The following is a 144,179-nucleotide window of genomic DNA, read 5'->3' on the forward strand; positions in this document are numbered from 1 at the left end:
AAATTTTAAACAATACTTCTTTTAAGATTTGAGAAATAGAGTGTTCAATCATTGACTCTACCACACAGATGTTTTTACAAATATCAGTTTGTTTTTCTTCCCTCTTAGATAGTGAGCACACTGTAGGCAGATCTGATTTTTTTTTTTTTTTTTTTTACCCCTCAGAATTGGTAGGCACTAGATACGTTTTTAGTAAGTGAATAAATGTGTGTCTAATTCAGAAAAGCCTGCAGGATTGTTTTAAAAATACACATTTTGCTGGTTAGGCTTTGAGATAAATTTGCTGGTTAGGCTTTGAGATAAACAGACATGAAAAGTGCAATGAAGACCTTACACATCTTGTTGAGAAATAAAGTTTTAGGTGAAAAGGTGAATAGTTAAGAATCTGCAAATATAGAAAAATCAAGACGTACAAGGGTTATTGTGTTGAATTATATTGGACCTTCAGTCTCAAATGCTATTAACAACAATATGGGCAATAAGAGCTTGTAATCCTCACTTCTTGTGCTGTCTGACTCAGTATTTATACTTTTCATTTGATCTTCAATAAGGCTCCCTTTGTTCTCATACATGAGTAATGGGTTCAAGGTTTTTATTATTCTTCTCACTGCAGTAGGGTGCAGTAGCTGAAAATTTTCTTCAACTTATGTAAGTTCAGATTTTTTCAGTTGAAGCTGTTATCTCCAGAAAGAACATACTTCACCAACACAATCCAGAGGCAGAGCCATGACAAATCTTCCCTTCTGTCCAAAGAGGAGCCTGATTCCTAGCACCTGAGAAACATACTGATAACAATATGCATCCCGATGTGACATGGCAAATGAGTTTTTCATTGCAAAGAACAAATACCTTTCAAAAATAGGGTGGGTGTAAAGATAAAGAGAAAAAATAATCTAAGTACAAGTATTCTCTGATTTATAGGCTAAGTATTCATTTTGTAATTCCCTCTTTTCCATTGTTTTACCAAGAAAAACAGCAAGTCCAGATGCTGACTATATAACCTCCCTCTTTACTCCATCTTCAGGAAAAGCATTCAAAAACTAGACAGATTCTAAAACCATCCGTGTTAACCCTATTTTGGGATATGAACCCTTTAATAAGATAAGCAAAGGTATCACTGTTTTCCTCTTCCTTGTGATATTTTTATGTTTTCAATTGCCAGTGTAGTGCAAAGTAACTCAAGGGGGTCAAGTGAGGGTGAAGTAGAGGCTAAGGGAGGGAAACAGAGGGATTTGGGGGACTAAATTTACTCTAAATCTTACCTATACAGTTTCAGACCATTGAATTGGTCTGAATTTACATCATTAATGCATTCCGGCATGATACATCATCTAGCAAGGTGGTTAAGAGTCCACGCCTGGTCATCAGAGGGAACCAGATTCTAATCATGCCTGGGTGATCCCCTGGGAAAACTACTTGTTTGATTTTCTTATCTGTAAAAGAAAATAGTAAAACTTACCTTATGGGGTTATTGTGAAGATTAAATGAGATAAAGGATATACACTTAGCACAGTGTTTAACATATAGCGAATACTCATTAAGCCATTATTACTACTACTACAGTTCCTTGGTTATAAAATTGAGGTCAGTGTGAACAACCGGATAGCTGAGAGAGAATTATCATGGCCTTATATATTTCAGATGCCTGTGTGCCATGCTATATACTTAGTATATAATTTCATCAGACACAAAAAAGCATAGTTAAAATCCTGCTAAATATTAGAAGGCAATTCGTGAAAATATTTTATGTTTTTTAGAGCAATTAACATTCTGTTTTAAGCATTTTGTTCACATTTCCTACTCATTCTTACAGAAATCCTCTGTGGTAGATAAATACCAAAAACTGAGCCTCTGATTTCTTGCTTGAACTGTAGTTTCTGTGAGAAATGTAATAATATGAAATGTTTTCAGCTTGGAAAGTAGAATATGGAGAGAACCATTTTTTTTCTTAAATGAAATGTACAAACTGTACTCTGTGCCTGTGATTTTTTAATCAACATTATCTTTGTGAGATTTAACCATGTTGTTGCATGTAGCAGTGGACAGTATTCAACTATATAAATATATTAATTTCTTTTTACCCATAATACTGATATTTGGGTTATTTGCAGTTTGGGTCTGGTACAAATAGTGCATTACTGTTTGTGTGTGTGTGTGTGTGTGTGTGTGTGTGTGTGTGTGTGTGTATTTCTTTGGGTACATGTATGAAAGCATTTCTGTTGGATTGTTACCTATGACCCAGAATAAAATGTCTGGGTCATGGCATATATTTGACTTTAGTAGGTGCTGCTGGTTTTCAAAAGTTGTACCAATTTACATTCCCTGAAGCAGTGTATGGGAGTTTCAGTTGGTTGTACAAAGTTACCAGCAGTATATGAGTATTTCAGTGTATGAGAGTGGTGTTCGAACTATTCTAAATTCTTAAAAGCACTGTCTATTTCATTTAACTATTTTGGTGAATGTATGATGTTATCTTAATGTGGCTTTAGACTAGATATATCACTCTGTCATTTTCTCATAAAAAGAGCTTTATTTCTTTCTTTCCAATTTTTTTATTAGTTTTTCTTCTTTTTTATTGTACTGCCTAGGGCCTTAAAAGAATGTAAATAGAAATGATATTAGTAGGCATCCTTTTCTCATTCTAAATCTCGGAGGGAAAGCTTTGAATATTTTACCAACAAGTGTTATTTTTTCAGTAGGCTTTTCATAAGTGTTATTTGCCAGATTGAGGGACTTGTTTTGTATCCCCAGTTTGTTAAGGTTTTTAAAAATTATTATGACTATGTAATTTTATCAAATACTATTTTGTCATGAGTTTAGATAAACATGTAATTTTTCTCTTCTGTTCTCTTAAAGTGGTGAATGACGTTGATTGACTTTTTAATATTAAACCAGCTTTGCATTCCTGGAATAAACTCAACTTGATTGTGAAGTATTATGATTTTTGTATATCACTCAATTTGATTTGCCAGTATTTCATATAATAGTTTTGTAGTTTTGTTTATTTACTTATACATATTGACCTGTAATTTTCCTTTTTGTGTGATTTTCCTTTCTTATAATGTCCCATTTTGGTTTTGTTTTCAGAAGTATGCTGGCCTCATAAAACAAGTTGAGACATGTGTCTTTATGTGTCTTTTTTTTTTTTGAGACAGAGTCTTGCTCTGTCGCCCAGCCCGGAGTGCAGTGGCGCAATCTCGGCTCACTGCAAGCTCTGCCTCCCAGGATTCATGCCATTCTCCTGCCTCAGCCTCCCTAGTAGCTGGGGCTACAGGCACCTGCCACTACACTCGGCTAATTTTTTGTATTTTTAGTAGAGACGGGGTTTTGCCGTGTTAGCCAGGATGGTCTCGATCTCCTGACATTGTGATCCGCCCGCCTCGGCCTCCCAAAGTGCTGGGATTACAGGCGTGAGCCACTGCGCCCGGCAGACATGTGTCCTCTTTATTCATTCTTCAGAAGATTATTTATAATATTGCTATTATTTCTTCTTTAAATTAATGAAAAAATTGATCCTTCATGCCATCTGAGTCTGTCTGAAGATCTCCGAGTGGAAAAGATTAATTCAATTTCTTTAAAATATGTAAGATTACTCATAATTATTCTTGTGTTAATCTTGTTAAATTCTGGCTGGGCGCAGTGGCTCACGCTTGTAATCCCAGCACTTTGGGAGGCCGAGGCGGGTGGATCACGAGGTCAGGAGATCGAGACCACGGTGAAACCCCGTCTCTACTAAAAATATAAAAAATTAGCCGGGCGTGGTGGCGGGCGCCTGTAGTCCCAGCTACTCGGAGAGGCTGAGGCAGGAGAATGGCGTGAACCCGGGAGGCGGAGCTTGCAGTGAGCCGAGATCGCGCCACTGCACTCCAGCCTGGGCGACAGAGCGAGACTCTGTCTCAAAAAAAAAAAAAAAAAATTCTATTCTCTTTTGTTTGTTTGTTTGTTTGTTTGAGACAGAGTCTCACTCTGTCGCCAGGCTGGAGTGCAGTGGCGAGATCTTGGCTCACTGCAACCTCTGACTCCCTGGTTCAAGCGATTCTCTTGCCTCAGCCTCTGGAACAGCTGGGACTACAGGCGTGCCACTACGCCCAGCTAATTTTTGTATTTTTAGTAGAGACTGGTTTTCACCATGTTAGCCAGGGTGGTCTCCATCTTCTGACCTCGTGATCCACCCGCCTCGGCCTCCCAGGGTGCTGGGATTACAGGCGTGATACACCACGCCCAGCTTTTTTTTTTTTTTTTTGAGGAGTCTCACTCTGTCGCCCAGGCTGGAGTGCAATGGCGCCATCTCAGCTCACTGCAACCTCCACCACCTCCCGGATTCAAGTGATTCTCCTGCCTCAGCCTCCCAAGTAACTGGGATTACAGGTGCCTGCCACCATACCTGGCTATTTTTTGTGTGTGTGTATTTTTAGTAGAGACAGATTTTCACCATGTTGGCCAGGCTGGTCTCGAACTCCTGACCTCAGGTGATCCACCCGCCTCGGCTTTCCAAAGTGCTAGGATTACAGGCGTGAGCTACCGTGCCCGGCCGTTAAATTCTGTTTTTAAAGAATCTGTACATTTCTTCTGCATTTTCAAATTTATTTGAATGAAAACATAATTACTCTCTTAAGATGTATTTAATATATAGACATCTGTGTTGATTCCCCTTTTTTTACCCCAATATTGATAATTCATTTTTTTTCTCTTTTGTTCTTTCTTAGACTGGCAAAGAACTTACTGATTTTCTTGGTCTATTTGAAGTATCTGCTTTTAGCTTTGTGGACTTTCTCCATTGTACCTCCTTTTTTTTCTATCTTATTAGTTTCAATTCATCTTTATTGTTTCTTTTATTCTACTTTGTTAGTGTTTAATCTTCAGTTTTTTATGTTTTTGAGATAGATACTTGAATCACAAGTTTTCAGTCCTTTTTTCCCTAATATATCTTAAGACTATAACACTATAAAATCTCCATTACAAATATCCTTAGATGCATTCTATATGTTGGATATGTAGGATTTTCATTGTGTAGTCCAAAATGTTTCTAGCTTCCATTTAGATTTCTTCTTTGATAAATAGTTTACAGAATAAAATAGCTTAATTTCCAAGCATACTGGAATCTTCTGGTTATCTCTTCTGATTATGTCTTTATTTTACACTTGAATTCTAGCTTGAGCATTTAATTGACTAGTTTCAATGCCTTGAATAATTTTGAGACTCATTTAATGGCTCTGCATATATTTGTCTGCCTTAGTCCATTTTCTGTTGCTACAACTGAATACCTGAGATTGGGTAATTTATAACGAAAATAAATTTATTTTTCACAGTTCCGGTGACTGAGAAGTCCAAGGTCTTGGAGCCGCATCTGGCGAGAGCCCTATTACTGGTGGAGACTCTCTTTAGAGCCCCCAAGGTGGCATCACATGGCAAGGGAGCTTATTAGAGACAGCCAAACTGGCTTTAATAACAGACCCACTCTCACGATAATTAACCCACTCCTGCAAACCTATTAATCCATTGATGAGGACAGAGACCTCATAACCCTTTTAAAGGCCCCATCACATTTTAAAGTTCTCATCTCTTAATACTGTTACACTGGAGACTGAGTTTCCATATGAGTTTTGAAAGAGACAAACATTCAAACCACAGTGCATATAGTCATTAACATTTTGGTCAATGTTATCTATGCACTTGGAAAAAATATACATAGTTCATCATAGTTGACTTCAGTGTTCCATATGTGTCAACTAGGCCAAGTATTTTTCAGACCTCCCTTCTTTTTAATAATTTTTTTTGTCTTTTTATGTTATGGAGAAAGATATATTAAATATTCTCTATAATTATGGTTTTGTATATTTCTCCTCTTGGTTCATCTAATTTTTAATATTTATTTTTGGAAGCCACACTAACAGATGCATACAAAGTTTAATTGTAATGTTTTTCTATAACATTCACTTTATTTGTTGTTATTAAATGTCCTTTTTCATGTCTAAAATTGTTTCTTCCTTTTAAGCATATCTTTTCTGGTACTCATATGCTTTGTTTTGCTGATCTTTTCACAAAATGTTCTTCTCATTCTTTTGCTTTTAACTTCTCTTTTTCTTTATATTTAAAGAGTAGCTCTTGTAGCAATCTGTAGCAGCATGATGCTTCTTGTCTTTTAATTAGTGTATTTAGAACATAAGACATTATTGTTAGTATTATTTTTACAGTCAATATTCATTCAGACTTACTGACATATTTGCCATTTATTTTGCACTTCATTTCTTCCTGAATTTCTATGTTTCTAGGTAAAATCATTTAGAAACTGTGTTTAGTGTGAGTTTGCTGGCAGCAAATTATCTCAAGTTTTACTTTGTCCGAAACTATCTTCATTTTGTTTTAACAAAGATACTTTCACTAGGCATAGAACTTAAGGAGGGCAGTTATTTGTTTCCAGTACTTAAAAAATGTCATCCCATTGTCTCTGGCTTTCATTGTTTCTGTTGAGCAGTCAGCCTAAAGTCTTGCTTTTGCTACTTTGAGGCCAAAATATCTTTATTTCTCTGGCCCTTTAAAAATTTTCCTTTTTGTTGTTTGTGTTTTGTTTGTATCTCACCAGTCTTATTATGATGTATGTAGGTATCATTTTCTTCTATTTGTATTTATTCATCTTGTTTAACGAGCTTCTTGAATCAGTAACTTGATGTCTTCCATCAACTTAGGACAAATTTTAATCAAACCCAATTTATTTAAATTTCCCCCATCCTCTCTTTATTCTTCTTCTGAAATTCAACTACATGGATGTTAGATGTTATCCATATATCTATATCTTATCATATATATCTCTTTTTTTTTCTATACTTCTCATTATTTTTGCGCTCTGCTTCAGTCTTTTCTTCTGACCTATTTATTTTCCAGCTCACTAATTCCCTCTTAAGCTGTGTCACATATCCTGATAAACTCATCTCTTGAGTTCTTAAGTTCAGTTTTTGCATTTTTTAGTTCTAGAAATTTCATTTGATTCTTATAGTTGCATGTTTTCTGATGAAATTCTCATTTTATCATTTATTACTTTGATTATGTTAATTAGTTATTTTTTAGTCCATGTCTGCTACCTCCAATATCTGGGCCATCTTTTTCTGTTGTGTATTGTCTCTCCCGGACTAACTTTTTAATACACTAGATTTTTTGGTGCCTTTTTTTGTTATTTTTATCAAATGTTGGACATTTTGTATAAACATTAAAATGATTCTAGGCCAGATGTGGTGGCTCACACCTGTAATCCCAGCACTTTGGGAGGCTGAGGTGGGTGGATCACTTTAGGTCAAGAGTTCAATACCAGCCTTGCCAACAGAGTGAAATCCCATCTCTACTAACAATATGAAAATTAGCCGGGTGGGGTGGCAGGCACCTGTAATCCCAGCTACTTGGGAGGCTGAAACAGGAGAATCACTTGAACTTGGGAGGCAGAGGTTGCAGTGAGCCGAGATTGCACCACTGCACTCCAGCCTGGGTGACAGAGCAAGACTTTGTCTCAAAAAAAAAAAATGACTCATGCTATATTCCTCCAGAGAGGATTCAACCTATCTTGAAAGGCAACAGAGAGACAGATTAGCTCAATCCAATCTGGGACTAAATTCAGTCTTTGTAAGGCTCAGTCTACATGCAATTTTTTTGCATTCATAGGGTGTAGCTTTCCAGGACTTCTAAGAGAGAGCCTGGAGTGTTTCTTATGGATTCTTCTCCTTGACATGAACTTCAGTATTGGTCTCCTTAGTATTGTCAAGTTGCAAAAATCTCTGATTTGCCATTATTCACATTATGTTCTTCTTCTTAGCCTTTTGCCTGTGCAGCTTAATTGGCTAATATCTTGTAGGGGAAAACTGATGTGAATATTGGTCTCATTTGTCTCAGCCTTCCTTCTCTATAAAATCTCATCAATACCAAACTCCAATTTCTTTTCCTCCATGGCCATACAATTGCATAAATCTCTACTGTTCTCCTTTTTTTAAACAAATACTATCTCTTTTTTCAGTCTCTTGTTCTATTCCAAAGTGCTGCCGATAACCCAAGGATAAAAATGGAATAAAACAAGTCTGACTTACCTCAGAGCATCCTTGTCTGGAATATACGGTTTCTCAAGTCTTGATCGCCTTGGCAGGTGTCTGATATTTGAAGTGAGGAAGATATAAATATTTTTAGGTTCTTAAGTTGCTTTTGCAGGGAGCACTACTCTTCTGCGATAAGCTACTACATCATTGCCAAAAGAATTTCTGAACTAACTTTTAGTGAGTATTTATTACTTACCAGGCACTATGTTAGGTCTTACTTACTATCTTACTTTTTTTTTTTTTTTGAGATGGAGTCTGGCTCTGTCACCCAGGCTGGAGTGCAGTGGCACAATCTCAGCTCACGGCAAACTCTGCCTCCCAGGTTCACGCCATTCTCCTGCCTCAGCCTCCCGAGTAGCTGGGACTACAAGCGCCCGCCACCACACCTGGCTAATTTTTTGTATTTTTAGTAGAGACGGGGTTTCACTGTGTTAGCCAGGATGGTCTTGATCTCATGACCTTGTGATCCACCCCCCTCAGTCTCCTAAAGTGCTGGGATTACAGGCATGAGCCACCGCTCCCTGCCTTACTTTTTTTTCAGATGTACTTTGAGCTTCTGAGACTCAAAGTGTGAGACTCAGAGGAACTAAGTTACTTGCTCAAAATTTCTTTAAAGAGGTAGAAGCAAAGAATAAACTTTCAAAGCCTCTAAAGCCTCTAGTCTTTACACCACATTAGGGACAAAGTAGGATGTAATACAGTGTCTGGTAATGGTTAAAGATTAATGGTGAACTACTACTTTATGTCATTTGGTCCAAAATAGAATATAAATGTTGATATCTTTGATCCTGTGTAATAGTTTTTAATGGAGACTGAGATACAAAATAGTAATGAGTATTAGAGAGGTCACTAAATCTCTTTTCATGTTTTGAAGGAAATAATTCTGACTTTTGGCTTAAAGGAGCAGATGATGCTCAAAAGAACAAATCAAGAAAGAAGAAAGAATAAAAGGGTAAGTAGCAAAAGGAAGGGTTTTTGTTTTTGTTTTCCAGTATGTATTTCGGAGATAGGTAGTTTTGGTGCTTTAAATGCAGAGCTGGGTACCAGGTTCATGAAAGACAAAGGTATGTATTGTATAAAGAGGTGAATGGTGACTGAACAAAATGTGGAAATAATAGGTTTGTGATCTGCAAAGTGCTGATATAACACATTATTTTAGATTTTTTAATAAAAGTTAGTTTTCTTATTTCCAGTATATAAATCCTTACTTCTTTTCTGTAGTGATAAAGGCAAGAAAAGAATGTCAGGAAAGAATGACAACTGGAGGTAATGAGAAATGTAACTGGTCCTATATACAGTCATACCTTTTACACTGAGTTCCTCACATACACATTATCTCAAAGCATCACTTTGAGGCTGGAAAGAATAAAAAAGTCTCCGAAATTTTGTGAGATTACTGTGGAGAAAAACTTGAAATAAGGCAGATCCAGGTGTCTCTAACAAGATAAAAACAAGAAAAATTAGGGTAAAATATATACCTAACCTAACAGGTATAAAGGGACAAAAGAAGTTGTGACCAGCTTGGACGTTTACCTGTGAGCTAGCATTATAGGAAAAGTGGAGATCTGGGAGAAAAGAGGGAGACAAGTTCAGAAATTTAGAGATTTATAGAAGGGGAGGAAAGCAGGTAGAGAAGTGGGCTATACTTGGTTCCAGATTTATGGGAGCAGCAAGCCAAGGAAGGTTATCTAATGTGGCACACCCACCAGGTATGCTGTAAATAAGCACCAAAGTCAGCTGAAGGACCGTATGCATTTCAAATCAGCCTAACTTACCCAGGTCCAGAGAATTTTGTATTTGTACTATTAGATTCCATCTCACGTCTGCTTGGCCTGGAAACAGAGCTTCAGGGCCCAAAAGTTGAAGAGCTTGTAGAGGCACCAGCCTAGTCTGGGATCTCAGTTTAGATGTCTTATTCAGGGCCAATAATCTGGTGAGTATGCAGGTTCTCAAATTCTCAGAGTGAGACACACAAAAAAACTACTAGGCATGAATTCTTCCTGCAAAGGAATGAGGGTTGGCATTGGTTTCTCTTACAGCTGTGTGTGCTGCTGCTTGCCTAGAGCCATTCCCATTTTTAAGCATCTAAGTTACATGCATATGCCCATCCTTAAAGGATTTTTCTAAAACAGGAAGATAGCAAGAATTAAGCCTCCTATTATCCTGTGAAGCCCAGAAGAATCTGAGCATAAGGTAAAGAGTGGAGGAAGGGAACAAACATTTGTTGAGTATTGATTATGATAAGGCATTTTTCCTTTATTATCTTTCTTAATCCTCTCAATTGCCATTTGTGGTACATCTGAATCAGCCTAGTGAGTAAGATTTGGGTTCCTCAAGACAGAGAAGTTCTAGTACCTGCATACTCATATTTCCTGAGAGTATCTGGCAAGACACCTGGACTACTAACTGTTGTTATGTTTATATAATATGAACACACTATAAATATAATACATACATATTCACATATAGTGTTGCCTATTCACCTCCTCCAGTATCACTTTATTTTCAGTTCCAATTCCACAAGGATTTATTGGCTATTTTGCATCAGGATTGATGCCAGCTAGATAATATAGGCAGACCACCTCCAGGTGGTCCTCAAAGAGGAAGGAATTTGAGATAATTTCTAGGTTTACTACTGGGGCAAGAGTTTAAGTTTATGTTTCTTCAATAAATGTGCAGATCCAGCAAGGAGATAGCTATCTTTTTTTTCTTCAGAGCTTACTATATGCTAAGCACTGTGATAAATTGATGGCCTGCATTCTTATTTAATTTTCACAAATATATATGGTAGGTGCCATAATTAGCATTATTTGAGAGATGAGTAAGCTGAGGCTTGGAGTGGTAAGTTGCTCAGTTTGCACAAGATGACAGTAAGTAGGTGGACAAGCTTAAGGTTTACATTTTGGACTCATTGACAAACAGGTGGTAGTTAACTGCTATGGTTTGGATATGGTTTGTTTGTTACCACCAAAGCTCATGTTGAAATTTGATCCCTAGTGAGGGCGAGTTGGCGGTGGGGCCTAGTGGAGGTGTTTGGGTTATGGCAGTGGATCCCTCATGAATGGCTCAGTGCTGTTCTAGCATTAATAAATACATTCTTGTTCTCACAAGAGGGAATTAGTTCTCAGGGGAATGGATTCTCATGAAAGCGGGTTATTATAAGCTGGGATGCCCCTAAGATTTCCCTCTCTTCACACATGTCCACTTCCCCTTTTGCCCTCTCTGCCATATTGTGATGCAGCAGAATAGGTCTCACCAGAAGCCAGGACTTGAACTTGAACTTATCCTTGAACTTCTCAGCCTGCAGAACCTTGAGCTAAACAAACCTCTTTTCTTTATAAATGACCCAGCCTCAGGTATTCTTTTTTTTTTTTTGAGACAGAGTCTCACTCTGTTGCCCAGGCTGGAGTGCATTGGCAAGATCGCGGCTCACTGCAAGCTCTGCCTCTTGGGTTCATGCCTTTCTCCTGCCTCAGCCTCCCAAGTAGCTGGGACTACAGACGTCTGCCACCACGTCTGGCTAATTTTTTGTATTTTTAGTAGAGACAGGGTTTCACCATGTTAGCCAGGATGGTCTCGATCTCCTGACCTTGTGATCTGCCCGCCTCGGCCTCCCAATCAGATATTCTTTTATAGCAACATAAAACAGACCGAGACATAACCCATAAAAAGTATGATATCTTCTAAGAACAACCTATTTATTTTGAAAGACAGTAAAATGAAGACCAGAATTCTGGAGAATATAAATATTTAAGGAGTGAGCAGAGAAAAAGGAATACACTATGAAAACCAAAATAAGTGGTCAGAGAAATAGAGGACCAAGAGAAAAATATTCAAAAAAAAAAAAAGGATGCTCAACACTATCAATTATAGCAGAAGCATTTAGCAAAATAAGGCCTGAGGAATACTTACTGCATTTGTAAATGTGCAGGTCACTGATGTCTTTAGCTAAAGCTGCCTCAGTGATATATGCAAAGTCAGTGTCCAGCCAGTGATTTGAGGAGCAGATGGGCTTAATGAAACTATTCTAGGTCCCACCTGAATATATTGGGCTTCCCAGCCTATAACAGAGTAGATCAATTACCAGCTCATTACTTGGAAATGTATTTTTAGTCTGACTTCCTTTGATTATTATAAAATTTCAAAAAAATTCAATGGGGCTATTGGATAAAGAATAGAGCATGGGAGAAATGCTCCTGAAATAACACTTATTATTACAAGAATCAGAATTGGAAGGATAAAAGAGAGTTCCTTTCAAGCCTGACATAAAGACTCCTAAAAACATTAAAATATGGGAACCCTGCAGAATCCATTTTGCATTTGTCTTTTCCCCTGTATCATTGCTAATGAATACGTCTTAGATTGTCAACCATGAGAAGGAAAGCATTTTCATTCCCACAGCATGTTATTTGCCTGAGAGTGGGGTTGTCTTCTTTATGTGTCATGGAACCTGTGACCTGTCACCTAATTATCATGTTAGTTTATTAACATGTCAGGGAGTGCAACCCCTGGTTTCCACCTCACAGAGGAAATTGCTTAGGGTTGGAGACATTCTGCTAGCCAGATAAGGCAGAGTTCTGCCAACTTTCAGTGCCAGGGGAACCCTAGACAGTAATCAGTACCAAACCTGACTATTAACAGGACCACCCAAAGGCACATGGCTGAGAACCAAACCTTTCTCCTACCTTGATCTGATCTATTGTCATGTTCCCTTGCTAGATCTAGCTTCGCTCCCACTTACATAGGGAGGAATTCAAAAACAGGAGTTATTGTAAAGGAGGTAGGGCAGAAGGAATGGTTGGAAAGTGGGTCTCAGATGCTGGAAGGGTCATAAGGGAGAAGTTTCTGGTTAGTTACGTCATGCAGAGCTTCAAACTTCAAAAAATAATAATTGATGGATGGAAGTCAAAGCTAAAGACAAAGAAAGGCCTACACATGTTCAGAGATTTTGAGTTAGAAATTCTCTTTTTCCAGCTCTCTCTCCCACCCCCAAAAGTCACATGGGGAAAGCAAAGTAGTGATTAAGGAACTACAGGGGCAACAGCAGGCTATTCTCCGGGGCCTTCTAAATGCCAGGCCAAGCCTGCCGCCTGCTTGGGAGATGAGTATGTGCTATCCGCCAAAGCTTCAAGTCTCCTCTCCTGACATCTTTCTGCCAGATGGTCGTTCGAATTCTCAGGGTGCTTGGCCCTCCTGGTTCCTACAACGTGAGCCAAGCCCAGAGAACTTTGGTCCATCAGTTTCCCCCTTGGTCCACCCCTCTTGCGAGCAGGACCTGCAACCTGGAGGTCAAGGAGAGGCTAGGAGCAGCGACCTATGGCGCTCTGGGAAGGAGCTCCCGGGCTTGCCTATGGGTGCCTTGGGGACAGCATCACCTCTGGCTTGGAGGGTTTCGGGAGCGCCTTCTCCAGCTCAAGCACGCCTTTTGTCGTTTATGAGGTGAACGCATTATCAGCTCTGTCTTGAATTTCCCTGAAGCGTTATCCCGATATTTTAAAATTGCAATCCAGACTCTCAACAAATTACAAATGTGTGTAAACATAATCAGAGTGTGGATCCAAAACACTTGTAATTGCTAATAGAAAAAAAGGAAAAGAAAAAACCCACAAAGACTTAAACAAGCAAGAAAAGCCGGGGGGGGGGGGCGGTGGGGGGATCAGTTCTGCAGGGTGTTTGCTTTTGTGATTTGCTTCCTAGGGGACCGTCCCAACGCGTCCCGCAGCCCACCCTGCCTCGCAGCTCCCTGCGGTGATGACGGGGCTAGAGGAATCCAGGGCTTGGTCCCTGCAGCTGAGGCCTACGGGATATCTTGGGAAAGAGCAGCCTCTCCCGAGTGGTGAAGAGTTCCTCAAGCCTTCGCGCTCTGGTGACCTCAGCGGAATTCTGAGAAAAGCACTGCGGAACGGCGGGAGAGGGCCCTGCTGCTTGCCTCGCGCCCCCCGGGGACGGCGACTAAGTCCCCGACGCCGCTCTTCCCTTTTCCTGAATACCCTGGGACTCTGCTCCCGAGTTCCAGCTCCGAGGACTCAAAGACACTCTCTGTTCCTCACTCTTCAAAGGCCACCTCCTTTTCTAGAGGTGGGCTCCCCGACCTTGCGCTTCTGGAGCTGCAGGAGCGGTGCGCACAGGTCTGACAAGCCCAGCTCATTGGCGGGTATTTGAGCCATCAGTCCGAAAGACATTTGGGGAAAATATTGCACATAGAAATTCATATTATACATTATGTATATTATATAATATTTTATATATAGTCCATAAATTAGTAAATGTGTGTGGTGTTTTTCTTGAAACCGTTAGCATCCTGGTTGGTATTGGTGGTATTTGTTGATATTAACACGAATGACAAGTGGGTGATTTTCAAGAAGCTCCCGGTCCCTCTAGAGAATGCGTCCGAGTATCAGCGGAGACGACTGCGTATGCCTCCGGATGCCCATCTATAAACTCTCTTGCTTGTGGCTATTCCTTGCTCCCCAACCATATTGACCGTTCACCCGGATAAGGCAATTTCCTCGAAAGGGCGATCTAATGACGCTGACCCCCTAAATGACTGAGGACGCTAGATCTTTAGGGGGAACATCGTGTCTTGGGGATGCCAAAAGTCCCCAGCCCTTACCCACACCTTTGTCACGACCGGCAATTCGGTCTGTGTAGGGGAAAAACAGCAACGTTAAAACGCAACTGTGTAAATGAGGATGGAGAATGCGAAAGGAGGGAGAGGCGAGGAGCTGCTCTATTTCTAGGGAGGTTTTGGGGAGACTGATCCGCTCCAAGGACAAACCGCTGGGAAGGGAAAAACGGCCCACATCGAATTGGATGCCGGGTGGAAACCTCTCTGCGCTATTAGATTGCGTCCAGTACAGCAGATGGCACGAGCACGTGCGGCGCTCAGCTTAGGCTCTCGGAGGCAGCTGAGTTGGAAATCCCGACCGAAGGCACCCACAAGCTCCCACTCTGCGCTGGCCCACCCGCGTGCACGCCCACCCCCCACGCGCGTCCCCTTCGCCCTGGCTCAGAAGCGCACAGATGTTTACTGCTTAGAGCCGGTACCGCTGGGGAGATCGAGCGACGTGCGCGGCGCACAGTGAGGCGCTGGCAGGGCTCTGGGCTCCCGGTCGGGGGTTCGAGCTGCCAAGGGATGGGGGTGGGGGCGGGGAGAGTGGGGGGAGGGCGAAAGACTGAGGAGAGGAGGGGGGAGTGGGTGGACTAATGATGAAAAAGTCTCCTCCATCCCAGCTCCTTAATTAAATGCATGGAAAGAACCGAGGCGAGCACATCTGGTTTCAATCTGCAGCCCTTTGATGGCATCAAATGTTCTTTTCCCAGATCAGGGCTGGAAGTTCTGGGCTAACTATGGCCGTTTGGAGCCCAGAAACCATTCACACACACTCATACCCTTCTTTCTCTCCAATCGAGCCTCTTGGCTATAGGACGAAAAAAAAAGTCTAGCAATCAAGGGAGTGCGGGAATAAGGATGCGTGTGTGTGTGTGTGTGTGTGTGCGCGCGCGTTTAAAGAACATAAAACGCCACAAATAAGCACTTAATATTTTACTTAGTCGTCATATAGTAACTCATTTCTAATGAGACTGTTAAAGCTGTTACCACATTCCAACAGGTCATGAAAAAACTGCTCAGCACCTCTCTGTCTTCTGTCAAGTTAGGGCTCCGCAGACGGACGACAGAGGATTATCCGTAGACTTAGATGGGGGTTCCTCCGCCCCTCTCTGTCCTCCCGCCGCCACAGCCAGGCTGGACGCAGAACCGCACGGAAGCCTCCTCAACTCTTGTCTCTGGGAGTGCTCCTGCCTGCTCCAAGGCATCTGGGCAGCGGGACCCTCTGGGTTTAGCGTCCTCGCCTGGGGAAGCAACCTTGGCCGTACCATAGAAGTTACAAAATTGGCGGGGGTAGGGAGAAAGATTATAATATATTTTTGGAGTCCTTTCCTCCAGTTTAATAAACACGTACTTTTCTCATTGCCCTAGCCCTGGTATTCCTAATGGCGGGGAAAGCCTCAAATAAACTCGGTGCCCTCTAGATCTCCCCAACCTGCCTTTAGTCCTTGCGAGAGGCGTGAGAGAGCTTCCCATTATCATCCCTCTTGTTATTTTTATTACATTATTTAATAGGCTCCCTCCACGGAACCAAAAATAGCCTTAATATGCTTACTTTCTCCCTGTACTCCGCCCAAAACTGTTAGAACAGCAGAAAATGTTTTTTTTTGTTTGTTTGTTTTTTGTTTTTTGTTTTTTTTTTTTTTTTTTTTTTTTTGGTGGTGGTGGGGGGGAAGGCAGAAGGAGAAGAAAATTTGATTGTGATGGTGGTGGATTTTTTTCCAAATTTCCCCACAGCTGTTATCAAAACATGCAAATGAGATTTTCCAACAGGATCTTAAACAAATCTGGAGGAGTTAATGCCGAAGCAAAATAATCAGCACGTTTGAAGTGACTGTGAGTTTCAGTTTGTCTTTTCTCCCCGTGATATTATTGCAGGGGAATGATAATTAGACCTTTAGAAATCCGAAGGGGCTCTCTTGCTCTCTTGCCTCTCTCATTTCTCTTCTCTCGTTCTCTCTCTCTCTCTCCCTTCCTCCCTCCCTCCCTCCCTCCCTCCCTCTCTCTTGCTCCCTCCCTCTCCCTTTCTCTCTAACTCTGATGTTGGCAAAGGGGGTTTTCTTAATCAGACTGTTTTTTGGTCCCAGGGAAAGAAGGAAGAAGGAGATTGTGATGGAGAAAGGGGGTCTGTGAAACGTCAGGCACGGCACAAAGGCTTTGCCACGTAATTACAGGCTCCTATTAAGTAGAGATCTGCCCTCCCAGGGGTCTCCAATTTTCTTGTATTCCCTACAAAGCCTCCTCTGCATGCCAGTTTGTGCCTTTTGAAGTGCCAGAGTGCTTCTTGATCCAACTGAGAAGGAAAAAGGAGCCCAGCAAGAAGAGGGGGAGAGAGAGAAGGGAAAGGGGGGAACCCACCAGCACCCTCCGTCGGACTCTTGAAGCCTTTTTTTTTTTAATTCTTAATTTTTTTTTTTTTTACTCTTTACAAAAAGTAAAGTGAGAATCCTGCTCTCTAATACATCTGCAAGACATCACCCTCTCCTCCTGAAACTTTAGTCACTCCTGAGAATCCACAGGAGTGCAGAGAGGGGGGAACACGTTTTCTTGAAGATGTTTTAAAGCTGGAACAAGCCTTCTTCTGTTGGTGCTTGAACTCTTGCCTGGGAATAACTTTTTTAACCTTTAAAAAAACCATTCACTTTGATTCTTCTCTCCCACCCCTTCTTCTCTCTTCTTCTGTTTGCCTAACTCCCCCGCCCTGCTGGCCTCCGCTTTCCTCTCTCCCCCTTATTATTATTTTTAGTCTGTGTGTGTGGACACTTTTGGAGAGTTGGAAGGGATTTTTTTTCTCCTGAACTGAACATAGGGTGACTTTTTAATATTGTATTTTAGTGTGGATTATCTCTTTGGACTGCGCCGGATTTGGCCTCAGGAAAGCAACCAAGGCTGCGGAAGGCGGCTGGTGCAGAACGCTCTGCTTTACAGAAGGGAGTCCCCCGCCCTCTTTTCCACTTTTTTTTTTCTTTGGCCTTCCTCTCCTTCCCTCCCTCTTCCTCTCTCTCCCTCTCTCTCTGTCTCTCTCTCTCTCTCTCCACTACCCCCCTCTTTCTTCCCCACTCGGCTCCTCTCCCCCCTCGCGCCCACAGCGTTTGGTGTTGATTCGAGCGGGAAGAGGGGGGTGGGTGGGATCGGTGGGGGAGACCATGACCTCCAGCTACGGGCACGTTCTGGAGCGGCAACCGGCGCTGGGCGGCCGCTTGGACAGCCCGGGCAACCTCGACACCCTGCAGGCGAAAAAGAACTTCTCCGTCAGTCACCTGCTAGACCTGGAGGAAGCCGGGGACATGGTGGCGGCACAGGCGGACGAGAACGTGGGCGAGGCTGGCCGGAGCCTGCTGGAGTCGCCGGGACTCACCAGCGGCAGTGACACCCCGCAGCAGGACAGTGAGTGAGGGGCGCATGCCCACGGGGGTGTGTGCCCGGGACAGAGGGCGGGGACCGGTGTAGGGCAGCTAGAGCCCGTCCGGGGCCAGAAAGACAAGGTCTTGGGACCAGGAGAAGTGGTGGCAGACTTCAAAGGAAGGGCCAGTCACAGGGGAAACCAGATGAGAAAAGCGGGTCTCGGCGGAGGGCATAGCCAAGGAGGACGCTGGAGAAAGGCTCCAAGGTCCGGGGACACTCCGAGGCCCTGCGGTCTCAGGCAGGGACTCTGTCCGCGGCGGACTCTCTTTACTTCGCCCAGGCACCGACTCGGTTCATCCCGCACGCGGGCGGCGGGGCTGGGCTGGGAAAAGGTCTTAGCGGGGTGCAGACTCAGAGAGCCAGCGCTGTTTGGGAAAGCAGCTGGTTAAAGATGCTGAGTCGGGTTGGAAGGGCTTCTCTCGGGCAGCGTATGACGGCTTGAGGGAGGGCACCAGGCACAGGGAGCAGGACTTGGCGCTGCTCAGGCTGCACACTCCACACGGGCACCGTAAGGCCAGGCGCGACCGGGAGGCCGCGAGAGAACGCCCGGCCCGAGACGCTGGAGCTGCTCTCTGCCCCCTGCTGTTGCCTCTACCGCAAATGGGTTTGAGACTGGCAGAGTCAAAAGCCCGGCTGACTCGGGAAAACTCAGGCCAAGCAAAGGGAATGGCCTTTACGGGTGAAACCTGAAATCCAGCCCTGCACGATCCCGCACAGGCGAGCTGCATCCGGGAGGCGCGGGCTTCAGTGCGGAGGCCAGTGTCACCTTAGAGGAGCTCTCGCTATTGGCTCTTAAACGTCCAGAAAAGTCCAGTTTCCCTTCCCCATCCTCACCGACCAACCTCGAGACCCATGAAAATCTCGTTTTGCTAGTGCCTTAAAAAGAGACTGCAATTGTATCCCCATGTCCCCAAGTCTGTAACAGACCCGTCACCCTGTTCATCCCAGGTGACATGTGGCCAGATATGTACAGATAGTCCCTCTTCTCGAGGTTGCAAGAGTCTGAACTTAGCTGTAAGTTCTCAAATGAGGCTGGTCGCTTTCTATGTCAGTAGTTGCTGGTTACTATTTTGTCTTCAAATTTGGAAATCGTGGAACCAGGGGGCCCGCCAGCATTCTATGATTTTCACAAAATATTGCCTATTTCAGACTCTCAAAGAATAGACGTACAAATCAAACTGCACATAGAAACAATTGGAAACAGGGCCCGGGCACAGTGGTGGCCCCGCGGGCCACGCTAAAGCAAGCCGCAGAGAGAGCCTCTGGTGTGCTCAGGGCGCCTGGTCTTCACCCTGCTTCCTTAGTTCCGGCCTGGGCACCCCTGGGTGTTTTTAGCTAAAAGCGGCCTAGGGCCGATCCTCCCAATGCACTAGCAGACTGCTACAGGAACTGAATGAGGAAGTCTGGCCTGGACACCAGAGAAAGGTGGCCAACTCTGAGGAATGAAGAACCAGGTGTCCCCAAGTTCCGCATAAAGAGCTAGGCGCAGAGACAGAGACGTTCTGTTTAGGGTTTGGGTGCTTGAGAGGCTGCACCCGCAGCCTTACTTAAGTGTTTGCATAGATACTCTTCGTTCTAACAAAATGCACCGAGAAATACTATGATTGTTTTTAAACGTTTTACTAGGGAAAGTGAAAAATGAAAAAGGTAGAGAGATTCCAGGCGTGGTGGATCAGGCCTGTAATCCTAGCACTTTGGGAGGCCGAGGCGGGCAGATCACGAGGTCAGGAGTTCGAAACCAGCCTGACCAATGTGGTGAAATCCCTCTCCCCTAAAAATACAAAAATTAGCCGGACGTAGTGCCGAGTGCCTGTAATCCCAGTTACTCAGCAGGCTGAGGCAGGAGAATCGGTTAAACCCGAGAAGCGGAGGTTGCAGTGAGCCGAGATAGTGCCATTGCACTCCAGCCTGGATGACAGAGTGAGACTCCGTCTCAAAAAAAAAAAAAAAAAAAAAAAAAGTAGGGAGAACAGCATTTGGTGTAGACTCTAGCTTCACCAATTCTGCACGTCCAGTCGCTTCCTGTTTTGCCAGGACGACTTATTAATTGCAATGTTTACCACTGTTCGGATACTAGAGGCTGGACCCACAGCAGAAAACAGGACCACGAAGAAACTTCTGCTTAGAAGACCAGAGTGGGGCAGGAGAGACTAGATGCTGCTTTGCCCTATGAGGAGGCTGGAGGATGAGAAAACCAGGGCCAAGGCCAGCGGCCTCGGCCAGCCTAGGGAACAAGCCAGCCGTGGTGGCCCTCAGATACTGCAGGGGAAGAGGGATGCAAATTGTACCGGTTGTTTGGCTCTGAGTGGACGCCACTCCCGAGAAGGGAGCTCGGGATTCCTCGTGGCCTTAGAGTGGGTATGAAGCCGGGCTGGCCAGAGGAAGCTAGCTATGGAGCGCACCCGAGCAGATTCGGAGGCGACGCGCGGTGGCTGGGAGGCTGCCCTGGACTGGGGACTGGCTCCTGTGAGACCTGAGCCTGGCGTCTCAGAGGCCCTGTGGAGCACGTGGCGTCCTCAGGAGCACTGGAGGACAAGCTCAGCATCCCAGGCCGAGTTGGGGACTGTATGTCCCAGGAGAAGGGGAGAAGACTCTAGAAACTCGCCCACGTGATACTCGGGCTCATCTCAGAGTTACAATGACTAGAGAGGCCTTGTGGGGAGAAGACCCAGAAAGGAAACTGAGGCTCAGAAAGAGGATGCTCTGCGGAAGCATGATCAAGAGACAGCTTCGGGAGGAGGCCGCAGAAGGCAGAGCGAGGTGATGGGGACGAAGTGACACGCACCTGGAGCTAGGAAAGTAGCCGAGAAACACACACCCACACACACACCCCCCAGGCCTTGCTTCCTAGAGAGATGAGGGTAGTGTTCTAACGAATACTTTGTTGCTTTTATAAGCACTTTTCTCAACCTCTCTTTTCTCTGCTGGCATGAGAATGGGAGGGCCTGATGAGCCTAGGGTAGCAAGCGTCCAGGGGAATCCGCATCCCTAGTTCTTGGGCTCCCATCAAGAGTTGCCAAGAAAGCTGTTGTGAGCTACTTGGAAGTCAGGACTGCTGGGCCTCCAGCCTGCAGTGACAATGAGGCTCAGACTGTGAATCAGGGAAGAGGGGAGTGTCTCGGGAAAGGATGGCTAGAGCAGACTCTCTCCCACCCCCAAAGGGACTCAGGGATGGAACCAGGAGTCTAGCGCTCTTTGTATCCAGCTGGAAGTCTACTCGAGTGGGAAACGACTGTCTCCTGCGGAGAGATGGGGAACATTAAAAAGAAGCCTTTGGCTCTTTTAGCTATATAGAAACAGTCCTTGTCCTTTCTAAATTTTCTCTTCAGCTGAAATTAGCAAAACAAACTCCACTTATACCTTCAATATTAGATTGTTAATTTTGCAAAATTCCTAACTATAACCTGGGCCGAATATAGTTAGAAGGAGTAGGTATTGTCTAAAGTGAGGGCTTCTCCTAGACCCTCCCCACCCGACTCACCATCAGCAATTCTGTCCCTACCCCCACCTTGGTTGATATTCACTACACAGTCCTCTCTGTAGAATGCTTTCTTTCCCTTTTTACTGAGTCCTCCCAGAGTAGCAAATTCTCAACTTCTGGGCTCAAATACATTAAGTGTTCAAAGAAATAGTTCTTTAACATTGTTTGGGATCCAGTGGCTAATGGGAGAGTGTGGAGTGTGAATGGGGGTGGTGGCAGAACGTGGGTAATCAGGGAGAGGAAAGAGGAATAGGTCATAAAAATAGGCAGACCTACTTCAATGAGGACAGTGCATCCCGCTGTCATTTCTTAATCTGAACTTCTGCAAACTCTTTAAAAAAATGCGCCTGCCTTCCACGTTTCCAACCTCTAAATTAGTGAAACCAGATTGTCCTAATAAGACCTTTTGTTGGAAACACATGTAGTCATAAAAAGGTAGACGGAAAGTCAATTAGACACGCGCGCACACACGCACACATTCACAAGCCGGTGCTAAGTGTGCACCCAGCGCAGCTGGCTCCCCGGCCGCGGCGGGATGCAAATGCAAAACAGCGACGCGGGAAATCGATTTGTCACAAAGCGAAAGGTGTAAACGCAGCGCAAAGGAATTGCTTGCCCAATCTACCAGCCACACTCTCTCGGGACCTTGCCCCGCCAACTTCTCTTCGCCAGAGAAACGCCCAGGAGAGCGGGAACATTTTCTAGGGCGCTCCCAATTTGGAATTCGCATCACAGTAATATCAACTTCTAGTCTCAGCGTTTGCAACAACCCTGGCGCCAGAAATTTTCTTATGCAGCACCATCCTGCGACTCTGGAGCCCGTGCTGGCAGTCTAAATTTGAGCTTCAATTATCTCGTTGAAGAGGGGATCCAATGAAATATATAGCTTTAAGGTTAGCCTGGAAACTTTTCTCTTTAGAGAGGTGAAATACAGGATTAAGCGCCTCACTGAGTCCCCAAAGCTGAATGTCAAGGCCAGCCAAGAGGTGGTGATTTCGGTTTATTTTACATGCAGAGATAGGGGCCCGGGTGACCTCCTTCTCTTAGAATTTTTGGGAAATTGATAGTTCAGTGACTCCTACCCACTTTTGGGTGAAGGACGATTTGGAATTTGAAGTGTGGGGAGACAGGCCTGTGAAGTCCGAAGCCCTAGGCTTCGAGTACTCACTGGGGCTCCAGATCCCCCAACTCTGGAATGCAGTGAATACCCACCCCCATGCTTCAAAGCATCTCTCCCATGCGTTAGATGTCGTGCACTCCTGCATTTTGGCTGAGACACCTAACCTCGGTGCACTCAGGTTAGAGCGCCAGGGCTTCAGGCAGACAGCAATGGGTCACACGGGTCCTTATAGTTCCTTCCTTTTCCCAGGAGTGTCATTTTAGATTTTACAACACGAGCGAATAAATCATCTCCAAACCAACAAGATGTCACCTTCAGGCTCCCTGCTGCAAAAAAAAAAAAAAAAAAAAAAAAAAAATCCATTCAGAAGCAGTGATGCCTTTCTATTCCACCGACCCAGCTTTGAATGTCTCTCCCAGCCAGGACCCTTTTCCAAGAAATAGCAACTGTAAATTTTCAACCACGACGATCCCTAGACCAGTCTGATTTTTTATTTTAAAAGGCATGTTTATTTTACAATCCCTCTCCTACACACTGTTTCCCGCTCCATCCATCAGCCTACCACACCACCATCGCAGACCCCTAACTCCTGGAAAACCCTCCTCCTTGGCGGAAGCACTAGGGCCCGCAGGTATCGGATTGTTGCAAAGGTCTGTACGTGCCTGTGCCTGCATTGCGACCCCCAGCTCGCCTCCAGTTCCAAGGCCAAGCCCACTTTCAACCGCTCTGGAAATGTGGATGTATTTTTCCCCCCTTTAGAAGAAGCTATAGGAGGAACAACTTTTTGAAATCGGGAGTGTGTTTGTAGAGACGGAGATAAGGATTGCATTTCGCTTATTTTTCTACAGGTGATGGAAGTGTTTTGGGGGTCAGAGTATCCTCTCAAAGAAAAAGTAAAACGTGGGGGCTCGCATTCTCTATCCAAGCCTTTGTAAGTTTAATTAACAGGACCGTTAAAGTATTCCTTAGAGCTACAGATAAAAAATTACAGGCAATATTTGGATAAGGGGCCAACTCTCCGTGTCCAAACATTTAGAGAACTGCCTGTGAGTGCACACCGTTGTAATCTGATTGGGCGCTCTTTGTCGAATTCTGTGTTTTACTTTGATGCCTTTTGAGTACCATTCCCATGTTTGGGTGTCCTTTAACTCCGTTTACAACAATATATTAATAAAGAGGATGCATATGTCAGCGTTATGTATCCACAAGAATTTGGATTCCTTTAAAATCAAACGGCTTGGTGAGCAGGCTAACACTCAAAACCCAAACAGCAATAATAATATCAGCAAATGGCTGCCATGCCCCCTTTTCTCCAAATGCTGTTTATTCTAAAATCAATAAATTAGGAGATACATTGCAGAGAAACAGTCATCAGTGGTTGAGGGTCGGCAGGTTTGTTTTTCAGGTGTAGATGTTCTTGAGTAATACCTCTCCACTGTGGACTAAATATTAGTAGATTGTCGTTGTCATTTTTCTAATTTAGTGCGGCAGCCTCAGGGAAGTACTCATCCAGACAATTATGGGGTATCGATTTTAACTTTAAGACTAAAAAAAATACCATATTTCACTTGCCTTGGGATTACTTTTCTTGATAAAAAATATCTGGGAAGACGATTTTAGGGCCATGTTAGCGTAGGGGAGGGGAATAAAGGCACAAATGGTGGTTGGTTAAGGAAATTTTATGAAAGAAAATAAAGAAAACATGTCAGAATAAATCAATCAGATGCACAAGTGAGTTAGAGGAATGTGAGGACAACCAGCATCTTGGGGATTTTTCTGTTCCCGCGGTTCTCAGATATAGGAATAAGGGTCTGAGTTATGCCCAGAATACATTCGTCGGGTACTGGATGTCCCAGTCCCTTAGCTGTGCCACGTAATGAAGAAGCTCTAATTCCCGAGAACTTTGGGGCTTATTTTTACCATCATTGAGTCCGCCCAGGCTCAGCTCTCTTACAAAGGGATAAATCTGAAATTCATATATTAATTTGAATCCTCAAGATCCGAGTTATGAGAAAGGGCAAGGGCAGGTTTTACTCCTATTTTGTTTACTTTCACCGAGTTACTGTGAAGTGATTGGAAACTTTCTTAACGGGCAGAGAGAGAATACACGGAAACTCGGATGCAGTAATAAAGTTGACATAGGAGTCGGAACAGGGGGCTCTTTTTGGATCCCACCTTTACTGGGGCTTGAGGTTGTGGAATGGGTGGAAGAGTAATTAACTCAATGAAGAATTTTAACGCTGAAAACAGAGCACACAGTATTTTTGGTTATAGTGGTGTGGTCTCTGCCTCGGCAAAGAAACAAACACCCCCACCCCATCTTCGCAGTTCTCCTCTCTGCTGCACCGACGCCAGGCGCTGCTTCCCGCGGGGTAAATGAGCGGCGAGCCTGCCCAGACGCATTCCTCCTTGCCTCCTTTTGCCGAAAGGGGGCGCGCTCCTCCCAGGAGGCGCTGGTACCTATCCTGCCTTCAAAAATCTTTGGGCTCCTGCAGGAGAGACAGTCTCTTGAACACAAGTAACAAAACGTGGGAAATAATAGCTTGAAGACACTTCAGGGACTATAGGAATATAAGCTGCACACACATGCATCTTAATGGAAATATGCAGACAGCTGGCAGGAGCATTGGCTGCCTGCCGCTCCTCCTTTCAAATGAGGGTGGTCGGGGTTCCAGGGTGGCAGGAGGGGAGTGGGGCCAGATGACCGTGGATGGAATTGGTGGGTGCTAGGACTGACGCCTGGGTTCCATGGCGGAGGAGAGGGTTTGTCCCCACGGAGCTGTGTGGACTTTTCTGCATATGTACTTGAGGTCTTTAAAGAAAGAAAGGCAGATCTGAGAAATGGAGAAGTGGCTGGTATTAGTGAGATGTTGAAAAACTGCCACAGAAGGCCTCACAGTGCCTGGAGTGTTAAGACAGAAGGGAAAACCTGGCACCATAGAGTTTGAGGCCCTGGGATCAGGGTAATCTTTCCTCCTCACGAAAGAACAATAACTGCCCCAAATCTTGTGTGAGCCTGCAAGTTGGGTACCTAAAGCCATTTCCAATCTGCAGATCTGACTCCTGGCCTCCACTGATCCTCCATTTTTGGGCAAGAGTTTCAAGAGACTCACAGGACAGATGAGGATAAATTTTTAACCCCTTCTGTAAATTTAGGGGTTTTCGACTTCTTACCACTCCCTGACAATGGGGGTCAACAAATCAAGGCAATGGTGAGAGTAACAAACTGGAATAATGAATATTTTGTCTTCACAGCATAGATGATGGTTAATACATACTTTCCAAGATAATCTGAGCTGGAGTGTTCACTAGAAACAGGAGCACAAGGCCAGAACTGTAAGGGAAATTGCTTTCCCGTAAAGGTTTGTCTGAGAATAAGAACATTCACCCCATTCACTTAATTTCTCATCATCAGTCATGTCATTATATTTTCAAGGACCTCACAGTGCTGGAAAGTGGTGTAGTTATAAATAAGCATAAAAACAGATGGGTGATCCCAGTCCTCTAAATATATACGAGGATGCCAAATCTTTTCAAAGAGAATTCATATATACAACTTAAAGGCCAAGGAGCCCAACTCAATCAAAATTTGAGCCAGGATGTGCTAAGTGCAATCAGCTTGAATATGGGCAAAGTGTTAGACCTAGCCAGCACTTCAGATATATACAGAGAACCACATTTTCTCAAGTTTCCATTGTTATTTTCCACACAAATTTAATGTTAGTCTTCAAAGGGATTGTTAGATTTGGTTTGGGCCAGGAGGGTGGTGAGAGTCAGTGCCCCAGGCTCCTGTCCTTGTCTACTCCCCTTTTTTTGGTACTCTCTCTGCTTCAACAGTTTGCCGAAAATCTGTGTTGAAGAGAAAATTGACACCTAGAGGCCACAGAGGTCTCCTAAATGCTGTTTTCTAGGATCCTCAGAAAACAAGAGGACTGTTAAGCCCAATTATATGTAATATACCTGGTATCTTTATGTATTTTTCTTCTCTGCTAATTCATTTTATAATAGCCAAGTTAGAGACTTCTTGGAGATTTAGGTTTTGGGGACTGGATATCATTCTATTTTATTTTCAGCTAACTCATAAATATATGAAGTTGAAAGTTCCCATTGAAGTAGGTATTCAATGTAAATCTTTATACCTGGGCATTTTCACATATCACCATTAATTCAAACTGGGAGGTAACATTAAATAATTATGTACGTTGTGACTTTCCATTTTCTACCAGTGCTGCCTCCCTAAATACTGGTCTAGATTCCAGCAGTAGTATACTACTGGGACAGTTGCTAAATTGTTGCCTGTGTTCAGTTAATGCTTACCAAGTGAGAGAATGAGCTCTCCATCCTTGGTGGAACACCTTTCTAATCTAGCCTAAGTACTAGCCACTTTACACTCCCCTTCCCATTTCATACCTTTTGCCTAGGAGGTATCTTCTAGGCCCACCATTTTAATAACCATCTATATACTAACCACTCCCAGTTTACAGCTTCAAGACTCTCCACTGGAGCTGCAATCCATATCTGCAGCCACTTATTTGACATTTCCATTTGAACATCACAAACGTGCTTCAACTTCAAAATCAACAAAACCTGGAACTAACGAACTTTCTTTCCCCAGTCTGATCCTCCTACAGCTTTCCCTGTTTTCCTATAAGGTAACATGTGGATGCAAGACTCAGGCACTTCAGACTCATCCTTGACTCTCCTTCCTTTATGATTCTGTTCCATCCATCCCCAAATCCTATCAAGTTTACCTTCTAAAATAATTTAAATTCATCTACTATTTAAATCTCTATCCTGGCTCACCTGCACTGCCGTACCATCCTCCTAGCCTGTGGAAACTCTCTGCATCCGTACTTGTCCTTGATGTGTTGGTGACAAAGACTGGATATAATAGATCCCTAAAGAATATTTGTTGAATTTCCGAATGACAAATGCTAGTGTATTTTTCTACAAATACATGTAAAAAATCATGTCATGTTCTTTCTTTAGAACTCACAATCACTTTTCATTCTTTACATCAAAAGTGAATTGTTTATCTTGATTTTAAAAATCACTCTTGATAGTCTACCTTCCCATCCCTGCTCTAGCAGCCTGCCTGATACCTCTCTCTCTGTCTCTGTCACACACACACACACGCACACACACACAGATTGTAACTGTTTTCCTATTGTTCCCTAGTATGCTAGCTACTAACTCCTTGTGCTCTAGTCTCCTTTCGTGTGCTCTGGTCTCATTTTGGCTTCTCTGACTTCTGATGTGAAGTGTCCTTGCTCTGTGCCTCGTTTTTGCAAATCTTCCCATGCTATCTTCCAAGATTCTGCTCCCATCACACCTGCTTGCGAAACCTTCTCTGACTACTTTATTCTAGACCACATAAATCTCTTTTCTCAAGACTTACTATGGAAATAACAATCAGTGGCTCCACAAGTAGTGCTCAATTGTTTTCTAAATATTTTATGATTATCTAGATTTTTTTTTAAGATTTAGAGACTTTTGGGGAAAAGTGTATTCTGCAGTGTACAACACCACTGCAGTAAGCAAATATATTTTTTTTTGTACAGAGTACTTCTACTGTTTTTGTAATCCTTTTTTTCTCCCCTCCTCCCCATCTCTGTTTTTGTAATCTTTAGCTGCAAGTAATTTTTTAAATTATAGGAGTAATACCAAAGTGTAATACATGTTTGTTTTTGAAAATGTTTTATTGTACATTTAAAAATTGAAACGGGACTATCAAGACACCAATTTTTCACCAGTCTGAGCTAGACACAATTAATATTTTGGTGTTAAAATATTTTCTTTTAAACTTTTTACACAATTGGCATCATATGGCATTCACATTCTTCATTATTGATTTTTCTTTACTCAGTGGAAAAATTTTTAACCCCATTTTCAAAGACTGTGTTTCTCTAAAATTAAAAAACTGCATAAGCATTTAACCCACTTGCTCTGATCAGAAAAATTAAACAAACACGCACCACACTAACAACAGTTCTCCAAGGATTGTGAAAGCTGTGGCATCAGTTAATTCCCAGCTTTCTCAAGTTCCAATGGGTACATTTTCAGCAGTAAAGTCCTTCAGAGTAAACAGCTTCTTTTCCTTTTCTGCTTGTTCTAGCTGGGAACCTTCCCTAGATATGAGCACGTCTTCTTTTGAAATGGGAAAAGCCTGCGTAATACCTAAAGGACGTTCCTAGACCACAGTTAGAGAACTACTGCTCCAAAAATCAATTTTTACATGATTTGGTAAGGAAGAGCTCACAAAATTAGTGGGGAGAAAATTTTGTAGCAAACTAGAAATTTTCTATTACTCTTGGTCCCTGAATATCGAGTTTTTAAAATTAAATGTCTTAAGGCTCATACATGCTTTTGGAAAGAAAGAAGGAGGAAAATGACACTTATTTCTTTATACCTTTTAGAGGTATAGGTAAGATAGTGACATCTTCCAGGGCATGATAGTGTGGTTTGACAGAGGAAGAAGCAATTATAAAAAATTAAAGATAGGGCATTTACCCAGACATGAGCGTCTACAGCATCTCAGCTTTTTAAAATGTGATATTTTCAGGGAAACAACATATTTTATTATTATGAAGCCTATTTAAAAATTGTTCCCAAGCAAGTGGACATTAAAACATTTGCCTGATGAATACAAATATTTTATCTAGGGAAAGTATTAACAAGTGATATAAAATCCCATAGAACAGAAATTTTAAATTATGAATTACATATATGTTAATAATTAATCTTTCTCCTCATGAGAAAGGGAGAAGAGAGAGCGTAAACACCATTTTTGAAAACTAAAAACCACACTTGCCTAATAAAAGTTTCTGAAGTTCCCCCACATTGCCTATTTCTAAGAGAGGAAAGAAAGAGAACCACCCAGAGAGCTCTTGGCCTATAACCAGATGTGCTGTTCAACAGCTCTAATCCTCAAGATCAGGGGAAGACCACAGGATGAATCCTCAACACATTTAAGAAATAAAATGTAATTTAGTTCATTAATCATGGAACCAAAATCTGCAGTTTTGCTAGACATATTTCAAAGACTGAATCCCTTCTGACAAGAGAAATAGAAAATAATGTCACTGCACATTTGACTGTTACAGTCTGTTCTTAGCTTTCCTCAGGGAAGAAATTTTTCCTGGTATGATCATGCTTATTCAGAATATATGGACTGCTATTTAAATTTACATCTCCCCTCTCTCTCTTTTTTTTTCTTCACCTCAACATTCTTTTTTTTCTGGATGGTGAGAATATCTGTTTTCTGAACTGTTTTGAGCTTTTTGATTTGGAGAATCAGAGCTACCTTGAAGGCCAGGAAATCCAATCCATATAGTCCTTGAAATACGATCATTTCAGCTGAATTAATATACTCAGACTGCTGGTTTATTTAGATGACTTACTTTGTCATAAAGAATTAATAAAGTTCTTAATATGAAAGATAAGTTGGGATAAAACATAAAACTGTTTCACAAACTTTAAGAACATGTGCAAATGCTGCTATGTTCTATAAAGCCAATTTTAAGAAATAAGATAAGGCTAATGTAATTATTTTCATTTTACAGATAGGAAAACTGTGGCTTGGAGCTGCTGTGATCCCACTTTATTCATTTTTCATTATATTCCATGATCTTTGATGTCAATCAAATTCCTCTAGATGCATTATTATCTGCTGAAATCATACTGAGTTAGGAATGAAGAGTCTAACATGCCATTTCATAACATATTGCCATGCTGCACAGACCTTTTTAAATTCCTCTGGTTCATGTTCTTCATTATAAAATTGGCATGTGACTGCTGCACCTAGCTTCTTCATGCTAACACAGCAGGTCAGAAAGAGATTGTGTTTGTGAAAATATCTGAGAAATAAAGGGCTAAATGTGTGTGAGTTGTCATACTATAAGGGAGTGAAGGGAGAATTTTCTAAATTAAGTTGTCAAGTAACAATACAAAAACAAGAATGCATTTTGTTGGATTTACAGCAAGTTCTCAAAATGTGAAAGATTTTAAATTTAGATTTAGACACGTTAAGAGTCTTCATGTGTTTTACGTTGGATTCAGAAAATTCTGTGTTAAATTACGGTTCCATCAGTTATTAATACTTGCCAACTGATTTTAGACAAATCTCTGTGTCTCAATTTCCTCATCTATAAAACTGGCACATTAATATTTATCTCACAGGTTTGTTATTTGGAATAATAAAATGATGTAAGCAAAATGCCTAGTACCCTACTCAAATAAATGCTTTATTATAAATTGTTATAAATGCCCTTTAGGGCAAGCATTTATTTGAGTGCCTTCAGTGGGAATGGTAGAAGGGTACTGGGCATTTTGCTTACATTATTTCTCCCCACAGCATCTCTGACTAGTATGACTTATTTCAGGCGTGGATATATGTCCACTGTGGCTTCCCAATCAATGTTGGAGGCCATTTAGTGCCATTGAAATTAGGAATATTTGCATATTCCAAAAGCCATACTCTTACAGCATGTCACTTACTGAGTCTATTTGTTTTCTATCTACAATTAGAAACTGATGCCTCATAACTTTCAGCGATACTTATAAGGGCACACCGTGAGTATCTGGAAGAGCCAGGAGTTTGGCTCAGAAGTTCCTGACTATGGTTATCACCTTTAGGTCACACTTCCTCTCTCAGCGTGCAACAATAACACAGATCATTTTATATTTTTGGATGGCACCAATATTAAAGATTTTACAGGGATTTAAGACGTTACAGTGATTGAAGAAGACAAATCCCTTTCCTCTAGCTTCTGAATTTTATAGAGACTCTATGACATATGCTTGGGACACAAGGTGTTAAGGTTTCTTATTCCAGACCTGACATAGCTAGTAAATTTCTGGAGGCCAACCACGTTAATTTCTCTCTGTCATATAGTGCCTCTAACATAACACTACCTTACTACTCCACTGAGATTTCTGTGGGTTTACTTAATTTTTTGTACATGAATAATGCTCACCATGTTAACTATAATTATACATAAAGTTGCCATTCTTTTGCCAACTGAGATTTCCTAAACCAGTTGAGTAAGATAAACATTCTGTCCTCCATTTGATATGTGACCTGTTTTCATACATATTTTCCTTTGAAATACGATAAGCCTGGAAGACATACAGATGGCACTTCTATATCATGAAACATCCAGGACTCCATTTTTTTGCCAAGCAATCAACAATTAAATCTCTCTGGCATATCTGAGCAATAGATCAGCATGGCTAGCAGTTGTGGTACATGTGGAGAAAACTGGTCACCATGGGTGAGGCACTCTGACAAGTTTATTGCAAGGCTAGTGTGCTTGTGGTCTAGGAAGGTAGCTTAACATGTGCCTTATGCAAGAGAGAAGGGGCAGGTCAGCCCCAACATGCTAAGTGAGTGTTAGGCAAAGATTAGGAGCACAGTTCTCTTGGCAATAGCATTCTGATATATGGAAAAGTGTTTGTGTGTGTGTTTGCTAAAAATGCTGTCAATATTTTATCATATTGTGTAGGATCTCTAACTGGGGATGTAGATAACTCTGAGTCTCTGTTCTTTGGAGCACATGAAGCCCTTCCTCATCTAGGAAGACTTTCTTTTGGCTGTTGTTTTTCGTCTTCTCTCTATGTCTCTCCCATATGTGCAGTTCATGTCTAATAATTTAGAGAATAGGGATGAGAGAAATAACAGATTATGAGATTCTTTCTCTAGTGTCCTTATACTCTAATCCTGCATATCTTCAATGTGACGTCTGGTTCACTTGCATCAGAATGAAGTGAGGTTTCTCAAAATGCAGATTCCAGGGCCCCACTCATACCCAGTGAATCAAAATCTCCAAAGCATATGCATATTAAATATCCCAGATGATTTTTATATCCCACAAAGTCTGAAAACACTGATCTAGACAACTTTCTCCCATAGCAATTGGTATTGAATATTTTCCTCGTGACATCCACTGTATCCTGTGTGTTCATTGTTATTTAACTCTCCTTAAGTGTCAGTCTCATCTCTTCAAAGGAGTACATACAGCTTTAAAGACAAGGGCAGAGGCAAACAGTTTAAGCCTCAGAGCACTTATCATGGTGCTTTTTATGTTATAGGAGGCTTAACAGTTACTGAATAAACAAATATGTGAACAAACAAGTGAGAAATAAAGAGCACACATATAGCACTTACTAGGCATCTGGCATTTTGTTAAGCACTCCACATAAAACCAAGAAAAACAATGTGAGGCAACTATCAGGGGATGTAAAAATTCTAAGTAAGACTAACTGTTTTATTTTATTTTATTTTTTTGAGATGGAGTCTGGCTCTGTCGCCCAGGCTGTAGTACAGTGGCACAATCTCAGCTCACTGCAAGCTCCACGTCCCAGGTTCATGCCATTCTCCTGCCTCAGCCTCCTGAGTAGCTGGGACTACAGGTGCCTGCCACCATGCCAGGCTAATTTTTTGTATTTTTAGTAGAGACGGGGTTTCACCGTGTTAGCCAGGATGGTCTCGATCTCCTGACCTTGTGATCCGCCCACCTCAGCCTCCCGAAGTGCTAGGATTACAGGCATTTTATTTTATTTTTTGTCATATATTGACAAATTGTGATGGTACATACTAAAGCTGGTTTTGTTAGCACTTATTCTAGAAGAAAAAACATGTGTCAAAGAAGTGGCAACCTACCCCATGGATGATGTCTGCAATTTAATTTTGGTTTTAAGTATGTTTTTAAATGAAAGTTTATCTTTATCTTCTTTTCTTACAAAGTTCTTCCTTACTTTCAGACAGTTGATAAAGCACAATAATTCTATTTTGAAATTTTGTTTACTTATCTTTTTTATGGTCTGATAAAGCCAAGTTTTAATTTTCCCTTTTTTCAGATGCTGATTTTTGAAAAGGTTGTGTATGAAATTTCAACATAACCTTTCCAAATGTATCATTTAAAGACAACTGCATTTATTCCACTAGTAGGTTTTGACATATGCTAAAGTTATATCTCAAATATCCCCTTTTAATGTATGTTTCAGGGCTCTTGTCCTAAATGGATTTTCTATTAAATATCAGGCTTTTTTTTCTAATGAAGTATATATAATTATGAATTGTTGTCCAAAGGATGTATTTGTTCATCTGCCTTGAATGACAGACCAATGAATGAATTAAAAGGAACTACATTTAGGAAAGCAGGATAAGTATGATTTTAGAAAACTTGAAGGAAGAAAACAACAAAGAGGGGCACTTGTAGAGATGTGAAGGGGCAGAAAGCAGAGGTGAAAGGGTTTCCTGGACCCACATCTGTAGTAGAGACCACTACTGAGTTACAGTTCTCTAAGCCCATCTGGGATCCTTTGGTGACATGAACTTTGCTCTAGTGGTTTATGACATCACTGGAACCCTGTTGGTGGAATTACGACTTCATAATTCACAGTTAGCTCTTGTTTATTTTATATTTAATCATTTGTGGAGCATACTGGCAGCATACTCAGGGGAACTATGTGGTTATGCTCCTGCAGATCTTGTTGTTGCATAATTAAGTACGTCAGAAGTAATTCACCAAGTGTCATAACATCCCATAGTTCAGGCCTTGCAGATGCTGGTGTTGGTTATGATTGTCCTGAAAGTTATCCCGGCTGCATCACCTTCTTAATGAGTTTTCCTTTTGGAGGAACAGTTACCAAAGACAGCTGGGCTTCCTGGTTTAAATAAAATACAATTTTCTGAGTAGCAAGCATAATGCTTCTGTAGAAAGACAACTCCAGAACCATGTAGGAGTGACTTCTATAATGTGACTGTAAAATGTGGTTCTATTCCTGTTAACCCATGGGCATGTAACATGTATCAATGAAACAACAAAGGCAGTTTCTAGGTGAGCGAGGAGACTTTGGATTTGTCTCCATATTTATTTGTGTTTAGCTTTGAAACTCAGAAATGGTTCCACTTAACTTGTGCCTTTGGGTCTCTTAATGGAAGAAGGGAGATAAGGGAAGAAATTAAGACGTACCATAATGGATCAGGTACTGTGCTGGGTAATTTATACTAATTATGTTGTTTAAATTTTCACAATAATGCTGAGTGATAGATATTGCCACCCCCACCTTACCAATAGGGCTTTGAGACTCAGAGGAGTTGGAGCAATGTGCCTGAAGCCTCAAAGTTAGTTACTGACAAACCAGAACTTGTCTTGACCCCTCTGTTCTACTGTATTCCAGTATCTTCTAACTTTTTCTCCAGTGGCTAGAAAATTGGAAGGAAGTGGTTGAGTTGAATGGTTTTTCAGTGGCATTTATTCAGTGGAACATAGAACTCTTGTAACTGTGGTACCTGACTGTGCTAGAATTACAAATTGAAGCATGCAAATAATCCTTCAGAAAATGTTATCTTTGCAAAAAAAAAAAAAAACCCTCTTGATAGCACTAGACATTTAGATGTCAGATAAGCAGCAAAACTGAAGTCAATTACCGGGCTCAGTGAACGTAAATGAAGAAGTGAGTTGGAAGATAGTACTAGAGAAGAAACAGGTGAGCCAGAGAGCTTCCCTGCAGGTGAGGAGTTGATTTTGACCATGGTCCTTCCAACAGTATGGCCTTGAACATGCCACCCAGCCCTTATGAGCTTTAGTCAAGGGAAAAATAGAAATATCTTCTTGACAAGTCTATTGAAGATTAAATCAGATATTTATGTATCAACCTTACCTCACAGGTGGAACCAAGCTCCTAATTTGCATCATCTAATATTGAATTGTAAAACACTGAGAAAAAGGTGACAGGTTCAACATTTCTGATTATGTTGTCAGTTGCTATGGAAATGAATTTTTATAGCAAAGAATTTAATCTTACTTTAAAGATTCAGACAGTTGTTTCTAATTTGGCTGTTTGGAACAGGAAATTCATTTGTCCAAATGCAATGTTTTAATTTGTGATTAGGTTCCTAGGAAACCTCCAAAAGATTAATGGATGGGTGATACAGTTGAACTGTAGTGTAAAAGGAAGCAGCTAGTGTGTTGCATCCTGGAAGAAATAGATTTGTGGCTCAGAATGAGGAAGAAAGGGATGGCCCTTCTCTCTTTACTGGTATAGGACCAAAATTTAGGCAAAATTTAGAACTAGATGAATTTAATCTCTAGGCAGCCTTCTCCAAACCCCTTCTCCCCTGACCTCTAATGTCTGAATTCAAGGTCCCTTCTGTGTGCCCCCATGTTCTCAGTTACCCTTGATAGTGTTATCACACTGCATGGCTTAAGAATGCCAGTGAGGTTTTGGTGCCTCAGTCACATCCTACTCACTCCTCTTCTTTAGAGTTCCCCGTAAGGAAGATAAACACATAGAACAGTAGCTGAAGAGGAAATAAGGTACTGAATTATCATCATCTAGGCAAATGCTCCATAAACTCTGGGCACCCCATGCCCCCATCTCCTGGGATTTGTTAGTATAAGAAAGTTGGAGGCCTAGGTTTAAATCTGTTATGTTTGTAGAACAGACTTCCCTGCCCATATCTTTTTCTTTCTCTCATCCATTTTTTTCATACATATTTGGCAAATATGTCTTGAGTACCAACTATGTGCCAATCATTATGCTAGGTTCTGGGATGCAGCAGTGAATAAAATAGACACTTTGCTTTTTCTCCTGAACCTTATATTCTCCCGGGAAAAAGAGGCAATAAACAAAGAAATGAACACACACCTAGATAAGTAATTCAATTGTGATTAATAAGTTTTATGAAAGAAATGAAACAGGCTCTTTGAGCAAGAATATGAAAGAAAAGAAGGAGAGCTAACTATGTAGAGAGCAGGGTGGAAAGCCTTCCAGGCAGAGGAAGTGAACAGCAAGTGCAAAGGCCCTGAGGCAGGAAGAAGCTTGATGTGGCCAAGGAACAGAAAGAAGGTCAATGTGACTGGAAGATAGTAAGTGATGGGACTTTGAGAGATGACAAAGTCAGAGAGGTATGTAGGGGCTAGGTGACAGGGACTTGCAGGTCGCACTGAGGAATTGGGCTTATATTCTAAGTGTGATGACAATGGGAAGCCAGGGGAGAGATTGAAACTGGAGAGTTTTGTAATGTGATTTATGTCTGTAAAAGAACAACCCGGCTGCTTTATGGAGAATGAATATTAGAGGAGGAAGGAGAAGCATTTGGGAAGTTATTGCAACAGGCCAGATGAGAGATGATGGTGTCTTGAACTGGCTGTATGGGTGAGGATAGAGCAGCAGTGGTAGGCACCCAGAGTGTGACTCCTACAGGGGCTCAGGAGGCTGACGGAGCCAGCGGAGTGTAGCAAATGAAAGAGGAAAAGAGGGGACAATGTCAATGAAGCTGTGCAGCCTGCCCTGGAGGACTGACCTAGGACATTCATCTTAGTCTCATCTTTTCTCTGTTTCCGTACCTGGGTTTTCTCTCAGACTTCCAAGCCTTACCATGGTGGGCTCCCTGGAAGCAGCTGCATGGGAGAAGGAGTGGTTGGTTGTGTGCAGTGGGGTATGAAATAGGAGCAATTTATTTTGATTTTGTTATATGAAATGTTAGAGCCTATAATTCGGTATTGCCTTTAATTTTTCCAGAAAGGAAGGGTTCTGCTTTAAATTCTGCAAAAGCGGCCTCTTTGTAATTCAGCAAAACATCAGAAGGCAGCACTGCTAAAGACTGCAATTCAGATATGTGAAGACTTGTGTAACTGAAATGTCTTCAGAAGTTATTAGTGTTTCATGGGTCTGAGTCTCTTCTTTTTAGTGTGTATGCATTAATGGAGCCAAAGGTCAGAAATCAGTCAGGTCTTTTCTCCAAGCAAAGAATGAAATAGTAACCAAAATTCAGGGGAGCTAAAATCAGAAAATTATACCTACCACCAGTTTCTTGGTTAACAACTATGCTTTGTATTTAGCATCATGCCAAGCACTTTGGAGGATATTAAAGAGGTGAATGGCATGACCTCTTGCCAATCATCCAGCTGGTGAGATGGATCTAAAATTGTGCCTCACATATTTCATATTCAGCATGATTTTAACAGGTCTGCTCCTGGGGTCATAGATCCTGTTCCTCCTCTTTTCCCTATCACTCAATGGTCCCTCATGCTCTCAGGTGGCACCTGCTTAAAATGTTAATAGCAACCTCAACTCCTTCCTGTCTTTTATTCTATATGCCTATTTCTCAGGCTTATCCTCTTTTTTCCAAGACAGACATTTTATCTCAGAAACTTAATCAGATCTTTTCTTGTAGTTTCTTACAGATGGAACGTTCAATGACCCTGAAGTGATTCCAGGCTATGAGAATTTTAAACCCATAAGAAACAACTGGTTGGAAAACTATCAGAATAAACTATTTGTATAGATACATCTTGCTTTTAAAGATTTGGAATCGGCTGGGTGGGATGGCTCATGCCTGTAATCCCAGCACTTTGGGAGGCCAAGGCAAGTAGATCACTAGAGGTTAGGAGTTCAAGACTAGCCTGGTCAACATGGTGAAATCTCATCTGTACTAAAAATACAAAAATTAGCTGGGCTTGGTGGTACACGCCTGTAATCCCAGCTACTCGGGAGGCTGAGGCAGGAGAATCACTTGAACCTGGGAGGCGGAGGTTGCAGTGAGCCAAGATCATGCCACTGCATTCCAGCTTGGACAACAGAGTGAGACTCCATCTCACAAACACACAAAAAGATTTGGAATCTCAGATACTTTAAGAATTCTGCAGTTTGTAGCACCATGAAGACAGTTAAGAAATGTCTCACTGTCTTATTTTTCTCAGCATCTTGAGCTTTCCAACATTTTTCATGATTTTAAAAATAATTTGGCAAAGGATAAGTTATAATCAGCATAAACCTAGAGTTATGCCATTGATTAAGTAGACCATGCAGAGAAATTTAGTATTTGAAAAGAAAAACTGGACTTCATGTAAACTGAAGCTTGGAACAAGAAAGATAGTCATCTGACTTCCTAATTACAATTTAGAACCTACCAGTTTTTAAATTTCTTGGCACAGGAAATTTAATCAATATTTTTTCTGATGCTGAAATGTTGGTTTTGAACCAGGCCTTATTTGAGGTTTTTCTCTTCTTTTGAGCTTTCACTAATGTCTTTATTAATGATCTGAAATAAGGAACGGAGAAGAAAATTGGGTCAGAATAAGCCAGTTGACACCATTTGTGGCTGGACCCATTATCCTTGCTCACCTCCTAATGCAGGAGGACACCAAGGACTGTGTGGGGTGGGTGAGGCCACAGCCTGGGAAGTCTTGTCAAAGGGTGATTCAAGTGTGGGCTAGCAGCTGACTCAGGAACAACCCGGCAGTGCTCTGAAGGCTGACTCAAGCTAGGGGATTTGTTAGACCATCTGCAAGACACATTGAGAGGGAAAATGATTTGGGAATGAAAGTGCTGTCATCCAAACTTGAAAGTTTAAAAAGTATTCATTTTGATAGATGGAGACTAAAAGATTTTGGAATTTGGAGTCAGAAAATCTAGATTTCAATCCTGCCTCTATTTCTGCCACTTTTGGCTTGTATTGCCTACCTGTAAAATGAAAATGGTAATGCCTGCTTGACTTCTTTCTTTCTATTTTTTTTTTTTAATCATGGAGTCTGAAGAGGGCACAATGTGGAGGAAAAGTTATATATGGTTTGAAGTCTAATGAATACCTCTATGAAGCTCTAATATAATAAGAGGGCAACAAGCTGCTAGGGATTCAGAGGGTGGATTTTTCATATCTAGCAAGGGTATATAAGGACAGGCCTTGAGTGCACAAGGCAGTATGTGAATGCAACTTGAGTGTAATTGATTTTGTTTTTTTACAAGTCAGACTATTGAGAGTTAAGAACAATATAAACACTAAACAAGCAAATTCAATTGGACATATACCTGTTCATTCCCACAAGGGATTGAACTGAAGGGTGAGGCCTGTGAATTTCATTGGCAGTAGTCAATATTGCTTCACCCTGTTATAGTTAAAATGTAGATCGTCTGCCTCCAAGGCTGTCAATCCGGCACCTTTCACCAGCATTAAGCTCACTTAAAAATGATTTGAAACATTACATTAAAAAAAGCCTGGTAGATCCTTAGTTAAGGGTACAAAAAAAAAAAAGTTGCTATTTACGTTTCAGATATTTTTTTAAAATACTGTCTGGTGAGTGGAAAATGGCAGCTTGGAAAAAATGCTGGCTTAGAGGACCACAAACCTAAGAGGGGGAGAGCAGGCAGCTCTGTGCTACATAAGCGAGCTTTTCTTTAAAAGGAGCTACAGCAGCGCTGGGGTGTAGGGGAAGAAGAAGGGAAGGAAGAGATGTGGGGAATAGAATTTCTTGTTCCAATAATCCCATAGTTTTCAGCAAGGTCAAAAGTCTGAGAGTTGTGTAGAGCCTTGGGGAGTGGGTCTAAGGAAAATGTGACCTGCCAAGGTCAGCAATTCTGACACTGATTCAAATTCTAGCCTTAGGGGATAGCTGTTTGATGAGAACAGAGAAGGAGGTGGCATGAATAGATGACATTTAGCATTGGTAGGAGAGGGGCTGCTGCAGTGGTTTGTGCAGTCGATTCCATGAGAGATATTTCCAGAACAAACAGAGTCACCTCTTAATTGCCTGCATATGGATTTACCACTTGGTGTATTCTTTTAAAATCTATAGTTGACACCTCTCTCTAACTTGCACACTCCAGAGTTTCTTTATTTCCTTATCAGAGAATCTACACTTTGAGGATTCAAAATCATTTGGAAATGAAACGAAAATGAGGAAACTATGTAATGTGGGAGATGGAACTATAATAACATTCGTTGAATGCCTTATAAATGGTTATGCCTTGCCTCTCTCCATTAGTTAGAATAAACAAGAATTGACTGGATGCTTCTCCACTCCCATCCCAAATGCACATCATTTAAGTTTTCTTACTAATTAAGTATCCTCCCCAGCCCCCGCCCTCAGAGTACCACAAGGTTAAACAAAAAGCAAGATTTCTATGATAAGAAGAGCTTTTTACGAAAAGGTCACCTTGACCATTTAGGATTTCTCTCTGTTTCTCTCTCTTTTTTTTTTTTTTTTTTTAATTTTACAAGTCAGAATGTTGTGAGTGAAGAACAAAATAAACACTAAACAGGCGATTTCCAAAACCCCATTTGTGAAGGCTGGTTTTTAAATGATGAGAAAATGTGTGCATTGCACATTTACAGTCTGTTGAAAGCATATTTGGTGAACAAGCCCGTTGGAGGCATTTATTGAAACTAAACAAGAATTCTTGGTCTACAAGTCTCCTTCTCTAGCCTCCTAAACGCAATCTGTTTGGATGCTCAAGGATGCTCCCCAACTTTTGTGAATTCTGTCTTTTCTTTCCTGCCTTAAGCTAACGGTAGATGAGCTTTGCTTCGACAGAGCAGCAGGACACAAGGGCTAAGAACATGGACTTGATATAGCACCCTTTTCCTGTCACTTAATTGTTCTATGAAGTCACTCTCTGAGCCTCACTTTCCTTTTCTCTAAAATGAGGCTTATAATACATCCTTTATAGGGTTTTTGTAAGCATTAAGTAAAGTAATATATAGGATGTGGTTAGCATTGTGCCTCACATGTAGCAAGTCCCTGCTTAATGGAAGTTATTTTATAGCATGTACTTGATTCTTATTTTACAATTGAACAGACATTGTGGAGTCCGTTATCACTCAGCCATAAAAACTGTGTGGATATATCCTTGAAATATTTGTAAACATCTGGAAACAATTTAGTCTGAGGACACTTTAGGTAACTGAAGGGACTCATTCTCAAAATGAATATATAGTCTCAGGAGACACCGGGGTCAAAGAGCAAGTGACCAAATACTTCACTCAATTCAAAAAGCTCTGTGGTGAGAAAAAGGGGAAAAAGAAAGGAGAAGGAGAAGGACCTGGAAAGAGAAATAGCTAATCATCAAGAATATTTTGATTGAGAAGCAATGTGTTGCTTACTCTGTAATTTAGAAGTCAAGCATGTAGGCGTACATTCATTCACTTGCTATGTGACCTTTAAATTCATTGTCATACTTCTCAAAAATTGCTATTATTATTATTTTTCTATTACCCTAAAGATCTTGAGAGATGAAATAAATCCTGGAGCTCGTTGTTGACTTTGGACTCAGAAAGCAGTATAAAATAAGAATGTAAGGAAAACTAACACTCCAAGTACAAAGTGGGTCCAAAAAATGTAATGTTATATAGTGTTAATATATATTTCTGAAACTGGACTGTACTGAGGCAGAAAATCAAGGTATCTATTTTTTTTCTATTTTTCTTAAAAATTGCTTTTATTTAACCAACCCATTTGAAAAAGTAATAGAATTTTTAAAAATTTACTCTTAAAGATAGCTTTGTCCTGTGTGTTTCAACAGTTTCTAACTTTTAATATCCTTGAAAATTAATTTCAGGTGAATGTTCAGGGTTATACAGATTTATGAAATTTATTTACCAATAAAATTGTAAGTTTAAAAGGTAGGAATATTTACTTATTTAAATAAAGACATTTAAATAAACCTCCTATAGTCTGCTGACTATATCATTTCATAGATGAAAGAACATTATAAGACCAAAATAATAAAATTGCTGTGCTTGCAAAGTAAAATAAATGGGCATATTTAACATATAAAACTTTACTATATTGCACTGATTTTTGCACCCATTTAATTGTGAAACTTGAAGAGTTTGTCTTTGTTCTGGGAACTGTTTACAGGAAATTTCTGATTGACATTTTTTTTTCTTCCCATATCTTAACTGTATACTTGCTAATTTCAGTATTGAAACTTATTTGATAATTTTGTGCTGACTCAAGTTCAAGTGAAATTCATATTATTCTTTAGCTATGAATCTTTTGGTTTTTAGTTCTGTGACAATATAAGTGTTGTCAATATACATTAGCATTCAGTAGCATATTAATAATGAGATGAAAGATTAACTGAGCTAAACGTAGATATTTGAGACTTTTTCTTCAGGAATTATTGATTTGAAATTGTATTTAATCTATCAGAATATGTTTTTTTCTAATCCATTGGTTCCCAATCTCAGATTCCCCAACTTCTTGGGGCAGTAATAGAGGACCTTTATTTTTTTTTTCTGTTATTTCAAAAAGATTAATAAAAATGTATGTTTACTCTCTATAAGCAAAAAAAGAACTTTAAGATTTTTGACGGGATTGATAATAATTTAGTGAGACTCCTTCTGTGGAGCCGTGTACTGTTCTTAGAACAAAGTAGGGACTCATTAAAGAGCTGAATAAATCAATGAATGAACAATATTCCTGGCTATCTCAGGCTAAATGATATCACAGTCTGACAATTTTGAATTTACTTAATGCAAATGACAAAGTATAGTCAATTTAGTAGAAAAGGTTTTAAATCATGGAATCTATGTGGGAAGGCAGTCCATGGGGCTGCAACAATTGAGAACATTCATAAAGATGTGAGTGGAAACAAGGGTGAGTTTTTAGGAAGATTTGTGTATTTAATCTTTATATGCCTGTGACCAGATGTCTATGCCAAGAAGCACATGTTTTTGTTTTTGTTTTAAACTTTCAGTTTATGGTTCCAAGGTCCTGATACTTATCAGCTTTACAAAAATCGTTTTCATTTTTTAGGTAGTTTTCTTGCCTTTGGGCACCAGGTGGCGATATGGAGTGAGGTGGGGAGTGCATGGGGTACAGAGGTTGGGTTGTCATAAAGACCAAGCATCTGTAGAGCGAACTGATGAGATTTAATATTCCGTCTCTCTCTCTCTCTCTCTCTCTCTCTCTCTCTCTCTCTCTGTGCGTGTGTGTGTGTGCGCGTGTGTGTGTGTGTGAGAGAGAGAGAGATTCAAAAAGAGAAAACTTTGTAAAGATTTGGTTCCATTTTGTCTGAGAAAGACTGGGTTGGCATTCCTCATCTGTATGAAACATTTTTCTCAACAGATTCCATACAACATATCACTTGGAAAATTCAAGAGCTGCCAGGTCTCTAGCTCTTGCTAGCATTTGGTTAACATTTCACTGTATACAAGATCCTTACTCCTCCCTTCCCCCCATTTTTTCAACATTTGCTGAGCACCTATAATGTCCCATGCACTGTAATAAGTATTAGAAATATTGCATCAGATAATATCTGGTCCGTGCCCCCTACGAGCTTATAGTTTAGCAGAGATAGACATATGAACCCTAAATCAGCTGCGTGTTATGGCTTCTGCGATGGAGTCAGGATCAAGGCAGGATATAGAAGGGTCACAAGGATGAACTTGTCAGCTCAGTGGGTAAAGAAAAACATCATCGCTGATATGAACTATAAGCTGAATAGTGGCCGATGAGTAGATATTCATCACTTAGCATAGACTTGGAGAGAGAATTTATAATAATCAAATTTGCTCCTTTGAACCCTTCAGGTGTGTGTGGTGCATATGAGAAAGTTGGTTGGATCTTAGCATTTATTTATAATAATACTTATAAGCACAATCTGTAGTTAACATTACCAGCCTAGTTTTTGAATTTGAAAATGTGAGAAAATAAATGTTTGGTAAAATTCAACTTCCTGCTTCCTCCTATATATGAGAATTTGTGTGATAAGAATAATTATAATATAAATTAGACTTTAAGTATTCAAATGTTTTTATTGGGTCAGGGCAGATTAAATATGTGCCACCTGAATTATGTACCAGAGAGGCCCTGGAACTGTGATTCTGGGAAAGGTATAAATAAAATAAATTTAGGAGATATTCAGAGAGATGGATATTTCAGAAAATGTAAGAGACTACAGAGAGAACAGTAAGTTAGCTTGATGCAGTCTTTGCTGTGAGCATCAAAATAAAGAAATGCATGAACTGGTCAGACATAGTCCATCAGAAAAGGCTTGATTCCAAAGAGAAGGTACTCATGGTTTTATCTAGACACACAAAAAGAGGCTTGAGAGGATAATGTAATGAAAAGATGCTTGACAAAACTTAGGGATGGATAATACACTAATTTGTGTTTTTGAAAGCTATCGAGAGAGCAAGGTAATGTAGCCTTTCAAGTGGGGGCAATATTTTACTCATCACTGTTTTTCCAGTGCCAATCACAGACCTGGAAAATGGTTGTGCAAAAGGTATTTGTTGAATGAATAAATGAAAGAAATAAAGCAGATGGGTTGCATGTTTGCAACCAAAGATTGGATTAAAAAATGTTTGTTAGCCAACCACAGAGTGAAATATAAAGTAATGTCTTTTAGAAACTGTTGATGGATTTAATCAGATCAAACTTACATAAATAATGAGAAACAGCTTGCTTTTATAGAGTTGCCACTCAAATGGATTCTGACATCTCTAAGAAGAAATTTATTCCCTCTTTTCCTTCCTTTTCCTTCCCTTTCCTTTCCTTTCCTTTCTTCTTCTCTCCCTCCCTCTCTTCCTTCCTTCCTCCCTCCCTCCTTGCCTGCCTCTCTTCCCCCACCTTTTTTAGTTCTTTTTAATATTTTTGTTTTTATTTCAGCTATATTGTTGTGTCAATTGCTTTCTTTAATTTCATTCTTTCCTCTGTTTCTTTCTTTTCCCTTCTCTTTTCACCTTTTCTCCCCCTCTCCTTCCCTCTTTCTCTTCTACTCTTGTGTATTGTGACAAAGATAGTATTGAAAATAAACAAAATGAGGCATAGTCCAAATGGTTTCATGTAAAGTATGAAAATATTAACCCTGTGCCCTGGGTTGTGGTCAACAGAGTTCCAGCAGCAGGTTTCAGAGCACTATGGGGCCTTCTGTTAGGGTGAGGGGAAGCAGTGTTCTCTAAGCCTGCCTTATCAGCACATTTATTCAAGAAATATTTAATGCACAGTTATTGTGTGCTTGGTACTGTGTTAAGTGCTATGAGGAGTACAAAGCTCCCTGTCCTTTCGGAAACTTAAGAGGTCATATATGGGTCTAGAATCTAGGCTCTAGATATACACATAAATATAATATCAAATGGAAAGTGATGCCATGAGAGAGGAGCCACTTCCATAATAAAGTTGTTTTTATCCTGGCAGACCAAAATTGAAGTTGGATCTATTCAGGTTTACATTTCCAGGAAAAATATGCACGTGTATTATTAATAACAATTGTCCAGGATCAGGAAGCCCTTTCTAATAACTGACATAAATCCTTATGGGGTAAGAACCCAATTTATTTTCCATTGTTTCAATACTTTTGATTAAATTCTTAATTTGAAGGGTTTAACTCAAAATAAGTGCCTACAAAATTCCAATAAATAGAATTGGTGAGCCTGTCGGGATATCTTTCCTCAATTCACTCTTGACATATTTTAGAATGTAGCTAACTTTCTAGAATGTAGTTAAGGGATCACCTTACATTATTCTTAAATTGTTGTGTATATTTGATGAAAAATTAAAGCTGTTTTTTTTTTAATTCAGGCCATTAGAGTTCTACTGTTGTTTAAGAACCAGGTCTGTTCTAGTTGAATCTTTTTTTTCTTTCAAGATGGGAAGTAATAATCTACAACAAGTATTGAGGATTAAAATGGGTCGAATAGAGAATCTTCATGGAAATAAGTGGAAAAAACCCCTTAACTAACTAACAAATCCTCTCTCTCTCTTTCTCTCTCTCACACACACACACACAGACACACATGCACACACACATGCATCTCTCACATTTTCCTGCAACTGAGACTTCTAGAATTTTTATATCATCAAAAGGCTTACCTTCTACAGAAAGCCCTTGACCCTGAGGTGCCTTGGGAAATCTTAGGACTTGGCCTAATCCTATATATATTCCAGACAAATTTTGACAGCCTTATTGCTTTTCATCATGAAGTGATCCTGGAACTTTTCCTAAATATTCAGGCATGTTAACACCAGCATCTTGATTCACTTCCAACCCAACCTTCAATTTATTCCACTTAGGCTAGTCACAGAATTTTTCCCCAGTCCTTCTGTGACCTAAGCAATTCTGGGAGACTGCAATGTGTGCTGTTAATATTTGTAGCATTCTCAGGAGACAGAAGCTATAGAAAAGCTAAATACCATGGTTTTGTTATTACTACTAATTACAGAGCTCTACCTCAAAGGAATCAGGGTGAGAAGAGATGAATTAGCATTGATAAATGACTCGCAAAATAGAAAATACTGTAGAAAGGTTCTAAATATACTATAAAGAGTGGAGACAGCATGCAAATGTGATTAGGGAGGTGGGGTCAAAGGGGAAACACTGGAATACGGGTGTACGTAGGGTCAGTATGACCAAATTCTAGTATGATGTAATTTCCTGCACATACCAATCTCAGAGGCAGACTCTCAGGAAACAGGATATTTGATATGGCAGTACAGCCTTTCTTATGAAGGGTACCAGGAAAGAACAACGGTTGACTTTTTTGCTGGGCTGTGATCTTCTACTTTCCCTATCCGCCAGCCCCCACTAAAATCAATAATCACTGTTGTAAATAATTTGGAAATGTATGTTGTTAGATAAAACTTACCCAGCTAGACTCTTAAAAGAAAAACTATTAGAAATAAGACATTTGATAGTGTGGATAGTATGATGGAAGCTGACAATTTATTATTTAAAATTTATTTGGAAGTTGGATCAAAAAGATGAGAAGCTCAGACCTTGAATCAGGCTAAATTTACAAGAGGAGACACAAGATCGAGGGACATTTATTCTCTAAGGAATCTGATCCGAATGGGGAAAATGAGATGTAGTGGCAAGGCAATGGGTCTGCATAGTATACAACTCAGGCAAGGTTTGTGCCCACAAAGAAAAATGGCTGGCAGCAATAATTCCGTCTTATTTATACGTATTTTACTACTAGTTTTTTTTTTTTCATGTGTTCACCACACAGAGATTCTATGAAGCAAAGAGAGGTTTAGTTTTGTAAAGAACTTTGCAATTTTCCTGGAGGAAAGTTGTCGCCATGAAGGACTTTATTACCACATACTTTGGTTTCCAGGTGCAAGTGAGTTCAAACCCCAGGTGCAAATATATCCAAATTTCAGCACCATAAGGTTTCAGTTTCTCACTTGTGTTTTTTTATAGTACCTGCCAACACATGAAACACGGTAGAAAGGTTGGATGAATTTTTAAAAATGAATTTAGGAAAAAATAGTAACTTACAGAGACTTTGAATTCAGAGTTGAAAGAGAGCTTATAAATGATCAAACCAAACCTATTCTGGGAGCCGAAATTCCTTCTCCAGTATTCCTGGCAGACAGGATCCGGCCTTGCTTAAATATTTTCACAGAGAACAGCGGTTTTCGTTGTAGAGTGGAAATGATTCTTATGAAATTTATATGAAAATTCTGTGAATGTCTATGTGTATGTGCATGCATAATTTATATTTCCATCTAGGAGAGTCATATTCCCTATATAATTGCATTTGCTTATTTAAAAGCTACTCACACGGGTTGAGAAGTATGAGGGTACTTAGGGGAAAATAAGACAGAATTAGGATAGTACTTTAAATCTGGGAAATATGCCCACAGTATTTACCACTGTTTTAAGAAAGCATATTTATGCTTTTAGTACCAAGCAGATCTTCTTGTTGATTCAGGACTTCTACTATTTTACAATGAAAGCAGATTGTAAATGAAACTTTACTGATTTTCCTTTTTCCTTTTCCTGTAGCAATCAAATGCGCTCAACCACTGGATCTAATGAGTAACAGCTGTGCTTGAAGTGGCCTTATAGATAAAAATTAAAAGTATGATAACATCTAAGGATTTTGTTGTTTTTAGAATAACAGTAGACTTAGGAATTAAGAGGAGGCTAGAGGCATCAATGCTTCTAATATCTCAGTCAGCCTCTTCATGTAGTCAATCGGAGAAACTGACATAGTCTAACAATCCGATACATCGGGAGATATGCCGCGGTGATCTGACCTTACTTGCAGTTGCAAAGACTTGCACTGGAAGAGTCTATCTCCCCAGTGATGGTGGAGATGGTTTGCTAAATGTCCTTGAAGGCCTGATTTGCAAGATATCTCATGTTGTTATGATTAAATGCAATAACTGTACCCCATGAACTATTAGAGATAGAAGGAGCTAGAGAGGGTGCCCTTCCAAATCTCTTACTGGCAAAATGAGGAAACTGAAGTGATTTGCACAAGATCAGCCAGCTAGCTGCACAACTGTGATTGGAAACTGAGCCCCTACATAATGATCATTATGTCCCACCAATGGCTTTCCCATAGCTGCATTATGGTTGTAGCCACTCTAAACAAGATGCTATTTTAATACTACATACCTAAGGTTCAATCAGTTGGATGTTTTTCTCTTTTTACCAAAACCTTTTTAGAACATATTTGATGTTAGTGTCATTTGTCTGTTGACATACGCTTGGTGGAAGGAGTAATTGTCCTGGGGTAGAAAGGCTATTCTTCTCTGCTGGGGATGCATGGGATCCTCAGTCACAGTTGGATAGAAGAGAGTATTTTCTTCTTCAGAATCAAGATCGCAATTTTTTATGTGGCCAACCTTGAGTTTTTTCAACTTAATTAAACATATCAATTCCAATCAATTATATTTCCTATTAGTTCAAACACTTCTCCAGTCAACAACAAATCTGTAGAGTCCCTGAGTGCCTGCCCTCACTGTCACACACATTTCCTTGTGTGATCAGTATGAACGTGCATCTTTTCCTTCAAATATCATGATCCCCTTCCTTATTTTCTCTTTTCCCTTATTTTCCTGGGTGGGCTTTTTTTTCCCCTCTCTATTCTCTGAGACCTTTGATGGAACCTTTATTGAATGCCCTAGCACATGCTTGGAGCAATTTAGGATGACTTTTCTAGGATCATCCAGATGTCCAGCGTGGAGAAATAAAATAAAACATGCTTTTCTCTACATTTCAACATAAAGACTTTGTTTGGCCTTTTAGTTTTCTCTATCTTTAGCAGTAGACATGTCCAAAGACCAGTACAGAAAAAGAGACAGAAGGGATCAGCGTGTGCCTCACACCTGTACTGGTCACTCATTCAAGGTGCAAGGTAGGCAGGAGCAAAGGAGAGAGTGACACATGAAAAGTATCCAGGCCATATGGCAGTAGGACAAGCCAGGCATGCTTGTCTAGGTCTATTTCTAAACCCTGTGGGTGTTCTCCCCACACTGCAAGAATAGTGATAAATACGTCATTAACCATGACCAGCAGTGACATGTCTGTATTAGAGAAAAAGAGGCAACCCTGAATCTTAACATTATATTTTACGTCTTACATTGCCTATTCTCTAGTGTGCAGTTCTCAGAGAGGAATGTGCCACAGTATTCCAATAGTTATGAAAAGGTAACATAAGGTGCAGCCAGCAGTCCAGAAGAGATGTGGTTAAGATTTGTCAAACTATTTGAAGTCGTTTATAAGTAAAAATACCTCACTCAATGATTCTTATGAATTCAATTTTCCAGTTAAAAAAAGGGCAAAGAACACATTTTGCCATTTGTGCTAGAGATTAATATCCCTTTATTTATATGCAAATTACTTTAAAAGGTAGGAAAACCTATAAAATTTTAAAGGTTCCACACTGGGGGCTTACACTAAGAGTCTTTGTCAAATAAAATGAATTCTCGCAAATCTGCTTTGAGCTACTTTCTTTGCCTCTAAGCACAGCTTCTCTTAGAGGAAGGAAACAGTAAAGTTCTCACAGAGAAAGAAAACGTTTACCACTCAGTAAAAATCCCTGGGCCTCACTGTATGAAAGCTTTAATTTAGCTCAGCTCATTCCTCCATGAGTTAATTTAGAACACCAATAAAAGGAGATTATTTTTGGACTGAGAATCTGCCTGGCACATTTTTTGAACTTAATAGAGCTAAATAAAACTATCCAAACTCCTGTGATTTTTGGAGGAGGTCATCTACAAGCGATAACCCTGTGATAGTTTTCATGAACATAGCAGACCAAACGTGGAGGAACATTCTCTAATCTGGAGAGATTAGGGGCCTCATACATGAATAGAGCCACTTCTTAAATAGACATTAACTGGAAAAGATATGGAATGTGAACATGCATGCACACGCTCTCCAGGCAGGAGACAGCCAGGAGAAATGGAAAGCGCAGAGGCCTAGGAGTAAGATAAGCCATGTCTTAGCTTTGGCTGTGCTGGGGAACTAATTTCCATTGGGAAAACAGCTTCATCTCTTTGAACATTAGTTACTTTTGTAAAATGGGAACAATGATCTCCCTTGAAGGGTTATAATATTGCATGTGTAAAAGTTTTATAAATGCATAATCTTCCAAGTGTGATATTTTTGTTTTGATTTATTTACTTGCCTGTATTTTCTATTTTCTTCTGATAATAAATGTAAGACAAGCTTATCTTAAAGAATTAGAGAAATATACAGAAAAGAAGATAAGGGAAAAAGTCTTCATTATTGCATCATTCAGAGGTTTTTCTTCTAATCTTTGCATTATTCAAAGGCACTTTCTTCCAATCTTTTGCTGAACATTTTGTTATATAGTTAAGAACACACCATATTTGTAGCTGGAATCCTTAAAAAATATATATTTTACATATCTATAAATATACATATATATTTATATGTGCATATATATGCATATAAATGCACATATATTTATATATATGCATATATATGCACATATATTTATATATGCATATATACATATACAGATATCTATACACATATATAGATATATAAATATATATACATATAGATATATAAATATATATACATATAGATATATAAATATATATACATATATAGATATATATATACATATAAAGATATATAAATATGTATATATAAATATGTAGAAATATATCTCTATATAAATATATAGAGATACAAATATGTATCTCTATATATACATATATAAATAGATCTAGATCTAGGTCTGGATATATTTATATGTATCTAGATCTAGATCTATATATAAATCACTGTGTTCTTTTGTATTATTAAAAGGCCTTTATATAACGTAACTTTTAATACTACATATTCCACCTCCCCATCATCACCATCTTTATCTTTGTTAGTATCATCCCCAAGATCATTATCATCATCATTTGTTAAACACTATGAGCCAAACCACATGTAAGTGGTTTACATATATTACGCTATTTTACTTTATTCTCAAAAATTGTTCACATTTGTAAATGGAGACAAATATAGCCAACAAAAACAAAAATATTGAAGAGAATAATAATCATCTGTAAGCTTTGTGCCTCTGAGAGAAACTCCAGGACCATTTCAAACTAACTTAACTGGCAACAAGGTGACAGAAACACTGATTATTACCTTGTATTTTTTTGGAAAGTTAAAGCTAAATAAAGCTATATACTTATATATGTTTCTTGAAAGAGATTTCTTACCATTATACAACCACTTGAGAAAAACACTTTTTAAAAAAATTAAAAACTGAAAAACAAAGTGTCTCTTTATTTTTCGGTTCCTAAAGAATGGAATCATTTAAAGATGGGGAAATGCTTCAGCTCAATGCAAAAAGGCTTCTTCCAAGAATACATAGGCACTATTCAGGGTTTAGAAAGTTGTTTTAGAATCACAGTAGAGGCCTTTTGCTTATTAAAATAGACTATTTTTTTTTCCTGACCATTTAGCCTTGCAAAGCAGCTGAGAGGAGTAACACCATATTATTTCTTCAGCTTTCAGATATCTATCTAGTAATTTCCATTTTCATCCACAGAACACATTCAGAGCAGAATTGGAGTAAAGTTGTTGCTGATTTGATTTGGCCAATGATTCTTAACAAATGACGGTGGCACAATTGTCACATCTTTCTGCCAAAACCTTGTCAGTCCAGCAGTCTCCACTGGATGAGGTGAAGGGAGACGAGGGCTGGAGATGGGAGAGTCAGTCCTGAGAGGGGAGGAGGGTGGCTAAGGAAGTGTCAAGGGGGCCTCTGGAGAAGGGGCCCCGGGCTATTAGCTAGCTGTCTAATCCTCCCCTCAGCAAGGCCTTTTGGCTGCCAAGACTGTTATCCTGTGTGCAGTGTTGATGGTCTGTAATCCTTTGTCAGAGTAATTGACGGTGAAGTCTGCACTTTTGCAGCTAATGATAAATAGGGCTTTTAAAGGTTGTAATTTCTTGTTTAACTGATGCCAGTTGCAAATACTTTGTGCTGAGGAATAATTCCTCTCTGCCAAATAAAATACAGTGGAAGTCTGTGGTGTGTTTTTCAGCTTATTGTTAGTCACAGCTTTCCTGACAGAGCACTTTCTATGCAGGAGATAAACGCTCAGGCCGTCCAGCTGCCAATTTCAGCACATAAAGGACTTTTCTGTGGAAAAGACTTTTCTGTTTCTCTAGTGAACGTTAATAAGGATTTTTATTTATTTTACTTTCTATTTTATTCTTTTACAAAACCCTTTCAGAGGGGCAAATGTTTACTTCCTTGCAATGAGAGTTATTTGAGTTTTTAAATGGGTCTCATTTCTCTGTCCCATTCATGAGCCCTGGTTTGCACACAGCTCCTCTAGATAAATGGCAAGAAGATGGCTCTCTAGTCTGTTCACAGAAAACTGCATTATGGGCAATGGGATTGGGGAAAGGCTTCCCCAAGGGTCTGTGCACCACAAGACTGAAGGGAAAATTATAGTAAAAGGGGCCAGAGGATGGCAAAAAGGAGAGAAATCAGGTTCCTATGGGCTCAAAGAAAGATTGGCTTGCTTGGATATAAACTGAGATTCATACCTTTCACAATGAAACAAAGCAACACAAAAGTGCACTGAGAAATACCAGTGTGCCTCAAAAGTACAAGTGAATGGATTTGAGAAGGAGTCTCACTCTGTCGCCCAGGCTGGAGTGTGGTGGCGTGATCTAGGCTCACTGCAACCTTCCCCTCCTGGGTTCAAGTGATTCCCTTGCCTCAGCCTGCCAAGTGGCTGGGATTACAGGCGCCTGCCACTAGGCTTGGGTAATTTTTGTATTTTTAGTAGAGATGGGGTGAGGCTGGTCTTGAACTCCTGACCTCAGGTGATCTGCCGGCCTCAACCTCTCAAAGTACTGGAATTACAAGTGTGAGCCACTGAGCCCAGCCAAGTGGATGAATTTCAAAGGTTTTCATATATATGCCTATAATCATATTTAAATGTATTGATGGGGTTACAAACTTAAAAACGTCCTATAGCCTCCTATGGCCATTTTTTTTTAAGCAAATGAAACATCATATTCAATTTTATGCATTTGGAAATTATTTTTTTGTGAATGAGTTGGTTCAAGCCAAACTCATTCATAGGAAATAATTCCTGAGCCCAGGAAGTCCAGTAGGTCTCAGGTGAAATGTTGGCAGGTGGAGGTGCTTCTAGCTAGTATAGAACCGCTGATGAGTGTGTTACTGCAGGTTCTATTATAGGGTGGGAGAACCTTTAGGATATATATTCAGAGCATTTGGAAAGTCCTTCAGAGCTCTTCCATGCATTAAAAAATGACATCTCCTTGTGTCTTGAATTCCTGCTTTATTATCTAGTAATTTAGATACACATATATGTCATAGATTGAAAGAAAGATGACCAGGAGAATTAAAAACAGACCTAGACAGGGAAGAAAGTGGGAGATGATGGACAGAGATATTGTGGTGAAAGTTTAGCAATCAGAGAGGCCTTGAGCATCCTATCCATTAAAAATAGCAGACAGGGCATATTATTAGTACTGTCCTTCTGAATCTGTAAAGCATTAATGTTTGTCTCATGCCCAGCCAAAACCAAACTCCAAGTTACCAGGATGCTACCTGGAGACAAAACTGCCCCATCACCCACTTTGCTGCTGAAAACCCATTACTGACTGTCCTGCCCTGGAGGATGCAGTTCAAACAGTCTTAGCATGTTGGGAAAGGTCCTCTACCATCTGGCCCCACTTTCCCTCTACAGCTTCATCTTCTGTTCTTAAAGCTCCCAAATGCTCAGCTGAGACAATGTAGGGAAATCATGATCATAACACTTACCAGCACTGCATTCCTGAGAAGTCTATTTTTCTGAACTCCTGAAACTAGGACAGTGACATAGTTTTTCATAGGGCTGTTATGAGGAATAAATGAGGTAAAAATCCACTTTTAGGAATGAGTAATACTGCCTTTATCACCCTGCTCTGTCCATTACAAACAGTATTTTTCCACTGGTCAAAATGTGTATTTTTCCATCAAAATCCAGTGCAATTAGTTCCTCTTCTTTATGACTCATCTATTATCTCATCTATTGAGGTACAGTTGATCCTTCCTTTGCATCACATATTTACAATATATATCCTCCATTATCTTACATAACTCATTTTTGAAGTTACTTGCTTATATATCTGTTTTTCCTCACTAAATTTTGAACTCCTTGTGGGAACGATTGACCTTTCATATTTATCAGCCTGTACTCATCACCAGTAGTAAGCATATATTACATTAAATAGAAAGAAAACACAACGTAGGAACTCTGAATTGTGATTTGTCATTGCAACTTAATTTGAATTCCATAGTTTAAAGGCTCATATAATCCTTGGGCATGAAATCAGTTTAACTTGTGGGCATCTGATCATTCCATTTCTACTCAGGCCAAGTGTTTTGCTTGTTTCGTTCAAGAATTACAAATTTAGAGTTTATTAAATTTTCTTTCCAAAAACTATTAAGAAGTAGAAGAATTTTTTTAAGGAAAGATTTTATTCAAAAGGGTTATTGCAACAGGGAGAATGTTTCAACTACAAGTTTTACACATGTCCTAAAGTCAGACAGAAAATAGATTTTCTTTATTATATTATTATTTTTAATCGACACATTATAATCGTACTTGTTTATACAGTACAGCATGATATTCTGATACATGTATGCAATGTGTCATGATCAAATCACAGTAATTATTAATAGCATATTCATCATCTGAAACAGTTATCTTTTTTGTGTTGGGAACACTCAAAATCCTCTTTTCTATTTGAAGATATACATAAATTATTTTATAGTCACCCAATAGCACTATAGAACAGCAGTCCCCAAACTTTTTGACCCCAGGGACCGGTTTCATGGAAGTCAATTTTTCCATGGATGGGGGAAGGCGGGGTGAGGGGGCGAGAATGGTTTTGGGATGAAACTTCCTCCTCAGCTCATCAGGCATTAATTTAGATTATCATAAAGAACCTGCAACCTAGATCCCGCGCATGCGCAGTTCACAATAGGGGGGGTTACTGCTCGTATGAGAATCTAATGCTACCGCTGATTTGACAGGAGGCGGAGCTCAGGCAGTAATGCTCACTCACCTGCCCCTCACCTCCTGCTGTGTGGCCCTGTTCCTATCAGGCCACAGACTGTTACCGGTCCATGGCTCTGGGGGTTGGAGACTAGAACACTAGTTGGAACTAGAACACTAGAATTACCCCTCTTATCTAGCTGTAATTTTGTATCCGTTATTAACCAACCTCTCCCTATCCTCCCCTCCCCTCACCCTTTCGAGCCTCTAATAACCACAATTGTACTCTCTACTTGGAAGCACTTTTAAGAAGTGGATTTGTCGGACTCCTCCCTATGGAGTTGGCAGTCTGTAGAGTGGGTGTGTGTGCAGGCAAAGCAGATCCACATTTCTGTTAACAAATGTAATTTATCACAAGTAAAAAGAGAACTATTCAGCTTAATTTCTTAAGAGTGAGGGTAACTAGTTCCCAGGATTGAGGCTTTTGCCCGTGTTCATATAAGAAGGTATCACATGTTTTCCATTCTTCTATCACATGAGCACCCTCTGAAGGGTAAACGCTCAAATTTTAAATTTTATTTTTATGGCACTTAAGGCCAAAAGACCATATAATGTGGGTCTCCCATAAATGGAAATAGCAGAGTGTTTTTTAAAACTTGGAAAGTGTTTTTTAAAACCCAGAAAGCTAGGTTGCAGCATTTCAATAATTTATGATGTTGGGTGAAATGGATGCATAGATCTATGCAATTATCTTGCTCTCATTGGCTTCGTGCATAATCAGATTAATGCTCCCACTATTCTGAGAGGGATTTATAAACATTTGATCAAGAGAAGAACAGAAATATCTTGCAGGCTGGAACTTCAGTTTGCAAAGCCAAATCAAATGCTCAGAGGCATTTCTTTGAAGAAAACATCTCTTATGAAAATCATAGAATTACAATCCAATCATATCAAGAAGTTTATCTATCTAATTTAATTTCTGGGTTAAAATTATACCCAATACACTGCCACAAATTCCTATCCATTTCTTAAAAGTTCTTCCGCTTCTTAATAGTTTATAGGAAGAAAATTTTATAACCTCTGAATTCTTTCAGGATCATTGGTTCTATGAATGTCTAGTGTTTCAGAACTTGGGCTCTGTAGCCAAACTACCAGACGTCGTCCATTGTGTGCCCTGGGCCTGGATGATCAGCTCACTAAGCCTTGGTCTCCTCATCTGCAAGACCTCCTAGTGTAGTGAAATATGAAATGGTCCATGTAGAGCACTTAACAGAGGTTCTTAGCAAGTAGTTAGTACTTAATAATTGTTTGTTATTCAGAAATATTTATTAAGTACTTACTTGGTAAATCATATTGACTTGACATTACATTAGTTCTTGGAAAGTATATAGGAAAAGTACAAAATATTGTCTCTGTCTTCACAGAGTTTATAATAATAATACATTATATAATAGAGTTTTTTTTTTTAACTCATCTTACTTGAAACTTACAACAACTCTTTAAAGCATTTAGGACACTTTCCATTGGTATTTCACATTGTATTTCAGAACTTGGGCTCTGTAGCCAAACTACCATATATTAGCTGCATGCCCTGGGCTCAGGCAAGATGAGTGAGTTTGCTGAAAGACGTGAGTGACAGGACTGGCTCTCAAGGCTCTGTCTTCTAATTAATGTCATTTCCAGTCCATGTCAGCTCTTCCCCCTGAATACGTAGTTGAGACCAAAATACATAGAAAACAAAAAAGACATCACGAAAATGTACAGCCATGTGCTAAATTGTGTGAATCGAGCACTGGCTCAGAGTTAAGGAAGGAGAATAATTAATGTGGCCTAGAGTACTGGGAAAAGCAAAGCAAAAATAAAAATTTTAATTAAAGGTAAAACTAATCAACTTACCCACTGACCACTTTTATTCTGAAATATAACTAAACATTGATTTCCCCAAGTGTTAAACTAGACAAATGTAACTTTGATTAGTTTGGTTAAAATTTATTAAATTAACACCTTTTAAAATTAAAATTGTATTGTGTCATTTTGTTATACTATAAACACATTTAGAATATAAATGAAATAACATATGTGAGGTGTTTTACGATCTTTGAAAGAAAGGCTTATATAAATGCAACCTCTCAATGCTGAGAAGTTATGAACACAATTAAGTTTCTCTCTCATGGAATTCTGTTCTTTCCAACTGCACTGAGAATAAAGTGGGGGACATAGATTTCTACTTATTTTTCTGAAGTTCAAGAATCTCTAAGCTGTGGTTAACTTTTGGCATGAGACCACAAAAAACACGCTCCAAATGTTCATCATATTCATAGGTTAAGTAGGATACACAAGATGTAATTGATTTATTGGCCACTGGTCACTACAGTCATTGTATAGGCCTGAATGCATACTTGCCTTCTCAGCTGTACTGTGTTCTTAAAGGAACCTTGAGAAGCAAGATAGACTTTGGAAAGCTGGTGTCATACATCTTTCCTGTTTCCTGTCCTTAGCCTCCACAAATGATGATCTTGGAGAAACTCAACTTCATGAGAGTCTTTGTTGGAACAAAGAAAATGGTAAATAGATTTTCCCCAACAGATCTGACCCGGTGTGTAGTAGACTATACCCGAAACATTTCCAAATCTTAAATATTAGTCTTTCACACTCAGTCTGGAGAATAAATTGTTTTTCTGGATTCTCTCCTTTTGGAAGAGGCATCATCTTGGGATCAAACTAACAGGCCTAGATTCTGTTGTTACTGGATGCTTTGTGCCATTATTTTTCCAGCCCTGACAAGAAACTGCTCTTCTAGAGGGACCTATAAAACTTACCTAGTGGCTTTGGTCTGAACTTTGAAACATACACTGCAAATAGTTCCAAAGGCACACATGTTATTTGGGTCCTAGTGGAATGGTCTCAATATATAAACTCTCACAATTTAATGGAAGAACATCCTTAGTGATTCACCTTAAATGTACCCCATTCCTTTTTTGTCACCACTTTGCCACTTTCCTACTCCATGTTTGCATTACGTAGCAATTTAAGACTTCATTTATATAGTTCACGGTTGTGCCAACCAGCATAATTCGGCAATTTACTTCACTAGGAACCTTACATTCTCTGCCTTGGTTTATTTAAATTTTAGACATTATATATATATATATGTTTTTTTTCTTTGGCAGGGTCTCACTCTGTTGCCTAGGCTGGAGTGCAGTGGCACAATATCATGGGCTCAGTGCAGCCTCAACCACCTGGGCTCAGGTGATCCTCCCACCTCAGCCTCCCAGGTAGCTGGGACTATAGGAGCATGCTACCATACACAGCTAATTTTTGTTATTTTTGTAGAGACAGGGTTTTGCGATGTTGCTCAGGCTGGTCTCAAACTCCCAGGCTCAAGTGATTCACCCGCCCTGGCATCCCAAAGTGCTGGAATTACAGGTGTGAGCCACCTCTCTTGTCCCTGAAATATCTATTTAAAATGCATATTTTTTTGTTTACAGCTAAGTTCAGCAGGCAGTGATATCATGTGAGCTATTGTCTGGGAGCTCCTACCAGAAACTCCTATGTCAAAGTGAGCTACCAGATACAGTGAGTACTGTACTAGGTAATGACAGTAGGTCTCAGCAGTTTTAGTGGGCTATGCAGAGAACTCAAACAAGTAAAACTTTTGCATTGCAAGAGGTTGTTCCTTCCCACTGTGAGCAATTGAATCTGCTTCTAGTTCTCATGTTTCTAGCACTGTTGTTACCAGTTCAACTTTGCGTTCTCTGAGCTAAGTCACACATATAGCCACACAGACACACACACACACATACACACGCACACACACACAGAAACATTTTGTAAGAAATTATGCCCCCGACCCTTAAATGTTAGATTTTTTAAAAACGCTGGAACTTTATAAATAGTTTTTCAGTAGTTTTCTTTGGTCTCTTGTTCAGTATTTGAATACCTGCTAAATCTGAACATTATCTTTAAAAATTATCTAAAAGAAAATAAGCATTCATGCAATGTTGAACTAACCCTGATATCTGCAAATATCATTACTAGTGTTATTTAAAAATAATCAAAGACATTGCAGATTTGACCTAGGAATGTATATTCATGGAATTACACAGTATCTAGTTAATCCATTGTTAAATTCATAGATTCCAAAAATGGAGATAATTAGTAATTAAGTATATTATTCTTTACTATATACCTCTTTGAAGGCACAGATTTATCTATTGGTCAAGTACTTGAAGAGGAGTTTGTAATTTAAAATTAGAAAGAGTTATTAAAAACAATTTAATACTATGCTCCTTTTCTTTTTTTTTTTTTTTTTTTGAGGCGGAGTCTCGCTCTGTCGCCCAGGCTGGAGTGCAGTGGCGCGATCTCGGCTCACTGCAAGCTCTGCCTCCCGGGTTCACGCCATTCTCCTGCCTCAGCCTCTCCGAGTAGCTGGGACTACAGGCGCCCGCCACCATGCCCAGCTAATTTTTTGTATTTTTAGTAGAGACGGGGTTTCACCGTGGTCTTGATCTCCTTGACCTCGTGATCCGCCCGCCTCGGCCTCCCAAAGTGCTGGGATTACAAGCGTGAGCCACCGCGCCCGGCCTACTATGCCCCTTTTCAACAGCAACAGTAATAGAAACCTAGATTGGCAAAGTTACATTCTCAAGATCACATGACTTTTTTGGGCCAGAGACAGAGAACTCATGTTGTCTGGCTTCTGATCCACTGACGTTCCCCTGTGCCCCATTATATAAAATTGACTTCTCATATATTTCTGTGAAAAAACTTTACTAACATTGAATTGCTGAAAATGTGAGAAAGAGTATAAAGTTATAATTGTATAAATTTGGTCTGGGGCTATGATTAATTAGAGATAAGTTTTGGTATAAAAAATGGGGTCTCTCAGGTCAAGAAGTTACCTATATTCGTATCACTTGGTGACCACCCACACTTAATGGCCAGAAAAGCTCAGTGCCATTTGGGCTTGGGAAGACCTGAGACTGGTGCTCAAACCAGAAGTCTTGGCATGGCGCGGTGGCTCACACCTGTAATCTCAACACTTTGGGAGGCTGAGGCAGGAGGATTGCATGAGACCAGGAGTTCAAGACTAGTCTTGGCAACATAGTGAGACCCCCATACCTACCAAAAAAAAAAAAAGATTGCTGGACATGGTGGTGCGCATCTGTAGTCCCAGCTACTGGGGAGGCTGAGGCAGGAGGATCACTTGAGCCCAGTAATTTGAGGTTGGAGTGAGTTGTGATTATGCCACTGTACCCCAGCCTGGGTGACAGAGTGAGACCCTGTCCTTAAAAAAAAAGAAAAAGAAAAAGAAAAAAATACCTGGATGTCTCTAGGAAAGAAAATTGTAATAATCCTTCTAGCCAAGAAGATTTCTCCTCAAACTAACAGATCTGTAGTAAAGGAATAAGTTTAATGATATCATCAGGGAAAGTATGACCACTACTACTTAAAAGCCCTAGTATAGAAATAACCAAATAGAACAAAGTGAAGGAGCCCGGCAGGGGTCTGCAGAACACAGCTGAATAGCAAGAAAGGAAAATATTTCCTTTTAACTCTCTCCTTGGCTAGATTAAAAAAAAATTAAAATGTATCTTAGAATGTCCCCACCTTTGCCCAAATCAGTTACCATGCACACATCTTCTTTAATTGATTTAATGCAAACACTGTGTTTATAAAATCTGATTTTCTCAAATCCGTTCTTCCATCTACTCACCTAATCAGTATATGTATTCTATAAGAATCTCCTGAGTCCATGAAATTTTCAAGTTTATTCCTAGGACACTTTATTTTAAAGGTGCTGACTACTGAGTAAATTAACCACATAATTATTCCCTGTGCCATTTTAATCAAATAGATTAAAGAAAAGAAATAAGAAGGCTGGTAAATGAAACTTTTACCAATTGTTGGAAATGCTCTTGCAGTGGAATTAAACACTAGTATATCCAGTTTGTCCTTGTTTTTGGTTCAACATATTACTATCAAAGTCCTTTTTCAAAGTAATTTAAAAATTGGAAAATTTTTAGAAATAGTGAAAACCTGAAAAAAGACCCAAGGTTATATGAGCAAACATATCTGTAATTGCCATGTAAGTCATATTGGAAACAGATGCCAAGGAAGAGAATGACCCAGGTGGTGATTAAAGAGTCATTGTCCTTCCTTAACCTTGATTATCTTCCTTTTCTGGTTATCATTTTATGTTTAATCAATACGACTTTTTATTAGGTCTTTCCTTCATCCTACTTTCTTCCTGTTATGAGTTGGGCAGTGTAAATTCTTCTTGCCAAATTTTAGATGATGAGGATTTAGAAGTGTTGGCCACGACATGAGTCACAGTGACACATAGATTACTCATAGATTTCCATTCCAGGCAGACAGAATGACTATTAACAAGGACTTCTTTAGGGCTGTTCAACAACAGGGGACATGATTCAATGGAATAAGAGTATTCCACATGATTTTTTGGGTGTTTTACCCAAATGTAACTTTTTTTTCCTCATATGACCTTAGTGCATCGGCTTCCTTACTAGTTAAAACAGTCACATATCCTTGGAGAGGAAATCACCATATAATTAAGGCTTAGGTGTGGTTGACAGGCCGTAATGTTCCTGTATATTGGAGAATGAATTAGCCAGGCTTTTGCCCAAGCTCCTTTGCCAGAGAAAGGGAACAGAAAACATGGGGACTGGAGATGACTAACTAGAAGAAAATACAACCTGAAGCTAAATATGTTTTTGGAACATAGAAATAACTGTATCAGGTCATGCCTTTTGAGACTTCCTTTGTCTTTTCTAGGAGCAAGATGGTCAATAATTCCATATGTGTCACCATTATCAAAGTCAAACATTTATTGAGCACTACTAAGAGGTTTAGGGCTCTATTCTACACACTTTGTTCACCTGCCTTCAAGGCTTACTTTCTAATCGGAATAATTACTGCTGCAGTCATTCACTGAGAAAGTGCATGAGAAACCTGCATAACACTTGATCCTGGAATTTACATGCCTTACAAAAACCAGTAAGCAGGAAATTTTGTGTGTCAAGACCTTATTACAGAAACTGATTCCTGAAAGAGTGGTCAGGTTTGGTGGCTGAGTGTGAATGGACCAGGTTGTTCAGAGTAGGCACTTTCACCAAGCAGAGTCTAACATATTAATTTAATAATTCTAAGAAAAGTACCCAAAATATGGAAGACTAATGTCAGGTGCCGGAATAGCACAGTTAACAAGTCAGGTAAGGTGCCTACCCTCATGAAGCTATATTCTAGTGTGAAACAATCAACATAAATAATTACAGATTGTCATAAGTGTTATAAAGCAGATGGTTAAGACGCTGGATGAAGAATAGTGAGAAGACTACTTCTGGTTGTTGATCACAGAAGGTTCCTACAAAGAACTGACAGGTCAGCTGAGACTTAGGGAAGGAGAAGGAACCATTGATGTAAAAGTTAGTAGGTATGGGTAAGGTCTGTGACGTGTTATTAGGCAAAGAAAGACAAGGTCAGAGAAAAGCATAAATGAAAAGGACAAGAAAATTATGTTTTTATCACCATTAGCAGTACAACTAGAGTGGAGTGTTTGGGTGAGAAATAATAGGTCAGCTGAGAAAAGGATGCTAAGCTTCAGGTATGACAAAGAGAGGCCCATGCAGTGTTTTCTAATCTTGTACTCTCTTTGGTATATCTGTCCTCCTTCCTGGCCCATTCCTGGCTCTGATGGCCACCAAGTGTACTGGAATATTTTTTTTTCTACTGTTACTTTACTTGTCAAGTGCTTTTGACTTCTTTCTCCAGATCAGTTATAAAGTAAGTATCTTGAAGTGTAGACAACATACAACATTTCTCTCTACTCAGAGCATCTCATTGCTTGGCATGTAAGTGCTCAATAGATATTTGTTCAAATGAATGAATAAAGTGATAGAGGATGCTAAAGTCAAGATTGAATATAACCATTGTTAGTAGCATCCATTTTGGGGTTAGCCTAAAATGGTTGATATAGGCAGTGTTTGCAGCAAGGCTGATGCCACTTGACTCATGGTTAGGAGGTCAAGGATGGCAGAGAAAAGAAGTATGTAGTTATTCTTATCTCCTTTTAGTAAATTTAGAAGATAGAATAACTCTTTATAGTTATTCTAAAAAACATCTTAGGTTTCTTCTTTCTCTAGACTGTAGTTAGAGGTAAACTAATGTCTTCTAAAGATTCACATTGATTTCAGTCTGGAGTGTTATCCCTGCAGGGTGCTGTGGGCATGGAAGAAGATGTCAGTCATTGAAGCTTTCCCCAGGCCTGGTAATTACATTACGGCCCTTATGCAAGATAAAATCCAGCCTAACTTTTTCTCAAAAAAGTAAAAAAACACCACCACCAACACCATCACCACCAAAAGACTATAATTCAGTCATCACACTAAATGAGCAATTATTGAAAGTTTTTTATTAGGCTAGGCATCGGAAATGTAAAAACTATCCTATAACTCCACAATGCTGAATTTGAAACAGATCTTAGTCCCATAGCCCAACCTATAATTATGCCAGCTAGGACACTTGAGGGCTAACATCACAGGCTTTCCCAGTAACTCCTCTGAATTAGAATCAAAGTCTCCTTATTCCCAATCCAAAGCCATTTCCACAATTGCTCCATAATACATATTTCACAATAAAATATAAAGTGTTTGTGTTTGTATTTAATTGAAGCTCTTATCTGTATCTTTAAATGATACAATAGTTGTCACAATTTGTATCATTTAAAAATATATGTATCACTTGTATCTTAAAGCAGTTGTCATGGACTGAATGTTTATATCCTCCCCAAATTCATATACTGAACCTGTAACCCCCAATGTGACACTATTTGGAAGTAAGGCCTTTGAAAGGTAATTAGGTTTAGATGAGGTCATGTGAGTGAGTCCTCATGATGGAATTAGTGTCTTTATAAGAAGAGACCAGGAAGCTTGCTCTCTTTTGCTCCCTCTGCCATATGAGGATATAGTAAGAAGGCAGTTGTTTGCAGGCCAGGAAGCAGGCGCTCAACAGGCAGCCAAATAGGCCAGCCCCCTCATCCTGAGACTTCCAGCCTCTGAAACATGTTTCTGTTGTCTAAACCACCCAATCTATAGTATTTTGTGTTGGCAGCCTGAGCTGACTAAGTCAACAACCCATTTTACAGATATGGAAATTGAATCCTTCAGATGTTAAAGAATGGTATTTTCCTCAAAAGAGTCAAGCTTTAAGCCACTGTTTACACTTTGACTTTTCGTATTTTTTACAAATAATTGTAAAAAAAAAAAAACCCCAAAATTTGAATTTTTGTTCTTTAAAGAGAATTTTATTTCATCTAAAAAGTATTTAAAAATATCAAGCCTCTTACGTTGACCATTTTAGCGTGTTTTCATCTTCAGATTTATTTGGCATCCAAGACCAGAGTAACACCAAGAACTTTGATATCTTTTTCAGCCCTCTTCATTTATTCTATATAGTGTTACAGAATTACCTTTGGTTCTATCTCTTACTGTGATGGAAAGCTAATTTTCTGTTACTGTGGCTTTCTCTGCTATAAGCACCTTGTCCTTTTAACACGAGATTAAAAATTATAAGAAAATTCAAGTCATACTTTTGTTCTCATAAGTTCAAATGCCTTGTAGCTGTCTTTCTATCTAAGCAGAGAAGCTCTGCTCCATCACTCCTGTCCTTCTAAGAGCTAAGCTTACTCATTAACTATGTACATCTCCTTCATTCCTGTCTGCTTCCAGTCTTGGTTTTTTAGAACCTGTGCTTACCAGATTTTCCTTTAGAACATTAAAAATTATAACCAAAAAGATAAGGAATCATTGAAAAAGGTGACATATGATGCTTGCCTCTCATGAAAACACTAGTTTCTACTGGTAACGGCAAGATTGATGTTGTCTCTTTTATGAAGTGACAGCAGTCTCACTGCAAAGGGAAAAAAAACCTCAGCAGAAGAAGACAAGAGCATATGCCTCATCCTCAGCTCTGTTTGTAATCCTAGTGAAATACCAGGCACTTCCAAGGGGACCACACATCTGGAATATTACAAGTTTAGAAAGCTTCTAATATCTCAGTCAGAACTCACTCTTTTCCCAGAACTTTACCTTCCTTGGTTTCTTCTTATCCTTCTGGAATTTACCAAAATAATCAGACATTTCTTTTTAAAAGAGTCACTGAATAAATAGTGAGCAATATGACCCAACTGTTGTGTTTTTTAGGCATATGGCAACCAAATTAGTTAACCAAAAGCAAATAGGCTGGGAAATAATTGAATTTTCATAACCTATCTTTAGCTCTTGGCTTTCTTTTCTTTCCTGTCTTTTTTTCTGAAGCTAATTTCTAGTGACACTACTTGTTAAAGGTACCAATTGCTTATCCGTCTGAGTACTAGAATCTATTTGCTTGCTAGATGGTTTTCTTTTTTCCAAAATTTGAATCTAGGAAGGCAAGTTGGCTTTTTAGAAAGCCAAGAATTGAATAATAGCACAAAAATGCCCCAAATGGAGCTTTTGGGACAAACACCTGTGCATGATATATATCCTTGTGCAATTTTGAGTCTACACCATATCTCAGTCCTTGCTGATTTTTAAAGCTTTTATTCATTTTTCCAATTTCCTAGTTCTGTTATGCTCTCCATCAAACATGACCAAGCCATATAAATGTATTTGAATGGCTTTCTCACTTTCTCTCCAGTTATTCTGTGATAGAAATCTTACTGAACAGCTAAATAACAACAAAGAGTGAGCAGAAGAGTAAAGGTACAGCAGCAACGGCTTTGACCAGCCCATTTTTGAGAACACATTATGGTAGCAGTGGTAGCAGTAAAATCCACCACTTGTCAAATGCCTGCTATGTGTCAGCCTATGTGCCTTTTATGCATTTATTAAATTTTCAAATGACCCTGGGATGCAGGTGATCCTACTCCCATTTTATCATTTTGGAAACTGAGGCTCAGAGAAGTGAAGCATCTTATCCAAGGCCACACAGCTAATCAGTGGCAGCATCTGTATGAGAACAAAGGTTGTTCTTATTTCTAAGCTGGTTTACTTTCTATTCCACTCCACTTCCAACTATGCTTCCATCCCAATTATAGCTAGTTGGGTCTGACAAAAAGATTCTTATTTTCCCCTTTTTTGGCATCCTGCGATGAATTGAAAAAATGAGTAAACTGGTAATTCATTCATAGAACAATTGGAGGTAGCTTACATATCTGAAGCCAGAATTCATGTCTTTATCAAAGAGAAGGTACTCTGCTCAATAACGCATCTCTTACAGTAAGAATTCTAACATATTCATGAATACATTATTGTTATTAGTATTAGTAAATTATGTATTCATGAATACATTAGTATTATTATTAGTAGTAGTATTTCATGTCTGATTATTCACTTACTGAGCATTGATAAGAGCTTCAATTAAATACAAACACAAATGTTGTGCTCTGGAGTTAGAGTCTAAAACAGATTCATCATCACATGGAAAATGCCCACACAATGTGGGGGGGTGGGGAGTTTTATCAACATAGCCTCAGAAGTAAGTACAGTTCCAACATGGGACTACATGGAAAACCTTGCTTTGTGTTGGATATTCTCAGGGGTTCTGATCAATAATCCTTTAAGGAAAATGTCTTAAGAGAGTTAAAGCACTTAAGGTGATATGGATTGTGTTAACATTTTTGGTGCTATAGAAATGTATTTGTTCTATAGAGGTGAAAAGAAATATATAACAAAGAAGCTAAAAACAGTACAAATCACATTACAGTACCTCATATTCTTGAGTGTTTTCTACTTGAAAGGAGGGTTGGCTCTATTGAGAAAGTTAAATTTTGAGCTGTCTACACAGAACCACTGTTGCTTTACACAGAGCCACTGACTCATCTTTTTGATCAAAACTATTCAAAATAATGTAATTTCACACTTCTTAGAGCATTTTGTTCTCCAGAGAACATATGTCATTTCCCAAATTACATATAAGATGTTTTAATTCTATTTGCTCAGGCTTAGTCTGATACTTGACTAAAAATGAACCAAGTCTATACCAAGATGACAGTAAAGACCACCATACAAAGTTTAGGGGCTTTAGTGTGCTGTAGTTCAGGTAGCTGTGCTGTGATAATGTACAATAGCTGCACAGTTGGGTATTTGTATTGGCAGAGATCTGTGCACTCTTGATTCTTGCTGGGAGTCAATGGTGGAGGACCGCTGCAGGACTGTGCTGTTGAGACGGTGTGGGTGTGCTGCTAAACTTGGCTTTGGTCATTGTGATGCACTAAGCTCAGTCTACATTGCAACAGTCTTCCAATTTAAGTGACCCATGTGCCATTTATCAGGGCACATACTAGAAAGATGCTGTCCTAATTTCAGTTAATGCTAAGTGTAGCCAAAGAAACTCAGATGAATGCCACAGCTCTATTTCACTGCTTTTCATGGGCCTTGCAATAAAAGCTAAATGGTTTTTAGTGGCTTTTGCAATTACACTTCTTTTCAATTTTCCAAAGGTTACAGGGCCTGAACCACACAAATCCCATTAAAGTAAGTAGCTGTTGTGCAATATAAGTTCCTTTGAAAACATTCTTCAATGCCCATAAAATGATCAGCGGGCTGCACTTTAGATCCGCTTGCCTGCCATGCTTTCAACCAAAAGGCAGATGACAAGCTTTGATGTGGTAGTTGGTTTCTGCTACTGGAGCTGGCATTTTATCTTCTTGCATCAGATTTTTTCCCAAACTGATGTGACCCAGGCATAGGAAACACATTTTTCTTCAGATTTTATTCCTAAAATATGTTTTTACCATACCTTTAAATTACATCTGGCTGACCAATGATTTGGAATCTCCGAGGTTCCTCCCACAGGATGCAGAGCAGAAGAGGGTGAGGGGCGTTGGAGTTAGCTGAAGCTTGCATGGCGAGTGCACGGCCTTAGTGAATAGGGATCACCACATGCTGTCAGGTCCCCATGCTTGAGGATGGCACTTTATGCCTTCTTCTCCACCTTCCCTCTAGGGCAACTTCAGCAGCCATGTGAGGAGTCCAGAGTGAACTTCACACTAGAGCCAAGGTCAGGGCTATTGTTCTCTTTAACTCATATTTGAATGCACAGAGGGTACCCTACCTTGGGCTCACAGCCTTCTTTTCTCAAGAAGTTCTTCATATGTATTCTAACATTGTGATCCATTAGAAACACCCATCTCTTTTAGTACCTCTTTCTTGTGTATTTTCTTGGTGGTTTAAATAATTCATGTATCCTGCAGCTGCTTTTCTAGTAAAGGATAAAAATGAAAGAGTAATTCCTACATTTGCAAAGGAATCAGACCACAAGGCTTTTTCTCTCTCTAAATCTGGTGATTATCTTATCTGATAAAGAAACACTGCGAAATAATTTTTCCTCTGTGGGTAAAACTATCCAGAGACAAAAGACAATGCTATCATAATTACTTGCTATGTATTGTTAAAAAGAATAATTGGAATTCAGAAATTACTCAGTCCTTTAAAACTTTAAATAAATCACTAAAATTCTAATATTCTGGGACTGCTTCTATACCATGACATTACTATAACTCTTTCAACTTTTACTGTAATGTAATATGTCAAGGAATCCTATTTCTTTTCTACAGAAATGCCTGAATGCATTAAGGTGACAAAATATTTACATAGAAAATATTGAACCATAATTTTTAAAAAGTATTTGATAATATACTAATATATGTACATAAATTTAGAGCCTGGGAAATCAGTATAAATTGGTGCTGACAGAAAAGGTTTATAGAGAAGGTAAAATTTGAGATGTGTTTTAGGAACAGAGAGATTTTAAACTGTCCTAAAGTGAAAATCATCTATTATTGTGGGAGAAGATAGAAGATGGGGCATACTACTAAGCTAAAATAACCCTGCACTTATTTAATTGATGAAGCAAGGACTTATGGATATCATTGTAAAGAAGAATGCAAGAACATCTGGATCAAAATGGCTTTCTAGATGAGAATGGTTGCATTTTTTAATGGCTATTCTGGTAGAAAGGACAACATGTGATATTCATCGACCCTCTTTCTCAGACCCTCTTTATAACAGCTAGTATGGAAAAATCTGTCTTTCTTATAAATATTTTCCCTGGGGAATGGTTTCCATTTACGTGTCGGATGCTTTGTTGTTTCTCTCTTGCATAGCGTGTATGTTGTCATCTGCACTTAAGAGTGGAATGGAATTGGGAATCCTGGTTTCTCGCTCTGGCTGGAGGTCCCAAGTCCGCATCGTGATTTTGGGCAAGTCACATTGTTCTTCTAGATCTAATTTAACTCATCTGTAAAATACGATGATTGAATTAGACAATTTCGTGGGTTTCATTAGGTGCCAATATTTTATGACTCACGGTCCCAGCAAGACTACACCTATTTATAAAGCTGTTTTGCTTGTTTTTACTAAGAGCGACAGTAACTACATATTTTCAGTTTACTCAATCATCAAAAAAATTATAAAATCCATAAACACTTTGGATTTGAAACATTGTGACTTTGAAAAAAACGTATCTACGTAGGCCAGGCGCAGTGGCTCACGCCTGTAATCCCAGCACTTTGGGAAGCCGAGGCAGGTGGATCACGAGGTCAGGAGATCGAGACCATCCCGGCTAACACGGTGAAACCCCGTCTCTACTAAAAATACAAAAAATTAGCAGGGCGTGGTGGCAGGTGCCTGTAGTCCCAGCTACTCGGGAGGCTGAGGCAGGAGAATGGCATGAACCCAGGAGGCAGAGGTTGTGGTGAGCCGAGATTGCGCCACTGCACTCCAGCCTGGGCGACAGAGCGAGACTCCATCTCAAAAAAAAAAAAAAAAAAAAAGTGTATTCATGTTTCTGCTGGTTATTCTACAACTTGGTGAATCCTTCCCATTTTAGAATGCCAAAGAATGAGATGCATCCTAATATCTAATTGGATGTCAGTATCCTCAGACAGCAAGTTTCAAAATCAACCTTCACTGTAGTTGTTTTTGCAAGAAAAGATGACCCTCTTGGAATTAGTAAAAATACACTGCTTTCTCTCCCTTGTATTCAACCAGAGCCAAGAATCTGATAAATGTGTTTATCACAGGTTCTTCAGATGCTCTGCATTTGTAAACCTCTACAGTGTTTATATTTCCTTTTGTACTGCTGAAGATACTGTGCTGGGTCCTGTTCTGCATTCTTGGGGAAAAATAGGGAGCTCACACTTTGTGATTAGTGAGCAAAGACAGACCATCCCCAAGACTGCTGCTCGAGCTGTCTTTGTTGCCCGCTCATCGTCTCTTTCTATTATACTTGCACTCTGAAGGACATTTGCCAGAGCCAGACTCCCTGGATCCCTGTTATTTGTGTCTTTTCTCACCTTCAACATGATCTGAACTAGTGTTTTCATTTGTTAAAAACAACAAGAACATTCACCGGGAAACTTCTGCTGGAATTGCTTCAGGTCATCATAGCTATTTATTCCCTGTCATAAACTGTAATTCTCCATTTCCCTTACTCCCACATGAGGGGAGTTGGTGGTTTATGGTGGACAGTCGGTGGAATTTGACTGAACAGTGGAATATTTCAAAGAACTACTGAGATTATGTATCAGGTTGTAATACTAAGAACAAAACATAAAATATTCTTGGTCTTGATTGCAGTTGGCAGTACAAGAAGAAATAGGCTTATAAAACAACATAAAAGATTTATAATTTATGGTTGCACCTAAGAAAGAATTTTCTTTGAGAGAAGAAAACAAATCATGGGACTGGCTTAATAGGGGATTTTCTCTATATGATTAAAAATAATGGCTTAGGGTCTAATTGGTCTCAGTGAAAACAAAGTACAGAAGCTAAGGATTTTTTTTTCTTTTTTTTTGCAGACTTCTGTTTCAGGGGCATGAAATTCAGATTATTGTGCCATCACAAGGGCTTGTATTACTTAGAAAGACCTGAAGTACAAGACAAAATGATTTGGAAAAATGAATAGGAATGGGAGGAATGTTTCCAAATATTAAATAGGAAGGAGAATGCAAGTGCAATGTAACTGCTGAAAGGTATTTAATCCTAGGTGTTTGAATTCTAGTGCTGATCTTATTGCAAACTAATTTTGCTAATAGCTAGTGGTATAATCAGTGATGTTGGTTGGAATATTTTAGGCATTGGTAGATCTCAAAAATTATTATTAAATTTGCTCTATTTCTAAGATGCAGCTGATCTTACATTCTTACTGAGTGTCACAGAAGTGCCACCAAAGCTGGGCCCCGAGGTGAGGCAACACAAATGCAAAAAACCAAAGAGAAGGTTGCCTGCACAAAACCATGAAGCAGACAGAATGGTATGGTAGCTTCTTGGCTGGAGGAATCTGGTTGAGATCATATGACATTTTTTTCTACAGAAACAGTCTTCTAAGGACAAGAGGAGTTTCACGTTTTCCCTGAAAACAAATTCAACAAACATTTACTATACCTGGGTGCTTTAATTATCAAGAAGAAATGTGCAGTCTCTATTCTAAGCTTCAAGGGTATTCCTGGTAAGGAAGCATTGATGAAGAAGGATTCTCTTAGCAAAAAGACTTAGCGGCCTCAGTTGTCAGGCCTCTGGATTTAAGCTACATTTTGACTCTGTACACAAATCTAGATCATTCCCTCAATTTGTAATAAGAACAATATTGTAGCTGAGGTAGGTGTCATCATGACTTGTGCTAATAGTTTTGCTGAGTATATTGTGTGTTTATAATCAGAGAGAATCAGGAGAATTTTCATATCAGAAGAGACAGTCAAAAGTACTTTCTAAATAGCGAATGGCCAACCTCTCCTTTTTCTCCCCATCCTCACTCCAACGCCTCATAATTTTCTTTGGGCTGAGCCTCTTTAGGGAAAAGCTATGGGGAATGCAAGTCCAGTTCATTAGATGGAGCATGTGACTTGAGTTTTGGCAGCATGGTGTTGAAAATCTCTGGGACCTTCATGGGCTCTGCAGAGCTCAGGCCTTAGGGTGATAGTTTGATGGAGGTGTCAGCACAGCTGGTATTCCACTCAGTTTCACATATACATCACTCCTGACTGGGCTGGGTGGGGGCAGCAGGAGAGGAGCATACTATACTCTGACTACTATGGACACTCTGGACAATTATCTCACCAGGCTACCTTCAGGGGAACTCAAAACCAAGGAAGGATCTTGACAGGTAAAAATGGAGTTGTGATTCTTCAAAGGTCCCTAAGATCTCAGGGTCCTAGAACTCAAGTTTGAGTGAAACATTTTCAGGGATCTTTCTGAACTGTTTCCTGTTCTTGGGTTCTCAGGGAGTGAGCCCCAGGCTGATGTTAGCTTGGGTTGATGGCATTGTAGCACTAGTCCTGATCTAGGCTGAGGCCTCTGAAGGCTGCCTTTGCAACAGCATGGAGCCTTGAGTGAATGCCGTTAGAAATTACTTGCTGCTTCAAGGAGAGTGCATGATAAAACAAATCCCTGTAATGTGGTTCAAACATAGTTTCCTCTCTATAACTCTACATTTGTGTTCATGCATATATGTTAGGAGAGAAGGAACCAGGAGATAATTGGTCTACTAGATTATTAAACTAGATGAGTGAGCATAATATTGTCAAAGACAAATAAGGTACAAAACCATCTACTCTTCTTCCTTTATCTGTAGAGAAGTCCAAAGAACATGGGCAGGGTTAAGATTTTCCTTGACAAACAGGCATCAAGGAGCATGCAAGTAATGTCTCTCTGACAGTTCAGGTCTTGTCCCAGATTTAGAGGCAACAGCCAAGCATGAATTGCTGGGATTCTTGACATATGAACTTGAGAGCACTAATGGCCACATTTGCACATGCAAAGTGGCATTTGGCTATAGGACTTTGATAAAGATGTGAGCAAATGAAGCAATATCTCACTATAGATATACCGTAAAAAAAGTCTTAACTGGGACTCCTACAGTGAATTTGGCTTCTTTTCATCATTGTTTTCTATTCCAGATGATCAGCTGAACTCAGAAGAAAAAAAGAAGAGAAAGCAGCGAAGGAATAGGACAACCTTCAATAGCAGCCAGCTGCAGGCTTTGGAGCGTGTCTTTGAGCGGACACACTATCCTGATGCTTTTGTGCGAGAAGACCTTGCCCGCCGGGTGAACCTCACCGAGGCCAGAGTGCAGGTAACTCAAACTGCGGGAGGCTGGCACCAAGTAGTACCCTCCTCAGAGGCACATTTCTGAAGACTGTTTTGAAAACACAAATTATAGCCCAGTGCAGTAGCTCATGCCTGCAATCTCAGCATATTGGGAGGTTGAGGCAGGCACATTCCTTGAGCTCGGGAATTCGAAACCAGCCTGGGCAACGTGGTGAGACCTCATCTCTACCAAAAATACAAAATAAATGAATAAATAGCCAGGCATGGTGGTGCGTGCCTGTGGTCCCAGCTTCTTGGAAGGCTGAGGTGGGAGAATTGCTTGAGCCTGCGGGGGTGGAGGTTGCAGTGAGCTGAGATCGTGCCATTGTACCCCAGCCTGGGTGACAGAGTGAGACCCCATCTCAAAAATAAGTAAACAAATAAACAAACAAATAATACACAAGTTATAGGCTTCAGATGGGAGCTGGTACTCTTAAGGGTTACAAATGGTCAGCATGAGGATAGAATCCTGTTTCCAGCTGTGTTTCTTTGGGCAGCAAGTAATTTTTAAAATAAAATTGAATGCCTTCAGGTAGGGCAGAATAATCCTTGCTACAGGTTCCTCTCCCAGCACCCCTTTCTTTCTGACACTTCCAGATTTATGTGATATACATTGTCCATCTGAGTATTTTACTCTGCACCCTTAGATTTCAATTTGATCTCGAAGTGGTTAAAGAGATGAATTATCTGTCCCCTACCTCAGCTCTCCTCCCCAGTCTTCAAGAAACTTGTTGTAAGTACACATGAGTATGAGCACTGATGGAGTGGGAAATGAATACTTAGGATCTGAGTTAAGAGCACACTCAAGTGGATGATTTTATTTACCTTCAGTGTTTCTGTGAACTGAAAGAAGGTAAGAGCATGAACGGCAGGAGAAAGAAAATAGCCATTCTTTCTAACATTAGTGCCATGACACACCAACTGCAAGCCAGACATCTAGAACATGATACAACCTGTGATTAACAGTCATAACAATATATAATATTAACACTACTGGAGCCCTTATATGCCAAGTAGTGTTCTTTACATAAGTAATTTATTTCATCCTCACACCAGTTCAGTGATGTGGATAGTATTCTTCATTTTGCACATGAGAAAACTGAAACACAGAGAGGTCAAAGTATTTTGCACAACATCACACAGCTAGGAAGTGTCTGAAATAGGATTTGAATGCAGATATGCAGATCCAGAGTTCATACTTTTAATTACCACTCCCCCTGCGCCCCCCCCCAAAAAACTGAATGAATAAGAGTCTCCTGGCTAAACGCCTTTTCAAGTAGTGCTTTGTTGTGTCTCTGCTGAAAGATCTTGTCTTCCATATTGCCAGTGGCAAGATGCTGTTTTGATAAGGTGGGTAGGTCCAATCTGTCTTGTCTTCCTTACAAAATTATTGTTTGTATATCTATGTTCAGTCTGAGTGTTAATAATTTCTTTCTGCAAATGATAACCCTCTTGAACAGCCAGAACTTGAGCTAGACCCCAGGGTAGATTCCTAGCCCATTGATTAGGGCCCATGTCTATGGAGGAGGCACAGTACACAGTGGGAGACCACTGTGGAGTTGCTGCAGAGATCCTGGTGCTCTCTTCAGCCTGAAGAGAAAGTGTGAACGTTTTCCCATGGAGAAACAGGGACCTCACCAAGAAGTACTCCCCAACAGAAAAAAGAAAAATGTCAGTGACAAAAGAAGAAAGTTGTGGGAGCCTGTGGGGCCCCTGAGGGTAGGTTAGGAGGAAGTGTGAGTGCAGGTGCCCCTTTGGGCTCAAGTGAGAGTGACCCATAGGGACAACACTCAGTTTTGCTTTCCCATTCGCCATCCAGTGCAGATTATGCAATTTGTCTTCCCACACCCTATTCCCCCACACCGCTTACCGCAAATCTCTAACTCTGCTGTTAAATCCTTTCCTCTCTCCTCAAAAACCCCATGTCTTTTATGCCATGCCTCAGCTTGCAGTGTGTAATGAACACTTTTAGTCCAGTAACCCACAGCACACTAATGTGCCACTTTGGCTACGGTGATCTAAATTTTAAATAAGGAAACCTGCAGAGGGCAATGGTGGACATTTCAAAAAAAATGAAAAAACCAATTTTAGGGTTGGGGGACTGTCTTGCCGCTATCATGACAGGGAAATACCTTTTTTATATGTTGGAACTATTTTTTATTTTTCTTTTCCCACCTTGCTATGATTTAGTGACTTTTAGAGCAGCGAACATTTCCTAAGTGAGTAGGGCAGAGTTCTCCCTTCATGACTTTATTCTTCCCCCATGAAAGCCTACCTTTTCCCAGTCTGAACCAATCCCTTCTGATTCTGGGCTTCTTTGTATTTATGGCATTTATCATAACATGAAATGTATTATATTGAGTTGTATCTGGGCCAACTTCCCCCACAGGACTGAGGAGGCCTCTTGGATGGAGGCCATGTTTTATTCATCTTTGCAAAATTTATTTTTTTCTTTCTCCTCTTTTTTTCTCATACACTTATCAAGCACATATTATACTCTTGAACCCGGTTTTGTTTTGCTGGGGATGAATAAGGTACTGACCCTCTCCTTAAGGATGTTTGGACTGGGGTGGAGAAGATAGATGTACAAACCATACACTTATGATATCATAATATGATTCCTACATCAGCGGAATGTACAATAATTAGTGATAGACCAGAGGAAGGAATGATCTAATCTGCCTGGGGGAAAAGGGAGAGAATTTATGTTTATTAGGCACTAATTTTGGGCTGACTCTCAAAACTATCCTGTAAGTAGATATTGTTATCTCCAATTGATTAGGAGACAAAGGAGCAGAGAAATTAAACAACTCCTAGGACAAATCTTGAAAGTAGTGTAGCCAGTATGAATTTTAAGTCATGTTCAATGTTAAAGTTGAACTTTGAAAAAAATATATGGGCTTTGATACCTGGACAAAGCGGGGAAGAATATAATAGGCAAAGGAAATATCTGGTGTGAATATTTTTAGGTAGGAAATAGCCTAACACATTTAGGAGTCCACAGGTAATTTTGAGCACAGGGTAGGAGCTGGAGCCATAGAGGGCCAGTGTATGAGGTTAGAGTGATGTGGTTTGTGGCTGGATTGATGGACAAAGAGCTAATTCCTGAACAGCCCTAGTTCTATGGTTAAGAAGTTTTTATTTTATTTTGTGAGTAATGGGGAGCCAGTAGATGATCTAAAACAAGGCACTAATGTGATTATATTAACATTTAAGATGATAGCTCTAAGAGCAATGTGAAGGCACATTAGAAACAGAAGAGCCAGGAGTCTGGGAAGCCAAGTCTAGATTCCACCTTGGCCAATTTCCACCCAGGCCCTTCATGCTGCACAGCTCTGCAGGGCACTGATCACATGGTAATTTATGTGTATGTTGTCCCCTCGAGCTGTACAACTGCTCACTCCACAAAAAGAATTTTCTTCTCCCATACCTTGTTATACATTTCTATAATTGCACTTAAAATACTTGTTTTGTAGTTTTTCAAATTTACATGTCTTCATTTAGTAGGTTTTGATCTGCTTAAAAGCAGAGAATAAGTTTCTCATCTCTCTCTTTCCAGCATTTAGTACAGGGTCTGGACCATATCAGGCACTCCATAAAGATGTATTGAATGAATAAATGAATGAGTAGAATTCCATAGCACTCTAGAAGAGTTTTATGATCATGAATTGGATGTCCTTGAGTTCAGAAACTCAGCCTTTTATTATTTATGTGAATTTCAACAGATTACAGTCATACAATGCTTAACAATGGGGATCTGTTCTGAGAACTGCATTTTTAGGTGATTTTGTCATTGTGCAAACATCATGTAGTCTACTTACACAAATCTAGATGGTATAACTGAGTGCACACCTAGGCTATAGGGTATAGCTTATTGCTCTTAGGTCACAAGCCTGTACAGCATATTACTTTACTGAATAGTGTAGGCAATTGTAATACCATGGTAAGTATTTGCATATCTAATCATATCAAACAGCAAAAATTTGGTATTATAATTTAATGAGACCACCACTGTATATGAGGTCCATAATTATGTGGTGCATGACTGTATTTAATCTCATTGAAATTGCTTCCTCAACTGTAAAATAGAAATAATAAAACCTAATATGTGGAATTGTCATGTTGACTAGAAATAATCTATGTAGTGTGCTTATATAAGTTCCTAGCCCTAGTAACACTTAACAAACTGTATTGTTTGCCCACTTTTTCATGAGATTGTTTGCTTTTTTCTCATAAATTTGTTTAAGCTCCTTGCAGATTCTGGATATTAGACCTTTGTCAGATGGCAGATTACAAAAATCTTCTCCCATTCTGTGGGTTGCCTGTTCACTCTGATGATAGTTTATTTTTCTGTGCAGAAGCTCTTTAATTAGATCCCATTTGTCAATTTTTGCTTTTGTTGAAATTGTTTTTGATGTTTTCATCATGAAATCTTTGCCCATGCCTATGTCTTGAATGATATTGCCTGTATTTTCTTGTAGAGTTTTTATAGTTTGGGGTTTTATACTTAAGTTTTTAATTTATCTTGAGTTAATTTTTGTATATGGTGTAATGAACAGGTCCAGTTTCAGTTTTCTGCATATGGCTAGCCAGTTCTCCAAGCACCATTTATTAAATAGGAAATCCTTTCCCCATAGCTTGTTTTTGTCAGGTTTGATGAATATCAGATGGTCGTAAATGTACAGTCTTTTCTGAGTTCTCTATTCTGTTCCATTGGTCTGTGTGTGTGCTTTTGTACTAATACCATGCTGTTTTGGTTACTGTAGCCTTGTAGTATAGTTTGAAGTCAGATAGTGTGATGCCTTCAGCTTTGTTCTTTTTGCTGAGGATTCTCTTGGCCATATGGGCTCTTTTTCATTCTATATAAATTTTAAAGTAGATTTTTCTAGTTCTGTGAACAATGTGAATGGTAATTTAATGGGAATAGCATTAGATCTAGAAATTACTTTGGCTGTATAGCCATTTTAGTGATATTGATTCTTCCTATCCATGAGCATAGAATGTTTTTCCATTTGTTTGTGTCCTCTCTGATTTCCTTGAGCAATGGTTTTTAGTTCTCCTTGAAGAGGTGCTTTACTTCTCTTGTTAGCTGTATTCCCAGGTTTTTTATTCTCTTTGTAGCAATTGTGAATGGGAGTTCATTCATGATTTGGCTCTCTGCTTTTCTGTTGTAGGTATATAGGAATACTTGTGATTTTTGCATACTGATTTGGCACCCTGAGACTTTGCTGAAGTTGCTTATCAGCTTAAGAAGTTTTTGGGGTGAGACGATAGGGTTTTCTAGATACAGGATCATGTCATTTGCAAACAGAGACAGTTTGACTTACGTAGCAAACCTGCACATCCTGCACACCTATCCCAGAACTTGTAAAATAAAATAAAAATAAATAAAATTAAATGATAGGTTTATTATTACTTGTAGCAAATGCTGTCAGTGCTGTCAATTTCCCTTGAACCCTACAATTAGGTGTAGTCTGGTCAGCTTCCAACTTTCAGTGCCTGCATTTCTGTGCCAGCAGTTTCTTTCTAGAACCTCAGGAGAGTGCCCTGCCTTCAGCATTCCAGAAGTGCTGGAACATTAATAGCCAATGACTGACAGGATCCAGTGTACACACACCCAGCTCTATCACCCCCGAGAGGGATAACTCTGAAATGTGTGTTCTACATTAGTCTTAGTCTTCAGGGTCTCTGCAGGATTGAGCTACCACAGAGATAGCTGGTTTAGTAGTACACCCTTTAGTGGTTGCCTTTTCTTCTCTGTTAATTCCTTGCTCCCCAAATGGTGTTCCTTGCACCTCCCAAATAGAACTTCTTAAATCTTTGTTGGAACATCCACTTTTGGGAGATGGGGAGTTTTCTTAAAATATAATTATAATGAAAGCAGATGACATTTTCACATTTTGAAGAATTTTGAAAAAGCTTTTAGAAAAGTCATTATTTCTGTGGCAGAAGTCTAATGAGATTTTTCTTCACTTTTCTTGATTACAATTGTAACAGGGATTTTAACCCACATTTTGCGTCCCGTGGGTAAGTCACAGATGCCATCTCTGGAGACCTGGTTACTGGAGAATTTCACGGTCTTGTTGTAATAGTCTTGACCTTTAAGAATGGCCCTCATGAGGGAAGGCATATGGCATGTTTCTATTGTTTTATGGAGAATTCCATAGCCATCTTATATCTTCTTTGGGAAGGCATTATGTAGTAAAATCAAGCAGAATTTCTTTCATGTAACCCCTTCTTTGTTTTTCCTCTTTTTCCTTATGCCTTCTCGCCTCCTAACAATCCTCCAGGTATGGTTTCAGAACCGAAGAGCCAAGTTCCGCAGGAATGAGAGAGCCATGCTAGCCAATAAAAACGCTTCCCTCCTCAAATCCTACTCAGGAGACGTGACTGCTGTGGAGCAGCCCATCGTACCTCGTCCTGCTCCAAGACCCACCGATTATCTCTCCTGGGGGACAGCGTCTCCATACAGGTGAATGACTGGCCCACTCTCCCTTGCTCCACTTCCACATGTTTCTCAGCGGTCGGTCATGTTTCAAGCTGCTTGTGCAGCTCACCGACATTTCTTACTGGGTTAATCTCTTCAGAGACATTCAACTTGCTGACATCCCCACATTTTCCCAGGAGATTATTAGCTGCCCCAGGAGCAGGGTTTGGGGCAGAAGTGAGAGGGGCAGGCTATCTCAGCAATCTCCTCTTGGACTCAGGAACTCTTGCAAAGGTTTCAAAGATGAGGAAGAATCTAAAAGAAAAGATCATTAAGCTGTGCCCAGTGTTCCTCTTGCAACAATTCTGGAACAAAACTTTACCCTGTTTCCAAATTTAAGCTAAATTCGTTGTATTATGCACATGTAGGGACTTAACTTGTAAAGCTCCAAGTATAGGGCCAAAGGCAAACTTTGCAGTAAAACAGACTTTGAATTAAAAAAAAGAAGAAGGAAGGAAGAAAGAAAGAAAGGAAAGAAGGAAGGAAGGAGAGAGACAGAGAGGGACTATGACCCAGAGAGAAGGAAAGAAAACCCAAGTTCATTCTGTTTGCTTTCATGGCCAAGGTTCTTTGTTAGTAGGTGTGAATTTCTTATAATGCCAAATGCCTTCCTAATCTATTGCTAATTCTTGTCTACATGTCTGAAAGTCTCTCTGGGGATCAGTTTGTGTGTATTTGTGTGTGTGTGTGTGTGTGTGTGTCTGTGTTTGTTTCTTTTAAATAAAAAAGGAATGTATAATTTACACTAAACTTTTATATTAAAAAGTTGAACATTTTTAAAGAAACAAATAACAGAGTACTATTTCAATCTCATAAAGAGGCTTTTAACCTCCAATTATTATGCTGTTCAGAAAATATAGGCTGCCAGAAGGGAAGCTGAGACACAAGTTCCTAACCCATTGGATTAGTCTAGAGTGCCTTTCTTTGAAAATATACCTGAGTACTCTGAGAAACCAGGTCAAGCCTATGTGTTCTCCCTGGCTGATTTCAGTGGAGGAAGAACAATGCACAAATTCATTTATTATGCTTTTGTTTACCTTTTTATTGCCAAGGTTAATTATTGGTTTAAGGAGAGGTTTTAAATGAAATATAGGAGATTATGTCTCAGATGAAATTGAATTTCTGACATGAAATGCTACATTTTTGAAATGCAAGTGTTTTTCAAAGGTTCATAGCTTTAATCAAAGCAAAAAGCCTCATCTAAAAGTTTCTTTCTGTTCCAAATCAGTTCCTTTAGAGAAACACGGTAAATGCATTTGGAAATTTGTTTTAATCCCCTGTTATAAAATTAGCGTGAATTCTTTTGGTCTTAGCACATAGAGACCCTACGTCTAGGAAAGTCTTATTCTGGGCCCTATTGCACTCAGATGTGGTGTGCCTTGCTGATCTTGAAACATTAGTTATATCTGTGTGCCCTATTTTAAATTTAAAGTCCTCTGCTATAAGATTTACTACAAATACATTTTTTGAAGACCATTGTAAAATCACATATTCTCTAATATTTTAAATAATGAAAGGCTGCTTTATTTCTCTTATAAATATTGGTATAAGAGAAATTTAGTTTATTCATGAACACGCTAAATGGCTTGGAAAATGGGTGTGGTTCAAAGCCTGATGCTTCAAGATCTCTGGTTTGAATTTGGTCACAACCAGGAAGTATTGCCCCTGTTTCTGTCTGGGTCCTCCATAGGAACTTTTCATACCAGCCATAAACAATCCAGATGGCTGCCACGTGGTCCTTACCAGTGAGAGGCTTCACACAGCATGCTGCATGAATGGGGATGAAATCATTCCTGAATTAATATAGGGTTATATTACTTGGACCTCAGCCATTTCAGCCTCAGTGTCTGCATCATATGTGTTTAGTATATGGACACCTAACTGAAATTATTAACATGGCAATTTATGTGTGCCTTTTTTGGAAATATTCTATTTTAATGGAAAGAATTATGTAGAAATACTGGATACATTTTTAAAAACATCCATAATTCACCATCTTGACATAACTAGTATATTCATTTTTGTGATTAGAGTTCAATATTTTATATAGATGTAGCCTTAGTGTACATATTTTGTATTCTGCTCTTTTCACTCAAAATCATATAACCTAGTATGTTTTACTCATTTCTTGGTATGCTTTTATATAATTTCTCTCTTAGAAATTGGATTTGTAAAAATTAATTAAAAAAATCATAAAATCTGTTCATATTCTGTATGAAGAATAAATTAATCTTCAGATATAAGCAGAAAAGTGATGTTAAAACAATAATTTAATCAATAATAATGTTTTTTGATCCAATGTTGACTGAAGTGTTTATATTTTGGTTAATTTCTAAAAGTAGCAAAAAGCTATTCTGTTATTTGGAGAATTTTCTGCTATGTTTAGAACCAAACTATGTTATGACTTCACATTTTGAAGCTTGATAGGAAATATTGTTAAGGAAATAAAAAAGAAAAACAAGTGATCCAAAGCAAAGGAAATGATAGACCTTTTGTGTTATGAAAAATTAACTCACTGTTCTTGTTGGTACTATTATGTCAAGTTAGTTATCTCACATGTGACACTCATTAAAAGGCATTTCTCTTGGTTAATTCTTGGAACACTCTTGTGTGATAGCTCTGTCTTGCTGTGCTTCCAAAGAAGAGACTAAACACTTGCCCAAATTTAAGTCTTCAGCAAGGAGAATTAGAACTATTGCTTGTGATCCCTGTTTTTATCCAACATGTTAAGCCACACGACTATATTTTCATCCAAATGAAACTTTGCATTGTATCGAAAGTAGTAAAAAAAGTATAAGATTGGAAAACTATCTAAAATCCCCTTTTTATGCAAGAGCTATCTCAGATCAGTGAGGCATGCCTGCAGCTGAGGTCCACACTCTGTGGGGTGTGGGCATCCCATTGGACTGATAGATGTGGCTTGGTCATACAAGCCAGGGACAGTGAGCAGACAGTTTTGCCAGAAATGATAGTTTGCTGACTTCCACAGTTATCCCCTGAAAAAAGAAAGGAGAAAACCAAAGCATAAAAGCAGTTATTTGCATATGGTCAGAATTTTGGGTTGGAAATAGCCAACATACATTTTTCTGGGTGTCTTTTACATCCAGAGTGATGGATGTGTAATTTATTGTTTAAACTGGGACATTTTTTAGAGTGAGAGGGGAGCATTATTAATAATTATACTAGGACAACAGGTATAAGCCAGGATTGTCCCTAGCAAACTGGGACATATAGTTTGCTCTAATTATAGCTTGTCATGACCTCACTCATTCCCTTGAGCATGTTAGAGGTGATGACATTAGGCAGGCAACTGAGTCACCAGAGGGACAAAGCATTCCCTAACACGGACACTGTTGTCCTGGCAGGTGTCTTCTTTATCCATCCGTGGCCAGCTAAAGGAAGCTTGTTTTTGGCACACACACCCATTGCTTAACTCAGAACTATTTTTCTTAGGCAATTTGTAAGAGTGAAAGCACGCACAAGCACCAGAATTATTCAGACTCACTAATCTTGCAGTGCTTTGCTTCTTGGGTAGCAGTGATCAACCAAGTCCTGAACTTTTGACTGTTATTTGAGATGAAGTACCCAAGAAACATTTTCCCAGAGACATCCTTTCCTAGGTGAAGTGGGTAGCAAATGGCCTGGTTTTGCATTATTGATCTGAAGTGCCATTTCCAGAGGGAGGGCTGGGCTTAAAAGAAAGCTAGCGATGAGTGAAAGAGAGGCCAACTATCCTTGTCCACAGCTTCCCTCCCCATCCTTCTCCTCCCCTCATTTGATCGTGGTCATGGTGCTGCCTGACATCTGCTGAACGCATTTGGCTTATTTCTCCCTTTCACACTTTCAAAAATAGATCCTCGTCCCTCCCAAGATGTTGTTTACACGAGGGACTTCATAACGGATTCTAACGGAAGACACTGAAAAGGTAACTTGTCAGAGGGGGAAGAGGGAGGCTGCTTGGGGTAGGGTTTAAGTGGGAATTCAGAGTGTTTAAGAAAGTGGGGGTTGCAGTTCTAGAAATTTCAGCAGTGAAGTCCTCAAGTGAGGAATATTATTGGGAACCAGAGCTGCAAGAAAGCATGTCCACGAAATGAAGCATAGTATGATACTAGTCTAGAGCAGGGCTCTTCAGAGATTGCTGTGCACAGGAAACATCTGGGATCGCGTGACTGTGCAAACTCTGATTCACTAAGTCCAGGGTGGAGCTTGGATTCTGTATCTCTAACTTGCTTCTAGGTGATGCTGATGCTGCTGACACGTGGTACACATATTGAATAGCGAGACTTTGTAGGTTACGGGACAGGGTTCGGCAAGAAATACGTTCTTGTCCTGGCTTCTGCTGCTCCTCAGGCCAGTCAGATCATTGCTCTCTTACGTAGCTTTGTATCTAACATGAAGCTAGCAATAGTTTCCCTATTGCTTATTTCACAGGGGTGTTTGGAACCTATTGATAAGCAATGTGCACTTCAAACAAAGTCTTGCAACAATAGAAAGATACAAGAGGCTTTATATATAAAAGTATTTCTAAAATGAAAAGTTAAAAATAGCAGAAAGATCACTGAACATACAGTACAAACGGAAAGCTTACCAATGAAATGTGCAAGTGTGTTCACTTTGAGATAAATATACGTATTAGAAAATCAACTTCTGAATTTCAAAACAGAAGTTAGAAGTTAGTTATTTAAATCACAAAAGATCCCTTTCCAAAGAATTTACCAGATCTCTTTTTAAAAGTAAATTTCCCTAGGAAAACTGGTATTACATTTTATCAGGTGAAGCAAGTATGCCTCCATTGTTCTTGCACTGACAAAAGAACAAACCAGAGACTTTCTGCAACTTCTATGCATCACAGTCTTGAACACCGTAACCCCTACAGTCTTTGAAAAAATCCTGAGCTGGTGAAACCCAAGGATTTCAGGAAAACTCATAGACTTCTCGGCTGACAGATTTGTCTTTAGGGTGAAATTGTAAACATCTTGTCATCATTTGTTTAAAGGGCCAAATAGAAAACAAAGAGTTGAAAATAGAGTCAGGTATTATTTTTTTCCCAAGCTATCAATTGTTTTGTGATTTGTGGGACTTAACACTATAGGTGTTTAGAAAGCAGACGGGCAGTTGTCCGTATGTTTCCTGGCTTTAAAATTGTAGTACGAATAGTATTTTCCGTACTTCCTCAATGTTTGACAGTCATTTTAACACATTTTTTTTTCCTCACAACTTTCAGCGTAGGTTGAAATGATAAAAAATGATTTGTCCCAGTGAAAACAGTACTCCACCTCTGCTGGTGGTTAGCATTCTGCTATCTATGGCTGTGTTGCATCTGTTAGGAATCTCCAAATAAGGAAATGGAAACATTTGAAGCTGATTTAAATGTGTCAGCTCTGTGTAAGTCTCAGTGCAGATTAGCTGAATCAACAGATGGGGTGCAAGCATTTATTATTAATCTCTAATTTCTCAATGCACTTTATTCAGTAATTTGGTTTCTTGGTCACTGACACAAAGAACTTAACTAAAACTAACTAAAAATGGGGCTTTAGCCAAAGCCTAAAAACTCACTCCCAGAACTTATGTCTGTACCCTGCTTCCAAGAATAAGTGGGTTTTACTTAGAAGGCAAGGCCAACAGGCAGGATCTCTGGTTGTTGTTAAGCAGGCTTCTGGTTGTTGTCATGTGCTTAAACTGTACAAATCACTTAGTTTCAATCTCACCATTTTACCCGAGCAAGCTTAATCCTGTATAGGAAGGACTGGTCATTTTACATGCTCTGAATGGCCCTATAAATTGGTTGAAAACAGTTAATTACCCTCTTCGGACTTTTAAGAAAACATTTCCGGGTTCTCTTTCTTTTCCTAAAGCAGAACTTCAGAAGTTTCCATGACATGGAAAGCAGATGGTCACAAACAATTTCATATTGGCAGCCACTCAAGGCTCTCTTGCATCTGTTGACACTTTAGGAGGCGGGTCCACTCCATCTTACTTCTAATGCCATTTTTGAAGAATGACTAAGCTACCCTTAGAGTACTCACTCACTAATTCTGTCTTTTCTGACTTGTAATACAAGTTTTGCCTTTCACTGGTATATCCAAGGACTGCTCACTGCTTGCCTATATGGCACCCTTAGCTTAAATTGAGAAGCTAGAGGCCGGGCACGGTGGCTCACGCTTGTAATCCCAGCACCTTGGGAGGCCGAGACAGGCGTATCACGAGGTCAGGAGATCGAGACCACGGTGAAACCCCGTCTCTACTAAAAATACAAAAAATTAGCAGGCGTGGTGGCGGGCGCCTGTAGTCACAGCTACTTGGAGAGGCTGAGGCAGGAGAATGGCATGAACCTGGGAGGTGGAGCTTGCAGTGAGCCGAGACTGCGCCACTGCACTCCAGCCTGGGCGACAGAGTTAGACTCCGTCTCAAAAAAAAAAAAAAAAAAAAAAAAAAAATTGAGAAGCTAGATCCATGTCAAACTACTAGAAAACAGACTTGCAATTATTTAGTATGTGTACAAAATATTATTGGAATCCCTATTTGTAGGATTACATATTCTAAAAATTTGTTAAGAGGCTGTGAAATAAGATGGCTTCGGTTCTTTTATCCTACTTCTTACGGCTATGGAATGCTGGAACAAGTTAAATCAATTTTGAAAGTTTATACATTTCCTAAGCATTTATCAAGTGAAAATGTTATCACCTATCAAGCTCCTAGGGAATTGCAAAATTCATTCATTAAAAACAACTACTTTTTAATCCACTAATTGGAGGGATACCTATAAGGCATTGTCACAGACTTGCCTCTGGTTGTGTTCTTATACAATGCCACCGTATGATCAGATGAGGACACTGTTCTTTACTGTGGAAAAGCAGGCTGCCATTTATGTGAAAAATGTGCCAGTGAATATCCAATCTCCTGTGCAATAGATGATCTGAATTCCCATTAATTTGTTTGTGAGACAGAAAGTGCATTAACATTCATCTCATTTGGGATATTACTGTCTTGCCTACATTTGAGAGAGAAACTCAGTATTTCCAAGAAATGTGTTACCCTACTAAGTCCTCAGACTAGAATATCAGGTGGTAAAGCTAGTTGACTCTGAAATCATTACAACAAAAATGGTTATGCAATAGACAACTTGTAATCATTATTATAGGAGACATTTCTGGGAAATAACAACAGCGTCTTCAGTAAACTAAAATAATCTCCCCAAGGTTCTAATCTCCCTTTTTGGCTAAAGAGATAGAATACAACTTTGATTATCTAAGAAAGGGCACATTTCTGTTAAATAAGACTTTGCTTGTCCAGAATCTCAAAGAACGCATCTTTCAGTAAATTAGACCAAGTACTTAAAAGCACAATATTCTACGACAATCTACAATTTGGCATGAGAAAATTTTTCTTTATACTCTCTCATAAGTTTTAGCTTTCTGTTTTCAGAAGCCATTCAAATTGGTTCTCAATACTTAGCAAATAATACAGACAACTCCTAATTCCAGCTTCTCTTCTATGTGTTTACAATTTTACTAATTGTGCATCATCTTTAGGGCTTAATTTTCTCACAGAAACCTGATTAAGAAAGGTTGACTTGGTTGATTTTATAATAATCTATGACTTAGGTACATTTCCCAAATCCAATAATCTTTTTTTCTCAGATACTTAGATCTTCGGATTCTTGGTATATCCTAGAAATTTTTTGAGTATAGGTTTTGTGGGTTTACATACATTTATGGTAAGGTCTTGAATGGAACCATGAACTAAATGATAATATGAATATGGGCTTTGAAAATAAATGACATTTCTTGGTATATTCTAAAAAAAACTTGTCCCACTTTAGTGTATCGTTCCGGTCATTTATCTCACTTCTAATTTAAACCTACCTTAACTGGGAACTCTTCTGCTTCTATCCCTTGGTAGGCAGTGGTAGAAGTGATAGTCTAAACTGTACTAATAACTTGTTCAGTTTTTATTGTGAAAGATATTTTTTGATGGATCCATCCAAGTATACACAGTCACCAGCTCCTGCTTCTGTCATGTCCTACTGAGTTTGCTCTTTCTATTAAGATAGTAAAATTGGCAGTAAGGACCAGTTCCTATGAATAAAAGCATATTGGTAAGATTTTTTTTTTTTAAGAAATCATTGCTCACAGCAGAATGACAGAAACCAATGACATCGAGCAGGAATCAATTTAATCATACTATATATAGATATTTCTTAGTTATCTGTCTATTCATTGAACACATGGTACTAGATATGGTGTTATTTCTACCTGAGGAAACAGTTGTGAATAAGGCAAATGTGGTGTCTGATCTGTGGAGCTTATAGTTGAAACAGTGATAGATACTAAACAAATTATTGACTAAACTTGAATCAAGTGCTAAAAGCAAAAGTTTAGTGTGCTATAAAAGAACCTAGCCTTGTCTAGAGGGTTGAGACCATCTATCACGAAATGGTGAGTAACAATGAAGCAGGCAAAACTGAAATAGAAGAAGGTAGGATCCTTTTGAAACCTTTCTGAGTCTCCTGTGTCAGAACACATACATGTATGTGTGTGCGCGCACACACACACACACACACAGTCACACATACACTTAACCAGGGCTATAAAGATTTTAAATTAAAGATGTATATTTCTGGAAAGACCTAGTGATCTGGGACTTATTATATTTCTTTACTTAATTTTCTTGAGTTAATTATTAGTAACAGAGCTGAAATGAGTTATTGTGAGTTTTGACTCCGTGGTGTCCCAAATAAGTATCAATGATATAGTCTATTTGTGGAGTAGCTTTACATTTCTCTCTTTCTGATCTTGTCACTTGATCCCCAGAACCACAAACTCTTATGTGGCTGACAAAGTTCCACTGGAATGCAGGCAACAGAAGAGCACATGTCATTCCATTTATAAGTCTATCTCATTCCAGCCCTGAGTTGAAAGGGATTTTGCTAATCTTAGAAGCAACTAAAAACATTTTTATTTAATTAAAATACATATCCTTTTAACTATTTAGTAGAAAGAGTAATTTGTTATTAAGTCTATGAAACCATTTCTTTTTCCTTTAACAGAGATTCATGGATGCAATTAACAGAAACCCACCAATGATAAATTTCTGCCTAGTGGTGTTCTTAGGTCCTAATTGTAATCACTGACAATGAAAAACAACTTCAGATTTTTCTCAGCAATGAAGACAATGAGAAACAGTTACCTCTGAAGTCAAGAATGCTGAAAATGGAGACTTTGATAGTTTATCTAGGAGATTTAAACATTTTCAAAATAACCAACCCAAAAGGCAGTGTGTGCTATTCAAGTTCTTTTGAGGATGTTTTAAAATCAAGGCCAGTGGGTTAGTAACCTCTTGATTCAGCAATGCTTGATGCTATCAACCAGTAAATTAAGAATGGCAGAGAACTTATATTGGGTTGTTTAACTGGTTCTCCAGGCACATTATTTATTATGGTATTTATTATCTAAAATGTGTTACAATTAAGGTCAGTTATCTAGAGTGAAGAAGCAAAATTCCCTTTAGTTTATTTTCATATGCTTGTTTCTATTCCTCACTGCTCCCATAGGCTGGGGAGGTAGGCAGGACAAGAGATTAAATACTGTTTTAATAAGTCAGCTGATGAAACACCTGCTATTCAACTTGAGCAACTTTCTTCTCTCGCCCCAGAAATAAATCATTACTCACTGTATCCACCACAACAAATACCTCTCCCTCCCTTTCCTCACTGTACACCACTTTCTCCTGCTCTTCAAAACATGACCACTCTTCTCTAAGTACCTTAGACGAATGGAAAGCTGGGGCTGTAAGGGACCCTAGAGGTCATCTAGTCCAAGCCATTGCCCCTGCCTGCCCCCAAGCTGAGAGTATATCCATCTGGGGCACCGACTTGCAGCTTTGTGAAACTAACGCCTGTTATTCTCCCTGCTCTCTCCTTTGTCCCTACAGCGCCATGGCTACTTATTCTGCCACATGTGCCAACAATAGCCCTGCACAGGGCATCAACATGGCCAACAGCATTGCCAACCTGAGACTGAAGGCCAAGGAATATAGTTTACAGAGGAACCAGGTGCCAACAGTCAACTGAGGAAAAAAAATAATTAAACAGGCCTAAGAAGAAATCAAAAACCATAAGACACCTATCCCGCTCTGTTATTTCTTCATCTGCTGGGGGAAAAAAGTAAATCACAAACAAACAAACAAAGCAGAACTAAAATATTGGGACCATGGCAGAGAAAAGCAGGAGAGGAGCAAAATGAAAATTAGTTAACAAATGTTCCTCCTCCCTCTGGGATACCACCACCACTTGTTTCTGTGTGTGTTTATTTTGTTTTTCTTTCTATTCATGCTTTGCTTAATATACTCCAGGCTTCTTCAGCTAGGTTCAGCCCACCCACCCCCATGATTGTATGAAGTTTTTAAAAAAACTACAGCAGCCAAAGAAACCATATACATATCCAGAATGATCGCCTCTACTCTCCTCATTGACTTGTTTGAACCTCAGTGCCTTACCCTGTCCTCTTCCCAGTTCTCTTTATAGAAGCTCTAGGAGCTTTTGAAAAGCCAAAGTCTTTCTGAAGAATCTGTGCTGGACAGACATAATTCCCTTTCTCATCGTCTCCATCTTTGTTGGTCATGGTAAGCTTTTTCCATCAGCCTCTGAAAAAATAGTTGTGCACAGCATCTGGTCACTGGACTGTCTGATCCAATGTAATTGGCTGTGTCTGGCTAATTCTAAGCACTAAGGTCTACATCTAAGCTATAGATTTAAGCTTGAAGCTATGGATTATATCACTATCACCACCACTCCTCACCCTACGCAATCAATCAATCTATCATCTTAAGTTAAAGATATTTGTTGTCTTTGAATGATTTGCTGTCACAGACTATTTGGTAGAAGAAATATTTTTCACCTGAGAGAGGAAGAGAACTTTCTCTAGTAACACAAAGAGTGAGTTGTAAAAGGCATGCCCACACCTCTTTCGTGCCTTAAGGATAGTGAGATGCACACTTATATATATACTGTATATATCTGTATATTTATATATATATATTTCATATATATATATATAATATTGTAAGCTTAAGTTTGCAATTTCCCAAACAATACAGAAAGCAAATTACACACCATCACCACTGTTCTTATCTCTATAGTGATGAGACATTAATTAGGGATCTTGCTGCTTTTCTTTTTCTACACAAAATGTTCATTAAAGCCACAGAATAACTGATAGGGCAGCTGTTTGAGTACAGGTCCCATTTTCACATTAGGGCTTTAAATGAATTAGAAACTATTTGAGGCTATAAAAATGTCCTTGAGTTTGGAGCCTGAGCTCTGGTGAAATGCTGATACATCTGATCTATCATGGGAATTGCAGTTAGAGAGAGGAGGGAATACCTTTTAGTCATCTACCCGTTCTTCACTTAGCAGGAATATGAAAGACACACGTTTAAGAGGAATACCTAAAGGTTTTTCTAAATTCCAACATTTAAAAGGCAGTTGTGGGCTATTTTTAGTTTTTAATATTTCGAAATAAAGTTTAGTGTCTAGGGCTGGGAGCCAGGACTGATCTTTCATTTCTTTTTCTTTGTTCCCAGCCATGCTTTTGTAACTTGCCAGGTGGACTTGACCAACTACATTACCATGCTGTGCCTCAGTTTACCCATTTGTAAAATGGGATTAACAATACTTACCTACCTCACAGGGGTGTTGTGAGGCTCTATTCATTTGTTCCTTTATTCTTTTCTGTATTCTCTGTATGTCCAGCACTTTGTAGCCATGGGAGGAAAGGGACTATAAAAGTGTACAATGTTAATGGAATGATACGGTACCTGAAAGCCTTGTTTTCTAGTAAGAAAATGCTACCTTGCTGTACATACTTATAACCTTGTATTTGGAAATGAGAAATAGGTTTATATTTTCAGATCTCTCAAAAATCTCATCATTTGACCAAAGAATAATTTAAGACACATAGAACAGATTTTTTTAATTTATATTTTCATCCTGACCAGCTTAGTTCTAATAATTTTTAGTTGTGAGTGATTAAAAAACTTTGGATCAATTTTGGTCAAATATGCCAACTTTGTAGTCTGAGTGACAGGCAAGGATTTTTGGGTTTAAGATGCACTTTTAGCACACATTTGTATTTCCCTTGGCATATCAGATTGAGCTAATGGTGATGTTATTTCAATCTAACAGCCACCAATCTGAAATTGTATTTCAAATGTTGATTCTGTAGTTCTTTAAATAATAATGAAGCTCATCTTATACATTTTGCTTTCATCAGTTGATTCCTTCTTCTTTTAACCCACTATTAAAACATTTCTTACTGAATGGTTCATGTAGGCTTGCTGAACAGCACACATTACTTGCTTCCTGAAGAGTTCCTCCATTCATCCACTTGTCCCATTAGTTGCTGTGGATTATCAAGTTTTGAAGGAACAGTACATCCCAACAGACTGAAACATTCTAAGTGAAATGAGTATAATCCAAGAAATTGGTGAACTTTGGAGGTTTGGAGTTTGGAGAGAATGGCTAAGAGGGAACAGAAATCATACATGAAAAGATTTTACTGAGAAGGGGAAAACCTTAGCTAGAGGGACATGTGAAACAAAATTATTTGAAATTTTGATTCAGACATCCATTTCCAGTGGCAAACAGCAAAACCTGAACCCACAAACCCAAATCATAGGTGAAATTGGGTGGTTTTATCCAATGTCTCAGGCAAGCGATGTCTGGGAATATCATAGAGTAACCAGTGCTGGTCAGCCAAAGAAACATTCACTGCTGGTGAACCAATACCATAAGCATGTATTATCTAAGCACTTGGTCAAGAAGTATACATGTTGTACAAGCTCTCAATTTTGTTCATTTATTATCAATTTTTTAAAATACAAGTTTGGTATGTGATTTGGAAAAGATGCCTTCTGGATCTTAAGCCAGTTGTCAGTGGAGGTCCTCAGAGCCACAGATGTCAAGACATATCCCTGTTCCTCACCACCATGATACTAGATACAGGTGAATACGTAGGAACTATCTGCCTGTGTCCTCAATCTCCCTCCAAACAAGATGCTGGTTTATAGGGTACTTGGCAGGTTAAATTAAACCAGAAGAGGTGACTTAATAAAAAAGGGAATGACATTTAGGGTATAAAGATCTCATAAGAAATGTAATATGTAAATTATATCTTGCTTTATGTTGTAAAATATACATTGTTTGCGCTAGAATAGAAATGATTTCTTTTCAATAAAAAGAAAGAAGGACACTACCATGTCTTTTGTTATGTACATTTGAGCCTACTGATTCTTTTCTGTTTGAACTTCAAAAACACAGATCTGCTAGAATCTGAGATTACAGGCAGAAGAGTGAAGGTAAGAAGGGCTTATAGACAAGAGAAGTTTAACTGAGTGTGATATTATTTTCTATAAAACAGGAAAATAATCTATTTTTCATCAGAAACAAAAACAATGGTAGGAAGAAGGGAAACTTACTATTATAATAGATGAGAATAGAGTGGAACTTTTATGAGAGTTTAGCATTTTTAAAATCAATATCTTTAACATTCACAATACCGGACACCATATGGAAAAGACTTCATATAAGCATGGCTGTTTGTTTTGGAGTAAAGAAATAGAAAAACAAAATTTCTTAAGCATCAATTGTGCATAGCATGGGGTGTGTGGTCATGGGGAGACAGAAAAACCAAATCATGAGACATAGATGCTGTTTTCATATCAATTAAAATCTGGTTTAAAAAGCAACCCTAGCATGCAAAAATATGCAAGAGTTCAAGATAATATAAGTATCAAACAGAACAGATAAAAGGAGTTCAGAAGAGGAAGAGAGAGAACATGCTGTGAGCTGAAGTGGGAGACGGGTTTTACAGAGGAACCGGGACTTGAATTTTATCATTAAGGATCTGGACAGGTGAAGAACAGGTGATGGCTTTTCAAATGAGGGCATGGAGAAGAAGGGGTAAAGGCAAGGATATAGGAATGAGGAATTTGTGTTCAAAGATGTATGGCAAGATTGGCCTGGATGAGATGGAGGAAGATACTAGAGATGCAAATTGAGGCTTAATCTTGCAGGGTACCACATGTCAAAGATGTTTGGAGTTTTCCTTTGGCCACAGAGATCAACTGAATGCTTTTGAGCAGAAAAAAAACCGTGTGAAAAAATGCTACTTTAGGCCAGGCGTGGTGGCTCATGCTTGTAATCCCAGCACTTTGGGAGGCTGAGGCGGGTGGATCACAAGGTCAGGAGATCGAGACCATCCTGACTAACACAGTGAAACCCCGTCTCTACTAAAAATACAAAAAATTAGGCAGGCTTGGTGGTGGGTGCCTGTAGTCCCAGCTACTTGGGAGGCTGAGGCAGGAGAATGGCGTGAACCCGGGAGGGGGAGCTTGCAGTGAGCAGAGATTGCACCAGCCTGGGAGACAGAGCAAGTCTCCGGCTCAAAAAAAAAAAAAAAAAAATGCTACTTTAGCAGGATTATTCTGGTAAAAGAATGAAGGTAAACTAGAGCAGAAGAGGAACTGGAAGCAGATCATATAGAGGTTGCTGCAAGGGGAACAAAAAAGAAAGGATGATTAGAAAACATCTTGCAAGGAAAGAATCATTGGGACTTCATAGCAAGAAAAAGAGAATGGAGTCAAAGGTAATACTGGTTTAAAACCTGGGGACTGGGAAAATGAATCACTGACAAAACTGACAAAATCGACAAAATCTACCCAGAATGGAAAAGACCAAGCTACAGAAGATAAGCAGTTTTTGTTGTATTATCAAAGCTGAAAATCCAAAAGTAAGTATCCAGTAAGTGAAGACATAAAAATGTGACTTGGTACCAAAGTCAAAGATGGAGATATAAGTTTGAAATTAATCTTTAAGGAGGTGATACTTAGAGGGACAATAACAAATGGGTTCATTGAAATGAGAGCGTGCCATTATGTCTCAAATAAATATTCCCAGTAAATGACTTTTAAAGTAGTTTCAGCCAGGGAGGAAGATTATACTTTGAAGAGCATCTCTAGTTGGGGAGATGGCTAATAAAGTCTATTTAAAAGAAGCTGTTTGAAAATTAGGAGGAGATTTAAGCTTATTTATTATTCCAGAGTTAAGAGAGGTTTTCAAAAAGAAGGGAATGTTTAATATATTCAAATGTTATAGAGAAGGCCAGTTAATTGGGAATGGAGGAAAGGCCATTGGATTCATGACTTTCAAAAGTACAGTTTACCAGAGTGCTGGAGGGGGAAGGTTGATTTAGCAAGTTATGGTAGGAATAAATGCTTTTAAAAAATGGAACCCCTTGCATGGCATTATAAGCTTATTAATAAGGATTCTTTCAGTTGCAGGTAGCAGAAACATCAAACTACTCAAATTTATAAAGAGGCTTTATTTGAAGGACAGCTCACCCAGCTGAGACATGCTGCCAGAGCCAGGACAGCCCCAGGGGTCCTAGACCCTGGAACAAAGCCTATAACTGTTTTTGTCAAGTTGGGCTGCTATAACAAGATACCATAGACTTGTAGCTTTAAAAACACACAGTTATTTCTCACAGTTCTGGAGGCTGGGAAATGCAAGATCAGGATGCTGGAAGATTCCATGTCTGGTGAGGGCCCTTTTCCTGAGACAGCCATCTTCTTGTGGCTTTACATGGCAAAAAGAGTGAGCTATAGTTTCTTTCTCTTATAAGGACACCAATTCCACAATGGTGGCTCCACCCTCATGAACGCAAGTAAACCTAATTACCCCCAAAGATCCTACCTACTAGCAATATCCGATTGGGGGTTAAAGGTCCAACATATGAATTTAGAGGGTACACAAACATGCAGTCCTTTTAAGGTAAGCATATTAGTCTGTTCTCACACTGCTAATAAAGATATACCTGAGACTGGGTAATTTATGAAAGAGAGAAGTTTAGTGGCCTCACAGTTCCACAGGGCTGGGGAGGCCTTACAATCATGGCAGAAGGCAAAGGAAGAACAAAGGGTTGTGTTACATGGTGTCAGGCAAAAGAGCTTGTGCAGGGCAGGGGAACTCTCATTTATAAAACCATCAGATCTCGTGAGACTTATTTACTACCATGAGAACAGTATGGAGGAGATCACACACATGATTCAGTTATCTCCACCTGGCCCTGCCCTTGGCACATAGGGATTATTACAATTTGAGGTGAGATTTGGGTAGGGACACAGCCAAATCATGTCATTCCACCCCTGGTCCCCTCTAAATCTCATGTCCTCACATTTCAAAACTAATCCTGCCTTCCCAACAGTCCCCCAAAGTCTTAACTCCTTTCAGAATTAACTCAAAAGTTCAAGTCCAAAATCTCATCTTAGACAAGGCAAGTCCCTTCCACTTATGAGCCTGTAAAATCAAACGGAAGTTAGTAACTTTCTAGATAAAATGGGGGTACAGGCATTGGGTAAATACACCTGTTCCAAATGGGAGAAATTGGCCAAAATGAAGGGGCTACAGACCCCATGTGAGTCTGAAATCCAGCAGCACAGTTAAATCTTAAAGCTTCAAAATGACCTCCTTTTATTCCATGTCTCACATCCAGGGCATGCTGCTACAAGAGGTGGGCTCCCATGGCCTTGGTCAGCTCCACCCCTGTGGCTTTTCAGGGTACAGCACCCCTCCCGGTTGCTTTTTCACAGGCTGGTCTTGAGTGTCTGTGGCTTTTCCAGGTGCAAAGTGCAAGCTGTCAGTGGATCTACCATTCTGGGGTCTTGAGGATGGTGGTGCTCTTGTCACAGTTCCACTAGGCAGTGCCCCAATCTGTGTGAGGGATCTCACCCCACATTTCCCTTCTGCACTGCCCTCGCAGAGTTTCTCCATGAGGGCTCTGCCCCTGTAGCTCACCTCTGCCTGGACGTCCAGGCATTTTCATACATCCTCTGAAGTCTAGGTGGAGGTTCTCAAACCTTGATTCTTGACTTCTGTGCACCTGCAGGCTCACCACCACATGGAAGCTGCCATGCCTTTGGGTTTGCACCCCTGAAGCCACAGCCCAAGCTGTATCTTAGTCCCTTTTAGCCATGGCTGGAGTAGCTGGGATGGAGGGCACCAAGTCCCCAGGCTGTACACAGCAAAGAGGCCCTGGGCCCAGCCCATGAAACCATTTTTTCCTTCTAGGCCTCCAGGCCTGTGATGGGAGGGGCTGCTGTGAAGGTCTCTGACATGCCCTGGAGACATTTTCTCCATTGTCTTTGTGATTAACATTTGTCTCCTTGTTATTTATGCAAATTGCTATAGCCAGCTTGAATTTCTCCTTAGAAAATGGGTTTTTCTTTTCTATTGCATCATCAGGCTGCAAATTTTTCAAACTTTTATACTCTGCTTCCTCTTGAACACTTTGCTGCTTAGAAATTTCCTCTGCCAGATGCTGTAAATCATTTCTGTCAAGTTCAAAGTTCCAAAAATCTCTAGAGCAGGGGCAAAATGCCACCAGTCTCTTTGCTAAAGCATAGCAAAAGTCACCTTTGCTCCTGTTCCCAACAAGTTCCTCATCTCCATCTGAGACCATCTCAGCCTCGACTATATTGTCCATATCATTCACTATCAGCATTTTGAACAAAGTCATCCAACAAGTCTCTAGGAAGTTGCAAACTTCCCCACATCTTCCTGTCTTCTTCTGAGCCCTCCAAACTGTTCCAGCCTCTGTCTATTACCCAGTTCCAAAGTCGCTTTCACATTTTTGGGTATCTTTACAGCAACACCTCACTCTACTGCTACCAATTTACTGTATTAGTCTCTTCCCACACTGCTAATAAAAACATACCCAAGACTGGGTAATTTATTTTTTATTTTATTTTATTTTTTGAGACGGGGTCTTGCTCTATCACCCACACTGGAGTGCAGTGGCGCAATCTCAGCTCACTGCAAACTCTGCCTCCTGGGTTCATGCCATTCTCCTGCCTCAGCCTCCAGAGTAGCTGGGACTACAGGCACCCACCACAATGCCTGGCTAATTTTTTTTGTATTTTTAGTAGAGATGGGGTTTCACCATGTTAGTCAGGATGGTCTTGATCTCCTGACCTCGTGATCTGCCCGCCTCAGCCTCCCAAAGTGCTGGGATTAGAGGCATGAGCCACCGCACCAGGCCAAGACTGGGTAATTTATAAAGGAAAGAGGCTTAGCGGGCTCACAGTTCTACATGGCTGGAGAGGACTCACAACTATGGTAGAAGGTGAAGAAAGAGCAAAGGGTTGTCTTACATGGTGGCAGGCAAAAGAGCTTGTGTAGGGGAACTCCCATTCTTAAAACCATCAGATCTCATGAGACTTATTCACTACCACGAGAGCAGTATGGTGGAAACCACCTACATGATTCAAGTATCTCCACTTGGTCCCGTCCTTGACACATGAGGATTATTAAAATTTGAGGTGAGATTTGGGTGAGGACACAACCAAACCATAGCCATAAGTCCTTACCCGTCTATCAGGCAAGGCCCGTATGCCATGCCCTGAGCCTCACCTGTATTCATCTGACTGTGTCCCTCCCCTGAGAAAAGAGTTTATGGAGCCACCTGCATGTGCCCACCTGGAGCCTACCCCCCCCCAGTTCTTGACCACACTCCGGTACTTGAGATTTGAAATTCTCTAAACAAGTGATCCCAAGCCCACTCTCAGGGCCTGAACAGGCTCTTCTTGTGGTTCATATATCATTGAGGGGTAGTCAAAAGGCTACTTTTGGTGGAGGTGAGAGTGTGCAGGTAGACCTGGGTTATGTGTGCTACAGTTGCCCCCGCCCCACATGCACATGTCCACTTTTGGTGCATGATGGGGCTGGGGTGAGGAGAAAAATGGGAAGGCCACAGCCTGGGGCAAAGGTCTAACCCCCTTCTCCACCACTGTCATGTTCTGGAAAGAAACTCAAATAGTATGAGAATCCTAACAGCAAACCTGGCTGTTCAAGTCATCATGAAGGTATGTTTGTTATAGTAGGAGACTAGAAGATAATTTAACAGTCTGTTAGCTTGATTTATAACGTAAATATATGGATATAAATATGCAGACCTTCCATTTGTACTCTTGCCCTGGGCACAAGACTGGACAAGAGCTCAACACTCCAGCATTCTTTCTAGTTCCATCTCTTATTTTGGCCTCTTACTTTCTCTTATCTTAATTCTTTCCAACGAATCAGCCTTTGAGCAGACAAATAGCATGGGTAGTGGCAGCTTGAGATTCACATTCTAATGAGGGGCAAAGAATCTTCCATGCTGGTTCTAAGCAGAACAATCCAGGGGAAAGATTCTGCTTGGCCTGGCTGGGGTTATGTGGCTTTCTGAATAAGCACTGCAGTCAAGGAGGGGGGATCCTCTGATTGACCAGACTGCTTTATGAGGGACACTCTGATACGCAGATCCATGAGTACCACAGAGAAATAGTCATGGAGCAGGAGCAGCCTTCTATAAGAAGGGAAATGCTATACCAGAAGGGACAACGGACTGACAAAAGCAGCAGAGATTCAACACATTCCATGCCGGGGGCCCCAGCACACACACCACTTTCTTCCCATTCACAGTGCCTCTGCTTAACATAATGCCAAAAACTCTCAGGAACACTTATCTCGGAACTCTGAGGCACCCATATTTTTCAGTTAGATCTGTAGGTCTAACTTATGATCCTGTCATCTATAGCTAAGGTATTTTAACCATTCCTAATGGATATGGAGAAGAGAGGCTAACAACAATAAAATTTTCATTTAAGGAAGAGTAAAGGGGAAGATATATATATATAGTGTTCACTTGTCTGCAGCATGTGACACCAGGAACGTGGAGGACTCAATCCCTTGACAATAAAGTGGTTTCATTGGTCAGTCTATCCAGCACACACACCTGCCTACTTCACCCTTTGTTCCTCATGCATACCCAGGCCTGGGAAATAGGCACTGCTCTGTTATCCCCGTGGATGAGTGACATACACCCTTTAAGATCTGGCTTGGCTGCTTTTTGATTCAATTTCTGGAGATTCCATAACTAGACATTAATATTGTTGAGTCAGAAATATTGTTGAGTTATATTCTTGAGTCTGAACCCATCCCAACCCCACTTTATTTTTTTATTTTTATTTTTTCTTGACATGACTCAGAGGTCTGCTCATTCCTAGGACCTCAATTTAAAGGCTTCATTCTAATCTTCTGCCTTTGGATAGAATGACACAAGAGTTTTAGGCAGAGATAATCTGTCCTTGTCAGGCAAGATCCCAGCAGATTGTAATTTACAGTGAGAGGGGGAGTGGAGTCCCAGCCCGTGGGGAGCAAGGACGGCAGGAAGGGATTGGGAAGGGGCTGGGGAAAGAAGATTTGCAGTCATTTCTCTAGCTCCTCTTAAGCCTCAATACTTTTCACTGCATTTCACAATTCCTGGCTTTGTTTGAAAATGTTTCTACCATTTGGCAGATTCTGACCTTCAGTATGACACTCAGGAGTCTTGGGTAGCTGGCCTCAAATTGAGATCCTCCAGCTCTTCAAACTACCACAGGTCATCTACGTCTAGATTTGAAAGCATGTACTTAGTAACACTCCACTTTTATCTATCCATTTTTACATTTCTGTTCAGGTACATTTCAGTTGTAAGTGGCAGCAACCCAACTCAAATTAGGCTAAGATAGTCAATCAGAATACATATAAGATGGATGGGATGTGGTCACAGGATGAAAGAGAGATTTATAAGAATCAGAGTAACTCTGAGAACCCCAGGTCCTAGAACTGAGACTTGATATCACCAGGACTCCATCTCCCACCTCTGCAGGCAAATTTTTCCTTGCAGTAGGGAGAGGGGCTGCTTGAAGATGCAGACTTACCTCCATTTAGCTTTGGAAGAAAGATCTTAGAAATGAGCTGCTATTATAAAAATCCCGAGGGAGAATTCTGTTTTCTTGGCTTGTTGTATGTACACTCATGAGCCAATCATTGTGCCTTGGAGATGCAGGTGTACTGAGTAGCCAGACCAGCGTTGCCTGCCTGTCTAAGACACCACTTGGGTGCCAATGCAACTCCTCTTGTCCCCACTTGTAGCCCAGTCATTACTGTAGTACCCAGTCTCCATGATATTTCCACCAGCTTTGAAGATAGAACCTCAACTAAACCAATAGATAAATGCTCCCCACTTTTCATCTACATGCATACAATTATTGACCATCAGTCACCATTGAAGTGGTGGCCACCTTGATCATGCACCCTTTTTACCTGTATTCTCTCAACCTCTCATTCCAGCTCTGTGGAATCATTTTCCAAGTAAACTTCCTACATATCAGCCATTACTTCCAACTCCACCTTTTGGGGGGCTTAGGGTGCATCCTTCTCAAAACTATGAGGACTGGGTAGTAGAGATCTGTTGTTATCAGAAGATAGATGAGGAAATGAAATGTAGGCAGACAAAAATAGCACAGGTACACCAGAGAAAGGAAGAAGAGAGAGAGCACTTTTGATTGCAAATTGTTTTTAGCTCAATTGGTATTACCTATTTCTTCTTACTAATGTTGGCAAATATTTGCTGCAAATACTTCAATTAAAACTATAACAACTTCTTTCCTCCTTCCTGTGGAAGAGAGAATTAGCATTTTAGCAAAATCCATTTGCTCTTCCTTCTGGGCACACAGGTAGACTTCATTTCTCAGCATCTCTTGCAGGTAGATCTGGTCTCATGACTAATTCCTAGCCAATAGAATGTGAGCATAAATGGAATTTGACAATTTCAATCCTCCCATTCAGACCTCCCATTCACTCTTCTTGCTATTTATTCCATCTGGCTGACTAAGGTGACATCTTCTGATCAACTTTAGAAGCCACATTTTAAAGACAGTAAAGTAACAGTCAGCCTGGACACAGAAAAGTAACTGCATAAAGAAATGCTGCAAGCCTCACTGACCTGGAACCATCCTGGAGTGTTCTACAACAGAGAAATAAAGTTCCATTCTGTGGAACAATTACACAGCAAGGTCTATTTGTTACTGCAACTCAGCCCAAAGTAAAAATATCTCCTTCTTCTTTCTCTTTCCCTCCCTTCCTTCCCTCCTACTCTCCCTTCCCTTCTTCCTTTCTTCCTTCCATACCACCAGCATTTCAACATCCCTGTGGTAACTCATAGACTTATAGTTCTCAATGAACAGGGGAAATTATTCTCCCATACTGGATATTTGAATATGTAATACATAGTCTTGTGGCACCTTGTGCCCTTGGATTATAACCTAATAAAGTAAATTGAATGTTATAGCAAATAAATACACTAAATAACCCTTTCAAGAAATTAATGCCTGACACTCTGGAGTTCATGGAAAATATTTCAAACTGTTATTTTAGTTATAAAAAGTCAGTATTCCTAGAAGGAAGATAGCTAGGTCGTTGACAAATTAAAGGCACCTGAAAACTATTTCCTAGAGTCACATATTTATTTGCTTAGTGTCATTCAGTTAAGCAGAGGTAAAATAAGGCCAGCAATCCTGGACAGTTAGAGAAACTTACACATGTGCACAGGAAGACATGAACAAAAATGTTCATTGCAGCACGGTTTGCAATAACAAAATATTGGAGACAAACAAAATGTCCTTCAATGGGAGAATAAACATACTGTGACATGTTCAAACAATGGAATACTATTCAGAAATAGAAAATGAAGGAAACACAGCTACATTTATTCACTTAGAAACATAACTTTGAGGGGAAGACATGTTGTAGAAAGATGTGCCACCCTTTATAAAAAGTTGAAAAATGCACACTCTAATAGTATGTTGTTTGTAAACATATATGTAGTAAAAATGCAAAAAAACATAGAAGTGAGAAATAATTTCATAAAATTTCTGAATTGTTTCAGAAACAATTTCAGCAAAAGCAACTTCTGAACAAGGGGGCGGAGTATAGGATTGGGACAGGTATACTGGGTGCTTCTAATACATCTGAAATATTTTATTTCTTAAAAATATGAGAATAAAATATGACAAAATATTAAATTTGATAAAAGCTGGGTGGTGAGTACATGTTTATGGTGTTAACCTCTGTACTTTTCTGTGATTATTATAGTTCAAAATTTGTTAAATGTAGAAAGAAAGAATGGGCAGGTATATTTTACAACCTCAGCAGAAGGAGATGTGGGATTGGGGTGGGTATGTTTGTGACATCCTTGTCTTTGCTCTTGATAAGCAGGGAGGAGGGAAATCGTAATATATTTTTAAGAAAACTACAGAAGGTTTTGCTGCATGCAATTCAACTTGTCCAGTCAAGCTTTCAGATGTGAAAGAGTCAAAGTGTCTAAAAGACTTCTACCAAAAATGTCTCCCTTGGTTTACTACTGTACCTAAATTGCCACAAGCAGAGATTTATTCCTGCCATCACGGCAGTTTCCAGGAGTCTCCCATTAATTCTGCTGCACGGGGGGCATGGGCTCAACCCATGCCTTGAGATAATTATTAACCATGTAGCCATTTCCACAACTGCTTGGTCTTAAAGGAATAGGACATAGTTTTGATGCATGAGACGAGGCAAAGGAGAAGTACATGTGTGAGGTCTGGGAGGATTCTGCTGCAGAATAGCAAGCATTAACAGGAATTCTTTAGAGGGGAATTTCAGGGGACAACATGATGTAATGGAAAAAACATGGACCTTGGTTCCAGTTCCTGCTTAGCTACTTACTTTCAGTGTAATCTTGGGCAAGTTGCTTATCCCCTGAGTCTTTTTTCTTCTTTTGTAAAATGATACCTACATCAGAGATTAGTGGCAAAATTAGAGACAACATACATGAAATACTAACACAGTACCTGTGTCACACTTCAGGCTCCCTTTTCCTTCCATACTATCAAACGACAACTCAGATACATTGGCAAGAGTCCTGGGCTGCAGATCAGGAGGCTCAGGTTCTCTGTGTGGCATTACAGCAAAAGAAATTCAAAGACGAGGGCAATGTGGCAGTGAGAAGAGGAAGAAAACTGCAGAAAGGAAAAGAGGGAGTACATGGAATGTGTGTGACTGCTCTGCTCTTTCCAGAAGTATATACAACATGTTTTCCCTGTTGCTTAGCTACACAAGGTTGAGGGTTTGGGTTTCTTCCCCCTTACGTATAAAAATGGCACTCAGAAGTTTAGAAGCCCCTTTTCCCAGCACAATGGCAAGTCTACAGAATAGTAACTGAGAGGACTTCTGAAGAATTTCTTTTTCCTCTAACAAAATAACGTATTTTCTAGTAACAAAATAGCCTAGCCCCAAAGCAGTAGAGTGTAGAATTAATTTTTGAGTGAATAAAAATCCCTGGAAGTCTTTTGTTTAAATCCCCTCTCCCTGCTGTTTGTGCAATGCCCTTTCTTGTCAGGGATGAAGTGTTAGAAGCCAGTTAGTTATGGAGAACTTTCTTCATCCAGGGGAGCAGTCCCTACTTCTGACCTACTCAATCCCACCCTTCCTGGCTCCAGGTGATTTTTCAAAGGGCCTACTTAAAGTTAATGCTTGGTTTTCCATCAGTAAGGCAGAAAGCAGGCATCATAGGCCTGTGGATGAATACAGAATTGTCCTCTGAGCCTCAGAAAACCAATATCTGGGCTGGCTCCCATAAGCCCCTGCTGTGTGTACCTCTAGGTACCTAACTCAGCTTTTGCCGTCTCAGGGAAAGAATGCATCTCCTTCTCCACTTCACCCCAACACCAAATAAATTGCTGCTGGTCAGGCAGAATTTTAAAATTTTGCAAATATGCTGTTGACAGGAGATACGTAAAATGCAAAGATAGAATTTTGAACATAAAAGTGTGAGAAAATATACCTCAGATAAATACTAGCCCAGCACTTTGGGAGGCCGAGGCGGGCAGACCACGAGGTCAGGAGATCGAGACCACCCTGGCTAACACGGTGAAACCCCGTCTCTACTAAAAACACAAAAAAATTAGCCGGGCGAGGTGGCGGGCACCTGTAGTCCCAGCTACTCCGGAGGCTGAGGCAGGAGAATGGTGTGAACCCCGGGGGCGGAGCCTGCAGTGAGCCGAGATCGCCCCACTGCACTCCAGCCTGGGCGACAGAGAGAGACTCCGTCTCAAAAAAAAAAAAAAAACAAACAAAAAAACCCAGAAATCTGGTCTACCCACATCAATAACAGATAACGTAGACATTAATGCAAAGACCACTGTTAGGGATCAGGAAGATCATTAGATAATGACAAAAAGACAAAATTGTTCAACATGAAGCTATAAAAATTTTAGATAACACCTAACAACACTTAGCAACAGAGCTTTAAGATTTATAAAGGATAAATCAATAGCATCACAAGAAGCAATTTATAAATCCACAACCACAGTTGGAAATTTTAACATACCTGTCAGTAAATGATAAGGATTTAAAATTAGAAAGCTTATAGAAGAGTTAAATAATACCATTAACAAGCATAATCTTTATAAATATTTATAACATAATTTTAAATATCAAAGAACTCGTTTATATTGTAAATTAATTAAATATAATTAACAAAAGAAATATGATGGGGTAAACATCATGGCCCACGTTTGAAAAATCATAGACAGTAGAAAGAATTACAGAATAGGAGAGCCAGGAAGATATTTCAACATTTTAAGGAAGAGAGATAACAGGCACTATACCTATTATGTATGTATATAGGGACAAGCCCTACACCCAGTCTAAGGTTTTGATGACTTGGCTTCTGGGTACATCAGAGCAACCCTATTTTTTATCCCACTGTACTGAGTTCAGGGGTGTACCTGGACTGGGCTCATATTGGTCTACCCAGAGTGAGGGAGATGCCTGAATGTACTATACCAAACTGTACCCAGTAATCATATAGTATATTGTATAGTAGTAAGTTTGATTATCTCAAGCATATATGTGGACCAATCTATGCTCAGTGCTCAGAACTGCTCTGTTCTTTTTCTTTTTTGTTTTAGATGGAGTTTCACTCTTGTTGCCCAAGCTGGAGTGCAATGGCATACTCTCGGCTCACTGCAACCTCCATCTCCCGGGTTCAACCAATTCTCCTGCCTTGGCCTCCTGAGTAGCTGAGATTACAGGTGTGTACCACCATGCCTGGAAAATTTTTTGTATTTTTAGTAGAAACGGGGTTTCACCATGTTAGCCAGGCTGGTCTCGAACTCTTGACCTCAGGTGATCCGCCCACCTCGGCTTCCCAAAGTGCTGGGATTACAGGCATGAGCCACTGTGCCCAGCCTCTGGTTTTATATATGATAGCCTGAAGAGGCATAGCAGCTAGGCTACCTGAAGACTGATGTGACTCTCATTCATTTGGACGTTGTAATCTACCAATGTACAGGATTTAGGATATGGAAACTTATCCATCCTTCTGTCCTAGAATATGTGATGGGTATCCTAACAGCACTTTCTTTAAAGATCTTTTAGAAAAATGAATCCAGATTGATTTACTGATGTGATGTCTATGTTTGGTTTTTTGGTCAATCCAAGCCCCTTACTAAAATTTGTTGTCATGTTTGATTTTGCTTCCCAGAAAACAATTGAGTGGATGGTTTTTGAGTAAAAAGTTGGGGGTTGGGGGAGGAGAGAATATGGACACAAGGTGGTAGAATGTGTTCATTATGCTTTTTTAAGTCAGAAGAATTAGTAAATTGATAGATTAGGAGATTCTAAAAACACTTGCTCATCTTCATTTTTGGAGGCCTTTAAAAAATGAGGAAAATTTTTTTTTTTTATTATACTTTAGGGTTTTAGGGTACATGTGCACAATGTGCAGGTTTGTTACATATGTATCCATGTGCCATGTTGATTTCCTGCACCCATTAACTCGTCATTTAGCATTAGGTGTATCTCCTAATGCTGTTCCTCCCCCCTCCCCCCTCCCCCCTCCCCCCACCCCACAACAGTCCCAGGAGCGTGATGTTCCCCTTCCTGTGTCCATGAGTTCTCATTGTTCAATTCCCACCTATGAGTGAGAACATGCGGTGTTTGGTTTTTTGTCCTTGCGAGGTGCTGGAGAGGATGTGGAGAAATAGGAACACTTTTACACTGTTGGTGGGACTGTAAACTAGTTCAACCATTGTGGAAGTCAGTGTGGGGATTCCTCAGGGATCTAGAACTAGAAATACCATTTGACCCAGCCATCCCATTACTGGGTATATACCCAAAGGACTATAAATCATGCTGCTATAAAGACACATGCACACGTATGTTTATTGCGGCACTATTCACAATAGCAAAGAGTTGGAACCAACCCAAATGTCCAACAACGATAGACTGGATTAAGAAAATGTGGAAATTTTTTATGGCGGGGCTTTTGTACTCTTTTACTTGATGGCTTCATCCTTAGGTTGGCAGCTAGAGAGCTGAAAACGTCCAAGAAGATTTTGAGTAAGTTTCTCATTTCTTAACAGGAAAAAATAGACAAATATGAGACAGATCATGACATTGTACAAATGAATAAAAATTTTTACTGTCTGCATAATCATGCCCAAAGTTCATGCTTATTCATTAGCATACTTGAGGACTTTGTTGTAGGTACATTTTTACTCAATATTTTAATCAATTACTTCTGTAAAGGTAAAAAGAAATTCTATTGTTTATCAAAATAGTGAAAAATCTTGTGATTCAAGTGCATTATTTTTTAAAAACTTGGCCCAAAAGTGAGCAAAAGTAACTTGGCATATTTGACTCAAGTCTTGAAAAAATAGTTAATGCACTTGAATCACAAGATTCATTTGAGATGGTCCTCATTTTAAATAGATGTTAGATAATGGGTTAGTGGGCTCCTAATTCCAGGAGAAATGAAACGTTATTGAAGCAACATTCTTCACTAGTTTTAATTTCCACTACACAGCCATTAGAATGGCTAAAATTAGGGAGATTGACAAAAACAAATATTGGCAAAGATGTAGAACAACTAGAAATCTTAAACATTGCTTGTGGGAATTAAAATTTATATAATTTCGTGGAAAGCAATTTGTCAGTTTCTTACCTAGCTGAAAACACAGTCATCATAAAACCAAACTATTTTCCTAAGTATTTCTCCAAGAGAAATGAAAACTTTCATTTATATAGAGACTTAAACACAAACGTTTGTAGCAATTTTATTCATAATAGTACCAAATGGAAACAACCTAAATGCCCACAACAGGTGAGTGGATAGACATTTGTGGTATATGCATAAAATAGAATACTGCATGACAATAAGAAGGATCAAGTCGCTGATGTAGGCGACAACATGGATATATCTTAAAAACAGGTTGAGTGCAAGAAGATAAAGCAAAGGAGTGCATATATTTAATTCCATTATGTGAGACTCTAGAAAGGAAAAATCTATAGGAGTAGAAAGAAGTCCAGTTGGTTGCCTAGGGCTTCAGTTGGGGAAATTGACTGCGAAGGTCATAAGGAGTCTGAGCTAATGGAATTGTTCCCTATCATGGCTGGCATGGTGGTTACATGACTATATACATTGGTTAAAGCTTATTAAACTGTACTCCTGAAATATGTACATTTTATTATATGTAAATTATGCCTCAATACAGTTGATTAAAACAGTATAATTGTATAAATCTACAAAAAAGTAGACAGACCAGTAAAGTATGTAGTAATGGAAACAGAAGCTCCATGAATGCCCTTATGATGTAGGGTTTGATCTGTAAGATGTGGGATCTAGGAACGGAAGCCATTGATCAATAGATTGAGCTGCAAAGTAATAAACAAACTGTTGGCATATGTTGATTAATTCAATTAATTGGACGTCCACACCAAAAACAAAATTACCACTATGACTTGAGAGAATATCATATATGCAGGCCTGCCCTTGAGGCCTAAAGAACATTGGCTAACATCAGACAACAAGCACTGATAATCATTATTATGACATTGGTTATTATATTTGATAACATATATACTTCTCTTGGTGAATAACATTAATATATCTCTGTTTATATTGAATTTCCTATAGTCTTTTATTGGAAGACAATAATGTCAATACCAAATATGAACTGAGGAAGATTTTTCAATAGAGATAATATGCTTACATTTCACATGAATATGAACTACCTTGCCAAGTTCTCACTGTACATCTCAGAATGACTATTATATGGAAAAATTAGTCTTTAAAAAATTAAAAATGACAGACATCATAGAATGGAATATAAAAGCTAGAAGATAATTTAGATAAAATCACAGACTGACCCCTATTGGTTCTGCTAAAATTTCCTCTGCAAAGAGACACATATATGGTGAGTTCTAAGGGCAAGCCTCAAATAAGAATTATGTATCAGACTCTGTCCAGATGGAGCCTCACCTGTTTAAGTGATGAAAAAGTGACGTCCACATTTCAAATTTGAATCAGATGCCCATATAAGAATAATTTTAAAATACCCTTTTATACTATTTTTATATATCTTCAATGCTGAGTGGCATGGCACCAACACGAGCAAGATGCCAGCTTCTAGTTAGCTAACAAGTGCTGTTCTTTGGGTTCACTGTGGACCTCGACATCTCTCAAGTTTCTTTGAGGTTCTAAGCCTTCTTATGACAAAATCAATCACAAAAAAGAAAAAGAAGAAAAAACTCAACATATTTTACTTGCTGTGCAGTTCTATCACATAGATTTCAGAAAAAACCATTAGTGATGACAAATTTTCCTAATTATGCTTGAGAACCTGACACAGTTTTGAGAGTGGCTTCATGTCTGCTGCCTAGTTTAAACTAAAAATTGTCCAATTGCTAACCCAAACATATCCCAGGTTTGCCAAGGAAAATAGATTATTTTCCTATTTCCTGTGCTTCATCAGGGTACAAAACATAAAATAAGCCAAAATTCCTCCACAGTGGGCTTGCAATCTTAAAGAGACGATTATTTTCTACGCAGAAAGTCAAATATTTTTTCCAGGACCAATTTTCTTGCTGACTACATTGAGCATTGAGAAATCAGTGAGAGTCTTCCTGGGAAAAATTGAATTGATAGGGGAATCTGGCTTGCGAAAACAGGAAGTGGGTTTCTATTGCTGTATACGGCCAGGAGAGAATGGGACATCTAGACTACATTGTTGAAGGTGTGCGAATAATTCCTGGAGACGGTGACTATTTCTTTTGGTGCTTATCTAAACCAAAGCAAAGTTAATCCATTACTCCTCATTTAAGGACAAATCTAGGCTAATTCGGATGAATTTTTCTGCACCCTCTTTTCAAGGAAGAGGAGATCAAGTTGGGAAAGAGCAATGCAACACTTTTAAAAAGTCTTTTTGTGCAAACATATTTCATACATCAGGGTAATGTTTTCTTCAGCCTTGTCCAGGAATAAATCCCAACCTTCTCCCATTAAGATCCGAAAGACACAGCTGATTTGTTTTCAGTTGGGGCAATGAAATGTTTAAATGGGAAACACATGTCCATTTGGTCTGGAGAGGACATGCTAGGAAGCTTCTTGTTTATGAGGCTCCCATTCAGGAATAATCTGACAGCCACAGAAAGACTAAACAAGCAACTAGCAATTAACTCCTAAATAATACCTCTTCCTGGGAAGATAGTGGATTTTAATTCCATGTAGGATACTCATTACCTAACATAAGGCTTAAAAGGCTCTTTATTTCAAAAAGGAGGAAATATTGTTAAAAAATCTCACTTAGTTGTTGCCCCTCTCTTCCTTGGAACACAAATCATTTGCCCTAACTGCTGTACCCAAATGCTCATGATCCCAGATTGCTGCCTGTCCTAAGTAGTGTTTCCCCGCAGGTATTTCTTCCTAGTATTTCTTCTACCTGAATATACTTTTCTAAATCCTAGATCCCAAGAAAAATCAGCTGAAACATTGGAGAAATGTGAAAAATATTATATTCTGAGAGAATTAAACTCAGTAAACAACATAGAAAACTTATTGAGTCAAATGAGTCTCAGAAAGTGATGCCACTTGGAGCAGAAGTTTAAGTTTTGTATTTTTGTTACCAGGACAGGAGCACATAAGAGTGAAGTGGTCACAGTGTAATCAGTTTTACTTGTAGATGCAAGCCTGTAGATGCTCGTAGTTTAACTATGTGCTCATGGCCTTGTATGCTGCTCATGGTGAATCATTCTTGTAAAGAAAATTAATATTTTTATGTTTTATTGTATTAAATATTTTATATAAATTCTGTGAGTAATGTTTCAAGAAATAGTGGGTTTGGGAAAGCAAAACAAGTTCTTATATTGGTAATATTGATATGTGACTCTGTATACTCCTGTTATCTTGTTAGATAATCTGAATATTACCTTATTTAAATAACATTAATAATTTAAATAAATAATTTTTAGATATCCATAATAATGAGTGAAGAGTGTAAAGAATGTTGGAAATAATTTAAGAATAACTTAGGACTTTTGAAATTCCTGAGAATTCCCAGAAATCCTCATCACTTGTTCCCTAAATCCCTAAGATTAACACCTTTCAGAATTTGGAATGCTAGTCCTATGTGAATTTAGGAAGAAACTTCATTCTAGAATGGAATACGGGGGCCCTGGTGTTAAGTGTCCAAGCAAAGAATGTTGAAAACATTTTGAACTTAGCAAATGGAAGAGTAGAAATAGACCCTCCTTCAGAAACTTGACCACTATCTGGCCTTAAGCAAGTCACTTGGCCTCTTGAGACTCACATACAATATGGACATACTCATACTTACTGGATTGTTGATAATACCAAATAAGGTTAGGCATTCTACCCCTTTATGTACTCTAGATAAATAAGGAGCACAAATTCAGGCAATAATCTCAAGTGATCTTTGCTAAATTTTCTGTGTCATGTATAAATTTGGGTAGGACAATAACTGGAGTTAATAATAAATGAATAAGCATTATTTATTACTTACTAAGAATTATTATTAAACACACATTTTAAAGATATCCACAATAATGAATAAAGAGTGTCAAGATTGTTATTAGTACTTCAGGGCTGACTGGAAAATTGGTAGAAACAGCTTTGTGGCCAGTTCCAAGTATGTATTCTGTCCCTGGTAAGGAGTCTTTCTGTGTACAAAAGAGGATCAGGAAAGGGTGTGGTGAATGGCTGATGGATTTTGAGATCTGGGGCGGGGGGTGATTGGTGACTGCTGCCTCCAACTGGGCTCCAGATTCAGTAGCCTTTCTTTGTTCAATATTGGAAAACCTTTTACCAGTCTAAAGAGAAAACACAAAGAAAAGATCAGCCACAACAGAAAATCAAAGGTCAGGTGTGGCCCAAGAATGCCACCACATTTTTGAGGTCATTAGGACACCGTAGTCATCCAGTTTTCCACTGTTTCCAAAATTCCATTATTGAAGTACCATTTTATGCTTTCTACAACATCTGCATAACACTTGTATTCTTATTTACTTAGCATTTTTCTTTAATCTGGCTCATTTTTAAACTTAGCTTTATCCCAAACAGTAATAAACCTGAAATTATTGATAGATGTGCAAATTATATTTCTCTAAGTCACATTTACATAACTATTACATATATCATAACATATTGGTACACAACTATAACACTAAGCAAATGTCCATCTGTGTACCATCAAAAATCATCTCATCAACCACTGAAGCACACTTTGGGAAGACTCAGAGGCCATTTTCACTGAGTTTAGTAACAAAGCCTAAAGGAAAGCCATCTTAAGTGAATAAGGGAAGCAAACCTGGACAGTTACACAGGACCCTGCACTCAGAAAGGCCCCATGCCTGCTTTAATGCTGTATTAGTCTGTTCTTACATTGCTATAAAGAACTACCTGAGACTGGGTAATTTATAAAGAAAAGAGGTTTAATTGACTCAGTTCTGTGGGCTGTAAGGCTTCTGCTTCTGGAGAGGCCTCAGGAAACTTACAATCATTGTAGAAGGTGAAGAAGAAGCAGGCGTGGTCCTCACATGGCCAGAGCAAGAGAGAGACAGAGAGAGAGAGAGAGAGAGAGAAGGAAGGTGCTACACACTTTCAAATAACCAGATCTCATGACTTGAGAACAGCAAGGGGGAAGCTCATGACCACGATTTAATCACCTCCCACCAGGACCTTCCTAAAACACTGTGAATTACAATTTGACATGAAATTTGGTTGGGGACACAGATACAAACAATATCAAATGCTCTACTGCCACTTCTTGAAATTCTCAATTATTGGTGAATAAAAGATCCCACTTTTTTTTCACCAGGTTTTGCAAATTATAGAGCCAGCCCTGAAGATGTAAAGGAATATAAAAGGTATGGCATAAGAACATGGCTCAGCTGTAATGCTGAAATTCATCTTACATCAACAGCTCCTTTATAGTGACTCATTAAATAGTCATTAGAAAAACTACCACCCGAAAGCTATACAACATATCCATGGGAGATACAATGGAAATATTAGGTGTTTCTTATCTAATATTAAAGCTTATAGTCAGGTTGGGGAGATAACATTGATATTCATTGAGCAATTAGAGATTCTATAATTAAGAGCTATATTGTATGTTGTGGGTAATAATAACAATAGTAATTTAAGAGGGAAAGACATCTTCGAGGACAGGAGTAGTGGGAGAAGATGGGAAAGGAAGGATTTGAGCCATTTGATGGCTCACATATCTATTTTTGAAATGGTTCTACTAAGCTTCTCATGTACAACCCTTCAGAGTCTAGTCCCAACCTCTCTCTCCGGCTTCGTCTTTGACCAGTCTCTTCAAATACAGAACTGTGCCTAATATTTACAAAACTCAGGTCAAGAGTGTCAATGGAATAAGGATGATGCTGGCCTCATAAAATGAGTTAGGGAGGAGTCCCTCTTTTTCTATTGTTTGGAATAGTTTCAGAAGGAATAGTACCAGCTCCTCTTTGTAACTCTGGTAGAATTTGGCTGTGAATCCGTCTGGTCCTGAGCTTTTTTTGGTTGGTAGGCTATTAATTATTGCCTCAATTTCAAAACTTGCTATTGGCCTATTCAGAGATTCGATTTTTTCCTGGTTCAGTCTTGGGAGGGTGTATGTGTCCAGGAATTTATCCATTTCTTCTAGATTTTCTAGTTTATTTGCATAGGGGTGTTTATAGTATTCTCTGATGGTAGTTTGCATTTCTGTGGGATCAATGGTGATAACCCCTTTATCATTTTTTATTGCATCTATTTGATTCTTCCCTCTTTATTAGTCTGACTAGCAGTCTGTCTATGTTGTTAATCTTTTAAAAAAACCAGCTCCTGGATTCATTGATTTTTTTGAAGGGTTTTTTTGTGTCTCTATCTCCTTCAGCTCTGCTCTGATCTTAGTTATTTCTTGTCTTCTGATAGCTTTTGAATTTGTTTGCCCTTGCTTCTCTAGCTCTTTTAATTTTGATGTTTGGGTGTCAGTTTTAGATCTTTCCAGCTTTCTGATGTGGGCACTTAGTGCTATAAATTTCTCTCTGAACACTGCTTTAGATGTGTCCCAGAGATTCTGATACACTGTGTATTTGTTCTCATTGGTTTCAAAGGACTTATTTATTTCTGCCTTAATTTCATTATTTACTCAGCAGTCATTCAGGAGCAGGTTGTTCAGTTTTCATGTAGTTGTGCATTTTTGAGTGAGTTTCTTAATCCTGAATTCTAATTTGATTGCACCATGGTCTGAGAGACTGTTTGTTATGATTTCCATTCTTTTATATTTGCTCAGAAGTGTTTTACTTCCAATTATGTGGCCAGGTTTAGAATAAGTGTGATGTAGTGCTGAGAAGAATGTATATTCTGTTGATTTGGGGTGGAGAGTTCTGTAGATGTCTATTAGGTCAGCTTGGTCCAGAGCTGAGTTCAAGTCCTGAATATCCTTGTTAATTTGCTGTCTTGTTGATCTGTCTAATATTGACAGTGGGGTGTTAAAGTATCCCACTATTATTGTGTGGGAGTCTAAGTCTCTTTGTAGGTCTCTAAGAACTTGCTTTATGAATCTGGGTGCTCCTGTATTGGGTGCATATATATTTAGGATAGTTAGGTCTTCTTATTGCATTGATGCCTTTACCATTATGTAATGCCCTTCTTTGTCTTTTTTGATCTTTCTTGGTTTAAAGTCTGTTTTATCAGAGTCTAGGATTGCAACCCCTGCTTTTTTTGCTTTTCATTTTCTTGGTAAATATTCCTCTATCCCTTTATTTTGAGCCTATGTGTGCTTTGCACGTGAGATGGGTCTCCTGAATACAGCACACCAATGGGTCTTAACTCTTTATCCAATATGGCAGGTTGTGTCTTTTAATTGGGGCATTTAGCCCATTTACATTTAAGGTTAATATTGTTATGTGTGAATTTGATCCTGTCATTATGATGCTAGTTGGTTAGTTTGCAAAACATGGCAGAGACACAACAACAACAACAAAAAAAAATTTAGGCCAATATCCCTGATGAACATTGATGTGAAAATCCTCAATAAAATATTGGCAAACTGAATCCAGCAGCACATCAAAAAGCTTACCTGCCATGATTAAGTCGGCTTCATCCCTGGGATGCAAGGCTGGTTCAACATACACAAATCAATAAACGTGGTCCATCACATAAACAGAACCAATGACAAAACCACATGATGATCTAAATAGATGCAGAAGAGGCCTTTAATAAAATTCACCAACGCTTCATGCTAAAAACTCTCAATAAATTAGGCATTGATGCAACATATCTCAAAATAATAAGAGCTATTTATGAAAAACCGACAGCTAATATCATACTGAATATGCAATAGCTGGAAGCGTTCCCTTTGAAAACTGGCACAAGAGAACTATGCCATCTCTCACCATTCCTATTCAACATAGAATTGGAAGTTCTGGCCAGGGCAATCAGGCAAGATAAAGAAATAAAAGGTATTCAAATAGAAAGAGAGGAAGTCAAATTGTCTCTATTTGCAGATGGCATGATTGTATATTGAGAAAACCCCATCGTCTCAGCCCAAAAACTCCTTAAGCTGATAAGTAACTTCAGCAAAGTCTCAGGATAAAAAAATCAATGTGCAAAAATCACAAGGGTTCCTATACAACAATAATAGACAAACAGCCACATCATGAGTGAACTCCCATTCACAACTGCTACAAAGAGAATAAAATACCTAGGAATGCAACTTACAAGGGATGTGAAGGACCTCTTCAAGGAGAACTTTAGACCACTGCTCAAGGAAATAAGAGAGGACACAGACAAATGGAAGAACGTTCCATGCTCATGGATAGGAAGAATATTGTGAAAACACTGCCCAAAGTAATTTATAGATTCAATGCTATTCCCATCAAGCTACCATTGACTTTCTTCACAGAATTAAAAAAAAACTACTTTAAATTTCATATGGAACCAAAAAGGAGCCCACACAGCCAAGAAAATCCTTAGCACAAAGGACAAAGCTGGAGGCATTACACTACCTGACTTCAAACTATACTACAAGGCTACAGTAACAAAAACAGCATGGTACTGGTACCAAAACAGTTATATAAACGAATGGAACAGAACAGAGGTCTCATAAATAATGCCAAACATCTACAACCATCTGATCTTTGACAACCCTGACAAAAAAAAGCAATGGGGAAAAAAGATTCTCTATTTAATATATGATGTTGGGAAAACTAGCTAGCCATATGCAGAAAACTGAAACTGGACCTTTTCCTTACACCTTATACAAACTTTAACTCAAGATGAATTAAAGACTTAAATGTAAGACCTAAAACCATAAAAACTCTAGAAGAAAACCTAGGCAATATCATTCAGGACATAGGCATGGGCAAAGACTTCATGACTAAAACACCAAAAGCAATGGCAACAAAAGCCAAAATTGACAAATGGGATCTAATTAAACTAAAGATGTTCTGCAAAGCAAAAGAAATTATCATCAGAGTGAACAGGCAACCTGCAGAATGGGAGAAAATTTTTACAATCTATCCATCTGACAAAGGGCTAATATCCAAAATCTACAAAGAATGTAAACAAATTTACAAGCAAAAAACAAACAACTCCATCAAAAAGTGGGAGGATATGAACAGACAGTTCTCAAAAGAAGACATTTATGCAGCCAACAAACATGAAAAAAACCTAATCATCACGGTCATCAGAGAAATGCGCAAATCGAAACCGCAATGAGATATCATCTCATGCCAGTTAGAATGGCGATCATTAAAAAGTCAGGAAACTACAGATGCTGGAGAGGATGTGGAGAAATATGAACCCTTTTACACTGTTGGTGGGAGTGTAAATTATTCCAATCATTGTGGAAGACAGTGTGGCGATTCCTCAAGGATCTAGAACCAGAAATACCATTTGACCCAGCAATCCCATTACTGGGTATGTACCCAAAGGATTATAAATCATTCTACTGTAAAGACACATGCACACGTATGTTTACTGCGGCACTGTTCACAATAGCAAAGACTTGGAACCAACCCAAATGCCCATCATTGTCAATGATAGACTGGATAAACAAAATGTGGCACATATACACCATGGAATACTATGCAGCCATAAAAAGGGATGTGTTCATGTCCTTTGCAGGGACATGGATGAAGCTGAAAACCATCATTCTCAGCAAACTAACACAGGAACAGAAAAACAAACACCGCATGTTCTCACTCTTAAGTGGGAGTTGAACAATGAGAACACATGGACACAGGGAGGGGAACGTCTGGGGCCTGTTGGGGGTGGGGGGGTAGGGGAGGGAGAGCATAAAGAGAAATACCTAATGTAGATGATGGGTTGATGGGTGCAGCAAACCACATGGCATGTGTATACCTATGCAACGAACCTGCACATTCTGCACACGTATCCCAGAACTTAAAGTATAATAAATAAATAAATAAATATAAAAAAGAGTGTGAATGGAGTCTCACATACCATGTATTTCGATATTTAAAAGTTATAAAGCAGGGTAACACACAGGTAAATAAAACACACCATACTATGCTATGTTGACTATCCTACATTTATAGCAATCTGAAAAGCTAGGTTTAACTTTAGAGTTCCTGGACTCCTAGGAGCTCTACTCTGGGAATTCTGGATCCCTGGAATTCAAGATAATCCCTGGAAACCAAACTCTGGTCTGCAAAGGCTGAAGCATTGGCTCTGGGTGAGCCAGTGCTCTTGCCAATGGACTTCTTATTCTTACACAGCACATAGCTGGAGGAGGGCTGAAACATGGCCCTCGAACACATAGGACCCAGGACAGATACTGCTAATATTTCCTATATTTTACCCCTCTCCCAGTTTCTCCTTTTCCCTAAAAAGTGTCTTTTAGTATGTCTTCATCTTTGCATACTTCACTCCCTCACTCCTCCTGACTTTCTTTTTTGTGTAGAACACCCATGCTGACTCTGTTTGAATAAGACCTTGTTCAAATGACATTTTATCTTTGAAGCTTTGCAAACTTTCTTAGGTAGAGATAGTTCATTTATGCTTTGCAGTCCCTTGGCATTTTGTTTATGTCTCTTTGGTGGCCTTTGTTACTCTGCATTGGAATCACTGTCTTTCTCCACTACACCATGAATACTTTGTGCATGTTTGGTCTCTTGTACCAACAGAGTGATTGGCGACACATAGTAGTCCCTCTTATAAATATATTTACTGAGGGAATCAATGAATTAAATATACTCTTGTGGCCCCAAATATGCCACGCTATGTAAAAGTTCATTTATCTTGAAGCATTACTCGTCTCTAAGAGTAGATGTAAGCGACTACATGACACTGTCCTAGTGGGAACTGGAAACACTCAGTCCATCCAGATATTTGGTATCATGTGGATAAATCTCCAGATGATTGACTGAATTTTTCAGTTTTCATCGGAATGATTGGCATTGTGTATATATGGCCTTATGTTATCAGCCCTGCACTGGTGCCACAGTGGGTTCAAAAAGTTACTATTACAGACCCAAATGCTTTGTGAGTTGTTAATGGGACACACCATTCTTCATCATATGCTACTCATGTGAAAGCTGACAGGTTTAGAGCCAAAGGTGATTTCAGTCCATCAGTCCTCATTGTCATTATCAACTAGACTGTATTAAGCATTCACATGTGCAAAGCACATTTTCAAATGAAAGACATCATGACAAACATTAGCTGATGAAAGGGTTTTTTTTTTAAAGCTGTGGAATCAACTTTCTGGCTGCCTACTACGCTATTTTATAAGAATTTGCCTAAAGAGAGTTCAAAGCATGTACTACATTTTGATGATTAAAATCTCACTCATCATGGAAGTTCTGGTTCCATAGTTTCTCACTTATGCTTATGCCCTTGCCCTTTATCCCAAACTCTGTTTATTGGGCGTGCAGTTTGTTGTCACACTCTGCCACTTAGCTTAAGTAGCTGAGGTACAGCGGAAACACAGTACACTGAGAATCAGAAGCCTGATTTGTACCTTGTCTCTGTCATTTGTTGATTTGAGGAAAACTATTTCACTTCTCAGACACTTGGTTTCCTGATTTGTAATTCTCAATACCTGCCTTACAGATTTGCTGTGAGGCTAAATAAAATAATGTATGAGAAAGTGCTCTGAAAACTCCCAAGTAATACAAAAATATTATGGATTATCATTATTTGACATTTGATTTGAGGTGTTGCCTCTCTTCTAATACAATCTTAGATAGAGTCTAAGGAATTGTCCTTGGGGAGTCCAGATGTAACAACAAAATAGTAAAAAATAAATAAAAGCTAATAAGCAGTAATGATGATACTTGCGATGGACAGAAAACAAAGATAATCTTTTAAGCACTGATAGAAAATTTGAGGCCTGAAACTTTCCAGAGGTCTCCAAGGCGATTCCAGGACTCATGTAAATTCCAAGGGTCAATGTGCTCCTTCTATTTCACTGCCCTCTCCCAGAGAGAGTGCTCCCTTAGGGTGTTATAAAGTGAGACCTAATTTTTCATGTGCTTTTAGGTGGCTCTCATGATGGAAGAGCTGGAGAGCATCAAAGATGTGGCTCAGGGTGGTGTGTGCAAGTGATTCTGTCCTGATGGGGGCCTATGGGGCCAAGCCTTGCTATCCTATGTGGGGCTCTGATGAAAGGTAGCTAGCCAACAAATATGGAATTGTCCCTCTTTCTGGAAACAATGACATGGGCAAATGTGCCCTAGTGGCTCTTTCAGAACCAACATATCTGGCCAACCATTTCCTACAGCTGCTGGAGAAATTTAAGAACATAGACACTTAAAAAGCCCCATTTAAAGGGGAAAATATAAGCACCCATTATATTGAAAGAGTAAATTCAGAAAAGATATTCCTTACATGAGAACTAGTCAAGAGAAAGGCCAGAATGCTAAAAAGGAGTTGTTTTAATTGCACAACAATACCACATGGTGGCTCTGGAAAGAACTGCACTGAGTATAAAACATCTAAAACCTGTTTTCTCCCCTGCAGGGCCTTTCTTCAAGACATTATGTGAATTTCACGAAAACATGCACAGTTAAAAATGGAAAATTTGGTGAATATTAGGAATTTTAAAAAATGTTTCAAAGAAGTATTTTAAATGGTCATATTTTATGGAGCCTTCTCTGATGGTCCCCCAGGCAGATAGACATCTTACGATGCACAGGCAGCCCCATACAACACAGCACTCTGTGTTGCATGGTAATCAACAAGATTACTTGTCTTTCTCATCCGAAAGGTAGTAACTTTCTTGAGGACAGAGTTGTGTGTTTCATGTCTGAAAGGCAGGCTATGTGGAAAGAGCAGGTGTTCCCGTAATGGAGGTGTTTCTGCACTCACTCTTCCAGGGTTAACTATACGAGTGTAAGAAAATTACTTACTTACTATACTTATTTTCCTAATCTGCAAATGGTTAAAAATTATGACTTCTTCAAAGGGTCATTGCAAGGAAGGTAAATTCATGGGTGAATAGTGCCTAGTACATAGCAGATAATTATTATTTATTGTTGAATATTTAAATATAAGATGCAACTAAAAAACATCTGCTCGTGTTTTTCATTTTGAAAGTTGTGGCTCTTTTAAAAAAACTCAATGAAAAATAAGGATTAAAATAAAATGAATACCGCCTTTGTTCTTTCTTTTAATCTTCTCTTTTACCATCTTTTCAGAAGACACTCATGGGATTACGCTTATGTAATTTTCCTAGCCTGTCTCTAATATCTCCTACTACATGTAACAACATGCTCATAGCTTTGTGACTTGTAGTATTCCCTCAGCCCACAAATTCACTAATATAATCTTTTCTTTCTCCATTTTACTGTCAAAATTCACATGTTTCTTGCACAGGTTCTTCTCACATTTCTTCACTGTGAAAACATTACAAACTTGCAAAGCTTGTTTATTACCCATCATGATACAGGAACTAAACATACTCTTGAAGATCTCCCAATGACTTTCTTGTCGCCAAAATTCATGGACTTTTATAATATTATTATCTTATTTTTTAACGTTGGAAGGAGTAAAAGTTCTATGTTCTAGATCCAGAGCCACAGTTAATTAATTTTATAATATTAACTGAGTCCCTCTAAAACCCTCTGGACTTTAACTTCTAAATACATGTACTTTGCAACATTGTGAGAATAAAATGAGATAGACTCTATGAGAGGTCTTTGGAAATTGTGAATTTTTATACTCATATTAGAAATTATTGCTCTTAGTACTATTATCAAAGGCATAAAATTAAATAGAAACAAATCCTGCTCTGGAAGACTCCACAGTCTACTGTTGAAGGAAGACCTATGCGAAATAATTTTAAAATAGTCAGGTGAGTTCCAAGAGAACCAGTATAAAACTTTTTTTGGAAAACCTGGGATGGAGGCTGGGGAGACAAGGAGTAGGCATTTGATTGCTATCTGTGGAATTGATGAGAGAGTGATATTGATGTAGAGACATCTTTCAGTAGAATCTAAAAGGTGAATTAGACCAATGTAAGGAAGATGATTCTAAGTAAATATCCTGGTAGGATATGTGTGGTACAGTGAAAAGTAGCCAAGATCCGTGTTGCTCAGGGAATGTATACCATTATTACGTTGTGCTCATTTCCAAAAAGTAAAGTTCCAGAATGGCAACAAAGACAATTGTGTATAGATACTTCTTTAGCCTCTCCCAAATTATGTTTTAGTGATAATTCACCTTTCTTCCAACTTCCTTCAGGACAGTCTTAACTGGGAACAATTTTGCCTCCCAGGAAACAATTGGCAATGCCTGGAGACATTTTTAGTTGTCAAAACTGGGGGACAGCTACTGGCTTCTGGTGGGTAGAGGTCAGGGGTGCTGCTAGGTATCTTTCAGTGCATAGGCAGCCCCACAAAACAGAAAATTATTTGACCCCAAGTGTCAATCCTGTTGAGGCTGAGAAATTCTGATCTAGGAAAATTTCTTCCCTTAACTCCCCTCCTGTTAGGGGCACTTTGGACATCACTTGCTTTAATTATCTTACTTCCTCACTTTATTATCTCATATGTCAATATCTGAAAACCCTTCACAATATTATTTTGTATTTTCTTTTCTCAGATGGGTAATGTGGCTTCTGTTTCCTGCTAGGCTCTTTTGACTAGTTTTTGAGTAAAATAGAAGGAAGCTAGAGCCAGAGATTGAAGGTGAGTTTTCATGAAGATTTAGTGAGGCATTGCAGTAGAGGAGTTTACAGTGGAGTGGAAATCACACAAACAACATAGCTTTGTCCCTAAGGTAATTAAACAATTATTAAACCTTGCTCACCCATTCCACGAATCCTAGAAATCCAAAGACTTCTTCAAGACTTCTGCAAATTTCTTGGCAGAGGTGGAATGGGGAGTTGGATTGATATTCTAATGTTTACCTCTGCTTTGTATTCAAATTGTGTCTATGTGTTACACACAGTGACCCAAATACAAAACATAGCTCCTTCCCTCTCAGCACTTCCATTTCCACACAGCATGCAGGCATGAGTTTAGCATGCAGAGGAGTATTTGGCAGTAACTGGGAGACCTAGGAGGGCTTCACACTGCAGAAGTGGGAACACTGTTTAATTATATGTCAGACTTTTCCAATATAAAAATGTCTCCATCTCCAGGATCGCACCACTGCACTCCAGCCTGAGTGACAGACCAAGATTCCATCAAAAAAACAAAACAAAACAAAACAAAAACAAAAACAAACAAAAAAAGAAACTTCTACTTACAAATGGACTTACAGACATTCCCTTGTCCCACAAATTCACTAACTGAATCTTTTCCTTTGGTCCACATAGATGCCAGCCTCACATCACCGAAGAGGTTACTTGTTCATGCTTGCCTTCCCTCTCATGAGTAAAACAGTCTCATGCAGAAGAATTTACCATCTATTTGTTTCTCAGGCCTCTATCTAGGCAACATCCATGCCTACAAGGTCTTACCTTCAATCCTAGGTTGCTTATCAGAGGATTTTACTAAACAGTCATTTCTCTGTGTAAGAGAAAATCTGGTGCCAGCTATTAGGATAGTAAATTTTTATTTGCTGGGTAGAGACTGAGATGGAGGAGAAAGGCATTCTATCCATGTTTCCTTAGAACAGAGATGGCCCTGGAACCTTGCAGATAGGCAGAATGAGGAGCATCAGGTGACAGCACCATGGACAGCAGGGGCAGTAGCTAAGGGGAACTGTCCCATGTCTTTGTGAGAAGGCATCTACTGACAGGCAGTGGGGAGAGTGGGAGATGGAAAGAAGTTAGGGAGGAAAAACACAACAGATGTGTGATGGTAGCTGTAGTGGGAAGACTGATTTGTCAGCATATACATCATTTCATAGAGATTTCAAGACATAATTGGGAGAGATTGTGGAAGCCAGAGGTCCCCGTAAGCCAGAGGTCCCCGTAAGGTAAGTATGGAATACTGGAGAACTGTGTGTCACTCTATCCCTATAATTCCAAGTGAGGCCTGAGGACATTCATGTTGCATTTTATGTAAACGAGCACAAGCCCTATTTCAGGACATTCTAGTAGCCTTGCTTTGGGGTCAAGAAACATTCCTTATAGCCGTAGCACAAGTGCAACTTTTTTTGTGATGCATTCACCTACTTAATTTAAAAAGAATGCATTTTCTAATTTATTATATTGAAAATTAATTGAAGATGTACACATATGTCTTAATAATTTTTTTGATGGTTTAACTCAAAAGATTAACCTCAAGGGACAGTCCTCTAGAGTCCACTTTATATCCTCTTCTACTTCCACTTTATAGCTGCCATGCCTGTTTGTCACCCAGCGGGAATGAAATCCCTAATACCAGGCATATGCTGGCCACTGAAAAGAGAGGAGAATCTGATGCTATAGAAAATTGCTTCACACTGGGGTTTTAAGAACCCACCCACAGTCTACACAGTCCTCATGATTATAAATATACACGTGTGGGTAGTATCATAATCTTGGAAATTAGTACATATTCCTGGAATGCTCAGGACAAGACATAAATAATGCATGTGCATATATAATATGTATATGCACATAAATAATGCCTATCTGCTAGAATAAAGGTGTGGATCATAGCTTGTGGAAATGTTTAATAATTTAATAGGAAAAACAGCTTTTAGTTACATTAGAAAGAATATTTCTATCTTAACAATATATTATTTATATACTTATCTATTAACTATGTGTTAACAACAGTCTGCTAATTAAAACCGACCAATGAAGCATAAATAGTTTAATTCATATGCATTTGAAAATAATCTATTAAAAATAGCACATTATTTTGAGCTGTCACTTCTCTCACCCTTGAGTTAAATACAATTATTAAAGTTGTTACTATACTTTTGCACAATGCCCAGTTTCATTTTGAAGAGCAGTTCTATTTTCTATGGAAAGATGATGGATATATGGTAAAAGGGGAACTAGGTTACAATAGGATGACCTAGCTTCCATTCTGGCTCTGACATATAAGAGCTATTTTTGAACTGGAATAAAGAGTCCTGCCTCCCTGGACTTCATCATTCTCACCTACTAAATGAGAGCTGTGTGACTTCTAAGTTCCTGCCAGCTCTGTGAATCTCTGGGAATACTAGATTTTTCTCATTTCGCTTTTCCTTCTTTTACTCCTGTATTAGTCAGGGTTCTCTAGATGGACAGAACTAATGGAATATATATATATATATATATATATATGACCTTCCATATATATATGGCATATATATATTCCATATATGTTATATGGCATATATATATTCCATATATGTATATTCCATATATATGTGCCATATATATATATGCCATACATATATTCCATATATATATGCCATACATATATTCCATATATATGCCATACATATATCCCATATATATGCCATATTTATATCCCATATATATATGCCATATATATATCCCATATATATATGGCATATATATATATCCCATATATATGCCATATATATATATCCCATATATATATGCCATATATATATATCCCATATATATATGCCATATATATATATCCCATATATATATGCCATATATATATCCCATATATATATGCCATATATATATATCCCATATATATGGCATATATATATATATCCCATATATATATGCCATATATATTCCATATATATGACATATATATATTCCATATATATGACATATATATATATTCCATATATATGACATATATATATATTCCATATATATGCCATATATATATATTCCATATATATATGCCATATATATATGCCATATATATATGCCATATATATGTTCCATATATGTGTTCCATATATATATGTTCCATATATATATGTTCCATATATGTGTTCCATATATATGTGTGTTCCATATATATGTGTGTTCCATATATATGTGTGTTCCATATATATGTGTGTTCCATATATATATGTGTTCCATATATATGTGTTCCATATATATGTGTTCCATATATATGTGTGTTCCATATATATATGTGTTCCATATATATGTGTGTTCCATATATATATGTGTTCCATATATATGTGTTCCATATATATATGTTCCATATATATGTTCCATATATATATATATAAAGTATTAACTCACGTGATCACGAAGTTCCACAATAGGCCATCTGCAAGCTGAGGAGCAAGGACAGCCAGTCCGAATTTCAAATTTCAAAACTGAAGAACTTGGAGTCCGATGCTCAAGGACAGGAAGCATCCAGCAGGGGAGAAAGATGTAGACTGGGAGGCTAGGCCAGTCTCTTTGCACACTTTTCTGCCTGTTTATATTCTGGCTGTGCTGACAGTTGATTAGATTGTGCCCACCCAGATTAAGGGTGGGTCTCCCTTTCCCAGCCCACTGCCTCAAATGTTAATCTCCTTTGGCAACACCCTCACGGACACACCCAGGATCAATACTTTGTATCCTTCAGTCTAATCCTTCAATCTAATCAAGTTGACACTCAGTATTAACCATCACAACTCCCATTACTTCTATTCTTTTAAATCATTATATTATAAAGACACATACATACATATATTCATTGTAGCACCATTCACAATAGGAAAGATATAGAGTCAACCTAAATGCCCATCAGTAATAGACTGGATAAAGAAAATGTGGTATATACACACCATGAAATACTATGCAGCCATAAAAAGAATGAGATTATGTCATTTGCAGAAACATAGATGAAGCTGGAGGCCTTTGTTCTTAGCAAACTAACACAGGAACAGAAAACCAAAAACTGTATGTTCTCTCTTATAAGTGGAAGCTAAATGATGAGAACACATGGGCACTTAGAGGGGAACAACACACACTGGGGCCTTTCAGAGGGTGGAGGGTGGGAAGAGGGAGAGGATCAGGAAAAATAGCTAATGGGCACTAGGCTTAATATCTGGGTGATGAAATAGTCCATACAACAAACCCGCATGACCCACGATTACCTATGTAACAAACCTGCACATGTTCAGTGAACTTAAAATAAAAGTTAAAGAATTTTGTCAGCCTTGTTTATGTATCTTTTTTTCTCCACCTTTATTTTGCTTAATTTATAGAGTGGAAAAAGTGATATAGAGTTCCCCTCCTTCAGCCCTGTATTAATCTCATGCTGATTATTGAAGTGCAGTTCACACTGTTTAAAGAGAAGAGGGTTTGAACACAAGTAAACTTGGGTTTGAATCCTGGCTTCCCTATTTACTAGCAGTGTGACTTTGAGTATGTCACTTAAACTTCTTGTTCACCTGGAGAATAGGGTTAAGAGTGTCTTCTTCTTATATTTGCTATGAGAATGGCCTGATCTTCCTACTTATGCCAATATATCCAATTTTTTCCTAGTGAGCCTCTTGCCTTCAAACAACTATCTTCATTCAGTCAAAAAAGATTTGTTGAGTGCTTCCTGTATGCAGGCACACTTCTAGTTGCTTGGTTAAATAGAGAGACCTGACCTTATGGAGCTTATGTGCTAGAGACAAACAATAAACAACATATGACAAAGAAAATGCTATGGTATATTAGAAGTTAATAATTGCTGTGGAAAGTAGAAAAGAGAATAAGGAGAATCAGAAATTTCACAGGAGAAAGAAGCTTGTAATTCTAAGTTGAAAGAGTAGGCAAGATTTAGAAGAGGTGAGGGATTTAGTGAAACACATATCTGAGGGAGGAGCATCCCAGCCAGAGTGAATGCTTAGAGCAAAATCCTAGATCATATAGGACCTCATGGGGGCATTGTCAGAGCTTTGTTTTAGCTCTGCATGAAATAAAGAAACTTTGAAGAATTTTTAACATAGTACCCCAAATTAACTTTTTTTTTAAATCACTCTATCAGCTGTGAAGATTCTCAGCCTTAGCCTTATTGACATTTTGCATCAAACTTTTGCTTTGGGAGATTTATTGTGTATTTTATATTTTTTATAGCATCCTTAACCACCACCTACTAGATGCCGGTAGTACTACCTCCCCCAGTTGTGACAATAAAAAATGTCTCCAAATAATATCTAATGTCCCTTGGTCAGCAGCAGGGGGTGGGGAGAATTTCCTCAGTTGAAAACTACTTGGATAGACTATTGAGAGGCAAGAGTATAAATAGGAAAATCTTTTAGGAGGGTACTGCTATAATCCTGGCTAGAGATCATGGTAGCTCAGACTAGGGTGGTAGCAGAAGATGTTGTGAGTAATGCTTGGAATCTGGAGAGATTTTGAAGGTAGAGAAAAATGGAATTCCTGATAGATTGGATATAGAGTGTGAGAAAAAGAAAGGAGTAGAGAATGACTCAAAAGTTTTGGCCTGAGCAAATGGAAGGGTGGAATTGCCATTAATAGAGACATGTAATGCTATTGGAGGAGTAGGTTTAGGGAGCCCAGCAAAGAAAACCAGGAGTTTAGTGCGGGACAGGTTGATTTTGGGACGATTAAGTAGACATTCGAATAAGCATGTGTGAGAAACAAACTCATCCATCCAAACCCAAAGAATGGACTTAGAGACCCGGAGAACAGCGAAAGTGAGACTTCTAATGATGGTCTTGCAAGAATGGGTGTCTGATAGGCAGGCACACTCAGCACAGTTTTAACAAGCAATTTATCCCCTAGTGCACAGGTCCCTCCCCTGGTTCTTTATAGGCTGAGTACTATGGGGTCACAATCTTCACAGACGATGCCTATTGATTGCTGGGTAGGAGCTGAAGGTGTTCTTTTTTAGGGTTGTCTTACTGCATGTTGTTGCAGCCCACAATGAATTGCAATCCTAGTTTGCTCAGGGGCTCTTCAAATATTTGACTTATGACCTAAGCACCTGGGCAGGCTGAAAAGAACAGACAAAGCAAGCAATTTGGCAGGCTAGTAAACTTTCATTGTAGACTAAACTTCATTGCTTTGGGTGAGGGCAACTAAGTGGAGGCAGGGGAAGGGGAGGAAGGGGGAGGCCAACAAGCAGACATCCACTATCCAGGCAGGGACCTAGTATATCCCGTTTCTTCTGTAGTTTGCTGGCCTAAGCCGATTTAAGGCACTTTGTCTTGGAAATGGACCACTGCATACGTTATTTCCCTCAGATATCAGATAGATGAGTAGACACACACATCTGCAGTCTGGAAAAGAGTTCTCAGCTAAAAATGTTAAAAGTAGAAGTCATTGGCACACAAATTATCTTTAAAGTCATGCAACTGGGTGGGATCACCGAGGGAGCAAGTAAAAGTAGAGAAAGAAAAAAGAGACCAAGGACTGAGCTCTGGAGCACTGAAATGCTGAGAGGTAAGGAGACTAGAAGAAACCAACAAAAGGAAGTTGACAAGGAGCACTAACAGGAGGAAAAACAAGAAAGTTGATGATCTGGAAGCTAAGTGAAGAAAATATGTCAAGAAATGATTAACAGTGTTAATTGTTGCTGCTGGTTCAAAGAAGATGTGGCCTGAGAATTGACTAATGGGCTTAGCAATAAGAAAGACGTCAGTGAACTTATCAAGAGCAATTTTAATACAGTGGAGGCAACAGCTTGATTAAAATGAGCTTAAGAAATGACATTACTCTGAAACACCAAGTATAGACAACTCTTTTCTGCAAAGGGAAGCAAGGAAATGGGGTTAAAATTGGTGGGTGAGACAATGTTTTTGTTTTTGGTCTTAATATGGAAGAAATAAGAAGATATTTGCCTCCTAATTAGAATTTTCTAGTACAAAGGGAAATTTTGATGTTGTAGGAGTGAGAGGAGACAACTTCTTCAGTAATGCTCTTGAGCAGGTGAGAGGAGGTGGGACTTGACTTATGCAAGTGATCAATTTCTTTTAGGTAAGATCATGGAGAGAGTTTATGTTTAACAACAGGCAGGAAGGCAGATATTTGCCTGCACATGCTGATAAGTAGGTTGATGTGATGATAGATGTCTAAAAATTCTCTTCTGATTGCTTCAGTTTTCCCAGTAAAGCCAGAAGCAAGATCATCAACTGAAAGTGGGCATAAGGGAGAATGTGTTGGATATTTGAGCAGAAAAAGGTGTTAGTCATTGGAGCAGAGGGAGAGTAAATGGACTAGGTATTGATAGCTTGATTTGCTGACAGTGGTCACGAAGTTGAGGTCAGACCAGGCAAACATCGTTGTGTGGTGTTTTTATTTTTTTCCAGACACATTAAGCAGCAGAAGTGCAGGCACAGAATACATGCAGAGTGGGATTAACGGTTGTGGCTCTGACAAAGTGGAAATGAAAAGGTTGTTGAGGGCATATGCAATAGAATGGTTATAATAACTAGCTATAGAATTTAAGCTGTGTAAGGGAAAAGAATAAGAATATTAAATGAGTGAATTCCAGAGACAAAGTGGTAGGGTTATTAATTGTGGTAATGACAAAAGATGATTGATTTGGATTGTCAAAGGGAACAGATGGGAAAAATGGGATTAGAATGAATAAAATTGGAAAGATTGAAGTTATTGGTAGTGGCAAAGCCTAGGGAAAGTCCATCGGAGGGTGTGGCTAAGGTTTGGGAGAACAAGATTATTAGAGGAGAAAACTCAAGGTTCTGAGAGGTCATTGCCATTTATTAGATGTATAACCTCAGAAAAGTTGAGGACTAGAATAAATGCTGAAAAGGACTTCAATAAATTAAGCTTAATCTTTTCAAACCTTTATTTTATAATTTACAAGGTGAAGATGTTAACTTTTCCCTTTCTACTTTAAAGGACAAGTAGTACAATAAATCAGGAAGTGCCTCGTAAACAATGCACCAGTGTGCAAACATGAATGTTACATTGCATTTGCTTCTGTGCACACCTACAGGGTGTGGGGCAGGTATTTACTGAAGGGGTGAAAATTTTAGATTGTACAAGATTAACAATAGAGAGCTATTTTAGGTTTCTAAACTGACATGATCAAACAAAATTAATTGATTACTTCATTTACACTGGCAGAGATAAATTTGTAATTGTTTACTGATTTTCTCTGCTCTCTTGCTTTTCCAGTACAAGTTTTACACTTTCTCCAAACATACGAGTTAAGTCATTTTAGTTCTCTTGCCTTAATATTCAATTTTTTACATGGTAACGTTTATATTTCTGTGCCTGACGTTCAGAAGCCTCCAAGATGTGATGTAATTTTGCCTTTCCACCTTTACATCCTGCTCATCTGCTGTGCAGCCTGTGCCTCTCCAAGATTCCAGAATAAAGTATGGCCTTCATGCTCCTGTTCCTTTGTTCATGCTCTTTCCTCGGAACTGTGGTTCTATTCCTCACAATAGAATCAATCCAGTAATGATTCTATTGGTAACATTATTTGATCTCACATGCCACATAGTCAGTATAGCCTTTTGCCAAAGTTTATATAAACTTATACATATAAATTATTAAATAATTTTAATTGCATACATATATGGCCCACTGTACTGTAAGCTCCTTTGGGGCAGGGATTATGTGTTATGTATCTTAGCAGAAATGAACAATAAATTTTATCCCTATAAGCACTTATTGTGGTTTTTATTATGCTCAGCAAATATTTGTTGACTGAATAAATGAGTAGAAGAATGATTGAAGGCTCCCTATGCACAGGGCACCACGCTGAATTCTGTGTAGAATATTAAAATTAAAAATATGTGCTCAATAAAACTTGATTCATTTAAGTGTTCGTATTTCAAAGAGTTTCCCTGCTGAGCTGGAAACTGCCTGCAGAGTAAGAGCAAATGGAGTTTGACATATTAACTTAGGAAAACAAGGCAGCTGTGGAGGAATGGAAAGAGAACTAGACTGAGAGCAGGAGCTCAGATTTCCAGGATCAGCTTGTATTGGCTTTATGACTTCAGCCACCTTGAAGCATCTCTGACCATCAGTGTCCTCATCTGTAAAATGAGGTATTTGATTACGCGATCTCTAAGGTCCTTTCCAATGCTAACACTTCATGATTCTAAGATGTTATGAAATCATCTGAGTCACTGTCAAACTCAAAATCAAGCTTTGCCAAGGAGAGTCATTTGTGAATTGCAGGATGGCCAATTATCTTGACTGGACAATATAACTGTTCAAAAGAGATAACAACAAATTATAATTCTTTTTTTTCTTGTCCAAGGCAAGATGATTGGTTCTGCAAATCACGCACTGTTCTTAGCTCAAAGTCCCAGAAAAGTTTTATGTCCCTGCTCTGTTTTAGAGGACATGAATAAATGCACATCTTCTTCAATATAGATGGAAAATGTGACATACTTTAGGTTGAGCTCCAACCAATGTGCAGAGAATCACTTCTATAACCATGAGAAAGAAAGGAAAAAAAAATCCTGCAGAACTTCAACCAAATTGGAATTGATATTTGTTGCTGAGCCTGGGGACTTGCCTCTTGGCAGAAGTCGGTTTTTCCCATTTGGTTGCAAAAGTCTAATGACATGAAACAACAGCTGGCCTTGTAATTCCTAATAGACTGCATCTGCTCCTGATATTTGAGAGTGACCATGACAGCATTCCCAATAGAGATCTCACCAAGCCTCAGAAGATACCCTTGTCCTTTTTGAAAATCATGTATGTCCTTGTGCATACATGCCTAAGACTGAAGAATCTTGGATTAACAGGGGAGACACACAGGGAAAATAAGAGTAAGCTTTTATTTGCTCAGGGCAAAAACTTAATGTCTCATAATTCAATGTGTTAGTCCATGACTGACTGCACTTTTTTCCATTGCTGCAGAAGCAGCAGCATGGCATAATGGAAAAACCCCGGGCTTTGAGGCAGGTGGTTCTGGGCTTAACTAGTAGTGCCTCAATTTACTAGCTAAGTGGCTTTATGGAAGTTACTTAATATCTTTCAGTCTCTATTCATCTGTAAAATAACACATTTCTTTTGCAGAGTTGTGAACAGATAGATTTTACAGTGGGCAAAACACATAGATACTTTATATATTCTAGAGTCCCTATTTGATCATAAAATTTCTTTTTCTGTTTGTTTGTTTTTTTTTTCTTTTTTGGAGACGGAGTCTTGCTCAGTCGCCCAGGCTGGAGTGCAGTGGCATGATCTCGGCTCACTACAAGCTCCGCCTCCTGGGTTCATGCCATTCTCCTGCCTCAGCCTCCCTAGTAGCTGGGACCACAGGCGCCACTACACCAGGCTTATTTTTTTGTATTTTTAGTAGAGACGGGGTTTCACTGTGTTAGCCAGGATGGTCTCGATCCCCTGACCTCGTGATCCGCCCACGTTGGCCTCCCAAAGTGCTGGGATTACAGGCGTGAGCCACTGTGCCCGGCCTGATTATAAAATTTCTATGCTGTGGTAATGCTAGTGAGGATTCTATCTTAAACTACTTGAAGTGTTTTTTTTTTTTTTTTTTAAGTTGGGGATGCAATTCTCAGTCATATACAGAAGTGCTAAGCAGCATTGTTCTCAAATAAGCGTCAACTACAGTGGTTGTCTGGTGCCTCTTAGGAAGAAAACTCAGCAGGTGTAGCTTCATGGGCATGCTTCCTAAGCAGTCACAAAGGACCCTATGTTTAGAAGGGCTCCATTTTTGATTTAATGCTCTGCTCTTGACATGTTGAAATTCTTAATAATTTTTGAATAAGGGCCCCACATTTTCATTTTGCACTGGGCCCTGCAAATTACACAGTCGGTCCTGAGACTTAGGAATGAAATTATCTGCTACATGCATGCTTCCTCAAATTTATAAGAAAAAAGATGTACATATATGAAGGCATATTCTTTTTTTTTTTTTTTTTTTTTTTTTTTTTTTTAAGACGGAGTCTCACTCTGCCACCCAGGCTGAAGTGCGGTGGTGCGATCACGGCTCACTGCAAGCTCTGCCTCCCAGGTTCAGGCAATTCTCCTGCCTCAGCCTCCTGAGCAGGTGGGATTACAGGCACATGCCACTAGGCCAGGATAATTTTGTGTTTTTAGTAGAGGCAGGGTTTCACCATGTTGGCCAGGCTGGTCTTGAACTGCTGATCTCAGGTGATTCACTCCCCTCAGTCTCCCAAAGTGCTGGGATTACAGGCGTGAGCCACTGTACCTGGCCAGCATGGTCTATCTTAAAAATAGGCATTAGGCCTGGTGCAGTGGCTCATACCTGTACTCCCAGCACTTTGGGAGGCTGAGGTGGGAGGGTCACTTGAGGCCAGGAGTTTGAGACCAGCCTGGGTAACATAGCAAGACCCCATCTCTACAAAAATAAAAAATAAAAATAAATTAGCTGGGTGTGGTGGTGTGCACCTTAGTCCCAGCTACTCAAGAGACTGAAGCAAGAGATTGAGCCTAGGAGTCCAAGCCTGCAGTGAGCTTTGATCATGCCATTGCACTCTAGCCTAGGGGACAGAGTAAGACCCTGTATTTTAAAAAACTAAAAAAAAAATAAAAGGTATTAGCATGTATACTTTTGGTTTCAAAGGATAAAGTTAATTCTGAGTTGGTTTTGTAGAGTCTAAATGAAATGGGTTACACATTTATACCTGTAAGCATATTAAAGATTGGAAGCTGAACCAAAGTGTAACGAGAGCATTCTTGCTCTCCAACCAAGACAGCCAAGTAGCAGTGAAGCATCGTGTTTAATGAAGCATCGTGTTTAATAGTATTCTGCAGCTAGACTATTTGGGTTCAAATCCAAGCTCTGCTTACTAGCTGTGTAACTTTGGGGAAGCTACTAAATCTAACTATGCCTCAGTTTGCAATTTCATTGGGTAATTGTGAGGATTCTATAACTTCCTACATATAAAGTTCTGAGACCACTGATTGACACAGTCAGTGTTCAATAAGTACAATCTATTATTATCATCTAAAAGGTAGAACCTAGCAGAGTTTCAGTTTCATTTGGAAAGATACAGTTGCTACTTTAAGGGATTTAAAAATCTTTCAGTCTAAAATAATAAAGATAACCAATTTTATTGACATTGTGAGTTTTACAAGTATTAGAATCAGACTTATCTGAGAATGTTTACACTTTTAAAATTTTGTGATGAGATTATCAATAGAAAAGCAACTGAGAATAAACACGTAAGTGTAAATCAATCATTTGTATTTGAATGCATATATTACTTTATTCATTTAAAGTTATTCATTGAGTGCTTGTTACATGCCGGGTTCTGTGTTAGCTGCTAGGGATAAGTCAGTGAAGACATTTATTTTACCAAATAGCTCATCATGTAGTAGAGATTACAGACCTGTAATCAAGTTACAATTACAGTATGAAAAGGTCTATGAAGGAATAAGTTCCAGGTATAATGAAATCAAAGGGAATGCCCTTAACTCATTTCTGTGGCAGGAGGTGATCAGAGAGGGCTTTAAAGAGGAAGGAATATTTAAAATGAGCCCTAAAAGGTCATCCAGAGTTAATTATGTGAAAAGGAAGGAACAATATAGACAAAGTCCTGGGGTTGTTGCACAAGGTTCAGCATGACTGGAATGTAGAGTGTGAGGTGAAAAAGTAATGACATTAAAGACTGAATTCACAGAGAGGGGCTAAATTATTGACTTTGTAAACAGTGTAAGGAGCATAGAACTTATCTCCAGGCCACACCAAATCATTAACTTTTTAAGGAGTTGAGCGGGGCGAGGTAGCTCATGCCTGTAATCCCAGCACTTTGGGAGGCTGAGGCGGGCAGATCACGAGGTCAGGAGATCGAGATCATCCTGGCTAACACGGTGAAACCTCGTCTCTACTAAAAATACAAAAAATTAGCCGGGCGTGGTGGCGGGCGCCTGTAGTCCCAGCTGCTGGGGAGGCTGAGGCAGGAGAATGTCGTGAACCGGGGAGGCGGAGCTTGCAGTGAGCCGAGATCGCGCCACTGTACTCCAGCCTGGGCGACAGAGCGAGACTCTGTCTCAAAAAATAAATAAATAAATAAATAAATAAATAAATAAATAAATAAATAAAAATAAAAATAAAATAAAACATTTTAAGGAGTTGAAACCCATGATTAAGTTAGAGTTTAGGAAATTTACTCTGACTGCACTATAAGCAATGGATTGGACGGGGGAAATTATTGTAGGCAGGAAGATAGAAGGCTGTGAACTAATTCAGGTGAGAGATGATAAAGTCTTGCTAAGGTAGTGATAATAGTAATTGTAATAAATTGGTGGAGTCATAGACACCAAAGAGGTAGAATCATCTGGACATTGAGGAAGAGGGAGGAGGAAGTAGCAGAAATACTCACCAGATTTCAGATTTGGATAATTGTGGGTAATTGGTGGCATTTAAGAGGAGGAGTAGGATTGGGAAGAGTGAAGGCTTAAATCGTAATGAATTTAGTTTGGGACATAATGAGTTTGAATAGCTTTGGAAAATAAAATAGAAATGTTCATTAGGCAGGTAACTATATAGTTTGAGGTTTGGGCAAGAGTTATTGGTTTAGAAAAATATTTTGAGAATCATTAGGATAGAGACAGAAAATAAAGTTATGAAAAGAAGAAAGTATATTTAGAGTGATAAGTCAGGATTTGGGACAGGATCCTGAATCAGAGGCAAATAAAAGAAAAATAATGCACAAAGACCAAGAAGTAGGAAAAAGATAGAAGGAAAACTATAAAATCTTTAGATATCAAAGAATCTAAAGAAAAATAAAGGCCGGGCGCGGTGGCTCATGCCTGTAATCCCAGCACTTTGGGAGGCCGAGGTGGGCGGATCACAAGGTCAGGAGATCGAGACCATCCTGGCTAACACGGTGAAACCCCATCTCTACTAAAGATACAAAAAATTAGCCGGGCGCGGTGGCAGGCGCCTGTAGTCCCAGCTACGCGGGAGGCTGAGGCAGGAGAATGGCGTGAACCCCGGGGGGCGGAGCCTGCAGTGAGCCGAGATGGCGCCACTGCACTCCAGCCTGGGTGAAAGAGCGAGACTCCGTCTCAAAAAAAAAAAAAAAAGAAAAAAGAAAAAGAAAGTGCTTCAAGAAGTGGGAAATAACTATAAATATCTAAATGTACAGACAATTTGATAATGTAAGGATTGAGTCATTGCCTGTTGAAGTCTGCAACAAGGGCATAGCTGATTTAGCTAAGAACCCTGTAGTTAAGCAGGAAACCACCTTTTGTACCATTAAAGTATAAATGGGAAATAAGGAGAAAGACAGGATGGGTTCCTGTAGATAACAGTGGCTGCCAAAATTTAACCTATCTACACATTCTACCAAGAACAATGGAAATAAAAAAATAAATAAAATCACACACGTAATAAGAAAATAGAGAAGACGTAAAACCGATTAACATGTAATTGGAGAAATAATCACCCAAAATTAGTAGAGTAGGCTCCAGAACTCACAGTGGAGCTGAGAGTCTGTCAAGGCCTCAGAAGAAGCAAACAAAACTTAGTGGGGTCCTTGCAGTGGCAGAACACAGTTAACATCAATTAAGGGCTGTATCATAAGGCAAGGGACTCACTCTGAGTAGGAAATACTAAAAATGAAAAAGAAGTGGTGAATCAAAGTATTGGATACTTGGGAGTCAAAAGAAAAGAACTTGGAAAGTGTGTAGGAACAGGCTTTGGAAGACAGGAAAATATTTTAGAAGCTAGAAATGTATTTGGAGGCTGGATAGTGAAGGTAAAGCAGAAAGAATGTAAAGCTAAGGTTTTTTATGGCATCATCCTGTTATTTGTTTTCCGTCTAGTCTGTTCTTTGATGTCTTTTTCTGTATTCTTTGGAATTATTTTTAATGATTTTATTTCCTCTTCTTTATTGGCTTGTTAGCTGTAACTTTGTGGGTTTTTTTAAATTTTAGTAATTGCTTTAGGGTTTATAGTATACATCTTTAACTTATCACAGTCAACCTTCATGTGATGTATCACTTCGCATATACTGTAGCAACCTTAAACATGTATATGTCTCTTTCTCCCATCTTGACATTATTGTAACACATTTTACTTTAATAGATGTTATAAACTCTACATTAACTATATTAACAACTATATATAACTACATTGTTATTTATAATTTTGTTTAATATCAACTTTTTATTTTATCTTATTTCTTTGTTTCTTTATGCAGTGGCACCATCTCAGCTCACTGTAGTCTTGACCTCCTAGGCTCAAGTGATCTTCTCACCTCAGCTTTCTGAGTAGCTGGGACTACAGGCATGCACCACCACATCCAGCTAATTTTGTTTATTTTTTTGTGGAGATGAGGTCTCACTGTGCTGCCTAGGCTGGTCTTGAACTCCTGGGCTCACGAGATCCTCCTGTGTCGACCTCCTAAATTGCTGGGATTACAGATGTGAGCCACTGCACACAGCCTAAAATTATATTTGAAAGACATTTAAATAATAATAAGAGATTGTCATAGATTTATCCAACAGCTACCATTTCCAGGGCTCTTTATTCCTTTATCTAGATACGGATTTCCATCTGGTGTCATTTTCTTTCCACCTGAAGAAACTCCTTTAATACTTTTTGTAGTATGGGTATGCTGGAGAGCGCTTTTAACTTTTGTATATCTGAGAATCTCTTTTTGAAGAAATGTCCTTCATTTCTGAATGACAATTTCATTAGCTATAGAATTCTAGATTTGACAATCGGTTTCCTTCAGCACTTTAAAGATGTTGTTCTACTGTCTTCTCACACTGTTTCTGATAAAAAATCTTTGACCATCCTTAACTTTGCTCCTATATTTGTAACTTATCGTTGTTCTTTAGATACATTTACACTTTTCTTTTCATCACTGTTTTTGAGAAATTGGATTATAATAGGATTGGTGTAATTTCCATCATGACTCTTGTCCTAGGTTTTGTTTTTGTTTTTGAGATTCTAGGATCTGTAGATATATATAGTCTTCATCAATTTAAAAAAAAAGGCCATTATTTTTTCAAATACTCTCTCTGTGACCCATTCTTTTATTGGGATTCCAATTATACATATATAAGGCCATTAAAAGTTATCCCACAGTATGCTAGTGACCTTTTACTTTTTAAAATTATTTTTTCTTCTGTATTTTATTTTGAAGAGTTTCTATTGTTGTCTTCAGTTTTACTACTTTTTTCTTTGTGGTGTCTAATCTGCCATTAATCCCTTCCAGTGTATTTTTCATCTCAGACAGCATAGTTTTAATTTCTAAAAGTTTGATTTTTGTCTATATTATACCTTCCATAACTCTATTTAACTTTTCGGATATATGGAATTCAGTTGTCCATTCCCTTTCTTGATAATTTTATTATAATATCTATGTCTATTTTGGGTCATTTTTGTTTGCTTGAAGTTTCTTTTCATTAGAAGTTATATTGCTTTATATGTCTGACATTTTTGTTGTTGTATAGATTTCAGACATTGTGAATTTTAATCTGTTGGGTGCTGGATGTTTTTATATTTCTATAAGTAGTCAAAGTTTATTCACGGATAAAGTTAAGATACATGGAAAGGGTTAGAGATAGTTTGAGATTTGTGATTTTGCTTTGTTTTGTTTTGCTTTGTTTTTCTCAGATGGGACTGGAGACATGCTCAATCTTGGGTGAATTACTCTCCACTACTGAGAGGATTTCCCTCTGAGTATCCTGTTCAGTGACCCATGAATTTTGAGGTTTTCCAATCTGCCTGGTAAGCATAGGCACTTCTTCCCACCCAACACATGTAGCAGTCTTTAATCCTTGGGGTAGATCTTCCCCAGCCTCAGGTAGTTATCCTCCATACATTCGCTTAGCTGTATACTTGACAGAAAACCTCTGTTTTTAGAGTTTCCTTTCTATACAGTCCTTTCCTCTCCAGTAATCTGGCCTAAAACCCTAGCTGCCTTAGTCTCTCTGGATTTTTCATTTGCTCCTCAACTCAGGGAATCCACTGGACCCTGTTTGGGCTCCCACTTCTTGAATGGGTGCCTGGAAGCTCTCTTGAAGGCATAAGCTTGATAATCATATGACTCACCTTACTTGTTTTCCATCTCTTGGGGAACTCTGTCCTTTGTTGTCTCACATTCAGTGTCTTGAAAGTTGTTTCATATAGATGGTTCAATATATTTTTTGGTTATTAGTCCTCCTTCGCCAAAAAGAAAAGTCTGAAACTCACAATTTTGTGTAAAATATATTTCTTAGCCCTGTTCACTTAAGATGCCTAAAAAAAAATCTTCCTGGTGACGATAAACAACATAGTGCCCAGATTTTTGTTTCTACTCTAATTTTCATTAAAAAAATCAGGGTGATTTGGTGAAATGATTGATTCTGCATCATTATTTGGGAAATAACAAGGTTATCCTGAACTTTTCTGCATCAGAAAGCAAGAGTTCAAAGACTATAGGGATGTGTCCAGTCGAAGGCGGTTCCACGGGCCAAATCATTGGAGGTGGTAATTATACAAAAATCTTGTTGCATAAATTGGTAAATAAATGAAAATGATGTTCACTCAATTTTAGAAGAGAAATGTAGTTTTGTTCTAGTGGATTAAAAATTTTTTCTCTTATAGAAAAATGCTAACTAGTAAACATAAAAAAATTATAGTATTGGGATAAATATTCACTGTCTTACAACTCCATAATAATATTATTGATTGTGGTAATGACTATCAAATGTACTAAAACCCTTAGATAAAATGTTAATTAAGAATGATACATTCACATGGAGCCAGACAGTTTACTGTCTTATTGTAAAAATTAGAAAAAAAAATACGGTGGAAAGAGCTGACTCTTAACATCTCCATCAAGTGCTCAAACTTGGCATCACAAATAATAAGACAATCTGGATTTGATGTGCCACCTGATGTAATACAATACGGAGTGCCCAGCATTCTTCTTAAGATATTCTTATTGAACATGTTTAATCTGAAGCTAATTATTCATTTACACTTCCAGTTCACAGGAATCCAGATGGAAGCAATCAGTCAAGCAAATTCAGATTTTAGAAGTTCCACGAGATGACTGATCCAGTCTCTTCAAAAACTCAATGTTATTAAAAAGAAAAAAAAAGGTATTGGGATTGTTCTTAATTAAGAGGGACTAAAAAGATATAATGACCAAACACAATAGGTAAACCTTAATTGGATTGTTTTGTTCAGGAAAAAAAACAAGTAAGATCTCTTGTGGACAACTGGGGGTTATTTAAAAATGGACTAGTATTATGGTTTATTAGGGATTTATGTTTAATTTTCTTTAGGGCAATAATTTTACAGCTATATAAGAAAACGTTCTTATTTTTAAGAAATGTAGAAATGTCTTTATTTTTAGGAGTGTTATGATGTCTGCAAATTACTTTGAAATGGCCAAATGTTAATAGTTTTTCAATCTAGATCTTTGACCTTGAATATATTTTGTTATTCTTTCTCTCTTGTCTGTTCATTTAAAATGTTTCATAATACAATGTTTAATGGGGGAGAGAACATAGTCTACTAAACATTTTAATACCTAGAAAATTGCCTTAAGGAATTAATGATAAATGGTGGCAAAAATTTTAACCTTCAGAATGTTCCTGATGAAATAACTTAAGTATACAACAATTAGAAGTGCAGATAAATTGGCTCTATGTTCTCAAAATAAAAATATTAATCCCAACAGACTTTTTGGCAGACTGGCTCTAGAATTTATGTAGAACAGCAAAAGACAAAGAATAGGCAATTTATTTCTCAAAAGGAAGAAAGAGAGAAAAAAACTTTATTGTAAAGATTATAAAGCTATTTTAAAGTTAAAAAGGTATAGTGTAGGAATGAATTGTTAACTGATTGAACAAAATAGAAAGCTCACAAAACAGAGTACAAATAAATGGAATTTTGATATTTCATGTAGGTGGCATAACAAATTACCGGAGAAAGAAGAAACTACTTAGTAAATGAACTGGAATAATTATAATTCATATGGGAGAAAAATAAATCTGGAGCCCTACTCAAACCACACACAAGAATCAATTCCAGATAGATTGAGAACCCAAATGTTGAAAAATATTGTAAAGGAAAGAAAGAAGGTGAAACCAGAGGAAAACATTAGTTTGGGATATTTGTTTTTGTTTTCAAAAATAGGAGAAACTTGTAAAGATTCTGAGAAATATCGAGTAGAGAAGGAAATATAGAAAAGAGGAGGAAGAGCATCCCTAAAAAGCATATGGCAATTGGACAAATAGTAAAGTGCTGCCATAGAACAAATATTTAGTAATTATTAAATTAATGGATTAACAAATAAAGAAAGAATTCGCTTAGCTAGAATGTGCAGAAATTGGTTCAGATCAGTAGTTTTTTGTTTTGTTTTGTTTTCTGACAAGTATGAATGTGAAATCAGCAGATGTAGCTACTGATAACCTTGCTTGGATGTGTAACTTTTTATGTCAGGTTTTAGAAACAGGCTGTAAACCATTGGGGAATAACCCACTGTGGCTAAAAAATTAAACATAAACTTTTCAGACTCATTGGAAACAGTGTGTGGATATAAAAAAACATGTACTGTAACCAGAGAAAAAGAAGGCTACTTAAGAGATAACTCTCCAATGAGTATCTTTTGTTTCTTTGTTTATTGTTGATGTTGTTGTTACTGTTTTTCTAGACCTTGGCACCAGTATGCTATCTTGAAGGAGAGTATTCTCAGGAGATCTAAAATGGCATGTGTACTATGCAAAAATAGCAAAGATATGGAATCAACCTAAGTGTTCATCAGTAGATGGGTGGATAAAGATAATGTGGTTGGTTAGCCACATGCAGAAGATTGAAACTGGGCCCCTTCTTTATACCACATACAAAAAAATCAACTCAAGATGAGTGAAATACTTAAATGTAAAACTTAAACTGTAAAGACCCTGGAAGATAACCTAGGAAATATCATTCTGAACATAGGATCTGGCAAAGATTTTATAACAAAGACACCAAAAGCAACTGCAACAAAAACAAAAATTGACAAATGGGACCTACTTCAACTAAAAAGCTTCTACACAGCAAAAGAAACTATCAACAGAGTAAACAGACAACCTACAGAATGGGAGAAAATATTTGCAAAGTATGCATGCAACAAAGATCTAATATCCAGCATCTATAAGGAACTTAAACCAACAAGCAAAAAACAATCCCATTAAAAAGTGGGCAAAGGATGTGAACAGATACTTTTCAAAAGGAGACATATACACGGCCAACGAGCATTTGAAAAAATGTTCAACATCACTAATCATTAGATAAATGCAAATTAAAACCACAATAAGATACCATCTCACACCAGTCTGAATGGCTACTATTAAAAAGTTAAAAATAACAGACGCTGGTGAGGTTGCAGGGAAAAGGGAACACTATACACTGTTGGTGGGAAGGTAAATTAGTTCAGCCACTGTGGAAAGCGGTGTAGCAATTCTTCGAAGAACTTAAAACAGAACTACCACTTGACGTAGCAATCCTATTATTGGGTGTATACCCAGAAGAAAATAAATCATTATACCATAAAGACACATGCACACGTATGTTTATTATAGTACTATTCACAATAGTAAAGAAACAGAATCAACCTAACTGTCCATCAATGGTAGACTGGATAAAGAAAATGTGGTACATATACATCTAGAAAATTATGCAGCCATAAAAAAAATTGAGATCATGACCTTTGCAGTAACATGGATGGAGCTGGAGGCCATTATCATAAGCAAATTTATGCAGGGACAGAAACCCAAATACCGCATGTTCTCACTTATAAGAGGGAGCTAAACGAGAACACGCGGACACAAATAAGGGAAACAACAGACATCAAAGTCCACATGATGTTGGAGAGTGGGAGGAGGCAGAGAGTCAGAAAACAAAGTTTATGTCTTTTGCAGTGATATGAATGGAGCTGGTGGCCATTATCCTAAGCAAACTCATGCAGGTACAGAGACCCAAATACTGTATGTTCTCACTTGTAAATGGGAGCTAAACGAGAACATGTGGACACAAAGAAAGGAAAGAGCAGACACCAGGCCTACATGAAGATGGAGGGTGGCAGGAGGGAGAGAATCAGGTAACTACACATTGGGTACTATGCTTATTACCTAGGTGATGAAATTATTTGTATGCCAAATCTCCATGATACAGCTTAACTATATAAAAAACCTGCATATGTACCCCTTAATCTAAAATAAAAGCTTTTTAAAAAAAAATGGTTGAAAAGGTAAAGTTTATGCTTGCATATTTTACCAATGAATTTTTAAAATAAAAAATAATAAAATTTTACCTTAAAAAAAGAAAATGTGTTATGTGGTATATATACACAATGGAATGCCATTTGGCCATATTTGCAGCAACATGGATGGAACTGGAAGTCAT

The 144,179-nt window shown here is 39.0% G+C and overlaps 1 protein-coding gene across 4 annotated transcripts; it reads left to right on the forward strand.

Annotated features, from left to right (window-relative positions):
- The first annotated feature begins 15,837 nt into the window (after positions 1 to 15,837).
- Positions 15,838 to 93,606, forward strand: PRRX1 (paired related homeobox 1). Of its 4 annotated transcripts, none has more exons than XM_063627258.1 (5): positions 15,838 to 15,978; positions 16,423 to 18,072; positions 73,674 to 73,849; positions 80,154 to 80,335; positions 90,284 to 93,606. In XM_063627258.1, the coding sequence occupies exons 2-5, from the start codon at positions 17,832 to 17,834 to the stop codon at positions 90,420 to 90,422; spliced, it is 738 nt and encodes a 245-aa protein (XP_063483328.1). In that variant the 5' UTR covers positions 15,838 to 15,978; positions 16,423 to 17,831; the 3' UTR covers positions 90,423 to 93,606. The 4 variants fall into 4 exon arrangements, 3 of the variants coding, with proteins under 3 accessions (XP_063483328.1, XP_063483330.1, XP_063483329.1); XR_010117617.1 differs by lacking the exon at positions 15,838 to 15,978 and having other exon boundaries at positions 16,289 to 18,072; positions 90,284 to 90,973; positions 91,934 to 93,606; XM_063627260.1 differs by lacking the exon at positions 15,838 to 15,978 and having other exon boundaries at positions 16,289 to 16,521; positions 17,919 to 18,072.
- The last annotated feature ends 50,573 nt before the right edge of the window (positions 93,607 to 144,179 follow it).

The sequence above is a fragment of the Symphalangus syndactylus genome, chromosome 12, assembly GCF_028878055.3.
Source record: "Symphalangus syndactylus isolate Jambi chromosome 12, NHGRI_mSymSyn1-v2.1_pri, whole genome shotgun sequence".
In the NCBI taxonomy this organism is placed as follows: Eukaryota; Metazoa; Chordata; class Mammalia; order Primates; family Hylobatidae; genus Symphalangus; species Symphalangus syndactylus.

Bases quoted from the DNA above. Each gene is read 5' to 3' on its own strand.
- PRRX1 (XM_063627258.1), top strand. From the start codon at position 17,832: ATGACCTCCAGCTACGGGCACGTTCTGGAGCGGCAACCGGCGCTGGGC. The intron at 18,073-73,673 runs GTGAGTGAGGGG...TTTCTATTCCAG, and splicing joins TGACACCCCGCAGCAGGACA to ATGATCAGCTGAACTCAGAA. The intron at 73,850-80,153 runs GTAACTCAAACT...ACAATCCTCCAG, and splicing joins TCACCGAGGCCAGAGTGCAG to GTATGGTTTCAGAACCGAAG.